The sequence below is a fragment of the Pecten maximus genome, chromosome 14, assembly GCF_902652985.1.
Source record: "Pecten maximus chromosome 14, xPecMax1.1, whole genome shotgun sequence".
Lineage (NCBI taxonomy): Eukaryota > Metazoa > Mollusca > Bivalvia > Pectinida > Pectinidae > Pecten > Pecten maximus.
The window spans coordinates 14976307-15082256 of record NC_047028.1 but is presented as its reverse complement, the minus strand read 5'-3'; the positions used below and the strand labels follow the sequence as shown (position 1 = coordinate 15082256).

The 105950-nt window shown below is 38.2% G+C and overlaps 9 protein-coding genes across 12 annotated transcripts in view; 1 reads left to right on the top strand and 8 right to left on the bottom strand.

Moving 5' to 3' along the window:
• Positions 1–2712: 2712 nt before the first annotated feature.
• Positions 2713–7561, bottom strand: LOC117342557 (tubulin beta chain). Of its 2 annotated transcripts, XM_033904741.1 has the most exons (4): positions 7399–7561; positions 5139–5247; positions 4578–4933; positions 2713–3642 (listed from the first exon to the last, which is right to left on the bottom strand). In XM_033904741.1, exons 1-4 carry the CDS (start codon positions 7453–7455, stop codon positions 2824–2826), a joined length of 1341 nt encoding a protein of 446 aa, XP_033760632.1. In that variant the 5' UTR covers positions 7456–7561; the 3' UTR covers positions 2713–2823. The 2 variants fall into 2 exon arrangements, with proteins under 2 accessions (XP_033760632.1, XP_033760633.1); XM_033904742.1 differs by lacking the exons at positions 5139–5247; positions 7399–7561 and adding an exon at positions 5104–5121.
• A 10624-nt stretch (positions 7562–18185) lies between these two features.
• LOC117342561 (tubulin beta chain-like) lies at positions 18186–22553 on the bottom strand. Its single transcript, XM_033904745.1, has 4 exons — positions 22387–22553; positions 19987–20095; positions 19400–19755; positions 18186–19211 (listed from the first exon to the last, which is right to left on the bottom strand). The coding sequence occupies exons 1-4, from the start codon at positions 22441–22443 to the stop codon at positions 18396–18398; spliced, it is 1338 nt and encodes a 445-aa protein (XP_033760636.1). The 5' UTR covers positions 22444–22553; the 3' UTR covers positions 18186–18395.
• An 18343-nt stretch (positions 22554–40896) lies between these two features.
• Positions 40897–50686, top strand: LOC117342554 (tubulin beta-4B chain-like). The gene is made up of 4 exons (XM_033904738.1): positions 40897–41027; positions 46262–46370; positions 48537–48892; positions 49251–50686. The coding sequence occupies exons 1-4, from the start codon at positions 40971–40973 to the stop codon at positions 50079–50081; spliced, it is 1353 nt and encodes a 450-aa protein (XP_033760629.1). The 5' UTR covers positions 40897–40970; the 3' UTR covers positions 50082–50686.
• Positions 50687–52604: 1918 nt separating this feature from the next.
• LOC117341769 (probable serine/threonine-protein kinase clkA) lies at positions 52605–53950 on the bottom strand. Its single transcript, XM_033903633.1, has 2 exons — positions 53879–53950; positions 52605–53819 (listed from the first exon to the last, which is right to left on the bottom strand). Exons 1-2 carry the CDS (start codon positions 53948–53950, stop codon positions 52605–52607), a joined length of 1287 nt encoding a protein of 428 aa, XP_033759524.1.
• A 13-nt stretch (positions 53951–53963) lies between these two features.
• On the bottom strand, positions 53964–55311 carry LOC117341768 (GATA zinc finger domain-containing protein 5-like). The gene is made up of 2 exons (XM_033903630.1): positions 55261–55311; positions 53964–54443 (listed from the first exon to the last, which is right to left on the bottom strand). Exons 1-2 carry the CDS (start codon positions 55309–55311, stop codon positions 53964–53966), a joined length of 531 nt encoding a protein of 176 aa, XP_033759521.1.
• A 2905-nt stretch (positions 55312–58216) lies between these two features.
• LOC117342562 (tubulin beta chain-like) lies at positions 58217–75611 on the bottom strand. Of its 3 annotated transcripts, none has more exons than XM_033904748.1 (4): positions 75410–75611; positions 73285–73397; positions 59568–59919; positions 58217–59378 (listed from the first exon to the last, which is right to left on the bottom strand). In XM_033904748.1, exons 1-4 carry the CDS (start codon positions 75464–75466, stop codon positions 58563–58565), a joined length of 1338 nt encoding a protein of 445 aa, XP_033760639.1. In that variant the 5' UTR covers positions 75467–75611; the 3' UTR covers positions 58217–58562. The 3 variants fall into 3 exon arrangements, with proteins under 3 accessions (XP_033760639.1, XP_033760640.1, XP_033760637.1); XM_033904749.1 differs by lacking the exon at positions 73285–73397 and adding an exon at positions 61641–61749 and having other exon boundaries at positions 59568–59923; positions 75410–75557; XM_033904746.1 differs by lacking the exons at positions 58217–59378; positions 59568–59919 and adding exons at positions 70052–70968; positions 71712–72067 and having other exon boundaries at positions 73289–73397; positions 75410–75610.
• A 6212-nt stretch (positions 75612–81823) lies between these two features.
• On the bottom strand, positions 81824–88528 carry LOC117342556 (tubulin beta chain-like). Its single transcript, XM_033904740.1, has 4 exons — positions 88363–88528; positions 85607–85715; positions 83303–83658; positions 81824–82723 (listed from the first exon to the last, which is right to left on the bottom strand). Exons 1-4 carry the CDS (start codon positions 88417–88419, stop codon positions 81902–81904), a joined length of 1344 nt encoding a protein of 447 aa, XP_033760631.1. The 5' UTR covers positions 88420–88528; the 3' UTR covers positions 81824–81901.
• A 3693-nt stretch (positions 88529–92221) lies between these two features.
• On the bottom strand, positions 92222–96430 carry LOC117342555 (tubulin beta chain-like). The gene is made up of 4 exons (XM_033904739.1): positions 96313–96430; positions 94121–94229; positions 93537–93892; positions 92222–93266 (listed from the first exon to the last, which is right to left on the bottom strand). The coding sequence occupies exons 1-4, from the start codon at positions 96367–96369 to the stop codon at positions 92442–92444; spliced, it is 1347 nt and encodes a 448-aa protein (XP_033760630.1). The 5' UTR covers positions 96370–96430; the 3' UTR covers positions 92222–92441.
• Positions 96431–103266: 6836 nt separating this feature from the next.
• LOC117342560 (tubulin beta chain-like) overlaps positions 103267–105950 on the bottom strand; it is a 3542-nt gene continuing 858 nt past the window's right edge. The window contains exons 2-4 of the mRNA XM_033904744.1: positions 105108–105216; positions 104532–104887; positions 103267–104359 (exon numbers count right to left, since the gene is read on the bottom strand). Coding sequence (XP_033760635.1) covers positions 103544–104359; positions 104532–104887; positions 105108–105216 — 1281 coding nt within the window. The 3' untranslated portion in view covers positions 103267–103543. The remainder of the gene's footprint in view (positions 104360–104531; positions 104888–105107; positions 105217–105950) is intronic.

Below are 105950 nucleotides of genomic sequence, written 5' to 3'. Positions count from 1 at the left end.
TTATGATAAAAACATATTCTGTGTATTACTAAAAATGCCAGGATTTTTTAAAATGTTTGATACATGCATCCCCAATTTAAGGCAACATATCGAAGTACTGAAAGTCATGAAAAATGGAGGCAAATGCTGCAAAAAATACATCAACTGTTCAATTAAACATTCGGCCATCGCTACCGGACTACTACTATCCGATACTCATAAATTACCATAAACTTTACATAGTTTCGGTTCTTTTGACCACACTAAACTTGTTCCTTGGTATGATCGTTGCTTTTATGTACCATCCAATATCCCAGACACTTAATTACCAGAAAAAGTTTACCGCGTGTTATGCTTTCATGCATCTTTTCTCAAAATATGTTTTATGCCTTAGTAGATTTGCTGGTACAACCGTTTTTTTCTAGACATTCAGCAACAGAGTGAAACATTTTACTAATTGTGGTATAGTGAAACACCAAACAACGAAGAAATGTGTATGAAGGATATCTTTTCAGCTTAATCCAAAATACTAACAGTGCATTCTTTTGGAAATTATGCAATGACGACTATTGCACTCTATCCATTTAACGAAGTTTTTTTTTTTATAGTTTTTTAAGAAGATTTTTTTTATGGTAATTTATTTTTTAGAAAAGCTGCACGTAGTTTCAATTGTACGCATTTATACTAAAAACACATTTTTGTATCAGAGATGACTGAACAATTTGTAATTTATAAAGTACATTTTTACGAGAAATATATTGAATTAAGAGACTATGCACATTTTTTTTTTACAGAAATCATGTTAGGTGGCGCTGCTTTTATAGCGTTTGTCGAATTTCATTCTAAAATTACGTGTTTGATATTAGTCTACCAAAATATCAAATATAAAATTAGAATCCAATGTGGACAACCATCTCTGGCCGATATAACAATAACAAGAGGCCCAATGAGCCTGTATTGCTTTCCTGGTTCTACAGCAACTTTGAAGTTGATCTAGGTTATTTCTGCAGAAACTATGCTGATTACAACTTTATTCAAATATCATAAGAGTAGGCTAGGCTTATTCATGTCAATAAATGTTTCAGTCTTTCATTCCAGCAAGCTATTGACCCAATATCAGGGCTCTTGGCTATGGGAAAATCATTGTTTAAAATATTTAAGCCTATTTGACCCCTGTGTAGGTCAAGGTTTTTCAATGAATAAACTTGCAATTGATTGCCCTACATCCCAGCATGCTACAGACCGAATATCAAGTCCCTTGGCCTTTTGGTTAAGAAAGTTGTTGAAAATGTTCAGCCTGTTCGACCCCGTGACCTTGGATTTGGTCAAGGTAATTCATTTGAACAAAATTGGTAGCCCTTCTCCCCAACGTGGTACAGACCCAATATCAAGTCCCTGGGCCTCTTGGTTATCGAGAAAAAGTTGTTTAAATGGAAAAGTTGAAGATGGACCATGGCATAAACTCACTTGAACTTTGGGCAGGTGAGCTAATCATTGCAAAGGGTACTGTCGAATAATTTCCATTTCTGAACTCGTCCAAGATCTTGTTTATGTATGACTGAATAAAAGTTTCATCAAAGTTGATGGATATTTACTCAAGTTGTCGTGTTCACAAAGTATTGGTGACGGACACTTTCACAGACGCCACAGTATGGCATAAACTAACATTGGTTGCTTGTACCAGGTGAGATAATTATCAATTTCAAGTGCTTAACACCCTAAGATGTCTCCTTGTCAATGTTTTGTTTTTCCAATTATATTCAAAATTGCACAGGCACTACTATAGGGACAAAGGGAAATTAGCACAAGAAAAAATATTCCCGAATTCTCAGCAATAGCTAACTTCAATTGTACAAGAGACCAAGAGGAACCATACAATAATTGAGAAATATCCGAAGAACTTTTTTATTTGATAGCAATAACAAACTTCCAACAGTTATACTTGGCTGCCAGTTGGCCACCGATTTCCAACACATCTCAAATTCAATATGCATAACTTAGAGAGACAACCTTATCCGAGAAACAATCATTATGAAATTTTGAGAAATAGAGAAGAGTAGTGACAAAAACTTCCAATAGCCTAAATCCAGGATGGCTGCCTGTCGGCCATTTCCTTTTCACAATCGCTCAAAATTAAATGGGCACAACTATGGAGCAAGGGGAACCTACACGTTCAGTTTGAGAAATATCCTTCCAGTACTTTTCGAGAAATAGGGTTAAAAGGAACTTTTTATGGACAGATGCTAAAATTTAAAATCCCTCTTTTTTCCAAGGGATGATCCACTCAATTCTGAACCTTCCTTTTTGCAAAGTTTCATGAAAATCCATTTAGCTATTTGCACCGACAATGTACAAAGGATAATTTCTGAAAAATATTGTACCAGTATTATCAATGCAGCAATGTATTTGCCACATGTGGTCACAACATTTTAATCCAAACACCTAACCCTTTACACCCCAAACCCTTGAACAACTGTTCATTGAATCAAACAGATATATCCAAGTTACTGAAAAAGTTCCTATTTTGGCAATCTCAAATTTAGGACATAGCAGAACTCTAGATATGTGCAATGATGAATTGGTACATCCAGATATCATTCCATAAAACTCAACAGCAACTGCAATTATAGCAACCATAGCTTAGCAGACAGCTTTCAACAAAGCCATAAAATAAGACTACTGCTAAAATATGTACATTTACTGTACATTGATACAAAATATGGCAACAAAATATTTCACTTGATATTGTTTTATTGCATGTAGTGTTCACAACACATGACAGGATGGTTTGGTCATGATCACTGAGGTAACATCGTCTGGTCCATATTTATTGATATTTGTCCATTACATTCCCTCCTCCTCTCCTTCCTCCTCGTCAAACTCTCCCTCCTCCTCGGCTGTGGCATCCTGGTACTGTTGGTACTCAGAAACCAAGTCGTTCATGTTGGATTCGGCCTCTGTGAACTCCATCTCGTCCATACCCTCACCAGTGTACCAATGCAAGAAAGCCTTACGACGGAACATAGCGGTGAATTGTTCAGAGATACGCTTGAAGAGCTCCTGGATGGCAGTGCTATTACCAACGAAGGTACCAGACATCTTAAGACCACGTGGTGGGATGTCACAGACGGCGGTCTTGACGTTGTTGGGGATCCATTCAACGAAGTAGCTGCTGTTCTTGTTCTGGACATTCAACATCTGTTCATCAACCTCCTTCATGGACATACGTCCACGGAACATGGCGGCGACGGTCAGATAGCGTCCGTGACGAGGATCACAGGCAGCCATCATGTTCTTGGCGTCGAACATCTGTTGGGTCAGCTCTGGGACGGTAAGAGCCCTGTACTGCTGGCTACCACGAGATGTAAGAGGAGCGAATCCAGGCATGAAGAAATGGAGACGGGGGAAGGGAACCATGTTGACAGCCAATTTACGGAGATCGGCATTCAGTTGACCGGGGAATCGGAGACAGGTTGTGACACCAGACATGGTGGCAGAGACGAGGTGGTTCAAGTCACCGTATGTTGGTGTGGTCAGTTTGAGGGTACGGAAGCAGATGTCGTAGAGAGCCTCATTGTCGATACAGTAGGTCTCATCTGTGTTCTCAACAAGCTGGTGGACGGAGAGGGTGGCGTTGTATGGTTCGACCACTGTGTCGGATACCTGGAAAATATAACAAGATATTGTTTGAATAACTTTTCAAATACTAGGAAACAGCAAACATAAAGTCGTCTGTATTTAAGGAACGACTTTGGAGATCCCGGAAATTCTTTGATTTTTAAAATCTGTTACAGGTAAATCAACACCTGGATCTTCCCCTTTTTCTTTTGATCAAGATTTACTTTTAAAGTATCAAATAATTTTCCATTACCTTTATGAGACCCTTTCTTTTGATCAAGATTTACTTTTAAAGTATCAAATAATTTTCCATTACCTTTATGACCCCCCCCCCCCCCCCCCCACCACCACTTCCCTTTTATTACTGATTTCTACTTTAATGAATTCCATTAAATTAATGACATCAATTTTGTGCAAATTATTGGGTAAATGCACAGGTGTGTATACTGTTCACTTTAACTTTCTGCTGCGATTGAAATTTAATTCCTAAATAAGGTTTAATTCCCGCCAATTTTATATAAGATACCAATGTTTCAGTTTGGCAAGAACAATGCTACCAATAATGTAATAATCAGTGTCGCATGATCAATCTAGCTAGATTTACAAAGAATTTCCACAAATAAAGTATCATTTGTTCATCATAAATTGAGGTGGATAATTTCTATAAGGACAATTTCCATAAGAACATGAGTAGATACTTCTAAACAAAAATCCTAGCTAGTGGCAATATGCCTTTAAAGCAATAGCGCTCTTAACAACAGTCCCATCCTTTAAAGGCCATAGCCACAAAACCAAACTAATGATGGTCAAATCCAAAACAACATTTGCCTTTAACTATATTTAGTAAAAACAACAAGGATTAATTGAAAGTTGTTACAATCAATCAATTATGACGTAGAAATACCCTTGGAATAAAAGTTGGATCTACAACTTTGAGGGAGACTATTGAACAGCTCCTCAAAATTGTACAAAACAGGTACCTTGGGTGATGGTACAACGGAGAATGTGTTCATGATCCTGTCGGGGTATTCTTCTCGAACTTTGGAGATGAGGAGAGTTCCCATTCCGGATCCGGTACCACCACCAAGAGAATGTGTAAGCTGAAATCCTTGAAGACAATCACAACTTTCTGCTTCCTTTCGCACAACATCAAGAACAGAGTCTACGAGTTCAGCACCTTCTGTGTAATGTCCCTTAGCCCAGTTGTTTCCAGCACCACTCTGTCCGAACACAAAGTTGTCTGGTCTGAAGATTTGTCCAAAAGGACCAGATCTGACAGAGTCCATGGTTCCAGGCTCCAAATCCACCAGCACAGCTCGGGGAACATATTTACCTCCTGATAGAAAATGAGAATATAAGGTAGAAGAGATAAAAACGATATTTTAAACTCAAAAATTCAATAATCAGGTCAGGGAAACCACAAATATTTTTTATCGTTATCTACACCATTTGTAAGGCCTAAAAAAACTAGAAAATGTCAATAATTAATTTAGTGTTATTAATAATCTGTGGCCTCATTGTAGTACACGTTAATTAATTACCTGTGGCCTCATTGTAGTACACGTTAATCCTCTCCAACTGAAGGTCGGAATCTCCTTGGTATGTACCGGTGGGGTCAATTCCGTGTTCATCAGAAATAACTTCCCAGAACTGAAATTCAAACAAATTTGTTAAGACATATACCAGGTATCTAATATAAGGAGTCTTCAGGTCACCTGACTTAACAAGAGCTGTTGGAGAACAGCATAGCTCGTCTCGCAAATGTTTGTCAATAAATAATTAAAATATATTAATTGGAATGGTTTCGCAAATTGCATTAATAATATTTATATTGTTTACTTGATCAGATTATGTTTTGTGAATTCATGCAATTTTCAAAACCATACCAATTTATATATATATAAATTATTTATTGACAAACATTCGGGAGACAAGCTATGCTGTTGTAGATTAAATGAATATATTAAAAACAAATGTAATTGCTTTTGGACATATTTCCAACAATTTTTTGACAAAATATTATCCTAATGAGAGTTGTCTCCCTTGAAAACTGTGGACTGGTGTAAATTGTCAATTGTGAGCATTTTCACAGTTTTATTTTCAGTTTCACCCCAAGAAGGGATGTGTAACTCCATAGGGACTCTTTTACCAAATATCAGCACCCTAGTACAATCATAAAGTGATGTGTTAATAGCTTTCAACATTTGCACAAAATTTTTTAAAAATGTGTTTTTTCCCCCAAAAAATATTTCAGTTTAACTCCGGCAAGGGATAGTTTAACCCCGACAGGGAACCTAATACCATGTATTACTATGCCTTTCAACACTCACAACATAAACTTAACAAAGTCCAAAGATTTAAAAACAAAAACAAAAAAAACAGATTTAAAAAGAAAAAATCAATTTTTTTAAAAGTTTTACTCCAGGAAGGGATTGTCTTACTCCATAGGGACTCTATTGCCAAACATCAGCACCCTAGTACAATTATAAAGTGATGTATTAAAACCTCTTAACTCTGAAAATCCCTCCTTTCAGAGACAATTCCTTCTCTAATGCAGGAGTGTCTTGCAAACTGGGGGAAGTTCCCAACATGTTTGAAGGACTTTTTATTTCAACCATAACAATATATCAGCATTTAAATTCACGATATGAACATCTAAAGACATACCATAGGACAAGGCACTTAACATATATACATGAAAAAGTAACATTACATATCTTCTACCTGAAATTACCCATCATATTTATCCTAACATATCTTTTTTGATATGTAGATAAAATGAATTATATTAAGACAGGAGACAGAATATGTCCCAATGTTTATATAATGAATGTAGTTTCATTAATTTCATCTTCGAACTATGTGATTAACTGTTGTTGCATAGCATAGTTAACAATATACATCCACTTATAAAGTCTTGGGCGGTGACCCGACTGTCGCACTCAGAAAAATCCATCAAATATAACTAATTTGCATAAAAAAAGAGTTCGCTAAATCTTTTGCGCATGTCCAATGACCCCCCCGAGTTATATGAATCACGGATATTTTCGCGCCGACTTTAACTACCCGATTATTTAACGGCAAAAACTAAACATTTTCTACGGACACCACTTGTTTGCTTGCAATGAATTACAATACGAGTAATCTGAATACCTAAATTAATACAATCCGAAACTGGACGACATATAATAAACATCTGTTCTCGAAACACGCCTCATTACGTCATGTAGACTTCATGACTCAGGTATATCGATTTTTTGAGAAAGCACATTACTTTAAAATATCTACAGTTCTAACGTATCTTCAAGCCGGAATACGTGTCAAACAAACGTTTTCCGAATTAAAAATTTGAAATTTCGATTCGGTAGTATTTCATTTCTTCCTTTTTTATATAGCTCTCTTAATCTCTTCGAATTCACTGCACCACGAAACTGGTTTCCGCAGTCCCGGTTTTATACAAAATGTTAATGAGCGCAAAATGCTAAAAAAAAATGCATTAGATATTGTAATTTTCTGCACAGCTGACGAGTTGTCAGGTCCCCTTGGCACACGTACACAAATATGAAATCCAATTAACACACGTAGACGTATACCAGCGATGTCCGATAGTGTATTTCTCGTGTTAAATAATGAAGTAGGTTAGGTACTAGTTTTAACAGACATGGCTTTTTTATTCATCATACCGTACGTTAGTGCTTAAAATATCCTTGTGATATTCAGGCCTAACAAAAAACTTACCATCTCCATAATTATTATACAGAGAATCTTGTACGAGAAAAATAGTATTTTCCATACACATACCTTGGCACCAATCTGGTTACCACACTGGCCGGCTTGTACGTGCACAATTTCCCTCATACTGTAAATATTAATCTAACAAAATCACCAAATTCCAGCCCAACCGTCTCCGCTGACCGCCTTGCTTTGAGCCTTTGTGGATTTGCTCCCGTGTTTTCATAAGGTTTTTACCCTTCCGCGAAATTGTATTGGTTAACAATATTTAAAGGACTATTTTGAGACCATTTGCAACCATATTTTTAACCACAAAAAAAGAAATTTTGTGATGTGATTAATACAAACATTTGTGAGTAAAATTATCAGTGTTTAATCAATACATGCTATTGATATAACTTGTATTATTAAAATTTTGTCATTGATGCCGGGTCGCGTAGGAATACAACTTTCCATCATCAGGATGCTATGCTAGTAGCTATCACACGTGATTCATGGAAACGTGGCCCAGGGGTAAACGGACCTGTGCTCATGTGTTTTATTGTACGACATGTTTTCGTTGTATATTATCCAGTGTGAAAACACCGTGTAGTAGTTGTCGTTTTGGAGGCATTTAATTGACCTAGATAATGAACTCAACAGGTGCTCGTTTCGAAAATACCGTAGATAGCCTAATACAGTATGTATGCATATAGGCCTATCTATTGGCCGTGATAGCAGACATGAAACACGTTCAATAATATATTTGATCACAGTACGTGTGGTCCAACATTCAACAGGGGCATTTTTAAAAACAAAAAATATTTCATAAAAATCAAAATTCCAGCGCAATTTTAAGTGCTTTACCCATAATGGTGATGACTTCAATGAAACCCGACATTTCTGTCTCTGTATTATTTTCTGATTCCAGAGTCTGAGTAGGATAAAAAGAACGTGTTTGTTATTAAGGACGGTTCGGAATTCGTGCCAAGTCCCTGCGGTACGATCATGAAAAATTGATGCTTCACGGATTGGCTTCGAGGCCAGTACCCGCCGTTTGAACCCGAGTCATGACATCATGAGGTATGAAGAGGCCAATACAATCATGCTATTTGCTAGGATTGGCCCACAGGGACATTTCTTGTCTTATATTTAAAAAGGGTAGAAATACCTATATATAAAGACGCCTTTGTGTATGGGTATATCTGGATATTAAAAAAAGAAGACTAGACATGTCCCTGTAATTGGCCAATTAAGGGGTATGACCCCCCAATGACATACGTAACCCCTATAAACCAAACTGATAACGTCTATGGAACAAATCGCCATAATGAAGGGGAAACCTATGGAACGCCAAATTAACATATATTCAATTAATTGAAATAATTGAAGATAGGTTCAATTCAATTAAAGATAGGTTTAATTCAATTAGATATAGGTTTAATTCAATTAGAGATAGGTTCAATTCAATTAGAGATAGGTTCAATTCAAGTAGAGATAGGTACAATTCAATTAAAGATAGGTATAATTCTATCAAATATAGGTTTAATTAAGACTAATTGAACCTATCTTCAATTGATTTGAACCTATCTCTAATTGAATTGAACCGATCTCTAATTGAATAGAACCTATCTTCAATTACGAACAAATGGGGAAAAGGGGCGAATTAAAGATAGGTGCAATTGATTTAAAGATAGGTCCAATTGAATTAAAGATAGGTTTAATTTAATTAAGGATATACTGTATTTGAAGAAAGGTTTAATTCAATTAGAGATAGGTTCAATTAAATTAGAGATAGGTTCAATTTAATTAGAGATATGTTCAATTCAATTAGATAGGTTCAATTCAATTGAATATACAGTATGTTAATTTGGCGTTCCATAGAAACCTTTGAAGCATATTGCTATTGGGGATTTATTTACGCTGTTGGTACGTTAAATTTTTCTTATTGTAGAATAATTCAACAAAATAACCAGGTTAGTTTATTAACTATATAGAATAGTGTATACCCAGTAACACTATAACGCTGTCATGGTAAGTATTCAGGTGATTAGAGTCACTGTGTCGACATAATGAACTCAGAGTGTTCCACCAGTGACAATAATCATGAATCGGAAAATTAAACAGTTTTTGTGATTTAATAATCACGAAACGAAAACCATGTTTTCAGAAATGCACATTTGGATTAAATGGAAGAAATCTATTTGTCTATTCCAACTAATACTTTCAGAACATAATACGATGAGTCATGGGAACCATGACAGCTGTTAAAAGTCACATGGGGATCAGATTACGCATCAAATGTCTGGTTCTAATTAACTCTTGTTGTCATTAACAACTAACATAAAATAAGTATGTTGAGCAAGGCAGATAACTCTACATACACACTTATTGCTAGGGGAGGTAACTCCTCTGAGCTTAACTCATAACTTACAGAAGATCTTCTGGTTTATATCTAGTTCATTCAACATCAAGTGTGTTATTTTATATCCAGTGTGTTATTTTATATCCAGTGTGTCATTTTATATCCAGCGTGTCTTCTGATATCCAATGTGCCGCCTAATTTGAAGTGTTTCTTTAGATATCTGGTGTTTTATTTCATATCCACTGAATGTCATTTGCTCTCAATATTATATCCAGTGGGTTATTTTATATCCAATGTGTCGTTTTACATCCAGTGTGTCATTTTATATCCAGTGTGTCAGTTTATATCCAGTGTGTCGTGTTATATCCAGTGTGTCAGTTTATATCCAGTGTGTCGTGTTATATCCAGTGTGTCGTGTTATATCCAGTGTGTCAGTTTATATCCAGTGTGTCGTGTTATATCCAGTGTGTCGTGTTATATCCAGTGTGTCAGTTTATATCCAGTGTGTCGTGTTATATCAAGTGTGTCGTGTTATATCCAGTGTGTCATTTTATATCTAGTGTGTAATTTAATGTCTTATGTATCATTTGATATCAAGTGTGTCATTTGATATACAGTGTGTCGTTTGATATCCAGTGTGTCATTTGATATCTAGTGTGTCAATTGATATACAGTGTGTCATTTTATATCCAGTGTGTCATTTGATATCCAGTGTGTCGTTCTATATCCAATGTGTCATTTTATATCCAATGTATCATTTGATGTCTAGTGTGTCATTTGATGTCCAGTGTGTCATTTTATATCCAGTGTGTTATTTTATATCCAGTGTATCATTTGATATCCAATGTGTCATTTTATATCCAATGTGTCATTTTATATCCAATGTGTCATTTGATATCCAGTGTGTCATTTTATATCAAGTGTGCCATTTTATATCAAGTGTGTCATTTTATATCCAATGTGTCATTTTATATCCAATGTGTCATTTTATATCCAATGTGTCATTTGATATCCAGTGTGTCGTTCTATATCTAGGGTGTTATTTTATATCCAGTGTGTCAGTTTATATCCAGTGTGCCATTTTATATCTAGTGTGTCATTTGATATTCAAGGTGTCATTTTATATCCAGTGTGTCATTTTATATCCAATGTATCATTTGATATCAAGTGTGCCATTTTATATCCGGTGTTTTATTTGATACTCAGTGTGTCATTTGATATCCAGTGTGTCGTTCTATATCTAGGGTGTTATTTTATATCCAGTGTGTCATTTTATATCCAATGTATCATTTAATATCAAGTGTGCCATTTTATATCAAGTGTGTCATTTTATATCAATTGTGTCATTTTATATCCAGTGTGTCATTTTATGTATAGTGTGTCAGTTTATATCCAGTGTTATTTTATATCCAATGTGTCATTTGATATCCAGTGTGCCATTTTATATCCAGTGTGTCATTTTATATTCAATGTGACATTTTTTATTCAGTGTGTCATTTTATATTCAGTGTGTCATTTAATATCAGGTGTTTCATTTTATGTCAAGTGTGTCATTTGATATTCAGAATGCCATTTGATTTCCAGTGTGTCATTTGATATCCAATGTTTGATTTAATATCCGGTGTGTCATTTAATGTCTAGTGTGTCATTTAATATCTATTGTGTCATTTTATATTTCCAGTGTGTCATTTTATGTCCAGTGTGTCATTTTATATCCAGTTTGTCGTTTTATATCCAATATTTGATTTGATATCCAGTGTGTCAGTTTATATCCAGTGTGTCGTGTTATATCAAGTGTGTCGTGTTATATCCAGTGTGTCATTTTATATCCAGTGTGTCATTTTATATCCATTGTGTCATTTTATATCAAGTGTGTCGTTTTATATCCAGTGTGTCAGTTTTTATCAAGTGTTTCATTTGATATCCAGTGTGTCATTTTATATCAAGTGTGTCATTTGATATCCTGTGTGCCATTTTATATCCAGTGTGTCATTTGATATTCAATGTGACATTTTTTATTCAGTGTGTCATTTTATATTCAGGTTGTCATTTAATATCAGGTGCGTCATTTTATGTCAAGTGTGTCATTTGATATTCAGAATGCCATTTGATTTCCAGTGTGTCATTTGATATCCAATGTTTGATTTAATATCCGGTGTGTCATTTAATGTCTAGTGTGTCATTTTATATCTATTGTGTCATTTTATATTTCCAGTGTGTCATTTTATGTCCAGTGTGTCATTTGATATTCAGTGTGTCGTTTGATATCCAGTGTGCCATTTTATATCCAGTGTGTCATTTTATATCACTAGCGTCATTTTATATACAGTGTGTCGTTTGATATCCAGTGTGTCAGTTTATATCAAGTGTGTCAGTTTATATACAGTGTGTCGTTTGATATCCAGTGTGTCATTTTATATCCAGTGTGTCAGTTTATATCAAGTTTGTCATTTTATATCCAGTGTGTCATTTGATGTCCAGTGTATCATTTGATATCCACTGTGTCATTTTATATTCACTGTGTCATTTTATATCGAATGTGCCATTTTATATCCAGTGTTTCATTTGATATCTAGTGTGTCATTTAATATTCACGGTGTCATTTTATATCCATGCATTGTGTCATTTTATATCAAGTGTGTCATTTTATATCAAGTGTGTCATTTTATATCAAGTGTGTCATTTTATATCAAGTGTGTCATTTGATATCCTGTGTGTCATTTTATATCCAGTGTGTCATTGTATATCAAGTGTGTCATTTTATATCCAGTGTGTCATTTTTATATCAAGTGTGCCATTTTATATCCAGTGTGTCATTTTATATCAGGTGCGTCATTTTATATACAGTGTGTCGTTTGATATCCAGTGTGTCAGTTTATATCAAGTGTGTCAGTTTATATACAGTGTGTCGTTTGATATCCAGTGTGTCATTTTATATCCAGTGTGTCATTTAATGTCCAGTTTGTCATTTTATGTCCAATGTGTCATTTGATGTCCAGTGTGTCATTTTATATTCACGGTGTCATTTTATATCCAAGCATTGTGTCATTTTATATCAAGTGTGTCATTTTATATCCAGTGTGTCATTTTATATCAAGTGTGTCATTGTATATCAAGTTTGTCATTTTATATCCAGTGTGTCATTTTTATATCAAGTGTGCCATTTTATATCCAGTGTGTCATTTTATATTCAGTATGACATTTTTTATTCAGTGTGTCATTTTATATTCAGTGTGTCATTTAATATCAGGTGTTTCATTTTATGTCAAGTGTGTCATTTGATATTCAGAATGCCATTTTATGTCCAGTGTGTCGTGTTATATCCAGTGTGTCAGTTCATATCCAGTGTGTCATTTTATATCTAGTGTGTAATTTAATGTCTTGTGTATCATTTGATATCAAGTGTGTCATTTGATATCCAGTGTGTCATTTTATTTACAGTGTGTCGTTTGATATCCAGTGTGTCATTTGATATCTAGTGTGTCAATTGATATACAGTGTGTCATTTTATATCCAGTGTGTCATTTGATATCCAGTGTGTCGTTCTATATCCAATGTGTCATTTTATATCCAATGTATCATTTTATATCCACTGTGTCATTTGATATCAAATGTGTCATTTTATATCCAATGTGTCATTTGATATCCAATGTGTCATTTGATATCCAGTGTGTCATTTTATATCAAGTGTGCCATTTTATATCAAGTGTGTCATTTTATATCCAATGTGTCATTTTATATCCAATGTGTCATTTTATATCCAATGTGTCATTTTATATCCAGTGTGTCGTTCTATATCTAGGGTGTTATTTTATATCCAGTGTGTCAGTTTATATCCAGTGTGCCATTTTATATCTAGTGTGTCATTTGATATTCAAGGTGTCATTTTATATCCAGTGTGTCATTTTATATCCAATGTATCATTTGATATCAAGTGTGCCATTTTATATCCGGTGTTTTATTTGATACTCAGTGTGTCATTTGATATCCAGTGTGTCGTTCTATATCTACGGTGTTATTTTATATCCAGTGTGTCATTTTATATCCAATGTATCATTTAATATCAAGTGTGCCATTTTATATCAAGTGTGTCATTTTATATCAATTGTGTCATTTTATATCCAGTGTGTCATTTTATGTATAGTGTGTCAGTTTATATCCAGTGTTATTTTATATCCAATGTGTCATTTGATATCCAGTGTGTCATTTTATGTCTAGTGTGTCAGTTTATATCCAGTGTATTATTTTATATTCAGTGTGTCATTTAATATCCAGTGTGCCATTTTATATGCAGTGTGTCATTTTATATCCAGTGTGTCATTTTATATCAAGTGTGTCATTTAATATCAGGTGCGTCATTTTATATACAGTGTGTCGTTTGATATCCAGTGTGTCAGTTTATATGAAGTGTGTCAGTTTATATGCAGTGTGTCGTTTGCTATCCAGTGTGTCATTTTATATCCAGTGTGTCATTTGATATCCAGTTTGTCATTTTATGTCCAATGTATCATTTGATATCCAGTGTGTCATTTTATATCCACTGTGTCATTTTATATCCATTGTGTCATTTTATATCAAGTGTGTCAGTTTATATCAAGTGTGTCGTTTTATATCCAGTGTGTCAGTTTTTATCAAGTGTTTCATTTGATATCCAGTGTGTCATTTTATATCAAGTGTGTCATTTGATATCCTGTGTGCCATTTTATATCCAGTGTGTCATTTGATATTCAATGTGACATTTTTTATTCAGTGTGTCATTTTATATTCAGGTTGTCATTTAATATCAGGTGCGTCATTTTATGTCAAGTGTGTCATTTGATATTCAGAATGCCATTTGATTTCCAGTGTGTCATTTGATATCCAATGTTTGATTTAATATCCGGTGTGTCATTTAATGTCTAGTGTGTCATTTTATATCTATTGTGTCATTTTATATTTCCAGTGTGTCATTTTATGTCCAGTGTGTCATTTTATATCCAGTTTGTCGTTTTATATCCAATGTTTGATTTGATATCCAGTGTGTCAGTTTATATCCAGTGTGTCGTGTTATATCCAGTGTGTCGTGTTATATCCAGTGTGTCGTGTTATATCCAGTGTGTCAGTTCATATCCAGTTTGTCATTTCATATCAAGTGTGTCAGTTTATATCAAGTGTGTCGTGTTATATCCAGTGTGTCATTTTATATCCAGTGTCGTGTTATATCTAGTGTGTAATTTAATGTCTTGTGTATCATTTGATATCAAGTGTGTCGTTTGATATCCATTGTGTCATTTGATATCTAGTGTGTCGATTGATATAAGTGTGTCATTTGATATTCAGAATGTCATTTGATTTCCAGTGTGTCATTTGATATCCAATGTTTGATTTAATATCCGGTGTGTCATTTAATGTCTAGTGTGTCATTTCATATCTCTTGTGTCATTTGATATCCAGTGTGTCATTTTATGTCCAGTGTGTCATTTTATATCCAGTTTGTCGTTTTATATCCAATGTTTGATTTGATATCCAGTGTGTCAGTTTATATCCAGTGTGTCGTGTTATATCCAGTGTGTCGTGTTATATCCAGTGTGTCGTGTTATATCCAGTGTGTCAGTTTATATCCAGTGTGTCGTGTTATATCAAGTGTGTCGTGTTATATCCAGTGTGTCATTTTATATCCAGTGTGTCATTTTATATCTAGTGTGTAATTTAATGTCTTGTGTATCATTTGATATCAAGTGTGTCATTTGATATACAGTGTGTCGTTTGATATCCAGTGTGTCATTTGATATCTAGTGTGTCAATTGATATACAGTGTGTCATTTTATATCCAGTGTGTCATTTGATATCCAGTGTGTCGTTCTATATCCAATGTGTCATTTAATATCCAGTGTGTCATTTAATGTCCAGTTTGTCATTTTATGTCCAATGTGTCATTTGATGTCCAGTGTATCATTTGATATCCAGTGTGTCATTTTATATTCACTGTGTCATTTTATATCCAGTGTGTCATTTGATATCCAATGTGTCATTTTATATCCAATGTGTCATTTGATATCCAATGTGTCATTTGATATCCAGTGTGTCATTTTATATCAAGTGTGCCATTTTATATCAAGTGTGTCATTTGATATCCAATGTGTCATTTTATATCCAATGTGTCATTTTATATCCAATGTGTCATTTTATATCCAATGTGTCATTTGATATCCAGTGTGTCGTTCTATATCTAGGGTGTTATTTTATATCCAGTGTGTCAGTTTATATCCAGTGTGCCATTTTATATCTAGTGTGTCATTTGATATTCAAGGTGTCATTTTATATCCAGTGTGTCATTTTATATCCAATGTATCATTTGATATCAAGTGTGCCATTTTATATCCGGTGTTTTATTTGATACTCAGTGTGTCATTTGATATCCAGTGTGTCGTTCTATATCTACGGTGTTATTTTATATCCAGTGTGTCATTTTATATCCAATGTATCATTTAATATCAAGTGTGCCATTTTATAGCAAGTGTGTCATTTTATATCAATTGTGTCATTTTATATCCAGTGTGTCAGTTTATATCAAGTGTGTCAGTTTATATGCAGTGTGTCGTTTGCTATCCAGTGTGTCATTTTATATCCAGTGTGTCATTTGATATCCAGTTTGTCATTTTATGTCCAATGTATCATTTGATATCCAGTGTGTCATTTTATATCGAATGTGTCATTTTATATCTAGTGTGTCATTTAATATTCAAGGTGTCATTTTATATCCAGTGTGTCATTTTATATCCATGCATTGTGTCATTTTATATCAAGTGTGTCAGTTTATATCAAGTGTGTCGTTTTATATCCAGTGTGTCATTTTATATCAAGTGTGTCCTTTTATATCCAGTGTGTCATTTTCTATTCAGTGTGACATTTTATATTCAGTGTGTCATTTTATATTCACTGTGTCATTTTATATCGAATGTGCCATTTTATATCCAGTGTTTCATTTGATATCTAGTGTGTCATTTAATATTCAAGGTGTCATTTTATATCCATGCATTGTGTCATTTTATATCAAGTGTGTCATTTTATATCCAGTGTGTCCTTTTATATCAAGTGTGTCATTTTATTTCAAGTGTGTCATTTTATATCCAGTGTGTCATTTTTATATCAAGTGCTATTTGATATCCGGTGTTTGATTTGATATCCAGTGTGTCATTTGATATACAGTGTGTCGTTTGGTATCCAGTGTGTCATTTGATATCTAGTGTGTCAATTGATATAAGTGTGTCATTTGATATTCAGAATGTCATTTGATTTCCAGTGTGTCATTTGATATCCAATGTTTGATTTAATATCCGGTGTGTCATTCAATGTCTAGTGTGTCATTTTATATCTCTTGTGTCATTTTATATCCAGTGTGTCATTTTATGTCCAGTGTGTCATTTTATATCCAGTTTGTCGTTTTATATCAAGTGTGTCATTTAATGTATAGTGTGTCATTTTATATCTATTGTGTCATTTTATATCCAGTGTGTCATTTTATGTCCAGTGTGTCATTTTTTATCCAGTTTGTCGTTTTATATCCAATGTTTGATTTTATATCCAGTGTGTCAGTTTATATCCAGTGTGTCGTGTTATATCCAGTGTGTCAGTTCATATCCATTTTGTCATTTCATATCAAGTGTGTCATTTTATATCTAGTGTGTAATTTAATGTCTTATGTATCATTTGATATCAAGTGTGTCATTTGATATACAGTGTGTCGTTTGATATCCAGTGTGTCATTTGATATCTAGTGTGTCAATTGATATACAGTGTGTCATTTGATATACAGTGTGTCATTTTATATCCAGTGTGTCATTTGATATCAAGTGTGTCATTTTATATCCAGTGTGTCATTTGATATACAGTGTGTCATTTTATATCCAGTGTGTCATTTGATATCAAGTGTGTCATTTAATATCCAGTGTGTCATGTTGTATCCAATGTGTCTTTTGATATCCAGTGTGTCATTTGATATCCAGTGTGTCAGTTTATATCCAGTATTTGTATACAATGTATCTAGATATTCAGTCATTATTTAAGAATTGCATCTTATATCTAAATTGTCATTAAATATTTTCTGTTATAATTTTATATCCATGCAGCCATTCCATATTCCTTTTGGTACCCAGGGTGCCATTTAATATGACGTACGTACGTATGTCACGCCATAATATCACGACATCGAGTGGTACTCCAAACTAAGATTTTGGTGGTCATTTGACAAGATTTAAGGTCAAAGTTTACACTTCCCCTCTTACGAATAAACAAATATTGTGCCCACTGTATCTCATGAACCCGTGGATATATTTAGTTTGTAATAGTCACCATAACTTCACAGCAGGAAAGTATACGCCTTAGTAGCTTTGATGGTCATCGGTCAAGGTAAAGGCCAAAAGCCGTACTATCTCATAAACACATTTACATATTTATTTTATTGTTGAGAGATGTAGGGTATATCTATGTGGCCCCTTGTGACTCTCTTTACTAGTACAACAAGAAGACACACTCTTAATTAGGTTTGATTTAATTTAATTGCGTAGATCTCAAAATATAGACATGTTGGCACTCGATATATTCTGATATAACGTTCTAGACTTAAGCGTTGAAACAGTTGCTAAGCATAAACGGTCAAAATGGTAAAATGTTTGATATATTTGGCATGTTGTTCTTAAACCGAATCTGCACTGATGGTATTTCTTGCTGTAATTAATGTTATTTAAGCCTCTTCCTCGCCTTCTTCCTCCTCGAACTCTCCCTCCTCCTCGGCTGTAGCATCCTGGTACTGTTGGTACTCGGACACCAAGTCGTTCATGTTGGATTCGGCCTCTGTGAATTCCATCTCGTCCATACCCTCACCAGTGTACCAATGCAAGAAAGCCTTACGACGGAACATAGCGGTAAACTGCTCGGATACACGCTTGAAGAGCTCTTGGATGGCGGTGCTGTTACCGATGAAGGTACCAGACATCTTAAGACCACGTGGTGGGATATCACAGACGGCGGTCTTGACGTTGTTGGGGATCCATTCAACGAAGTAGCTGCTGTTCTTGTTCTGGACATTCAACATCTGTTCATCAACTTCCTTCATGGACATACGTCCACGGAACATGGCGGCGACGGTCAGATAGCGTCCGTGACGAGGATCACAGGCAGCCATCATGTTCTTGGCGTCGAACATCTGTTGGGTCAGCTCTGGGACGGTAAGAGCCCTGTACTGCTGACTACCACGAGATGTAAGAGGAGCGAAACCAGGCATGAAGAAATGGAGACGGGGGAAGGGAACCATGTTGACAGCCAATTTACGGAGATCGGCGTTCAGTTGACCGGGGAATCGGAGACAGGTGGTGACTCCGGACATGGTGGCGGAGACAAGATGGTTCAAGTCACCGTATGTGGGTGTGGTCAGTTTGAGGGTACGGAAGCAGATGTCGTAGAGAGCCTCGTTGTCGATACAGTAGGTCTCATCTGTGTTCTCAACAAGCTGGTGGACGGAGAGGGTGGCGTTGTATGGTTCGACCACGGTGTCAGATACCTGGAAAAAAAATCATATAAGACCAATTAAGATAATTTGCAAAAATAAAACAAGCACATAGTATTTCAATCATTTTTGAAAAGCAATTCCGTCTTAAGTTGGTGTTAGGGGTTTGTAATAGGGCCCGAAACGGGGAAGTTTGATTCTAGAAAGTTTCTCTACAGTATTTCAGAAAAAAGTTTACAAACCTTTGGTGATGGTACAACAGAGAATGTGTTCATGATCCTGTCGGGGTATTCTTCACGGATTTTGGAGATGAGGAGAGTTCCCATTCCGGATCCGGTACCACCACCAAGAGAATGTGTAAGCTGGAATCCTTGAAGACAATCACAACTTTCTGATTCCTTTCGCACAACATCAAGAACAGAGTCTACAAGCTCAGCACCTTCTGTGTAATGTCCCTTAGCCCAGTTGTTTCCAGCACCACTCTGTCCGAACACAAAGTTGTCTGGTCTGAAGATTTGTCCAAAAGGACCAGATCTGACAGAGTCCATGGTTCCGGGCTCCAAATCCACCAAGACAGCTCGGGGAACATATTTGCCTCCTGTAAAACATTTATGAGTCGTAATGATTGATGTAAATCGCAATAATTCCCTCTGGCAACGTTTACGTTTTACAATGGCAGGCGCTATCAATTATTAATCAAATTATATTTAGCGAACTTATGTTTGTCCGAAAACGCTTAAATTCATTTAAACTTCCAGGAACTCTGGTACAATTTATGATGACAAATTAAAACCGATCTGGCTTGTAACTAAAATGTTATTTTTTTTACCTGTGGCCTCATTATAGTACACGTTGATCCTCTCCAACTGAAGGTCGGAATCTCCGTGGTATGTACCGGTGGGGTCAATTCCGTGTTCATCGGAAATAACTTCCCAGAACTGAAATTGAAATTAAAATCAGGGAAATTAAGATATAATAATTAAACACTTAAATATTGATGATTTAGTGTCATAGATAAATATAAACTCTACCAGTCACTCTGAAGATATCAGTTATTTAATCAATAAATTAATTAATTGATTTATTTACTTTTTATTTCTGTGTAGAATAAGTACACGTACGTATATCTGATTGCTAGACACTATGACTTTCAGTAAAACATAACACATGTATTTTATATGTTTTGTCACCAGTACCAATGTCCCTTTAATTATTTAAAGTTTTACGAAAGCGTCTATAACGGGGAGTGTTACCGGTGAAGTGCCGCCCTAGTTACGTGTAAACAAACCCTGCTATGTCGTGGTTGTCAGTGTCTATAAAAGCCAGCTTAAAGGTCAAACATCTTCACACATACTCCAGCTTTAATTTCTCCTGTTGAGAGGTTTAAAGGTACACACCTTTGTAAGCGTGTGATTCGCTTTGTGTAGCCGCTACTGTATTTTCTTAACATCTCTAACCGCCTAACATATTGTGTTACACAGGAATATTGACGCTGTGACCAACGGGTTGTTGAGTATTAGTGTGTGCCGAACTGTGTAATCAAACCGTGTGTCACTGTTGCCGAACTTGTTCAAACCCGCATCCTCATCACTTTCTGATCAAGCTTTTATATATAATTACTATGATCAAACTTAAGTTTTTTACTGACCAAAGTCAATACAACTTTATCCATTTCGACTATGATGCAGAATTTTTTTTCTCATTCACCACACTACATATTTCTCAAATTGGTTTATAAAGATTTCAACTTTTGATTGAAAATCAAATGTATTGATTCGATTTTGCATTTCCCAACTAGAAGATATTATGATTTGATTTTATGTACAGGTAATTTATATAGAACCTTGGTCTATTTACCTGATGTTTAACACGCTAGGTCTGCCGTATATAAGGCCAACTTATAATTATTCGATTTAAAAAGAAAATTCTCTGTTTAATGACAGTCCCAAGGAGAAGCCGGTGACACGACAATCTCTGTAAGGACAAATAGGTATAACTAAATATCATCGTTCTGATGTACCAGGTAGTCTCCGCGATAAATACCCAGTACATTTGACCTTCACATATACAAATCTGTCTAGAATTTCACTGAGACATCTAGAATAATCGTGTTGTCAGAATACCCAAGGTCAAAGTAATATTACCTACATGTACTTGCAATACGCGACAGAATAATTATGTTCTGTTTATTTTGACATTAAGTTGTCAGAAAACACACAAAACCCATTTTGAAATCTAAAGTGAGTTGAAAATTATATTTGTACATGTATACTTGGCACGATACCGAAATACCCTATAACCTTTCCAATCCGAACCCAGTCCATATAACCTTTCCTAATCCGAACCCAGTCCATATAACTTTTCATAATCCGAACCCAGTCCATATAACCTTTCCTAATCCGAACCCAGTCCATATAACCTTTCCTAATCCGAACCCAGTCCATATAACCTTTCCTAATCCGAACCCAGTCCATATAACCTTTCCAATCCGAACCCAGTCCATATAACCTTTCCTAATCCGAACCCAGTCCATATAACCTTTCCTAATCCGAACCCAGTCCATATAACCTTTCCTAATCCGAACCCAGTCCATATAACCTTTCCTAATCCGAACCCAGTCCATATAACCTTTCCTAATCCGAACTCAGTCCATATAACCTTTCCTAATCCGAACCCAGTCCATATAACCTTTCCTAATCCGAACCCAGTCCATATAACCGCCACAATCCGAATCTAGTACCCATTTTCGTCTGTGATACCCGTATCCACTATATACTATCTGTTGGTTCTATATATAGATGTTACTTAAGTATTGATATACATGTGAATGTATAGTAATTCCATGCCTATTGAAGCCACCCATCACACACGACTTTATTATTAATTGCTGATCCACAGGGCTTGACACGTTCCAATGACCCGGAATGAAATATTTTATTCCAGCGCCCGACCCCCGGGTCATTGATAAATAATTGACCCCAGGGTCCGAGCCCCAGATCACCCTGGGGTTAAGTATTTCATTCTGGGTCATAGGGACATAGGATGATCCGACAGTCTATATCATCCCCACGTACAGCAGCATAACGGATAACAAGACAAAACATAAAATGAGACAAATAGTCTGAACAATCATTTTTAGAGTATTTCTTAGGATGTTTTTTCTTGTTGAGTATTTCATATTTAGTACACATGCTGTGCACACCTGTACGAACAGGTGCAAATTTCTTACCTTGGCACCAATCTGGTTACCACACTGGCCGGCCTGCATATGTACGATTTCCCTCATCTTGACTTGTTGTGTTCGGAGCTACGTTAAAATCCGTTTAAAATCTTATCAGGCTGTGTCCGTCCAAGTGCGAGTTCGCTATTTATACCCTCGTTGATATTATTGTTGTTTATTCTTCCGCAACGATAGTTCGTTGTGATTGGACACAACAGGTTTGAGGAACTATTTTGTTTACAATAACCCCCCGATAATATCAATATGTCACCTAAGAGGAAAATAATGAAAAAAGCAAAAGTGAATGTATTAAAAGTAAGAATAATTTGAGAGTAAAATCGTGAATTATCTAGAGATGTTTGGGTAGATAGTATAGATATGTATGTTACTTATGTATCGATTGTCCGTTACCAAGGACGCTTCACTCAGTCCATCTGTCAGGGACGTGCTATTGGAAGGAATTGATAGGGTGTCCATAACGGTCAATAGGTAGACACCTCAACAAACAAGGGACCTCCCTCTCTCTCACACGCACATCTAGGAATAGTAAACAATGGCCCCGTGGTCAATCCAGTGACGCTCACGCCAAATCTACGGTCATTATTTCTTTAAGCCAACCATTTCCAGAAATTATCACAGTAGTTTGGCCATTTTCAAAGTTTTTGATCAGGTAAAAATAACAAAAAATATGAAGGTATCTAACTTCATGTGACAATGTTGACAGGTTAACATTAGCGAAAACCTTGTTTGGTGACACTTAAATGGGCTGCACTTCAGTTGTGCATGCATCTTTGTATAGGATTTTACAAGCGACATTTAAAATGTTGAAATAAAGACGACCACTTATAAAACGTTAGACATTGAGATATCAATTCACAATTTGTTTCACGATACCCGAACAGATCATTCCACCAAGCAGGGGTGACACAGTTCCTCAAACCCATTGTATGGGGAGGGGTGACACAGTTCCTCAAACCCCTCGTATGGGGAGGGGTGACACAGTTCCTCAAACCCCTCGTATGGGGAGGGGTGACACAGTTCCTCAAACCCATCGTATTGGGAGGGGTGACACAGTTCCTCAAACCCATCGTATGGGGAGGGGTGACACAGTTCCTCAAACCCATCGTATGGGGAGGGGTGACACAGTTCCTCAAACCCATCGTATTGGGAGGGGTGACACAGTTCCTCAAACCCATCGTATGGGGAGGGGTGACACAGTTCCTCCAACCCATTGTATTGGGAGGGGTGACACAGTTCCTCAAACCCATTGTATGGGGAGGGGTGACACAGTTCCTCCAACCCATTGTATTGGGAGGGGTGACACAGTTCCTCAAACCCATTGTATGGGGAGGGGTGACACAGTTCCTCCAACCCATTGTATTGGGAGGGGTGACACAGTTCCTCAAACCCATTGTATGGGGAGGGGTGACACAGTTCCTCCAACCCATTGTATTGGGAGGGGTGACACAGTTCCTCAAACCCATCGTATGGGGAGGGGTGACACAGTTCCTCAAACCCATTGTATGGGGAGGGGTGACACAGTTCCTCAAACCCATCGTATGGGGAGGGGTGACACAGTTCCTCAAACCCATCGTATGGGGAGGGGTGACACAGTTCCTCAAACCCATTGTATGGGGACGGATGACACAGTATTAAACCCATTATATGGGGAGGGGTGACACAGTATTAAACCCATTGTTTGAGGAGGGGTGACACAGTTCATCAAACCCATCGTATGGGGAGGGGTGACAGAGCTCCTCAAACCCATTGTATGGGGAGGGGTGACACAGTTCCTCAAACCCATTGTATGGGGAGGGGTGACACAGTTCATCAAACCCATTGTATGGGGACGGATGACACAGTATTAAACCCATTATATGGGGAGGGATGACACAGTATTAAATCCATTGTATGGGGAGGGGTGACACAGTATTAAACCCATTGTATGAGGAGGGGTGATACAGTTCATCAAACCCATCGTATGGGGAGGGGTGACACAGTATTAAACCCATTGTATGAGGAGGGGTGATACAGTTCATCAAACCCATCGTATGGGGAGGGGTGACACAGTATTAAACCCATTGTATGAGGAGGGGTGATACAGTTCATCAAACCCATCGTATGGGGAGGGGTGACACAGTATTAAACCCATTGTATGAGGAGGGGTGATACAGTTCATCAAACCCATCGTATGGGGAGGGATGACACAGTTCCTCAAACCCATCGTATGGTTAGGGGTGATACAGTTCCTCAAACCCATCGTATGGGGAGGGATGACACAGTTCCTCAAACCCATCGTATGGGGAGGGGTGACACAGTTCCTCAAACCCATCGTATGGGGAGGGGTGACACAGTATTAAACCCATTGTATGGGGAGGGGTGACACAGTTCATCAAACCCATTGTATGGGGAGGGGTGACACAGTTCATCAAACCCATTGTATGGGGACGGATGATACAGTTCATCAAACCCATTGTATGGGGAGGGATAACACAGTTCATCAAACCCATTGTATGGGGACGGATGACACAGTTCATCAAACCCATTGTATGGGGAGGGATGACACAGTATTAAACCCATTATATGGGGAGGGATGACACAGTATTAAATCCATCGTATGGGGAGGGGTGACACAATATTAAACCCATTGTATGAGGAGGGGTGATGCAGTTCATCAAACCCATCGTATGGGGAGGGGTGACACAGTATTAAACCCATTGTATGAGGAGGGGTGATACAGTTCATCAAACCCATTGTATGGGGAGGGGTGACACAGTATTAAACCCATTGTATGAGGAGGGGTGATACAGTTCATCAAACCCATCGTATGGGGAGGGATGACACAGTTCCTCAAACCCATCGTATGGGGAGGGGTGATACAGTTCCTCAAACCCATCGTATGGGGAGGGATGACACAGTTCCTCAAACCCATCGTATGGGGAGGGGTGACACAGTATTAAACCCATCGTATTGGGAGGGGTGGCACAGTTCATCAAACCCATTACATGGGGAGGGGTGACACAGTTCCTCAAACCCATTGTATGGGAGGGATGACACAGTTCCTCAAACTCATTGTATGGGGAGGGATGACATAGTTCCTCAAACCCGTATGGGGAGGGGTGACACAGTTCCTCAAACCCATTGTATGGACGGGGGTGACACAGTTCCTCAAACCCATTGTATTGGGAGGGGTGACAGAGTTCCTCAAACCCATTGTATGGGGAGGGGTGACACAGTTCCTCAAACCCATCATAACGGGAGGGGTGACACATTATTAAACCCATTATATGGGGAGGGGTGACACATTATTAAACCCATTGTATGGGGAGGGGTGACACATTATTAAACCCATTATATGGGGAGGGGTGACACAGTTCATCAAACCCATTGTATGGGGAGGGGTGACACAGTTCATCAAACCCATTGTATGAGGAGGGATGACACAGTTCCTCAAACCCATCTTATGGGGAGGGTGACAGAGCTCCTCAAACCCATTGTATGGGGAGGGGTGACACAGTTCCTCAAACCCATTGTATGGGGAGGGGTGACACAGTTCATCAAACCCATTGTATGGGGAGGGGTGACACAGTTCATCAAACCCATTATATGGGGAGGGGTGACACAGTTCATCAAACCCATTGTATGGGGAGGGGTGACACAGTTCATCAAACCCATTGTATGAGGAGGGATGACACAGTTCCTCAAACCCATCTTATGGGGAGGGTGACAGAGCTCCTCAAACCCATTGTATGGGGAGGGGTGACACAGTTCCTCAAACCCATTGTATGGGGAGGGGTGACACAGTTCATCAAACCCATTGTATGGGGAGGGTGACAGAGCTCCTCAAACCCATTGTATGGGGAGGGATGACACAGTATTAAACCCATTGTATGGGGAGGGGTGACACAGTTCCTCAAACCCATCTTATGGGGAGGGTGACAGAGCTCCTCAAACCCATTGTATGGGGAGGGGTGACACAGTTCCTCAAACCCATTGTATGGGGAGGGGTGACACAGTTCATCAAACCCATTGTATGGGGAGGGGTGACACAGTTCATCAAACCCATTATATGGGGAGGGGTGACACAGTTCATCAAACCCATTGTATGGGGAGGGGTGACACAGTTCATCAAACCCATTGTATGGGGACGGATGATACAGTTCATCAAACCCATTGTATGGGGAGGGATAACACAGTTCATCAAACCCATTGTATGGGGACGGATGACACAGTTCATCAAACCCATTGTATGGGGAGGGATGACACAGTATTAAACCCATTATATGGGGAGGGATGACACAGTATTAAATCCATCGTATGGGGAGGGGTGACACAATATTAAACCCATTGTATGAGGAGGGGTGATGCAGTTCATCAAACCCATCGTATGGGGAGGGGTGACACAGTATTAAACCCATTGTATGAGGAGGGGTGATACAGTTCATCAAACCCATTGTATGGGGAGGGGTGACACAGTATTAAACCCATTGTATGAGGAGGGGTGATACAGTTCATCAAACCCATCGTATGGGGAGGGATGACACAGTTCCTCAAACCCATCGTATGGGGAGGGGTGATACAGTTCCTCAAACCCATCGTATGGGGAGGGATGACACAGTTCCTCAAACCCATCGTATGGGGAGGGGTGACACAGTATTAAACCCATCGTATTGGGAGGGGTGGCACAGTTCATCAAACCCATTACATGGGGAGGGGTGACACAGTTCCTCAAACCCATTGTATGGGAGGGATGACACAGTTCCTCAAACTCATTGTATGGGGAGGGATGACATAGTTCCTCAAACCCGTATGGGGAGGGGTGACACAGTTCCTCAAACCCATTGTATGGACGGGGGTGACACAGTTCCTCAAACCCATTGTATTGGGAGGGGTGACAGAGTTCCTCAAACCCATTGTATGGGGAGGGGTGACACAGTTCCTCAAACCCATCATAACGGGAGGGGTGACACATTATTAAACCCATTATATGGGGAGGGGTGACACATTATTAAACCCATTGTATGGGGAGGGGTGACACATTATTAAACCCATTATATGGGGAGGGGTGACACAGTTCATCAAAGCCATTGTATGGGGAGGGGTGACACAGTTCATCAAACCCATTGTATGAGGAGGGATGACACAGTTCCTCAAACCCATCTTATGGGGAGGGTGACAGAGCTCCTCAAACCCATTGTATGGGGAGGGGTGACACAGTTCCTCAAACCCATTGTATGGGGAGGGGTGACACAGTTCATCAAACCCATTGTATGGGGAGGGGTGACACAGTTCATCAAACCCATTATATGGGGAGGGGTGACACAGTTCATCAAACCCATTGTATGGGGAGGGGTGACACAGTTCATCAAACCCATTGTATGAGGAGGGATGACACAGTTCCTCAAACCCATCTTATGGGGAGGGTGACAGTTCCTCAAACCCATTGTATGGGGAGGGGTGACACAGTTCCTCAAACCCATTGTATGGGGAGGGGTGACACAGTTCATCAAACCCATTGTATGGGGAGGGTGACAGAGCTCCTCAAACCCATTGTATGGGGAGGGATGACACAGTATTAAACCCATTGTATGGGGAGGGGTGACACAGTTCCTCAAACCCATCTTATGGGGAGGGTGACAGAGCTCCTCAAACCCATTGTATGGGGAGGGGTGACACAGTTCCTCAAACCCATTGTATGGGGAGGGGTGACACAGTTCATCAAACCCATTGTATGGGGAGGGGTGACACAGTTCATCAAACCCATTATATGGGGAGGGGTGACACAGTTCATCAAACCCATTGTATGGGGAGGGGTGACACAGTTCATCAAACCCATTGTATGAGGAGGGATGACACAGTTCCTCAAACCCATCTTATGGGGAGGGTGACAGAGCTCCTCAAACCCATTGTATGGGGAGGGGGTGACACAGTTCCTCAAACCCATTGTATGGGGAGGGGTGACACAGTTCATCAAACCCATTGTATGGGGAGGGTGACAGAGCTCCTCAAACCCATTGTATGGGGAGGGATGACACAGTATTAAACCCATTGTATGGGGAGGGGTGACACAGTTCCTCAAACCCATCTTATGGGGAGGGGTGACACAGTATTAAACCCATTGTATGAGGAGGGGTGATACAGTTCATCAAACCCATCGTATGGGGAGGGGTGACACAGTATTAAACCCATTGTATGAGGAGGGGTGATACAGTTCATCAAACCCATCGTATGGGGAGGGATGACACAGTTCCTCAAACCCATCGTATGGTTAGGGGTGATACAGTTCCTCAAACCCATCGTATGGGGAGGGATGACACAGTTCCTCAAACCCATCGTATGGGGAGGGGTGACACAGTATTAAACCCATTGTATGGGGAGGGGTGACACAGTTCATCAAACCCATTATATGGGGAGGGGTGACACAGTTCCTCAAACCCATTGTATGGGAGGGATGACACAGTTCCTCAAACTCATTGTATGGGGAGGGATGACATAGTTCCTCAAACCCGTATGGGGAGGGGTGACACAGTTCCTCAACCCATTGTATGGACGGGGGTGACACAGTTCCCTCAAACCCATTGTATTGGGAGGGGTGACAGAGTTCCTCAAACCCATTGTATGGGGAGGGGTGACACAGTTCCTCAAACCCATCATAACGGGAGGGGTGACACATTATTAAACCCATTATATGGGGGGGGGGTGACACATTATTAAACCCATTGTATGGGGAGGGGTGACACATTATTAAACCCATTATATGGGGAGGGGTGACACAGTTCATCAAACCCATTGTATGGGGGAGGGGTGACACAGTTCATCAAACCCATTGTATGAGGAGGGATGACACAGTTCCTCAAAACCCATCTTATGGGAGGGTGACAGAGCTCCTCAAACCCATTGTATGGGGAGGGGTGACACAGTTCCTCAAACCCATTGTATGGGGAGGGGTGACACAGTTCATCAAACCCATTGTATGGGGAGGGTGACAGAGCTCCTCAAACCCATTGTATGGGGAGGGATGACACAGTATTAAACCCATTGTATGGGGAGGGGTGACACAGTTCCTCAAACCCATCTTATGGGGAGGGTGACAGAGCTCCTCAAACCCATTGTATGGGGAGGGGTGACACAGTTCCTCAAACCCATTGTATGGGGAGGGGTGACACAGTTCATCAAACCCATTGTATGGGGAGGGGTGACACAGTTCATCAAACCCATTATATGGGGAGGGGTGACACAGTTCATCAAACCCATTGTATGGGGAGGGGTGACACAGTTCATCAAACCCATTGTATGAGGAGGGATGACACAGTTCCTCAAACCCATCTTATGGGGAGGGTGACAGAGCTCCTCAAACCCATTGTATGGGGAGGGGTGACACAGTTCCTCAAACCCATTGTATGGGGAGGGGTGACACAGTTCATCAAACCCATTGTATGGGGAGGGTGACAGAGCTCCTCAAACCCATTGTATGGGGAGGGATGACACAGTATTAAACCCATTGTATGGGGAGGGGTGACACAGTTCCTCAAACCCATCTTATGGGGAGGGTGACAGAGTTCCTCAAACCCATTGTATGGGGAGGGGTGACACAGTTCCTCAAACCCATTGTATGGGGAGGGGTGACACAGTTCCTCAAACCCATTGTATGGGGAGGGGTGACACAGTTCATCAAACCCATTGTATGGGGAGGGTGACAGAGCTCCTCAAACCCATTGTATGGGGAGGGATGACACAGTATTAAACCCATTGTATGGGGAGGGGTGACACAGTTCCTCAAACCCATCTTATGGGGAGGGTGACAGAGTTCCTCAAACCCATTGTATGGGGAGGGGTGACACAGTTCCTCAAACCCATTGTATGGGGAGGGGTGACACAGTTCATCAAACCCATTGTATGGGGAGGGTGACAGAGCTCCTCAAACCCATTGTATGGGGAGGGGTGACACAGTATTAAACCCATTGTATGGGGAGGGGTGACACAGTTCCTCAAACCCATCTTATGGGGAGGGTGACAGAGCTCCTCAAACCCATTGTATGGGGAGGGGTGACACAGTTCCTCAAACCCATTGTATGGGGAGGGGTGACACAGTTCATCAAACCCATTGTATGGGGAGGGATGACACTGTTCCTCAAACCCATTGTATGGGGAGGGGTGACACAGTTCATCAAACCCATTGTATGGGGAGGGATGACACAGTTCATCAAACCCATTGTATGGGGAGGGGTGACACAGTTCATCAAACCCATTGTATGGGGAGGGATGACACAGTTCCTCAAACCCATTATATGGGGAGGGATGACACAGTTCCTCAAACCCATTATATGGGGAGGGATGACACAGTTCCTCAAACCCATTATATGGGGAGGGGTGACACAGTTCCTCCAACCCATTATATGGGGAGGGGTGACAGAGTTCCTCAAACCCATCGTATGGGGAGGGGTGACACAGTTCCTCAAACCCATTGTATGAGGAGGGTGACACAGTTCCTCAAACCCATCGTATGGGGAGGGGTGACACAGTTCCTCAAACCCATTGTATGAGGAGGGGTGACACAGTTCCTCAAACCCATTGTATGGACGGGGGTGACACAGTTCCTCAAACCCATTGTATGGGGAGGGGTGACACAGTCCATCAAAATCATTGTATGGGGAGGGGTGACACAGTTCCTCAAACCCATTGTATGGGGAGGGGTGACACAGTTCCTCAAACCCATTGTATAGGGAGGGGTGACACAGTTCCTCAAACCCATTGTATGAGGAGGGTGACACAGTTCCTCAAACCCATCGTATGGGGAGGGTGACACAGTCCATCAAACCCATCGTATGGGGAGGGGATGACACAGTTCATCAAACTCATTGTATTGGGGTCTGTGTCAGGTCCCTGTGATCGACACGTACTCGTACGGGTTCGGAGGACTGTACCAAGTCCCTGTGGGCGACTCCTAATATGACGGGTTTTGGGGATGTGTGCAAAGTCCATTTGGTCGACATTGACTGAAAATTGAATTCATATTGGAATGCTGTCTAATATAACTACACAGGGTATTTTGAGACGATTATAAATTATACATTCTTCGCTATCTAAAATCACAAATTGATTTAACAAATGATTAAACTTTTATTTATTATGTTATTCAGTTATAAACAATTGTATAATCTCTTTAGCTACATGTAAGTTATGTCTTAATTTCACTTCTGTGCCTTGTAAGTAATGGCATACAGCGAAGCGAGATGAGGGGTAAACATGTATAACATTAATTTGATAGATATCTAATCGGTAAATGCACCATATATGTGCCATACAATAATGGTGTTAAAATCCCTATAACGGTTCCCATGAAGGGCGTGAGAAAGGTTTTTTTCCCGAAACTCTAAGTAGGGTATTTATACCTTCCATGTGATTATGTGTAACGTACGGCATGAACCAAACAAAATCCTGTGCTACCTTTTATAAACAGAGACATGTTAAACAATTGATAAGTATGTAGTTATTTATTAAAACCCACGTGAAAACAAATGTACATTGCGATACATGTTTGTGTCCCGGCCTACCAAACACTAAAACAATACACGAGAACACATGGCTTTGGACGCATCCACGATTGTGAAATCGTAACCGACGTGAACAATAGAACTCAGACACGTAATATCGAACTATACCGCTGTATTATCTGACCGAAAGCTCAAACTCAATAATCCTGTTGGGCTAATTCGGGTTTTTTAACACGCGTATGGTAGTATCAATTAGGTTTTAAATGATTTTTACACAAACAGTGCTATGTTGTTTTGCTTAGTGACTAACTCCATTGGGCACAATAAGAAATTATACCGGTCTGCCTTCACAGTTTAATAAATATGGTAGATCACAAATGTAAAATAAACGTTTTAAATACCAGGACAGGCAGAGTTTGCGACTGTCCGAGGAACCCTTTTATGATTAAAACCTACCACGCATGACTAATTCCTATCTACAAAGTAAGAAATAAATAAAACAATTTCAAAATGAGCGATAACCACTGGAATGTGTACTGTTCGTTATATGATTACTTGGTAAAGAAGTCATCGTCTAGTAAGCAACACGGGAGTCCGTCTAATCTTCGAGGGGGTGCCAAACGTACGATCTCTGGGGAAGAATCGATAGATGGACACTTAACTTTCCGTCTCTGGGCAGCGACCAATCAGAGGACACATGACTTACTGATTCAAGAGAGGGACCGAACAAAGGACACCTGACGAAGGAATTCTGGGGAGGGACCAATCAAAGGACGCATAACGAACGAATTCTGGAGAGGGACTAATCAAAGGACGTATAACGTACGAATTCTGAGGAGGGACCAATCACAGGACACCTTGCGCACACATTCTGGGGAGGGACCAATCAAAGGACACTTAACGTACGAATTCTGGGGAGGGATCAATCAAAGAACACCTGACGTACAAGTTCTGGGAATGGACCAATCAAATGGAACCTGACGTTCACATTCCGGGAAGGGACCAATCAAAAGACACCTGATGTCCAATTCTGGGGAGGGACCAACCGAAGGACACCTGACATCCAATTCTGGGGAGGGGCCAATCAAGGACACCTGACGTCCAATTCTGGGGAGGGACCAATCAAGGGACACCTGAAGTACGAACGCTAGAGAGTGACCAATCAAAGGACACATGACGCACGAATGCTAGATTGGGACCAATCAAGGACCCTGGCGTCCAATTCTGAGGAGGGACCAATCAAATAACACCTGACGTACGAATGCTAGAGAGTGACCAATCAAAGGCCAATTGACGTCCAATTCTGGGAAAGGACTAATCAAATGACACCTGACGTACAAGTTCTGGGAAGGGGCCAAGCAAAGGACACATATCAAGCGATCTGCGGAGAGGAAAAAAATGATGGTCTCCACTGAACTCTCTTGGAAGAGTCATACCAAAGGGTATCAAACGTGCGATCTATGAGGGTGGAGCAAACGTGATATTTTCTCATAAAGTTTTTTGTAGATATAAATCTTACATCTAAGAGTCGTAAACTTGTCTGAATATGAAATGGGATTTATTAAACTTTTATTAATCACACTTATATCCTATATCAGTTCCATTCGTGTAAGATCGTTTATATACTGTATATATTTTTTCATAACATTACAGACTGTGTCGCTTTAACCACCATCATAAAAAAGGCAGCGATGCAGGTAACTTGACATCCCGGGTAGACACAGCGAGCAATGTGTACAAAGACTTTAAAATTCCGGTAAAATAATCAATCTCAGCTTTCGTTCGACTACCTTTGTTATGACTAGGTTGACGGCAGATGAACAATGGCCTCTCTATATGTCTGTATTGGAATTCTGCATTACTGATGAATGTTTATTCTGTGTACACGGTATACAGGGTTGTGTTTTATCATGTACATGTAACGTTTCTTCCAAACCAGAACAACAAAGCCACATCTACATCGAGTCTGTCCAGCGGTTAAAAAAACATATAAAAAAAAATTGTCTCGCTTAATATCGAAATACGTATGAAATTATATACTGTAGATATCATTTAATCCTGCTTGTAACAAGCATTTTAATAGGTTGTAGAATTTATGATATCAGCCAATAACGTCGCTGTTTGTAACGTCGCTTTTGATTGGCTTATGCAACGGCGTAATAATTTCTAAGAGAAGAGAATTCATCAATAAAAGCGCATTTTTTCACACACAAAAACCGCGATGATAAAACACTCCATTTTTGTTGTGTTATCTCCATAGCATCAAAATGTATTCAAATTAATCAATGAATATATTGAGCTTTACCTATTGAAACTACAGTGTGGTAAAGCCTGTTTCGGACCGAATCAAAGAACTGTACCAATGGAGACAGACTGAATTATCTGCCTTAGTACCATTTCTCTCCACTAGGTTGCGCTCGTGAATATTGTTTTATATTTTGTGTGTTTCAAAGTGAAGTAGAGCGGAGAGTAGAAAAACAACGGCAGATAACCCAGTCTTCAGGGTCCCGCTGCTGTTATATTTCATCATTGAAGGAAAAAGAATCCTGAGAGCTTTATTTCGACCAAGTTCTTGGAAGCTTTTGGGAATCGTGTAGCGAATATCGGTCTTGTGTCGTGTATATTGTAGGACACGTGTGTTGTTTGATGGGTAGGCGAACTTAATGCGGTAAAACTAATTTGATAATTATTACTATAATGAAACTCATATGTTAATGTCAATTCTTTTAAAAGAAACTTCGTGTATGTTGAAATGCCACAGTTACGGCGTGAAATGAAGCCATTCGTTTTGTCCACAATTATTTACATCACCCCCCCCCCCCCCCCCCCCCCCCCCCCTCCCTTTATTGGAGGATAAGATATACATTCAATATAATATAACAATACGTGACTATTCTGTCTACACGAACACCCCTTTACGAGAGGTTTTCTGTCATCGCTAACATTTAACTCCTGTGGTACGATACATGTACACACACGTCCTCGTCAGACCCAATAACTGTATTCTATATCTTTGATAAGTCGTTGAATCAACAAGTTATAACGTTTATGACATTCATTGTTGAGTTTGACATTAGTAAAAACTAAGCTGTATAATGATAATAAACCTACATCAAAAGGAAGGCAAGCCTCGCTATTTTATAAAACACCTAACTTATATCTACACTAAAAAGTCATTGTAATTACAGTGTCACTATTCAAAGGTAGCGGAGGAAAGAATACGCATTTGGGTGATGACGTAGCTGTAGCGTATTTGGTGTAAAAGTTTAAAGAAATTGGTGAGACAAAAATCCTTATCGTATGTTGATAACTCATACTATTCTAAATGGTCAAATAACGTGAAGAGTTCATGTGACGTAACTCTAACACAAGCTTAAATGATATGCTAACACAAAATGCAAACATATTGCATAAGGTAGCATATAACCTTAACCCACAAACACAAACCACAGGTCCAATGTGTGTGGTTATTAACTAATATTGCTCAAATAGAACAATGTAGATGTTGTGTATGGAAGGAATCTTCAACGTACATTTAACATTTGTAATTCAAATCAGACAAATAATAAAAAAAAATATCACAACATCGCTGCCAGGCACGATCCGAGTTGGGGGTAAGTGTTGTGCACTACCTACTCCATAGGGTGTACACGAGACTTGAACAGGAGAGCCTAGCAATGTTTATTGATCTACCAACTTAACCTACAAGTTATATTTATATTGTAAATCCACGTAAGCCTTGTTGTTGATCGCCACAATCAATACATCTTGATATAAATATCCTTCAGTAGGTCATCGGGGCAGTGCAAGTACTCAAATAGGGAAAACGGTCACTAATTTAATAGGAGTACTCAAATAGGGAAAACGGTCACTAATTTAATAGGAGTACTCAAATAGGGGAAACGGTCACTAGTTTACTAGCAGTACTCAAATAGGGGAAACGGTCACCAAGGTAATGGTAGTACTCAAATAGTGACAACGGTCACCAAGGTAATGGGAGTACTCAAATAGGGACAACGGTCACCAAGGTAATGTGAGTACTCAAATAGGGACAACGGTCACCAAGGTAATGTGAGTACTCAAATAGGGAAACGGTCACCAAGGTAATGGGAGTACTCAAATAGGAACAACGGTCACCAAGGTAATAGGAGTACTCAAATAGGGACAACGGTCACCAAGGTAATGGGAGTACTCAAATAGGGACAACGGTCACCAAGGTAATAGGAGTACTCAAATAGGGACAACGGTCAACAAGGTAATGGGAGTACTCAAATAGGGACAACGGTCACCAAGGTAATGTGAGTACTCAAATAGGGACAACGGTCACCAAGGTAATGTGAGTACTCAAATAGGGGAAACGGTCACCAAGATAATAGGAGTACTCAAATAGGGACAACGGTCACCAAGGTAATGGGAGTACTCAAATAGGGACAACGGTCACCAAGGTAATGTGAGTACTCAAATAGGGACAACGGTCACCAAGGTAATGTGAGTACTCAAATAGGGGAAACGGTCACCAAGATAATAGGAGTACTCAAATAGGGACAACGGTCACCAAGGTAATAGGAGTACTCAAATAGGGACAACGGTCATCAAGGTAATAGGAGTACTCAAATAGGGACAACGGTCACCAAGGTAATGGGAGTACTCAAATAGGGACAACGGTCACCAAGGTAATAGGAGTACTCAAATAGGGACAACGGTCACCAAGGTAATAGGAGTACTCAAATAGGGACAACGGTCACCAAGGTAATGTGAGTACTCAAATAGGGACAACGGTCACCAAGGTAATGGGAGTACTCAAATAGGGACAACGGTCACCAAGGTAATGTGAGTACTCAAATAGGAACAACGGTCACCAAGGTAATGTGAGTACTCAAATAGGGACAACGGTCACCAAGGTAATAGGAGTACTCAAATAGGGACAACGGTCACCAAGGTATTGGGAGTACTCAAATAGGGACAACGGTCACCAAGGTAATAGGAGTACTCAAATAGGGACAACGGTCACCAAGGTAATGTGAGTACTGAAATAGGGACAACGGTCATCAAGGTAATAGGAGTACTCAAATAGGGACAACGGTCGTCAAGGTAATAGGAGTACTCAAATAGGGACAACGGTCGTCAAGGTAATAGGAGTACTCAAGTAGGGACAACGGTCACCAAGGTAATATGAGTACCAGAATTAGGATCGCGGGTACCAGGGCAATGTAAGAGGGCAATGCGTATACTCGAATAGGAACAGGTAACCAGGAGAATTGGAGTACTCGAGTCGGGACTATGGTAACAAGGACAAGTGGAATACTCGAACTGGTTCAGGTAAACATTATCATACCGGTCCGTCGTATTTCTCCGTTTACCCCCGTATATTGACATTACCATACCGGTCCGTCGTATTTCTCCGTTAACCCCCGTATATTGACATTACCATACTGGTCCGTCGTATTTCTCCGTTTACCCCCGTGTCTTGACATCGAACTACTGGTCCGTTTTATTTATCCGTTTACCCTCGTATTTCTCCGTTTACCCCCGTATCTTGACATTACCATACTGGTCCGTCGTATTTCTCCGTTTACCCCCGTGTCTTGACATCGAACTACTGGTCCGTTTTATTTATCCGTTTACCCTCGTATTTCTCCGTTTACCCCCGTATATTGACATTACCATACTGGTCCGTCGTATTTCTCCGTTTACCCCCGTGTCTTGACATCGAACTACTGGTCCGTTTTATTTATCCGTTTACCCTCGTATTTCTCCGTTTACCCCCGTATATTGACATTACCATACCGGTCCGTCTTATTTCTCCGTTTACCCCCGTTTCTTGACATTATCATACCGGTCCGTCTTATTTCTCCGTTTACCCCCGTATCTTGACATTACCATACCGGTCCGTCTTATTTCTCCGTTTACCCCCGTATCTTGACATTACCGGTCCGTCTTATTTCTCCGTTTACCCCCGTATCTTGACATTACCATACCGGTCCGTCTTATTTCTCCCTTTACCTCCGTATCTTGACATTACTATACCGGTCCGTCTTATATTTTCGTTTTCCCCCGTATCCTGACATTACCATACCGGTCCGTCTTATTTCTCCGTTTACCCCCGTATCTTGACATTACCGGTCCGTCTTATTTCTCCGTTTACCCCCGTATCTTGACATTACCATACCGGTCCGTCTTATTTCTCCCTTTACCTCCGTATCTTGACATTACTATACCGGTCCGTCTTATATTTTCGTTTTCCCCCGTATCCTGACATTACCATACCGGTCCGTCTTATATTTTCGTTTACCCCCGTATCCTGACATTACCATACCGGTCCGTCTTATTTCTCCGTTTACCCCCGTATATTGACATTACCATACCGGTCCGTCTTATTTCTCCGTTTATCCCCGTATCTTAACATTACCATACTGGTCCGTCTTATTTCTCCGTTTACCCCCGTATATTGACATCGAAATACTGGTCCGTTTTATTTCTCCTCGTATCTTGATGAAGCTTTAGACAGCTCTTTGATAAACCCGGTAAATACACAGACGTTATCAGAATATTGGCAATTAAATATTCACGAGTTGGAGTTGTAGGTGATACGTTTGAACTGTATACCCGGAGACTGATAAACTGGTTACCAGGTATAGAAAACCTGTCACGTCTCATTTCACATCTCAATACTAAGGTATTGTGATTACCGACACAACATAACAAACTATAAATTAGGGTAAGCTAATTAACGACATCACAATATAAACTATATATTGGGGTAAACTGTTTACCGACATCACAATATAAACTATATATTAGGGTAAGCTGTTTACCGACATCACAATTTAAACTATATATTGGGGTAAGCTGTTTACCGACATCACAATATAAACTATATATCGGGGTAAGCTGTTTACCGACATCATAATATAAACTATATATTAGGGTAAGCTGTTTACCGACATCACAATATAAACTATATATTGGGGTAAGCTGTTTACCGACACCACATTACAAACTATATATTGGGGTAAGCTGTTTACCGACATCACAATATAAACTATATATTGGGGTAAGCTGTTTACCGACATCACAATATAAACTATATATTGGGGTAAGCTGTTTACCGACATCATAATATAAACTATATATTGGGGTAAGCTGTTAACCGACATCATAATATAAACTATATATTAGGGTAAGCTGTTTACCGACATCACAATATAAACTATATATTAGGGTAAGCTGTTTACCGACATCGTAATATAAACTATATATTAGGGTAAGATGTTTACCGACATCACAATATAAACTGTATATTGGGGTAAGCTGTTTGCCGACATCACAATATAAACTATATATTGGGGTAAGCTGTTTACCGACATCACAATATAAACTATATATTGGGGTAAGCTGTTAACCGACATCACAATATAAACTATATATTAGGGTAAGCTGTTTACCGACATCACAATATAAACTATATATTAGGGTAAGCTGTTTACCGACATTACAATATAAACTATATATCGGGTAAGCTGTTTACCGACATCACAATATAAACTATATATTGGGGTAAGCTGTTTACCGACATCACAATATAAACTATATATTAGGGTAAGCTGTTTACCGACAGCATAATATAAACTATATATTAGGGTAAGCTGTTTACCGACATCACAATATAAACTATATATTAGGGTAAGCTGTTTACCGACATCACAATATAGACTATATATTAGGGTAAACTGTTTACCGACATCGCAATATAAACTATATATTGGGGTAAGCTGTTTACCGACATCACAATATAAACTATATATTAGGGTAAGCTGTTTACCGACATCACAATATAAACTATATATTAGGGTAAGCTGTTTACCGACATCACAATATAAACTATATATTAGGGTAAGCTGTTTACCGACATCACAATATAAACTATATATTAGGGTAAGCTGTTTACCGACATCATAATATAAACTATATATTGGGGTAAGCTGTTAACCGACATCACAATATAAACTATATATTAGGGTAAGCTGTTTACCGACATCACAATATAAACTATATATTGGGGTAAACTGTTTACCGACATCACAATATAAACTATATATTGAGGTTAGCTGTTTACCGACATCACAATATAAACTATATATTGGGGTAAGCTGTTTACCGACATCACAATATAAACTATATATTAGGGTAAGCTGTTTACCGACATCACAATATAAACTATATATTGGGGTAAGCTGTTTACCGACATCACAATATAAAATATATATTAGGGTAAGCTGTTTACCGACATCACAATATAGACTATATATTAGGGTAAGCTGTTGTAATAACATGCTTTTATTTCTAAAACACGTAATACAACATTTGAATAGTTTATTTTAAACGAGATAAGATATTTTAATATTTACAATCAGTTCATCTTTTGAATGCCGTATGAATACGTTTGATAGAAGTATGTTGAAAAGTATGGAGAAGTCAGTAAAATGAAAAAATGTATTTAATTAAATCTCTCGGTATCCATCCGTATACAAGAAATGTGTTCGTTCAATAAGCTGTTTATGCCCAATCGATCACCGAGTTGATTACTATTTATCAACAGATCATTTCGTATGAAGTGGGATATCAATATTCATGTTTTACCCACTGAACCGTGAAAAACACCACGGTTTCATTTATACAGGTGCATGCATGTGTGTGTCTACTGAATTAAAAATAACTACTATATCGCCACGGTTGGAGGATTCCGTGGAAGTTAAATGTTTATATGACACGTTACACATACACCATGACAACTGACTGTTTCTATGTATAAATCCATCTATTTTACTTTGGGTTTTTATTAAATTTTATTCAGAAATTTCAACCATCAATGAAAGCATTACGACAGAAATGAGACGGGTTTGTTTTTTCAATATTTGCTTATCTCATAAAAACTGAAAGTATTTGCAAAATATAGTCCATCCTTTCCATCATCCAATCAGATTCCTCGGCGGAAGGTTGAGCGTCACCTATCAATTTCCGATGATATATAAGTCCGAGCGTCAAATTAACAGGACACAGAGCGACAAGTGAAAACTACGGGCTGAAATAATATTCAAGATGAGGGAAATTGTACATCTCCAGGCTGGACAGTGCGGTAACCAGATCGGTGCTAAGGTAACAGCAGCTATTACACTGTAGTACTTTAATCATAGCTCAATATATTTTCAAGAATAATTTTTAAACAAAAACCGCACTTATGATGTATAAGATTTCAAAAAAATATTTGATCAAATATTGCTGTTTGATATTCAGGAATAAATGATCAAACAACAGTTATTTTATATATGAAGTACAACATAAGTAGAACATAGAACCGTATATATATATATCTATATATATCAATTCTGAATTATTAAAATGTCCGATGTAATATCTCTTACGACCTATAATTAACCTATTGATTTTATTAGGATCAGTGTCGAATTGTTCTCCATACATGAATACCATTAAAATAAGTTTTATTTGAAAAACATTAACTCCCCATCCGGATATTTATTTCTGTTATTCATTGAAGTCAAATCATACTCACTGGTCATTCGCAGCCATAGCAACGCAGCACGACATAGCAACGCACGCCATAGCAACCAAAACAACAAAGTATTATTTCTTTAAACACCATCTTACTAGACGAAATAATATTTCGTGACGATAATATTACCTTTTAGATGGAAATTGTTGTTATGAAATAGCTGACATATAACTCGTGATTATTTCGACAATTGATGAATTGTTATTGTTTAACATTGTTTTACATATAAATGGATTAACGGAGTGGAAATAATTGATCTGGTTATTTTTCTGGAAGTGGATCGATTTATAGCGTTCCAGATAGGATTACTAGTGGCACTGCTCGCCAGTGTTAAACCATATAGGCGCGAGTACATGTAGAAACAAGTAGCGAGGAGACATCCGCCGTGAATCGGAATTCATAATGTGTCACGTCCAATACCACAGGTGACTTGTCAGGGAAGTCGGGACAATAATGTGGCCTACAAACATCGCCGTCTAGCCCTACAAACATCGCCGTCTAACCTTCAACTCGGCGTTACATTGGGTATTGATTAAAATGATGATGTATATGATAGGTAACTCGGGGGACAGGGAGATTATCTTATCTCGAATACTCTTGTCTATGCCTTTGACTTTGACAATCTTCATTTCGGTTAGTTTTCTAGCAATCTCTGTAATATATTGGCGTATCAATAATGACATGTAGTTGTGGCGAATTGATTTGATGATTTTCGAAAGAATTTTGCCCTTTGTTTTCCAGTAATCTATCTAACATTGCACGATTTTTCATGGCATGTAATTGTTCCCGAGTGGCATTTCAAAATAATGGGTTTTTAAAAGAGTTATTGCCCTTTGTTTTATTTCGTCCGGGGATCTGCCTCTCACTCATGTTTCGGCCGATCATTTTGACACTTGACGTGTTTAATCATCATTACAGGTAGCTGTCCTTTCTGAAGCAACATTCTATAAAACAATTTTTTTTCGATATTTTCGTAGTTTTTTGTAGTTTGATATAATCTAAGGATGTACATTGTACCTGCCATTTTGGCATGGGAAGGACGTATAGTTGATTCCATCCGTGGTACTGTTATTTCCTTACAGGTACATTTGTACCTGTGATAGTTCATGCTGACTCTGGGTATATATTTTCTTTTTGCGCAGACGATGTTATGGTCTTGTTCTGTTTTGCTTTACAAAATCAGTTACCCTTTATTCAGTTTAATTATATATACATATATTTATTCTATGAAAGGACGACATGATTATGTCCCTAAGCGAGTTAATTTGTATAGACTTTCAGTTCTTTCAAACTTTTTTCCCAACAAGGACATATCTATATATGATATCTGTTCGATCAATTCAATGGTAAAGTTCTTTTGGAACTCGTGTGTGGAGTGGCTGTTTATGAGTATATATGGTGACACGAATATGGAGTACTAAGGGACCACTGTCAAAATATTCACGAGCAACACAAATGGCTATTGATCGTGTTTACACTTGGGGTTTTATGCCATACTTCACATCTAATCTGGAGAGTTTTGTTGATACGCCCGACATATTATGATGGATAAATATCGAGCCTGTAAATATGACGTGGTATACGGTAGATATCCACCTAACATATCACGTATATCAAATAAATATAAATAATTATCTCACCGTTGATAAAATCCTCTTACTTGACATGATTTTGGTAGACTATAAAGATGGACAGAGCTTCAATGAGTACCACGATAAGTTACTAACTTTGAATCATTTAGGTGTAACAATGTATAATGATCTCCATAGTTACCACGCTATATAACACTGTATAATGATCTCCATAGTTACCACGCTATATAACACTATATAATGATCTCCATAGTTACCACGCTATATAACACTGTATAATGATCTCCATAGTTACCACGATATATAACACTGTATAATGATATCCATAGTTACCACGATATGTAACACTATATAATGATCTCCATATTTACCACGATATGTAACACTATATAATGATCTCCATAGTTACCACGATATGTAACACTGTATAAAGTTCTCCATAGTTACCACGATATATAACACTGTATAATGATCTCCATAGTTACCACGATATATAACACTGTATAATGATCTCCATAGTTACCACGATATGTAACACTGTATAATGATCACCATAGTTACCACGCTATATAACACTGTATAATGATCTCCATAGTTACCACGCTATATAACACTGTATAATGATCTCCATAGTTACCACGCTATATAACACTGTATAATGAGCTCCATAGTTACCACGCTATATAACACTGTATACAGATCTCTATAGTTACCGTCTATATAACTAACGTTGATCCCTTCAGTATTACATTATATAAAGATCTCCATAGTAACCATCTATATAACTAACATTGATCCCTTCAGTATTACACTGTATAAAGATATCCATAGTTACCGTCTATATAACTAACGTTTATCCTTTCAGTATTACACTGTATACTGATCTCCATAGTTACCGTCTATACAACTAACGTTGATCCCTTCAGTATTACACTGTATAAAGATCTCCATAGTAACCACGCTATGTAACTAACGTTGATCCCTTTAGTATCAAACTGTGTTACCACATCCGAGTATCATTCTGATAACATACTAATGAACCCATGTCATATTTATCAAGATGTGCAAATTCAATTTTAATCAAAATTAATAAACACAACTATCTTATATCACCAAATAATTCATTACATGTTTTTTATCAAGGGAGAAGTTTGAATAAGTTGAATGAAAATATAATACAAGGAATTTAGCTTAGAATTGCCGCCATTGACGAGCACAGGCTGATTCAGGTTTTAGTAGTTTGTTAAGATAACCAGACCGATGACTTAGAATATGAAATAAATACCTTTACCTACATGTAATAAATTTCTAGTGTTTGTTGTGGGATGTTTTTAGTGTTGCTAGGCTCAAGATCAGTTCCGTAATAACTACGCCGAGATTTTTAAATCCCTAATGCATATCTGAACAACAGGTGACTATAGCTTTAAAGCTAAGTGAGGTGAGAATGACTGCTCTGACAACCCCTGCTCTATACAAATTTATACTAATGGGTCTCTCAAATAAATCCAAAACGAAAATATGTTTTGGGCTAATGTGAATTCTAGCGTGCTATATTACAGCATGATTGGCATGTGGCCACCTATGTTAATAATCGATACACACACACACACACATATATATATATATAGATGTTTATACATAATGTATATATGTTTAGGGCAATGCCTATCAACAGTAATTCCCCTCGAGTAAAGAGTAAGTAGTACATATATAAGAATTAATTTGTCCATGCATATGGCTAGTATCACGATCAGCACGGTATATAAACTCCGAATCAGCATGCTTATATCTTTTAGTTTTAATTGGGATATTTTAACCACCGAAATACGAATCTAAACGTTATAAGGAAGACCTCGTGAAGTAGTCATCAATTATAATGCTGAATGGTCTAACTATATTAAAAATATTTTTGAAGAATGTAATTTATTAGATGTTTTTGAAAACCATGAATTTACTAGTATACGCTGCTTAAAAAATACTGTTTTTCATACCCTAAGAAATTTGTTCATATGTAATTGGAAAAAGGATGTTTTCAATTCTCCGAAAGGGACCAATTACAGAATTTATAAACATGATTTAAGTTTAGAAAAATATCTACTTGACCTCCCTCCTAAGCTAGCTAATTCCTATTGTAAATTTCGAACTTGTAACATTAAATTACCAATCGAATACGGAAGATGGAATAACATCCCAAGAGAAAATAGAATCTGTAGTCTGTGTAACCTGAATGAAATAGGAGACGAATTCCATTATCTATTTAATTGTAGCGATCATCAAATAGCATTAAACAGAAAAAAATATATATCTAGATACTATTATGAAAGACCAAGTACATTCAAATTTAATACACTTTTTAATTTTGTAGTAGACGATGAATTGAAATCACTTGTGAAATTGATTAAAGAAATAAGTATACGACTCAACAATATTTAATATAATCTCTTGCTTAACAAATGTATCGATGTATTATATCATATGTCCTGTACAAATTTTGTATGTATATAATTCTCTACACTTTATATGTTTATGAGAATAAAATATTGTCATTGTCATTGTCATTGTCACTACAACAAAGAGACCCGACCTAAAAATGACCCTAATTGTTCACCCAGCAAACCACAAATCTTACAAAAGTCTAAACTGGCCGCAATGACATAAGATATGTAGAGGATATCTAACAGTGTTTTCAGTAATACCAAATATGGTTCACGAGTGTGGCTAATATTTTGATATTTTTCACGAATATCAAAATATCAGCGACACTCGTGAACTATATTTGGTATTACACTGAAGATACTGTTAGGTATTATGTTTATTACACTTTAGAGCAAAAATATACCGAGGTTGGCTCAATCTCTCCCAGAATTCATTGCGGTCCCCTGTCAACGGCTCACAAATGTACGCCAAATCGTGACGTTATGTATTCTATCTTGCATTTTGACGTCATATAACATGACGGAGAGTTATATGCAAATCTTGAATTCCCCTTTGTCGTTTGTAAGCAGTGATCTGATTGGTCAAATCAGAAAAGTATAACTTTAATAGAATGAATAATTTTCGATATTTCACGGGTAAAAATGTAATTAATGGACACATCCAACTTGGATAGTCATATCAAATTGAAAAGAAATGATCTACATACTTACAAACTTGAACAGTATTTGAAACCTTATTATCCAAACAAACTTACCTAGGTGCTTAAGACAAATATATTTATTTGTTTCCAGTTCTGGGAAGTTATTTCTGATGAACACGGAATTGACCCCACCGGTACATACCACGGAGATTCCGACCTTCAGTTGGAGAGGATCAACGTGTACTTCAACGAAGCTACCGGTAATGTTCTCCACAGTCACTGTAGCCATAGCGACAGCCGATATTTGGAGGGACATGTTATTTGTCTCCCAAGGTCTAGTGGACATCTGTAATATCCTATAGATCAATACTTGATAACCCCATATTTATCTCTGATACTTTAACATGTGTAAACGATTTATATAGCAATTTTCTTGGTTTTAATTTAATAGTTGTTTCATTTTTTTTAAGTAGTACATTACAAAACGCACATTATATAATAAAACCCAACAATGACATGTTCTATAAATTGAGAATTAAATGAGAAGTTTTGACACGACAAACATAAATTCTGTCAATGATATTAAGATTTCGTAATCTTGTTTTCCAAGAAATATTAAGCTCCTCAAGAAAATCATTGTGAGTTGATAACTTACGTTTCACTTTGTATAAACACTTTCATTACGTTAATAACACCTACCAGGACACATACACCATATTATATCAGCTGGACGTGAGAAACCTTCCAGTAGTTCAGACAGTGGTGAGGGAAATAGCGAAAGGAACGTGGGAGGGGTGATGATTGTGAGGACGAGGGATATGGGACTGGTTATACGGGAATGAGGGGTGAGGATGAGGGACATGGGACTGGTTATACGGGAATGAGGGTGAGGATGAGGGATATGGGACTGGTTATACGGGAATGAGGGTGAGGATGAGGGATATGGGACTGGTTATACGGGAATGAGGGTGAGGATGAGGGATATGGGACTGGTTATACGGGAATGAGGGTGAGGATGAGGGATGTGGGACTGGTTATACGGGAATGAGGGTGAGGATGAGAGATGTGGGACTGGTTATACGGGAATGAGGGTGAGGATGAGGGATATGGGACTGGTTATACGGGAATGAGGGGGAGGATGAGGGATATGGGACTGGTTATACGGGAATGAGGGTGAGGATAAGGGGATATGGGACTGGTTATACGGGAATGAGGGAGGGTAAGGATGAGGGATATGGGACTGGTTATACGGGAATGAGGGGGAGGATGAGGGATATGGGACTGGTTATACGGGAATGAGGGTGAGGGTGAGGGATAAGGGACTGGTTATACGGGAATGAGGGGGAGGATGAGGGATATGGGACTGGTTATACGGGAATGAGGGTGAGGATGAGGGATATGGGACTGGTTATACGGGAATGAGGGTGAGGATGAGGGACATGGGACTGGTTATACGGGAATGAGGGTGAGGATGAGGGATATGGGACTGGTTATACGGGAATGAGGGTGACGATGAGGGATATGGGACTGGTTATACGGGAATGAGGGTGAGGATGAGGGATATGTGACTGGTTATACGGGAATGAGGGTGAAGATGAGGGATATGGGACTGGTTATACGGGAATGAGGGTGACGATGAGGGATATGGGACTGGTTATACGTGAATGAGGGTGACGATGAGGGATATGGGACTGGTTATACGGGAATGAGGGTGACGATGGGGGATATGGTACTGGTTATACGGGAATGAGGGTGAGGATGAGGGATATGGGACTGGTTATACGGGAATGAGGGTGACGATGAGGGATATGGGACTGGTTATACGGGAATGAGGGTGACGATGAGGGATATGGGACTGGTTATACGGGAATAAGGGTGAGGATGAGGGATATGGGACTGGTTATACGGGGATGAGGGTGAGGATGAGGGCTTGTTGTACGGATGTTAGGGCGTGAGGGTGTGAGGGAGAGGACGAGGGCTAGTTATACGGAAGTGGGGTGGGGGTGAAAATAAGGGCTACGGAAGTGAGGTGGTGTGGGTCAGAAGAGGGCTGGTCATACAGGAGTGAGGGTGAGGATGAAGGTTTGTTATAGAGGTTTGAGGGTGAGGATGAGGGCTGGTTATACGGGTTTAAGGGACTGAATATGAGGGCTGGTTATACGCGTTTGAGGGACTGAGGGTGATCGGTGATAATTTGATCAATGATTTAACATCAACCAAACAGTAACATCCTTTGTCTTATAATTTTGGGAATATCTACCTCATGTACACAACATGCATATTAATAATCTCGAAATAATCTTCTTTTATGAAATGTGAATGATTAGCACGATGCATTAAATTATACACAATGGATTCAAACATCAAAACAAAAACAACCAAACATACTTTAGTACTTTGACAGTTCCTATATCTATTCTCTACAGGAGGCAAATATGTTCCCCGCGCTGTCTTGGTTGATTTGGAGCCCGGAACCATGGACTCTGTCAGATCTGGTCCTTTTGGACAAATCTTCAGACCAGACAACTTTGTGTTCGGACAGAGTGGTGCTGGAAACAACTGGGCTAAGGGACATTACACAGAAGGTGCTGAGCTCGTAGACTCTGTTCTTGATGTGGTACGAAAGGAAGCAGAAAGCTGTGACTGCCTTCAGGGATTCCAGCTTACACATTCTCTTGGTGGTGGTACCGGATCCGGAATGGGAACCCTCCTCATCTCCAAAATCCGTGAAGAATACCCCGACAGGATCATGAACACATTCTCTGTTGTACCATCACCAAAGGTAGCTTCTTATGTCAATGTTACACAATTCTACTCAAAGCAAGATGATTATCAGTTATGGGTTCAGCAAGCGAAAGATTTACAATGCTTGGTCTTTTTTTTATTGCAATGGGGTTCATTTACACTGTCCGTTCTCCACTTTATTCATCTGTAATAATTAAAAGACAACACAGCGTCATATTTAATACAGCCCCTAGACATTATGAAACTATATTTTCGCATGGAAAGCGACCCTGCATTTTTGTGGCTATCCTCCCAGCCGGCATCTAAGATTGGAGTTGGAGTTTTGTTTTGAGTATCAATAATGGAAAATTGTAACACAAATATACGTTCACATTCTATGTATTTCCTTGTTACAGGTATCTGACACCGTGGTCGAACCATACAACGCCACCCTCTCCGTCCACCAGCTTGTTGAGAACACAGATGAGACCTACTGTATCGACAACGAGGCTCTCTACGACATCTGCTTCCGTACTCTCAAACTGACCACACCCACATACGGTGACTTGAACCATCTCGTCTCCGCCACCATGTCCGGAGTCACCACCTGTCTCCGATTCCCCGGTCAACTGAACGCCGATCTCCGTAAATTGGCTGTCAACATGGTTCCCTTCCCCCGTCTCCATTTCTTCATGCCTGGTTTCGCTCCTCTTACATCTCGTGGTAGCCAGCAGTATAGGGCTCTTACCGTCCCAGAGCTGACCCAACAGATGTTCGACGCCAAGAACATGATGGCTGCATGTGATCCTCGTCACGGACGTTATCTGACCGTCGCCGCCATGTTCCGTGGACGTATGTCCATGAAGGAGGTTGATGAACAGATGTTGAATGTCCAGAACAAGAACAGTAGCTACTTCGTTGAATGGATTCCCAACAACGTCAAGACCGCCGTCTGTGACATCCCACCACGTGGTCTTAAGATGTCTGGTACCTTCGTTGGTAACAGCACCGCCATCCAGGAGCTCTTCAAGCGTGTATCCGAGCAGTTCACCGCTATGTTCCGTCGTAAGGCTTTCTTGCATTGGTACACTGGTGAGGGTATGGACGAGATGGAGTTCACAGAGGCCGAATCCAACATGAACGACTTGGTATCCGAGTACCAACAGTACCAGGATGCCACAGCTGAGGAGGAGGGAGAGTTCGACGAGGAGGAAGAGGAAGGTGGCGCCGACCAATATCAGACGTAATCAGTACCAACTGTAACGTTCTGGGTACTGGAGCCACCATCGATGGTAGATATAGATAAGATAAAATTTGATAAAGGATACTATTTCAAGTGACATCATGAGAAGCAATAAAAACAGTATTGAATCACTATAAGCTGTAAAAAAGTAAACTTTGTTTTACAACAATTGCTTGATATCAACTTATATTAATCACTCTTGTTGGTCCGGATGGAAGTGTGTTAGGGGTCTTACTGTGGGAGGGAAAAGGGAGTAACCGGGGTCAAAACCCACGTGGTCGGCAGGTGAGCCTACCATACCTTTTCACATCCGATCTGGGAATCTAACTCCACTGTGTCAACCGAGTACGACTATTGACTGTAGCAACGTGAATATCAGCAGCGATGCGATGTGTGTCAGAAAACCCGGAAATATCGACAGAGAGGATTGTCAAAAAGAAATAACAATGACCAAATTTTGTAGGATAAATCATTCTAACATTTTACATAAGAATCAATATGTCAAACTGATGGATTATCAGTTCGAAATATGGTTCGAAACCAGCAAAGGCCACCTCAAACGAAAATACATATTAAAAGAAAATATTAAAATGGTGCTTTATCAAACAACTTGTTCTATTTATATCTTCATCAACAGATAGAATTAATCAACCAACCGAGACGGACTTCCCGTGAGTAATGTTACCCCTTACACCATAGGTAGAAATAATATTCATAGGTGAATATTTGTAATTTATTGTTAAATTACGATTTTAAACAAGAGACGGTGTGATATATTTTGTCTTTACGTGGTATATTGTATCCTTGTGTATTGACGGTGTGGTATATTGTATCCTTGTGTAATGACGGTGTGGTATATTGTATCCTTGTGTATTGACGGTGTGGTATATTGTATCCTTGTGTAATGACGGTGTGGTATATTGTATCCATGTGTATTAACGATGTGGTATATTGTATTTTGTGTATTGACGGTGTGGTATATTGTATTTTGTGTATTGACGGTGTGGTATATTTTATCACTGTGTATTGACGATGTGGTATATTGTATCCTTGTGTATTGACGGTGTGGTATATTTTATCACTGTGTATTGACGATGTGGTATATTGTATCCTTGTGTATTGACGGTGTGGTATATTTTATCACTGTGTATTGACGATGTGGTATATTGTGTCTTTGTGTATTGACTGTGTGGTATATTTTATCTTTGTGTATTGACGGTGTGGTATATTGTATCTTTGTGTATTGACGTCACGGTGTGGTATATTGTATCACTGTGTATTGACGGTGTGGTATAATGTATCCATGTGTATTGACGGTGTGGTATATGTATCTTTGTGTATTGACGGTGTGGTATAGTGTATCTTTGTGTATTGACGATGTGGTAATTTATTTCATAGTGTATTGTACAACCAATACGAGGCAGAAAGGGAAAAATGGAAACAAAAAAATGGACGGAAAGGAAAATGAACACCAAACACAGAATACAAAAATAAATCCATAATGTCTTGCGATTTCAGAAATATAAATGTGAGCATATTCACCAAATTAAACTGAAATTATCATTATGAAATGATCAACAAAACGACAAAAAGAGCTAGGAAGGTACACATAACACAAAAGTAACAAAACATATTGTAAACTGGTCGATCAAGTACGTGTAGTACAATGGAATCTGAGACAGTTCGTCAGACAATAACACACCAACAAAATGTGAGAGTGTCAACTTCTGTACACCGAAAACAGCTGGGGAACGATATAATGAATACTTAGAAAATTAAACGAAAACTGAGAATGCTCGCCAAAAACAAACAATAAACATATAAAATGAAAAGTTAGAACGATCGCCAAAAAACCCAAATGATTACTGAGAAAGACGAAATAAAATAATATAAAACTGACTTTCTAAAAGTCTTCCCCTAAAAGCAGGAACAAATAAAATGGAGAATGAATAAAGAACGTATGAACGAAGGGAGATTACTACATTAGATCATGCACATGTTAATGATGTTTAGGTTCCGCGAAGTCATTTCACATTTCACGTGAAGGGAGGTAAGCGAGACGAATGTTCCCGGGGGTAAACTGTAAGATTTAATATTGATATGATACAATGATTGATGAATGTTCTCAATAGTTTACGCAATATATTTCCGCCATTTATTGTTGTTTCAAAATGTCGTTCAACTGTTACACATGTACTACCAACACTGTATGGTATATGTTCAGTAGTGTAATACTACCTTATGTCTTTATAAGTATCCCGATTTAATTCCTCTCTTGCCCGATATTCTTCGTAACGCATGAAGATATAGCTTTCATAAACATATTCTCAATCGTATCCGATTAAAACAAAAATTCTTGATTATAAAGTTCCGATGATACTTTTGAAAATCCAGACTGTTGCTCGACGAAATTTTGGATATATTTTTTAATTTTGAACACCACCGAAGTTCACAAACTCAAAATAATTATCATTCTTCGATCTTTAATTAATGAACGTTTACTTAATCAAAAGACTTTTTTAATATGTTACTGACTAGAGTCATTGACGTGTGTGCTTCTGTCTGAGTCCGTCTGGTTGTTTGTGTTTCTGTCCGACTCCGTCTGGTTGTTTGTGTTTCTGTCCGACTCCGTCTGGTTGTTTGTGTTTCTGTCCGACTCCGTCTGGTTGTTTGTGTTTCTGTCCGACTCCGTCTGGTTGTTTGTGTTTCTGTCCGACTCCGTCTGGTTGTTTGTGTTTCTGTCCGACTCCGTCTGGTTGTTTGTGTTTCTGTCCGAGTCCGTCTGGTTGTTTGTGTTTCTGTCCGACTCCGTCTGGTTGTTTGTGTTTCTGTCCGACTCCGTCTGGTTGTTTGTGTTTCTGTCCGACTCCGTCTGGTTGTTTGTGTTTCTGTCCGACTCCGTCTGGTTGTTTGTGTTTCTGTCCGACTCCGTCTGGTTGTTTGTGTTTCTGTCCGACTCCGTCTGGTTGTTTGTGTTTCTGTCCGACTCCGTCTGGTTGTTTGTGTTTCTGTCCGACTCCGTCTGGTTGTTTGTGTTTCTGTCCGACTCCGTCTGGTTGTTTGTGTTTCTGTCCGACTCCGTCTGGTTGTTTGTGTTTCTGTCCGACTCCGTCTGGTTGTTTGTGTTTCTGTCTGACTCCGTCTGGTTGTTTGTGTTTCTGTCTGACTCCGTCTGGTTGTTTGTGTTTCTGTCCGAGTCCGTCTGGTTGTTTGTGTTTCTGTCTGACTCCGTCTGGTTGTTTGTGTTTCTGTCCGACTCCGTCTGGTTGTTTGTGTTTCTGTCCGAGTCCGTCTGGTTGTTTGTGTTTCTGTCCGACTCCGTCTGGTTGTTTGTGTTTCTGTCCGACTCCGTCTGGTTGTTTGTGTTTCTGTCTGACTCCGTCTGGTTGTTTGTGTTTCTGTCCGACTCCGTCTGGTTGTTTGTGTTTCTGTCTGACTCCGTCTGGTTGTTTGTGTTTCTGTCCGACTCCGTCTGGTTGTTTGTGTTTCTGTCTGACTCCGTCTGGTTGTTTGTGTTTCTGTCTGACTCCGTCTGGTTGTTTGTGTTTCTGTCCGACTCCGTCTGGTTGTTTGTGTTTCTGTCTGACTCCGTCTGGTTGTTTGTGTTTCTGTCTGACTCCGTCTGGTTGTTTGTGTTTCTGTCCGACTCCGTCTGGTTGTTTGTGTTTCTGTCCGACTCCGTCTGGTTGTTTGTGTTTCTGTCCGACTCCGTCTGGTTGTTTGTGTTTCTGTCCGAGTCCGTCTGGTTGTTTGTGTTTCTGTCCGACTCCGTCTGGTTGTTTGTGTTTCTGTCCGACCTACCGTCTGGTTATGTTTTGTGTATTCTGTCCGACTCCCGTCTGGTTGTTTGTGTTTCTGTCCTGAGTCCGTCATGGTTGTTTGTGTTTCATGTCCCCGACTCCGTCTGGGTTTGTTTGTGTTTTCTGTCCGACTCTTCCGTTGGTTGTTTGTGTTTCTGTCCGACTTCCCGTCTGGTTGTTTGTGTTTCTGTCCGACTCCGTCTGGTTGTTTGTGTTTCTGTCCGAATCCGTCTGTTGTGTTGTGTTTCGTCCGACTCCGTCTGGTTGTTTGTGTTCGGTCCGACTCCGTCTGGTTGTTTGTGTTTCTGTCTGACTCCGATCCTGGTTGTTTGTGGTTTCTGTTCTGACTCCGTCTGGTATGTTTGTGTTTTCTGTCCGAGTCCGTCTGGTTGTTTGTGTTTCTGTGCCGACTCCGTCTTGGTGTTTGTGTTTCTGTCCGACTCCGTCTGGTTGTTTGTGTTTCTGTCCGACTCCGTCTGGTTGTTTGTGTTTCTGTCTGACTCCGTCTGGTTGTTTGTGTTTCTGTCCGACTCCGTCTGGTTGTTTGTGTTTCTGTCCGACTCCGTCTGGTTGTTTGTGTTAATGACTACTAGTAGTATCTATGTATTTATATTGGTGACTTGTGTCTATCTGACAGCCGTATTGTAATGGTTAGGAAATCTCTGACATATCAGTGCGTTTGTTGTTACTGGCACAGACGTTCACCGATAAAATACATGATATTTTTTTCCTCCACCGGAAACTGTTTCGCACTTATTGTGTAGACATTGATGATGATGAATACATAGAGAATCCCACAAGTTGGCTGACATATCCGGTCTGATCAACATCCAACTGAGAATCATTACCACAAGTCTAAGATGCTACACCTAAGACAGCGTCACCAAAATGCGTAAAATGGCACCCACATTATATGAATAAATATATCAATTGATAATCGTTTAAAAGATATAAAAAGAAGTTTAAATAATTTTTGGAGGATGGTAATGGTGTAAAAGTATGTACATGTTGTATTGTAGTGTATGTATGTATCGAGATCACTTGGCGAAATATCGAACATGTGTCACAGTTCAACTTCTCTATTTTCATTTTCTCATGTAAATATAAAATAAAAACAACTTCCGGTGATGGACGGACATAAATTACGTAATGCATGCAGTATACTAACATACACATTTGACAGATTCCGGATACCCACTTAATGGTATACGTTTTCTGTATTTTTCAAAACTATACAACATTCTATTGTTAAAATCACTCTTTGACGGAGATGCATTGTCAAACATTTCACCACCGTCGAAAAATACGTATATATTCATTAATTACACTTCGGCCTCTGTTCTATAACATTTGTTTAGATCCGTTATAATTGTCCTGTTTTACCTTCTGGAGTTCCACACAGCTGACTACTTGGCATCTGACACTGACAGTCATAGAACGGAACAGCTGGATGGTCCAGTTTTAGATATATTATGTATTCATTTCGGAACTACTCTATTTATTCCGTATTCATTGCGGAACTACTCTATTTATTCCGTATTCATTGCGGAACTACTCTATCTATTGCGTATAATCTATTATGATTAACAGGTAAGTCTTGCAAAAAATTGGAAGTCTAGTTTTTATACTACACACAGGAATTGGAGACAACATATCGCTAAGTTATATTCATTATTTGATAGATACTCAATCTATTACTTATGTTAGTTAAAAGCGATTCTCCCTCTGGTTGTTTGGTTAAATTGTTGGGTGATGCACCTCCACGTACCGATTTGTATCTTTGTTATGACTTATCTATACTGAATACTGACCCCCACCCCACACACGCATTACTGTTCAAAACCTCTCACGGAAACGCAATATAGACATCTATATAAGATAATAAATTAGTATGTTTCTTTTAGAACAATATTGATATAGTATTAGCGACTCCAATTTTAGACGACCATATATACTAATTTAGACTATAGACTCTGTGAACATGACTTAGAGCTGACCCGTGGTCGAATAAATAACACCCCGAGACACTTAAGAGTCTGAAAAGATTGTAATGTTGGTAACAAAATCCACTTTTTCTATAAATGTCCTTTATATGATCAAGGTAGAGTAATGTATCTCGATAAAATGAAATTGATTATCCATTATGTCAGAAGATGACAATCTTAATGCCATCTCAGCTAATAATTCTGTCTATTCATAAAACAGTCGTTAGACCTGAGGAGAGTGGGTTCAATTCAGTATAATCTAATACACTACTTATATTGCTGAACCGTTATGTATGTATTGTCATCGCATTACTTATGTAATTAGCATTGTGCAATAAACATTTGAATTGAATTGAATGCGCAATCAGATGCATTTTCTGGCAACTCAATCGGGTCAATACGATACAATAAGAGGAATATAGGTCTATATCTGGTTTTCATTCAGAATGTTTGAGGTGTTGATTCTTTTGAGGATGATAAACATTAGGGTCAATCCACGTTGAAACTGATCCAATGCAGCAGGTTCTCGCTTTGTCCCATCTCCTTTGTGTTCTCCAGAGTCGTGAACTCAATTTCGGGAAGGAATATCTTAGTATATCTGACACTTGCGAATAGCTCTATCGTAAAGTCAGATCGTCACTAACCTGTGTACACTGTGTATACTGAGTATAAGTACATCCCCAGTATCTACACGACAGTATAAGTACATCCCCAGTATCTACACGACAGTATAAGTACATCCCCAGTATCTACACGACAGTGTAAGTACATCCCCAGTATCTACACGACAGTATCAGTACATCCCCAGTATCTACACGACAGTATCAGTACATCCCCAGTATCTACACGACAGTATACGTACATCCCCAGTATCTACACGACAGTATACGTACATCCCCAGTATCTACACGACAGTATACGTACATCCCCAGTATCTACACGACAGTATACGTACATCCCCAGTATCTACACGACAGTATCAGTACATCCACAGTATCTACACGACAGTATCAGTACATCCACAGTATCTACACGACAGTGTAAGTACATCCCCAGTATCTACACGACAGTGTAAGTACATCCCCAGTATCTACACGACAGTATAAGTACATCCCCAGTATCTACACGACAGTGTAAGTACATCCCCAGTATCTACACGACAGTGTAAGTACATCCCCAGTATCTACACGACAGTATAAGTACATCCCCAGTATCTACACGACAGTATAAGTACATCCCCAGTATCTACACGACAGTGTAAGTACATCCCCAGTATCTACACGACAGTATAAGTACATCCCCAGTATCTACACGACAGTGTAAGTACATCCCCAGTATCTACACGACAGTATAAGTACATCCCCAGTATCTACACGACAGTATAAGTACATCCCCAGTATCTACACGACAGTATAAGTACATCCCCAGTATCTACACGACAGTATAAGTACATCCCCAGTATCTACACGACAGTATAAGTACATCCGCAGTATCTACACGACAGTATAAGTACATCCCCAGTATCTACACGACAGTGTAAGTACATCCCCAGTATCTACACGACAGTATAAGTACATCCCCAGTATCTACACGACAGTATAAGTACATCCCCAGTATCTACACGACAGTGTAAGTACATCCCCAGTATCTACACGACAGTGTAAGTACATCCCCAGTATCTACACGACAGTATAAGTACATCCCCAGTATCTACACGACAGTGTAAGTACATCCCCAGTATCTACACGACAGTATAAGTACATCCCCAGTATCTACACGACAGTATAAGTACATCCCCAGTATCTACACGACAGTGTAAGTACATCCCCAGTATCTACACGACAGTATAAGTACATCCCCAGTATCTACACGACAGTATAAGTACATCCCCAGTATCTACACGACAGTATAAGTACATCCCCAGTATCTACACGACAGTGTAAGTACATCCCCAGTATCTACACGACAGTGTAAGTACATCCCCAGTATCTACACGACAGTATAAGTACATCCCCAGTATCTACACGACAGTGTAAGTACATCCCCAGTATCTACACGACAGTATAAGTACATCCCCAGTATCTATACCGTAGACAGGCGGTATCGAATGAGAATAGACTACTGCACGGAAGAGTTATGGCCATCAGCCAAATTGTAGTTGTATTTTTTCTGTAATTAAGGGTTGACGTCATCTGAACAGACATTTGGTATTAATGAAATCACGTGATGATGTTACTAAAGAGAATAATATCCGGATCAGCTATTGATTTTATTGTGTAATATCAGAACAATGTGAGTTACAATATAGTGTTTACATTCTGTCGGCAAGATAGAGAAAACAATACCAGCGGGGGGCCAGCAAATTAGAGACTTTAATGACATCCCTTGGGAACCACGTGACAGGATAGCATGTACCCAGAAACATCCTGGGTTTATCCTTGGACAAGAGTCGAGAAATGGAAACAATTGTCATATATACATTGATTTGTTAGTTTTACAAAATATTTTGGAACTCATCTAAAATATGTATTCTTTAACAACATTTTGGTATTCTGGCATATTTTGAGATAATTGATGCATAATAACCGACGTTAACAATGTTTATTGTGGATTTTTCACAACGAGCTTACAATTGAAACAAAGATTATTCGAATAGAGGATCTTTGTCCGATTTGACATGTTTTATTGGTTGAGTTCATCTTATGTCTCATCATCCTGTTCCTCGTCATCGAATTCCCCTTCTTCGTCGGCTGTGGCATCCTGGTACTGTTGGTACTCGGACACCAAGTCGTTCATGTTGGATTCGGCCTCTGTGAACTCCATCTCGTCCATACCCTCACCAGTGTACCAATGCAAGAAAGCCTTACGACGGAACATAGCGGTGAACTGCTCCGAAACACGCTTAAAGAGCTCCTGGATGGCGGTGCTGTTACCAATGAAGGTACCAGACATCTTAAGACCACGTGGTGGGATATCACAGACGGCTATCTTTGTGTTGTTGGGGATCCATTCAACGAAGTAGCTGCTGTTCTTGTTCTGGACGTTCAGGAGTTGTTCATCAACCTCTTTCATGGACATACGTCCACGGAACACAACAGCAACTGTTAGATAACGTCCGTGACGAGGATCACAGGCAGCCATCATGTTCTTTGCGTCGAACATCTGTTGGGTCAGCTCTGGGACAGTAAGAGCCCTGTACTGCTGGCTACCACGAGATGTAAGAGGAGCGAAACCAGGCATGAAAAAATGGAGACGGGGGAAGGGAACCATGTTGACAGCCAATTTACGGAGATCGGCGTTCAGTTGACCGGGGAATCGGAGACAGGTGGTGACTCCGGACATGGTGGCGGAGACGAGATGGTTCAAGTCACCGTATGTGGGTGTTGTGAGTTTGAGGGTACGGAAGCAGATATCGTAGAGAGCCTCGTTGTCGATACAGTAGGTCTCATCTGTGTTCTCAACAAGCTGGTGGACGGAGAGGGTGGCGTTGTATGGTTCGACCACAGTGTCCGATACCTGTAACAGGGAAATACATAACACTGATTGTTGTGATTTATAATTCAACTCAAACAATACTGCAGATCGATATATCAATTTAGAATACGATGCAGTTTCAAATAATATGTATTTTTGTCAATTCATCATAATTGTTTATGACATGTTCATGTCTAGTATCAAATTGGATTAAATCATCATTTAGGGTACCTTGGGTGATGGTACAACGGAGAATGTGTTCATGATCCTGTCAGGGTATTCTTCACGGATTTTGGAAATGAGGAGAGTTCCCATTCCGGATCCGGTACCACCACCAAGAGAATGTGTAAGCTGGAATCCCTGAAGACAATCACAACTTTCTGATTCTTTACGAACAACATCAAGAACAGAGTCTACGAGCTCAGCACCTTCTGTGTAATGCCCCTTAGCCCAGTTGTTTCCAGCACCACTCTGTCCGAACACAAAGTTGTCTGGTCTGAAGATCTGTCCAAAAGGACCAGATCGGACAGAGTCCATGGTTCCGGGCTCCAAATCAACCAAGACAGCTCGGGGAACATATTTACCTCCTGGACGAAAACGAGAATGTGCAATATTTTATTATGCTATAGTTTTCAGAAGAAGTCACAAATTGTCACTTTCTTGAATAGCTTAATACATTTCTGAGACATACTGGTGATGATTTATAGAAAAGAGAATTATTTCCATATTTACACGTATATCATTCATTTATCCTTTAGAATGTTTACAGTTTCGTTGTTATCTTACAATATCCTGATAATAAATATTTCAAACATTAAAACTTTTTTTTTATCTCACAAGTGAGAAGATAAAATAGATGGTTCTTTGGCAGCAGATGATTAAAACAAGGCAATGATTCATTGAAAAAGAATGGGGATTTCGAATAGTCAGACGAGACAAAATAAGACAATGGCATTGTTATAAAAACATACGGTTCTCGAGTGAAGAGACAAGACAGAGCATTATTATAAAGACAGACGGTTCTCGAGTGAAGAAACAAGACATAACATTGTTATAAAGACAGACAGTTCACCAGTTAGACAGACAGTTCACCAGTTAGACAGACAGTTCACCAGTTAGACAGACAGTTCACCAGTAAAACAGACAACAATAGGTAAAGAGGCAAATCGAGTTACTTAGGAACCAAACGTGACAAGAAAGACCAATGTTATAGATAGTCTACATGTAGGTCAGTTTCTTTGAATTTGTATGACATACCTAGGGAGAACACATAATATTTATGAGGATATTGTAAAAGTTGAATAATAAAGCAGGGCACAAAGTCCGATAGAATAGACAACACGCTTTGGTCACATTCTAATAACATTTCCCCTTTATATTGGGCAACTGCAATTGAACAGACTTCTGATTACTCCAACAATGTTAGAGATACTTTTGACTAGCGCCGTGTAACCTCTAACTGCCCACAGCTGATTTTCCCGATGCTGACGATGAAATTTTCAAAGTTCGTTTATTGCAAAAATATAGCGTGTCAACTTACATTTAAATGATCAACGGTGTCCAATATATATTTCTTTCCATAATCCAATGATTAAATGAGAATAATTTCGTAACAAACACATATTATGAAGTTTTCTTCTTCCGAAGCGGAGCAGAGCGCAAGCAGACAATACTGCCGTTAGTGATAGTAAAAATACCACGTGATTTGCCGGTTAATACAAAAAAGGATTACAAACTATATCCTACAAGCGGAATACAACAAAGTCCGTATCATTTCGTTCCGTTTGAAATAACGACACTTATTTTGTATCAACCTTTAGGCAGCCATTTTTAAAAACGACTAGAAAAGTACTACAACGACATGGGCATGTACATGTATTTTGTGTGTTCAACACCGTATTATAGTAATACTATATATTTGTGTCTGTGACATACATATGGGATAAATATTGCATACATGATACGCAGACATCGTTGTAATGACCTGTCAACCACTCAAGTGTTTTTTTCAAGCATATTTTGTTCCGCCCGGATTTCGGGCGGAAACTGCATCAAAGAATTAGTGCTTCGGAAATAAGAGGTCGCAGTCGGCAAAATAATATCCGATAGAAAAAAAAGCCGACCAGCGGCCTCTTATGTTATAGGGGTAACTTCTGATAAGACAGAAACGTTTCGAGTGACGTGCGGCAATTGTCCGTTAATGCAGCTTAAACTCACCAAAAATAATGAATTCAGCTCCATCAGTAGATTACCCGATGTTTCTTATATTTTGCTCAAATTGAACGGTGCGAAAAGAAGACAAACCTGTGGCCTCATTGTAGTACACGTTGATTCTCTCCAACTGAAGGTCGGAATCTCCGTGGTATGTACCGGTGGGGTCAATTCCGTGTTCATCAGAAATTACCTCCCAGAACTGAAATTTAAAAGAATAAATAGAAATATGTTCATATTCAATATTTTATGGATTGAATGACTTGTGGACACTGACAGGATATCACAGATGAAGTAAGCTGACATGGTGTAGCACCCTTTATATTTGTCCTGAATTTTGTTATTTAGAATGTATACTCAATTTCCATATCAATATTCCCGAAAGAACATGATCTTAGGAGTCTTATGAATTTCCCTTCTCTGCATATTCTAAACTATTCGTCTGCTAACAGAAAAACGCCTGTAGTGTTATCTACAACATGCTTCCAAGATTTCCAATAAATGTTAACTTCCACGATCAAATTTCGTTCCGAAGTATTACTGTAAACGATTACTCAGTTAAGGAGCTAAAACAAATAAAATTAAACTCTTTATTGTATCACACTACAATATCATATTTGTATAGATGCATGTTTATAACCGTAGTTTTTTGTTAATCAAGATATCGATGTAAGCGTAAATGCCTTTTTTCATGGAGAATTCTGTCTGCTACTGAAAATACAATTCATGAATATGTTCTGTTGCATCATTTATTATTTATTTTGTCTTGCTCCAAACGTGAACATCAGGAGTAGGCGAGATGTGTAAAACATCGTAGTAACGTCTAAACTGAATCAATTTAACCAGTTACGGAGTAACAGGCCCCGGAACCATACCCGATAGACACATATATCACACAACATGCTTTCGTAACGTTACAAATTGTATTGATTTTCCTGTGTACAATGCTTTGTGTTTTCCCTGGAGAAACGATTGTCAAACAGACTGCCTCTGGTACATGTGACTTAGGAATCATTAAATATTCAGCAAAATGTACTAATTATAAAATTGGCCGAACTGACCTAGTCATAATGTAGGTATCAGATAGGGCTGAAAAAGTCAGGAATACAGTTTTGGACCAAGAAATCGATATCGTTAGTGTTAGAAACGAAATGAAAAAAATCAGATATGTACAACTGTATGTCCTTTATTTTGAACGTAGGATAATTAATTACTGAAGAAAAAACCCCCACTATGATCCCAATGATTAACAGATTCTTCTAATCTCATACAATATGCTCTGTCTTATTTGATTACGAGGTTCAAAGAAATAGACACATACCTAATGCTAACATATCTACTATTGTATGTATATATAGACACATACCCAATACTAACATATCTACTGTTGTATGTATAGACACATACCCAATACTAACATATCTACTGTTGTATATATAGACACATACCCAATACTAACATATCTACTGTTGTATATATAGACACATACACAATACTAACATATCTACTGTTGTATGTATAGACACATACCCAATACTAACATATCTACTGTTGTATGTATACATACCCAATACTAACATATCTACTGTTGTATGTATAGACACATACCCAATACTAACATATCTACTGTTGTATGTATAGACACATACCCAATACTAACATATCTACTGTTGTATGTATAGACACATACCCAATACTAACATATCTACTGTTGTATGTATAGACACATACCCAATACTAACATATCTACTGTTGTATGTATAGACACATACACAATACTAACATATCTGTTGTATGTATAGACACATACCCAATACTAACATATCTACTGTTGTATGTATAGACACATACCCAATACTAACATATGTACTGTTGTATATATAGACACATAACCAATACTAACATATCTACTGTTGTATGTATAGACACATACCCTATACTAACATATCTACTGTTGTATATATAGACACATACCCAATACTAACATATCTACTGTTGTATGTATAGACACATACCCAATACTAACATATATACTGTTGTATGTATAGACACATACCCAATACTAACATATATACTTTTGTATGTATAGACAGTTAGACACATAGCCATAACTTACATATATATTGTTGTATGTATAGACACATACCCAATACTACCATATCTACTGTTGTATATATAGACACATACCCAATACTAACATATCTACTGTTGTATATATAGACACATACCCAATACTAACATATCTACTGTTGTATGTATAGACACATACACAATACTACCATATCTACTGTTGTATATATAGACACATACCCAATACTAACATATCTACTGTTGTATATATAGACACATACCCAATACTAACATATCTACTGTTGTATATATAGACACATACCCAATACTAACATATCTACTGTTGTATATATAGACACATACCCAATACTAACATATCTACTGTTGTATGTATAGACACATACCGAATACTAACATATCTACTGTTGTATGTATAGACACATACCCAATACTAACATATCTACTGTTGTATGTATAGACACATACCCAATACTAACATATCTACTGTTGTATATATAGACACATACCCTATACTAACATATCTACTGTTGTATGTATAGACACATACCCAATACTAACATATCTACTGTTGTATGTATAGACACATACCCTATACTAACATATCTACTGTTGTATATATAGACACATACCCTATACTAACATATCTACCGTTGTATGTATAGACACATACCCAATACTAACATATCTACTGTTGTATGTATAGACACATACCCTATACTAACATATCTACCGTTGTATGTATAGACACATACCCAATACTAACATATATACTGTTGTATGTATAGACACATACCCAATACTAACATATCTACTGTTGTATACATAGACACATACCCAATACTACCATATCTACTGTTGTATGTATAGACACATACCCAATACTAACATATCTACTGTTGTATATATAGACACATACCCTATACTAACATATCTACTGTTGTGGATATAGACACATACCCAATACTAACATATCTACTGTTGTATGTATAGACACATGCCCAATACTAACATATCTACTGTTGTATATATAGACACATACCCAATACTAACACATCTACTGTTGTATATATAGACACATACCCAATACTAACATATCTACTGTTGTATGTATAGACACATACCCAATACTAACATATCTACTGTTGTATGTATAGACACATACCCAAAACTAATGTATCCAATTCCATATGAACTATTTCTTCATTACAAACATTAGCAGGCCTTCAGATATCTTTCGGAAACGCAGAACAAACTAAACTTGGTCTTCAATAAGCATTAATAGTAAACAAATCTAGGGTAATCTACTAAATCTGTGATTGCTATAAGACATGTAGGTATAAAGCAACATTTAAATATTAATTCAATAAGCGATGGTAACTGTGCCATACCGCTGTTTTCTCTATCTGGGACGTTTTGTTGGTATTGGCGGACAATCTTCTGGAAATCACTAAGAAATGTGGGGAAACTTAACAAATGTTTAGATATAAAAATGGCTTACATCCAACTGTTTGGTTTTCGATTGTCAACACTGCTTTTAGACTTGGACCTGGATATCTTCAGCGTCTAAGTATTATCTCTAATATTCTCTACCAAAACGGACCTCAGATGTTAGACTTTAAACGTCATTTGTAAACCTCCTTATTACCCTACACATACAATCATATGTATCGCAAATGGAAATCATTATCTGCACTGAATACTGCGGATAACCTGCCTTCGTGTCCTGATGTTGAAACAAAAGCTCATACGGCTATCGCTTAGCTTAATTTTATTACAAAAAAGGCAATACATGACTTTTTATACTCTGACCTTTATCTTGACATGAAAATTCGGAGAATGACACCTATTCTGATTCGATCCGCTACTTAATTTTTGTTTTGTCCCAAAATATATCGTGTTATCGAAAGGCTGAAGATGAGAGGTGTTGCAGAGGTATTGATCCCGACAGAATGTTCCGATAACTAACTTTAAACTGTAATATGTATGCGGTGTATTACCATAAACACAATTTTAGGGAGGAAAATTCCAACAAATGGGCCTCATAATCGTAACGTATACCCCATTTATATTCTAGATAACAATTTTCAGTATTACTTGTTTGTGAGTGTGTGTGTGAGAGAGATGGTTTAGTATGTTAAGAGAAGGCTTTGCGTGTCGGTTTTTCAACAATTCTAAAACATTTGATCAAAACTGACCTTTTGTTGACAAAAATTGAAACGAAAAATAAAGCCCATAGTCTCACTGTTTCCTCTCCTAAACAACGCCAAAGACACGTTGATATTTCCTGTGTACTGTCAGATATCCAATAAAGGCCGCTGGTTGATATACATGCAATACATGTAACAATATCTGCATTATTTGTATTTAACACACGTACATCGAAATAGAACATGAATGTCATATTTTCACGGCGTGCAGGTATCAATCAACAGCCCTTGACATTTCGGTATGGCTAGCTTTAAAAAGGGCGCTGGTCACAGTATACATAAAAATCAATTTAGAATCAGAAATAAAGGCACCGTCTTTGTCATAAGGATTCAACTTACCGATAAATATTCTAGCTCAATTAATGAAACATGAAAATGATCAGTGTAATAAATGAATACATTCAAATGTAATTTCAACCAGAATGAAACATGTATGACATTTTGGCTGGTATATGATAAATACACTTTGTCTTACCTTGGCGCCAATTTGGTTACCACACTGACCGGCCTGGAGATGGACTATTTCTCTCATGACGAAACGTGTTTATCCTTCGACTTCCTAATGACTTCTGATACAGAAACCAAGCAGAAACGTGTATTAATACATCCGAAAACGAGTCAGATTCTTCCGCAGCGACGGAGACATTCCATTGGCTGCGTCAGTTACAAATTGGCGGTTCGTTTTTTTTTTCTTCCAAAATTATAATTTAAAAAATCACAAATAATGCACAACTTTTTACAATAAAACATACGAAAGAAAAATGAGTATTTTTTGTAAAAATGAAAAACAGTGTTGCACAAGAAACATATTAGAGAGAGGAAACATTTCTGTATAGTGTGTGGCGGCGGAAAGTGACGTTTCTCGGGGTGTGGAAAGTATCTCTAATCACTGCATTTCAAATTCAAGACGCAATTATGAAATTCAGTCGACCGAGCTTCATCAATTATTCACATACAGAGAATAGTTTCGATGACCAAAGTCATTTTTGCAGTACCGGTGTAGAAGGGATTTGTGTGGTAATCTGTACATAAAAACTGAGCCGCTGTGTACCTGACAATGATAAAAGGCTGTAATCATAGGGGACCACATATAAAGCCAATCAGACAGCACAAGTATATGTATAGAGTTTCATTTCAGTTTATATCAAGCGAATTTTTGTTGACATCTGCTTGTATTATGTATAATTGTATCTGATTCAACACTGGCTTCCTCAATTTACCTTTCAGTTACTATGCAACCCATTTCCTTGTTTGTGAAAAAGTACTAATTCAATTTCACAATTATTTTTGTCTCATTGGGAAATATTCTTTTTCCTTGTACGATATGAATTAAGACAATATTGTTAGCGGTTCTGTTGTTACCATCCTAGATCTCATTTAGAGGATGTGACGTTATCCGGATTTAACTAGATTTACATAACTGGTGTCGTCAATGAAGCAGAAGACCTTTACTCTTCCGGAACATCTGGTCTGGCCTTCTTTGTCCTGTTTCAGGTGTCTCGATGCAGATAAATTTATTTTTCCCTCGCATTGCCGATTTTAAATGAGAATAGCGGTTTCGTTGTACAGTCATGTAAGTCGATGTTCTCTGTTGTATTAATACAATATCTAACTTGTGTCTTTTTGTTTAATGTTCATCGCTAGAGACAACAATACGAGCCCAACAGAAAACAAGTGGATACCAATGAGTAAGCGAGATTGTTATTCTACATCAAAATCGATCATTTCGAGTTAACCTACTTACACTGAGAATCTTTCAACAGTACAAGGACAAGACCAGGTGTTCGGCAAAGGTTAGCGTCCTCAGTTTTACAGACGACACCGGCCATGTAAATCTAGGTCAAAGTAATGCAATGCTACAGTCCCTCAGATGAGGGAGGCGATAACGGAACCACCATACATGCCAACGAGCGCCGAACAGGTCAGATGTCACATCGAACAAGGAACTATATCCGAGTAAAATCAAGAATTCTATAAAATCCCACATAGTCTTTGTCAACCTGCACCTCTAGAAAACATGCGTTGGAAGCAACAATTTGATTATCTAGAAATTCCATAACAGGAATATTAGAATTTCCCTCGCTTATCATACAACTTCTTCCATGTTGGTTACGTTGTGAGGGCCGAGGTAAGCGGCTGATGTAGACTAGTCTAAGGTCCTTGATTATAAGTTTATGAAAAAGAGGCAATTGTCAAGGTCGTTCTGATAAGCTTATCTATGAAATCAGACTCGTGCGAAAATAAAATCTACTCATTAACAGTATTTTCGACCAGAAATCCAATCTTTCTATCGATATCATCCTCGATATATGTCTTTCTACACTATTGGAGGGTGGTATATGGAACGCTCAATTAAGGATTAACTTGAATAAATCTTGTTATATATATGTTTACTAACACAATTACCTATTGAAAGTTTACATTATTTCAAGTTACCGCATCTATTTTACATGTACTATACGGCAAAATCTTTGTATACCATGACCGGTTTTAATTTGAGTACGGAGTACGGATCTATAGATTTGGTGTACAGATCTATACGATGTAATTGCTCCGATCAAGTTTTTAATGGATTGGTTTGTTTAAACCGTATCATATAGTTGGTCTCAACCCTTGTAAACTGGACAAATAAGTGTTTTATAAATTATGTACCCTACTATTATGACGTCATAAAATGATGTACCAAATAAAATTCATATTCCTCTGAAGAGCGGCACAATGTAGCCGCGAAAGTACTAGGGAGACAGCAGATCTGTGTTTGGCTTTTTATTTTATTATTATTTACCGTCACATGGACATTTCAACTTTATTCTATATATACTAAGGGTTCACTCCTGGTTTTTTTTCTTGTTTTATAGCTCCATTACATAAACAACATAAATAAGTTAATCCTTATAATTTAATTTACTATATACAATCCATGTGGAAGTCTACTTCTATTGATGGAACTCTTTTCCTCTTATACATAATTACGTCACTATATCAGCCAGTCAGAAGCGACGTTACAAACGGCTGTCACTATATCAGCCAGTCAGAAGCGACGTTACAATTGGCTGTCACTATATCAGCCAGTCAGAAGCGACGTTACAATTGGCTGTCACTATATCAGCCAGTCAGAAGCGACGTTACAAACGGCTGTCATTTCTTTACGTTATGGGCTGATAACATAAATGTTTAAGCCAATGAAAATGTTTGTAACAAGCAAGATTAAAATTATTGAAATATATACACGTGACTACACGAAAGCCATTTTATTTTTTTCTGATCCTAAATAGTAAATATGAAGGTCACGTTTCTACGACTCTAAAAAAGCCGAGATGTGCACGAAATATTTTTTTTTATTTCTATAAGCTTAAGGGATCAGGGACGGGGTATTCTGTTTATTAGTGAAGTTAATCGCAAAATAAAGACTGCTGTCTAGCATTCACGATATAGGTTTATATATAAACTTGCTTACACCGAAGGAACAACGCGTTATTTATAAACTTGCCTTCACCATAGGAACCATATCCAATAATAAATTTGTTTACAATATAGACACGTAGGCCTTATTTATAAACTTGTTTACACCACAGTATAACTTGTTTATTACTAAAATTGTTACTGAAGGTCCCTGACGTAACACCTAAAGCACCACGTGTTAATTAATCCACTTATTATAGACATGATGGATTATGTACATGGCATATTGATTTTATAACTGACGATGTCACCTTCACGTTCTGTATACCTGGTTTATAACTGACGATGTCACCTTCACGTTCTGTATACCTGGTTTATAACTGACGATGTCACCTTGACGTACTGTATACCTGATTTTATAATTGACGATGTCACTTTGACGTTCTGTATACCTGATTTTATAACTGACGATGTCACCTTCACGTACTGTATACCCGATTTATAACTGACGATCATGACACCTTCACGTTCTGTATACCTGATTTATAACTGACGATGTCACCTTCACGTTCTGTATACCTGATTTATAACTGACGATGTTACCTTCACGTTCTGTATACCTGATTTATAACTGACGATGTCACCTTCACGTTCTGTAAATCTGATTTTATAACTGACGACGTCACCTTCACGTTCTGTGTACCTGATTTTTACCCTCACGTTCTGTAACTGACGATGTCACCTTCACGTTCTTTATATCCAATTCCCATACAATCAAAACGAAACTGAAGAAATAATCAAAAATAGAGAGTGAATAATTTATTTCCGTTGATCGCTTATTTTTGAATGGTTTTGGTCAGTTTATAGAATGAGTCAATTCGATGATCTGTCTGTTAGAATTGCACTTAAACTTCGTCTTGATCCTCGTCCTCCTCGAACTCTCCTTCGTCATCAGCTGTGGCATCCTGGTACTGTTGGTACTCGGACACCAAGTCGTTCATGTTGGATTCGGCCTCTGTGAACTCCATCTCGTCCATACCCTCACCAGTGTACCAATGCAAGAAAGCCTTACGACGGAACATAGCAGTAAACTGCTCAGAGATACGCTTAAACAGCTCCTGGATGGCGGTGCTGTTGCCAATGAAGGTAGCAGACATCTTAAGACCACGTGGTGGGATGTCACAGACGGCGGTCTTGACATTGTTGGGGATCCATTCCACGAAGTAGCTGCTGTTCTTATTCTGGATGTTCAACAGCTGCCCATCGACCTCCTTCATGGACATACGTCCACGGAAAATGGCTGCAACTGTAAGATAACGTCCATGACGAGGATCACAGGCAGCCATCATGTTCTTAGCGTCGAACATCTGTTGGGTCAGCTCTGGGACAGTAAGAGCCCTGTACTGCTGGCTACCACGAGATGTAAGAGGAGCGAAACCAGGCATGAAGAAATGGAGACGGGGGAAAGGCACCATGTTGACAGCCAATTTACGGAGATCGGCGTTCAGTTGACCTGGGAATCGGAGACAGGTGGTGACTCCGGACATGGTGGCGGAGACGAGATGGTTCAAGTCACCGTATGTAGGTGTTGTGAGTTTGAGGGTACGGAAACAGATGTCGTAGAGAGCCTCGTTGTCGATGCAGAAGGTTTCATCTGTGTTCTCAACAAGCTGGTGGACGGAGAGGGTGGCGTTATATGGTTCAACCACTGTGTCCGATACCTGCAAAAATATAGAATAGGTTTTATTAGTGGTTTGAAACTCTGCAATTTGAAACAATGAATCATACAGGAGTACATATAATTTTATTTACAAATAGGTAGTTACCTTTCTACACATCCAAATGGATTCCCAGAGGATTAGCATAATGGCAAATCTAGCCTCACGGCTCGCTTTACCATTCAATCAGTGATTAACAACATGTAATTAAGGTCTACATGTATGTTAATATCTATACATAGATAGCTAGAGTTATTGGCCTAAAATCAAATCCCTCAGGGTTGGACCCGACCGCGCCCATCATAGTAACATAGAAGAGTTATATTCCATGAAGCCAAGCAGGAGAAGAATATATAATCCTCGAATGTTCCTTATCACAGGTATTGGGACACAGGAGCCATAACTCCGGGAGTTTTAACACTAGTAGAATTGTCGCTTTCGATTATTCGTTTCCAGTAGTCATTAGTCCGGTACCGAGACTATAGATGTGTGTAACGTCAAAAGTCAGAGCTCAAGCGGCGTCATTCCTTGAGGGATTTTGATCAAACTTCACACCATAATGTCTGGGACAAGGTCGAGTTTCAGTGTCAAGGTCAAGGTTACTATCTTTAGCAGAGGCCATGTATTGATTTGGCAATACCCTGTATTGTTTGTTTTTCCTAATATATGTATCTGACCCAGTAAATCATTACATTGCTTTACTGTTTATGATGTTTATACTTCTCTATACGGCCAAGTTTCCTTACCTTAGGAGAGGGTACTACAGAGAATGTGTTCATAATTCTGTCTGGGTATTCTTCACGGATTTTGGAGATGAGGAGGGTTCCCATTCCGGATCCAGTACCACCACCAAGAGAATGTGTAAGCTGGAACCCCTGAAGACAGTCACAATTTTCTGCTTCCTTTCGTACTACATCAAGAACAGAGTCTACGAGCTCAGCACCTTCTGTGTAATGTCCCTTAGCCCAGTTGTTTCCAGCACCACTCTGTCCGAACACAAAGTTGTCTGGTCTGAAGATTTGTCCGAAAGGACCAGATCTGACAGAGTCCATTGTACCAGGCTCCAAATCCACCAAGACAGCTCGGGGAACATATTTGTTACCTACAAATTAAAATAATGGTAAAATTCGTCAATATCCTTGCACTTGACCTAATGATTCATTTTGTGCGTTATATTTTCCATCGGTAAAAATATGTTTTGAAGTAGCAACCTAAATACATATCTTCGAATAAACAGATCAATTTTGTATCAATCTAAGAAAAGGCAAGTATTATGTTATCAATAATGGAAATTCTGAAAATCATCAAAATGCAACTTCAACCGAAATTATCCTTATGAGAAGAGAGTTGACCTACACAGACACGTGTCAGTGCTTTTTATAGGAATTACAGAGATTCTACACAGACACACATGTTCAGAGCTTAGGAATTACAGATATTCTATACACAAACACACACTTAATTAAGACCTTGTTTAGGAATTACAGGGGACTACACAGACACAAACGTCCAGACCTTTACACAGACACAAACGTCCAGACCTTTTTCAGACAGATTTTGTTTAGGAATTACAGGGACCTACATAGACACACACGTCCAGACTTTGTTTACAAATTACAGGGACCTAAACAGACGGACAAGTCCATGTTTTGTTCAAGACTTGTTGAAGAAAATTAACACCCAAATGAACTCCACCTGTGACCTAGTCAGCACGGAGTCGGTAAACGCCGATATAGTTATAAGAAGAACTACAACTTCCGTTATAGCAGTCAGGATGCTGGACGATTATAGAAATCAATATAACACGAGTAATTAATTAACATATCTGGGTTACAGCCAAAAGTATAGAACTCGGCTCATACGTCTGACTTTCAAAAAACAAATTCCTCGGAATACCGACATCCTAAACGGTTTTTACCGCCGGGCGATTTCCTTTAAAATCCCCACCCCATGGTATCGGCCAGGAGTTTGGAAATGTGTACGAGTTCGGAGTTCCCCGTGATAAAGTTCTGTAGAATACAAAGCTCAATACTGCTTATAATGTTAACATTCTACAGACATGTACCGGTCTACAAATCACCTATCAAACTTAAATGTTGAAAAGACAATACCCAACACTCTGACTGATTCTCAAAGTTGGCTCCATTAAACACATTATCATTAGCGATACCAGATGATACATCCCCCGCCATGTCGGCGAATAATAACAGACCACGTTATCAAAATCGACAGCAGCAGTAATTTTTTTTATGATAAAATAAAAACCTAATCAATTTGACGCTAATTACCTGTGGCCTCATTGTAGTACATGTTAATTAATTACCTGTGGCTTCATTGTAGTACACGTTGATCCTCTCCAACTGAAGGTCGGAATCTCCATGGTAGGTACCGGTCGGGTCAATTCCGTGTTCATCAGAAATAACCTCCCAGAACTGAAATTTAAATCCATATGTTCATGCTGAAGTATTTAAACACACGTCCAGGGATCATTATGGAGGGGTCATGGTGCCCTTGGCCCACAATTTTCCCGCTTGGCCCACATTATTCAGAAAAATCCTTTAAATTTCTATAAATAGCTAATAAATTATATTACAGAAAGTATTTTTTTAATTGACCCATCCATTTCGTAACCCAAAATAATCCATGCACATCTCCCGTAGAAAAGCTGCGAGTTCACCCGAAAGTTAGTACACATGAAAGAGGTAGCTCCTCACGTCTTCCTCTGCTAGTCAGGGCCGTGTAATATATACTGTATTGTGTATTAGTTTACGTAAAATTTCTCCTAAACATCAGCTGATTTGATTCGCTATTGTTTATTGGCCCGACGGCAATTAGGTTTTTAGTATCTAGACTATATACGTCCCCGCCAGCACCTTTAAAATACCACTGTTATTTTTTGTATAATTTATCTTATTCAGGATGTCCTTAAATTTTTGGTTAACAAAGAACAATATCAGTTTTAAGTATTTTAAATTTTATTTATTTTGCCGCCATACGCGGAATGTGAACAATCCCCCCACAATGACAGTTAAAAGTGTTTACCAGCAGCTGTCCATAAATCTGTCCATGTGAAAGTTTTTTTTATGTTCACTGGTCAAAAACTGTGGAGCAATATCATTATAATGTGAGCAGCAAACTTGTCGTACACTGTGTGTGTGTTTCGACCCTGCAATCAATCTTCACGGACACCACACAGTTTACAGTTTGACCTTCAGTGCCCACTTTCCATTGTCCACAACATCGCGATGATTTTAAATATAGCCAGCTGAAGTTGTGTGACCTCAATACGGTTTACGATCCCCACACTAAAATCTGGTGCGTGCACGGGGCCATTCAGGGGAGCGATGTAAGGACTTGTTTTGTTGAACTGTGCACTAAATTATGAATGGCACGATCAACTTTGTGAGGAGATATAAAGCAGTATCATGCGATGTGTTGTACCACATAAATTTTGGACGGATGTGAAATGTTATAATTCTAAATCATCGCAATATAAGTATAAGTTCTTAAATAATTTATTTGACATATATTTAAAATTAATACCAGAAGGCATACATTATTCTAACAGAAGACATACTGTATTCTAGCAGACAGTTTGGTACACGCCCATTGTATACAATGAGAGTACGGATAACCGAGTGAAAGCGAGTTTCCTCGGGCCTTTATGACAAAGGATGACTAGCCAGCCGAACCCTAACACTACACACATGTGTAACGTTAAAGGCGCGTAACTATCCGCTTCACATTGGCGGCTTAGGATTGCCGCCGAATGACTAAGATACTTGATAAAAGTAGTTCCTTTCAATTTATGTGTGGATGTTAGTGAGAATCAACATGGAGTCGAATAATTAAAGCTCGATAAATATCTAAAACGTAAAAATACCGACATTTGTAGCAGGGTATATCGCAGATAAAAGGACACTAAAGTTCTACTTGTGACAGAACACAGACAGTTGCAGACGACATATAGACTTCACTACAGGAAGTTGTGTGGAAGTATCGTATGACGTATGCGTGTGAGGCACCCAAAGGAGCAAGGTGATTAAGTTTTCTCCAAACTTGTCAAAGAGTTGGTAAACAGTGTCAAACCGCTACCACACTAGAGACAATTATATGTATATTGATACGTGTACTCCCACGTCCGACGTGTGCATAAGATTGACTTTAATTCCACGTGATGGCCGACATATTTAAATCCCCACTCGATCGGTGTAACGTTTTTACACTCAATGGGATTCTCCACGTGTTACACACATATGCTGTCTCAAAAAGAGCTATACTAGGACATTATGGCATCAATTCTCTATAACAAACAGAAAGATAACGAGGTAATTTCAATATCTCGTGCATTCTTTCTTTTTTCGGTGCTGGAATTCCGCTCGGGATAAAAACATTTTCTTCCTTATGTAATTTAAGCAATAAATATATACAAAAACCTTCTCACCTTGGCACCGATTTGGTTCCCACATTGACCAGCCTGAAGATGAACTATTTCCCTCATTATGTTTAAAGATGTGAGTATAACAACCTGGTTCGCTGGTACAATGGGTCTAAGTTACTTATCGTATGGCGGGATGTATTTATACAGCCCACGATGATGGATATTTACTCTTCCACGCTCATCCGCAGAAACGCCGGCATATGATTGGCTGTTTGAGAAAAGAGTACTATTTTTCCTTAAAATTCGACATATAATGCACAAAAATGGCAAAACAGAATGAACTCTATAACCAGATAATAATGTTCTACGAACATGTGTGACACTCTTTATTATAACTCTTACTTATGCAAAAGATAACTTTTCTTGGAAATTGTTGTTGATGTGATGCGGGCCCATTATACAATTTATAAAATGTTCACACGTTGTTTGTACACAAGGGATGTATTTAGGTCGACATTTTGTCCTGTCATAGAAACTTGTCAACAGATTTCACAAAACATATCAATTATTCACTTCACGTTCTAAGTATATCTCTTGAGTCACGACAGAGTTATGGTTCCTGAATCTGATAATCTATCCTGTATAACTTGTCTATGCTATATAATTAAATTCGAGATTCAGCACGTGAGCTAATCATGTTATGCTCGTTTTTACATGTACACATCAACCCATCTTACACCATAGACAATGGATGTCGATAAAACTTATCTTGTATACCGATATAGTAGTTAAAATAATAAACCATTGTTTTATAGGAAGATGAAGTCGTCAGATTTTACGTCCTTGACTAGATAAATTAAGGGGTTTGGGGACACAATGTCCCTGTACATGTGTGGCATGTATACGTCATTAAGGATATAGTAGGGCCCTGACTACACTAATTATGCGTCACTGACTATCTCGGGGGTTACACAGTTTGTGCAATGTTTGTTATCTTAAAGAGCGTGGAACTGAGCGCTGGCGCACACAAGTATCTTGGAGTTCTCCGATCGATTGAGATGCGCGTATTCACAGCATCACATGGTGTCTAGCCGTACATGTACGTGTGTCTGCACGCTTACTGGTCCAGCTGCAGTGCGGGACCATGGAGATGTCGTTTTACTATTTATCATCATCTATTGCAATATATGTTACCATCTATTGGCGTTTATAAAGTCATCTAGTATGGAATGTCAACCATCGTCTGTTTTATTTGATATAACTATATATATCAATGTGGAATGGAAAAAAAACGTATGAAATTTTCTTTCACTTTAATTACGCAAGAATTGCGTTTTGGTATGTTGAGAATCGGTAGGTTAGTATTGTCGGTACAATATTAGTGAAGTGGCGGGAAATAACCGCCAACATCTCCTTAATTGTGATTAAGACAATGAAAACAAAACAATGACATTTATTTTTTAAATTTATTCATGCATTTCTTACACGCGAATATGGTAGACTCTATGATTTGTATTGAACAAGTGACATTACCCATTAGAATAGGTGTTATCTGCCAATCGAACTTTGTGATGTTACTTATACATTCTGAAGAGGTGGTATCACTTTTTAGATTTAGACTAGTCTGTCTCTAGAATATCAGATTCAGATTCAGATATGTTTATTAGAATATCAAAGTTATATATAAAATAAAGCCTTATGATTTTGGTCTTTAGGATATAATGTCTGAATTTCAGCTTCAAACTAGGGTAGGTAAGCTACTAGTGTAAGGATTTAGCGGGATCCTTCTTTACAAAAACAGAGGGGATGGTAGGCAGTCTATTATAGATACTGAATAGGTGATAATATTAATCTAAAGAAGTTAAATTGGGATATAAATGGAAATACGGCCCCCATAAAATAAACACGATACTACAGACCCACAGGGGTAAGCCAATCGGAACACCTCGCAGCCGTTTGCGTCTAGTTTCGTAGAAAATGACGAGGGGTTCCGATTGAGGGGTAAGCAAGATGCCTTACCCACAGATCATACATGTATATGTCCCATGGTTTAACAACTCGTCGCCCTGAATAAAGTATTCGTCAGTGTAAATGCTTTAAAGGTCCTATAATAGATCAATAACTCTGTACTAACCCTCACGTAGCCTTTACTAGTAGACATCTCGGTAGGACCAGTACTGAAGAATTAAATCTGTATCAGTCTGTCACCGACACAGTAGGGCTCACTTCTTATTACGTGACGTGTTTTACCTCTAAAGGAATTAAGGGCTGACCCTATCACCTAGACTCCAACAACTTCTCACATCCCCGTGGCTCTGTTTAGTACTGTCAGGGAATACCGACACCTCCAGTATAATAATATATAGTGAAATACCTATAAGTAATTACATTAGAGATACTTGTCTGATAAGAAAGTGTACAGCATAACGGATGTGTTTCAAACCTTCAACAAAAACTCCCAGACAGTTGAACAAAACACGCATCAAAAAATTCTCAGCCAGACAATACGGTCGATATGCTCACCTCATCTGGGACGATCAGATCAATAACAGGCTGATGTACAAAACAGCGTGTTGCGTATGAAATTAGTCTGAAATGCGAGCAAGAAATTTCTCTGATTGACATTCATACCAGAAAATTAAAAATATAAAAATATTGACACATGATGTTATTTGTGTAGATTTGTTATGTCTTCATAATTAGTAGATCTGTTTAAAAGAAAATAATATCTCGGGAAAACATTACACGCTCGCTCGTGGTACAGGGGTAGATAACTCCGCTAGAACTCGTCACAATTTTTTTATTTATCCATATCAATGTTTTCACATCAAATGAAACTAAATTAATAATATCTATTTGAAGGTAGCAAGATGGCAAGAGTTTAGCTACAAACGTTTCCAATAGTCGTCCAAATACATTTCAGAGTCTTTAACGGTTGTTTATGATTTCAAAATTAAACACATCATTGTTAGTCACTTTTGTCATCGTAAGTAGCAACCGTATTTAATTTGGTGATATCACGCTCATTCAAGCATGTGATAGACATCTACCGAGGCGGAACACGTGTATGGTTTTTAAGCTTTTTACTAATAGAGACGCTTGCCATACGTTACAAAACTTACAGTACGCTAACATGTTCATACTCCATTGTATTTCGACTGACGCCTTTATATGCCACTTTAATTCGGATTCAAAAAATATATTAATCTGGTTTATCTGACTAACGTAATATACCGAGTCCAATAGAAGTATAGAAATAATGTTACATAGATATTAAGTGAAATCCACTTATACAAAGACTTGGTAAAATTTTGCAATTTGAAATGCTCAAATATTTATTAATTTATTCCTTTTTTAATTAAGGATTCTAAGGCTTGGTAGGGTTTCCTGGATAGTGATACTGGGCGGGGATCCCCATGGCCCAGGTAATGTTACCTGGATACTGATGCTGGGCGGTGATCCCCATGGCCCAGGTAAGGTTACCTAGATACTGATGTTTGGCGAAGATCCCGTGGCCCAGGTCAGGTTACCTGGATACTGATGTTTGGCGAAGATCCCGTGGCCCAGGTAAGGTTACCTGGATACTGATGTTTGGCGGAGATCCCGTGGCCCAGGTAAGGTTACCTGGATACTGATGTTTGGCGAAGATCCCGTGGCCCAGGTAAGGTTACGTAAATACTGATGCTGGGTGATGATCCCTATGGCCCAGGTAAGGTTACCAGGATACTGATGCTGGGTGATGATCCCCATGGCCCAGGTAAGGTTACCTGGATACTGATGTTTGGCGGAGATCCCATGACCCAGGTAAGGTTACCTAGATACTGATGCTGGGTGAGGATCCCTATGGCCCAGGTAAGGTTACCCGGATACTGATGTTTGGCGGAGATCCCGTGGCCCAGGTAAGGTTACCTAGATACTGATGTTTGGCGAAGATCCCGTGGCCCAGGTCAGGTTACCTGGATACTGATGTTTGGCGAAGATCCCGTGGCCCAGGTAAGGTTACCTGGATACTGATGTTTGGCGGAGATCCCGTGGCCCAGGTAAGGTTACCTGGATACTGATGTTTGGCGAAGATCCCGTGGCCCAGGTAAGGTTACCTAAATACTGATGCTGGGTGATGATCCCTATGGCCCAGGTAAGGTTACCAGGATACTGATGCTGGGTGATGATCCCCATGGCCCAGGTAAGGTTACCTGGATACTGATGTTTGGCGAAGATCCCGTGGCCCAGGTTAGGTTACCTAGATACTGATGCTGAGTGAGGATCCCTATGGCCCAGGTAAGATCACTAGATACTGATGTTGGGCGGTGATCCCCATGGCCCAGGTAAGGTTACCCGGATACTGATGCTGAGTGAGGATCCCTAAGGCCCAGGTAAGGTCACTAGATACTGATGCTGGGTGATGATCCCCATGGCCCAGGTAAGGTTACCTAGATACTGATGCTGGGTGAGGATCCCTATGGCCCAGGTAAGGTCACTAGATACTGATGTTGGGCGGTGATCCCCATGGCCCAGGTAAGGTTGCCTAGATACTGATGCTGAGCGGAAATCCACATGGCCCAGATAAGGTTGCCTGGGGTACTGTCACTGGACGGAGATCCCCTTGGCCCAGGTAAGTTACCTTGGATACTGATGCTGAGCGGAGATCTCCATGTCCGAGATAACGCCTACAGTCAATATGACTCAGACACAAATATCGATTTAAAATTTTCGCACGACATCAGCACAGCATACCTCAGTATGTTTTATGTTAAGATGTGTGTGTAATATGTCCATATATAAGTATGACTTCATTTATCATTATTTTACACACAAGTCGGGAATGTTCGAAATAGAAGTTTTAGGTTAACACACAATTCGGAATGTTCGGAATAGAAGTTTAAAATTGAGATAATAATATTTTTGACGTCAGTGATGTATGCCATACCTTGTCATCACATAGATATGACTCATGCAGCAAAATAACATATGTTACAAACAACAGTCGATATTGTTCACGTTAACATGAATAACCATGTGATAACATATCCATTTTTGATTTCAGTAGATTTTTGCTCATTCAAGGTGTAATTTCTCCACATATTTTATGGACAGCAGCACTAAATTTCCCTGAACATCTCAGCAAGTTAAGTAATATAGTTCGACTATGTACGGATTTAAGATCAACAAACCTTATAGAATTGTGTTATTTCTTTGGTATTTTACATAATGACCGTATATCACATATATTACTCCATTGTACAAAAACTGGAAGTCTTAGAGACGATCTTTGGTATCTTTTTAGTGCTGTTTTTGATATAGAATTTAGCATGTTCTTAACTCCTTATCGGAATATAACTTGATTCATGTACTACTTGGGGGTAACCTTCCCCAAGTCCATCTGATCATGTAATCTTTGTACTGCATAGTGCTATTTTGTTGACAAAATGTTGCTGTTGTATTAATATTGAAATAGATGTATGACATAAAATGTTCTTACAAGAGTAGTGCCGAATTAATTACTGTTTATTTTATCTATTTTATCTATTTTATTTATTTTCTGTTAATGGGTGTGAAAGCCTGAGAGGACTTGCTGGTAAATAAGCTCGGATGGCAAAGGTAGTTTTTAATTCACATTTCATCTTACATGAGATTGGATTTAATTAATTAGATTTGATTACGTTTTAATCAGTGATTGTTGCTGTATTTTCAAAACATGTTTCCCTAATATGTTTATTCGTTCAGTGGTACGATGCGTTTTCATCATGGCAAAGGTAGTTTTTAATTCACATTTCATCTTACATGAGATTGGATTTAATTAATTAGATTTGATTACGTTTTAATCAGTGATTGTTGCTGTATTTTCAAAACATGTTTCCCTAATATGTTTATTCGTTCAGTGGTACGATGCGTTTTCATCATGGCAAAGGTAGTTTTTAATTCACATTTCATCTTACATGAGATTGGATTTAATTAATTAGATTTGATTACGTTTTAATCAGTGATTGTTGCTGTATTTTCAAAACATGTTTCCCTAATGTTTATTCGTTAAGTGGTACGATGCGTTTTCATTGTTGGCCTACAGTGTTAAGTTACATAATTAACACGTATAAAGGAACTAACTATCCACTCGTCCATCTCCTGTACTCTCAAGGAAGACTTCGTTTCATGTCTTAATAATTAAAGAAAACAACTTATTCGAACCCATAATCCCATGGTTTGAAGTTAAATTTTCCATTCCGGATTAACTTTTTCTCCATATAATTTCCCTAAAACTATAAACTATCAGTTACTATTTTTCTAGTTTTAAGCTGGGTTGGACCGTATGTTCTTTTCCGTATACATCTGCATTTATCTAAGTGTGCCATCTAACTAGTTATATTTCCTGTTTAGCGTGCATTGCTAGTTATCAAATGGCAAATAAAACAAACATAAAAGGAAGTTTCATGACAAATCTTTCACCAAGAAAACCTTAAGAAATGAGAAATAAAAGAGACATCTGATTTTAGATTTTAATTTATTATCAATGAGTATGTACCATTGTTCCCTTTGATTGTGCGGTTTGTATTGTCACGTTTATTCAAGATTTTCTTCCTCTTCTTCGTCCTCCTCGAACTCTCCCTCCTCCTCAGCTGTGGCATCCTGGTACTGTTGGTACTCGGACACCAAGTCGTTCATGTTGGATTCGGCCTCTGTGAACTCCATCTCGTCCATACCCTCACCAGTGTACCAATGCAAGAAAGCCTTACGACGGAACATAGCGGTGAATTGTTCAGAGATACGCTTGAAGAGCTCCTGGATGGCGGTGCTGTTACCAATGAAGGTACCAGACATCTTAAGACCACGTGGTGGGATATCACAGACGGCGGTCTTGACGTTGTTGGGGATCCATTCAACGAAGTAGCTGCTGTTCTTGTTCTGGATGTTTAAGAGTTGTTCATCGACCTCCTTCATGGACATGATTCCACGGAACATTGTGGCGACAGTCAGATAACGTCCGTGACGAGGATCACAGGCAGCCATCATGTTCTTGGCGTCGAACATCTGTTGGGTCAGCTCTGGGACTGTAAGAGCCCTGTATTGCTGGCTACCACGAGATGTAAGAGGAGCGAAACCAGGCATGAAGAAATGGAGACGGGGGAAGGGAACCATGTTGACAGCCAATTTACGGAGATCGGCGTTCAGTTGACCGGGGAATCGGAGACAGGTGGTGACTCCGGACATGGTGGCGGAGACGAGATGGTTCAAGTCACCGTATGTGGGTGTTGTCAGTTTGAGGGTACGGAAGCAGATGTCGTAAAGGGCCTCATTGTCGATGCAGAAAGTTTCATCTGTGTTTTCAACAAGTTGGTGGACCGAGAGAGTAGCGTTGTAGGGTTCTACAACTGTGTCTGATACCTGTAGAAATATAAATCAATATTTAACTAAGTACGTTGTAAGGCTGTGTTACCGATACATTATGTAGTTACCTCATGTTTTCTGTTTGTGATCATCATTGTTATCATTTTGTTCACTGTGCTAGTTTTCATGTTTAGTATATAATTCCTCTTAATATAGTAATATATAATGTCGAGAATCAGTTTGTCATTGTCATTGTAATGCTAATACTATCATTCAGCCATGCTTATTATACTTCTTTATTTTAATGGCGAATTCCCTTTAAATCATTTATTCCAAATTAATTGTAAAAGGTGTTTTATTTTATTTTAATTAAAATAGAAACTTTTTGGTTTCATTCTAGATACTGGTTAATGGTAAATATTTGTTTTGTTTTCAGCTTCATTGTACATTTTATATAATAAAATGCTCTTTCCTCAGATAAATTTTAAAACGCATTTTGTTTCATCCCAGATAAAGTTTGAAAATTTGTTTTTTTTGTACCTCTTGTTGTTAATATTTTAAAAGCCCTTACTTATGGTGCCATGTACGACTTCTTGTAATATATTGTGTATTCTAAAGATATGATAGAGTCCCTACCTTTGGTGATGGTACAACGGAGAACGTGTTCATAATTCTGTCTGGGTATTCTTCACGGATTTTGGAGATGAGGAGAGTTCCCATTCCGGATCCGGTACCACCACCAAGAGAATGTGTAAGCTGGAATCCCTGAAGACAATCGCATCCTTCTGCTTCCTTTCGTACCACATCAAGAACAGAGTCTACGAGCTCAGCACCTTCTGTGTAATGTCCCTTAGCCCAGTTGTTTCCAGCACCACTCTGTCCGAACACAAAGTTGTCTGGTCTGAAGATTTGTCCAAAAGGACCAGATCTGACAGAGTCCATGGTTCCAGGCTCCAAATCCACCAAGACAGCTCGGGGAACATATTTGCCTCCTAAAATATGAAAACAAATTTGATCCAAAAGTTGCTTAGTTTGCTAATAGTAGCCAACAACAAAGGTAAAATTAGATGTTACTTTGTTATTAAAAGTGGAACAGAAATGAAATATCTATACCCGCTGAAAACCATGATAAGCAGGATATCCTGCTGATTGTTTCACTAAGTGTTGTTTTCTGTTTTGTTTATGTGTATGGACCGACACAGGTTATCTTCACTTCCTGCCGCAAATTTTCACGGTAATATACACGAAATAGAGCTATCTTTATGTCTGCTGTTTAAGAAAAGTCACTTCAGTAAAAGGGATAAATTATACTGATGTCTGTCGTAAAAGTGTTGCTTTGTTGAAGTAACAGAAGACATCTAATGTAGTGTTATGGCTGATAACAACCTGAAGCCTTACTGTAGTATACGACACTGTTACAGGTCTGTTATAACGTGTAACTGTGATGAAGTTACAGAAGTTATGTATCCGTATACGCCATTGTGTTACATGTCTGTTATAACGTGTAACTGTGTTGAAGTTACAGAAGACATCTAATGTTATTTACGCCATTGTGTTAATACAATGTATCTGTTATAAAGTGTTGCTGTGTTGAAGTTACAGAATACGTATTGTGTTATTTATATATCCGTATACGCCATTGTGTTAATACAATGTATCTGTTATAAAGTATTGCTGTGTTGAAGTTAAATCCGTATACAGGTCTGTTATAAAGTGTACAAACCTGGGGCCTCTGTGTAGTAGACATGTTGTCTATATGACTGATACAAACCTGGGGCCTCTGTGTAGTAGACATCTAATGTTGTCTGTAAGACTGATACAAACCTGGGGCCTCTGTGTAGTAGACATCTAATGTTGTCTATATGACTGATACAAACCTGGGGCCTCTGTGTAGTAGACATCTAATGTTGTCTATATGACTGATACAAACCTGAGGCCTCTGTGTAGTAGACATCTAATGTTGTCTGTAAGACTGATACAAACCTGAGGCCTCTGTGTAGTAGACATCTAATGTTGTCTATATGACTGATACAAACCTGGGGCCTCTGTGTAGTAGACATCTAATGTTGTCTGTATGACTGATACAAACCTGAGGCCTCTGTGTAGTAGACATCTAATGTTGTCTATATGACTGATACAAACCTGAGGCCTCTGTGTAGTAGACATCTAATGTTGTCTGTATGACTGATACAAACCTGGGGCCTCTGTGTAGTAGACATCTAATGTTGTCTATATGACTGATACAAACCTGGGGCCTCTGTGTAGTAGACATCTAATGTTGTCTGTATGACTGATACAAACCTGAGGCCTCTGTGTAGTAGACATCTAATGTTGTCTGTATGACTGATACAAACCTGAGGCCTCTGTGTAGTAGACATCTAATGTTGTCTATATGACTGATACAAACCTGGGGCCTCTGTGTAGTAGACATCTAATGTTGTCTGTATGACTGATACAAACCTGAGGCCTCTGTGTAGTAGACATCTAATGTTGTCTATATGACTGATACAAACCTGGGGCCTCTGTGTAGTAGACATCTAATGTTGTCTGTATGACTGATACAAACCTGGGGCCTCTGTGTAGTAGACATATAATGTTGTCTATATGGCTGTAGACATCTAATGTTGTCTATATGACTGATACAAACCTGGGGCCTCTGTGTTGTAGACATGTTGTCTATGTATCTTATACAAACCTGGGGCCTCTCTGTAGTAGACATCTAATGTTGTCTGTAAGACTGATACAAACCTGAGGCCTCTGTGTAGTAGACATCTAATGTTGTCTGTAAGACTGATACAGGGGCCTCTGTGTAGTAGACATGTTGTCTATGTATCTTATACAAACCTGAGGCCTCTGTGTAGTAGACATGTTGTCTATGTATCTTATACAAACCTGAGGCCTCTGTGTAGTAGACATGTTGTCTATGTATCTTATACAAACCTGAGGCCTCTGTAAAGTAGACATCGATACGTTCCAGCTGTAATGGTGAGTCTCCATTGTATGAACCAGTCGAGTCTACACCATGTTCGTCCGATATCACCTCCCAGAACTGCAATTACGACAAATAATGGCCGGTCAAATAAATACTGGTCAAATAAATACAAACTGTTTATAAATCATGTCAGATGATGGCGGGTCAAATAAATACAAACTGTTTATAAATCTTGTTACATAATGGCGGGTCAAATAAATACAAACTGTTTATAAATCATGTCACATAATGGCGGGTCAAATAAATACAAACTGTTTATAAATCATGTCACATAATGGCGGGTCAAATAAATACAAACTGTTTATAAATCATGTCACATAATGGCCGGTCAAATAAATACTGGTCAAATAAATACAAACTGTTTATAAATCTTGTCACATAATGGCGGGTCAAATAAATACAAACTGTTTATAAATCATGTCACATAATGGCGGGTCAAATAAATAAACTGTTTATAAATCATGTCACATACTGGCCGGTAAAATAAATACAATCTGTTTATAAATCATGTCACATAATGGCCGGTCAAATAAATACAAACTGTTTATAAATCATGTCACATAATGGCCGGTCAAATAAATACAATCCGTTTATAAACTATGTCACATAATGGCGGGTCAAATAAATACAAACTGTTTATAAATCATGCCACATGATGGCGGGTCAAATAAATACAAACTGTTTATAAAAATCTTTACCTCTATTAATGAATACATGTATCACAAAACATTTGCTAACTATGACAGTATTAAGTTGTGATGTGCCAAAGATGCCTCGTTTTGTTTTTTTGACTAAAATCAGTTTAAGTGCGTATTTTTGGTTTCATAAGCTTTATAATGGAGCATAATACATGTACTGATGATGTAAGTATTTAAATATGACCGTGGCCTTACTGTAGTTGAAATAGCGTAAATTGTGTGTTTGTTTCTAGTGACAATCAATATGTCCTTTGACAGATTACAAAATTCCTATCGCAGTAAGGAGTGAATACCACGTCCCTTATAACAATTAAAGCAATATATTTCATAATCTATACATATTGATTATCATGAGCTAAAAAGGTCTTTCTTTATAAAATAAGATTTTTACTGTATATCTTTAATTGATTTTTATAAGTAAATTAACACAAAGAATTTTGCAGCATACCTGTAAATGGTGTTCATAGAAACTAAAAAAATAACTGTTTGCCTGTAGTTATATTGAACTAACGAACTTTCTAAGCATGTAATTGGTTTGGTAGATAGACTAAGAATTTTCCTTTGCGTCTGCAATGAAATGAATTAAGAAATTCCCTTTATACAACAGTTGTTTATTGATAGGTAAAACATTTTCCTTTACGCCTGTTATTGTTTTATGATAGATAAACCGATAATTTTCGTTTATATCTGTAGTTTGAATTTACATTAAGAATTCACTGTTTACCTGTAATAGCTATTAGTTAGTAAATCCAATCAGAATTGCCCTGTCTATGTCTGTAATAGGTGTGTTATACACGTATCCCTACATACAAGTACATGTGATCTTCTGTTACCTAGCAACAACTCTGCTGACATATGTCTTGATATGGCCTTGGACTTAACGAGGACGTAAAACCTCAAACGACAGTAAAGGAAGTCTGAGTGAGCAAACAATAACACTGTACATTCCTTTGGTAAAACGCCAGAATAAACAAAAACATATATGTTATTGATGAAATAAGAAACCAAGGCCGTGTTTCCTCTGGTCCTGACACCAGGCTAGATAGATTTCTGATGTCAGGGCCAGAGGAAACTCGGGCTATAAGAAGCCCTGAAGGTTTTATGTCTTGATGTCAGGGCCAGAGGAAACTCGGGCTATAAGAAGCCCTGAAGGTTTTATGTCTTTTGTCTTATGCGGTAATGCATATCCGGTGAAGAAATAGTTAAAAATAAAATCTAGCACGAAGAAAATATTTCTTTCACGGGTAAGAAAAATCCAGCCTACTTATTAGTATTTTCTTATTTAACATCAAAGATCCGCAACTTTTGTAGTAAGTAAACTCATTTTCCGAACTGATTTAACTGGGGATCTTTGCTGATCAAGTCTATCATCGCACTGTGAGTCATTACACATGTGCGCTGACATTCTCGACATCCTCAGCGGCCTAGGCTTCAACTATGAACGTGTGTGTGTGCGACTTCTGAACTTTATATCTGAAACACGCCATATGGTTTTCATTGTCTATTTTCTAAGCCAAACCATACATATATGTTATTTTGTGTTTTTTTACAACATGTATTAATTAGAGAACTTTTCATGAGATAATACGCTGGTATCAGCAATGATTTGAGGATAAAATCTGAATACGGGATAGAACAGCTGGTCGGCCAGGCAGGCGGCCTCCACATGTACACATCCGTCTGTAGGTATATATATTACATATATATCATGACACACACGTTATAAATAACTTCTCCCGACATGCTCCCCGACACTCCCTGAAAGTGGTTTGACTTTTTTTCTTTCTTGTTTTACACATTTTGGCAATTAAAGAAACGACTATTAATCATTTTTTTCTCTTAACAAGGATCGAACATCTAAGTGGTATGTAATTTTTCGATTTTGATGGAAATCAAATGATTTTAAGTATGAGTCCAGCAGTCCTTCCTCGCCGGTAAACTGTGGAAGTAACTCAATTAACTTATAGTTAGTATACATTGCCTCGTAAACTGAAATAGATTCTGACCTTAGCGCCGATCTGGTTCCCGCATTGTCCGGCCTGTAGATGAACTATTTCTCTCATCTTGTTTCCGTGATTTTGTTCTACTGTTCGTACTCAAGTGTGTAACGATTACTGAGCATCTGTGTAGTTATACATCTTAAGTCACGTGGCCTGTTCACTCAGAATCCTCCGCAGGAAGAGAATCTCATTGGTCGAATCGTGTTAAATTCATACCTAGTTCTTTAAGAAATATTTTGTTGAATCCGTAAGAAATGCCGACAGAGAATTTCAGCTTGTTTAGAATGTACAGACCGGATTTGTTCGTCATTTAGGATAAATAGAATTGTTATGGTTATAAATAGGATATGACAGAATCTGACAGTTACCATGGTATCCCTGGCACGTGAGTGTACTGCCTGTGGTGTATAGAGATAAGTACTTAGTGAGCGATAACATATACTATGAATGATTATATGTTAATAAAACCAAAGGGAAAGTTCACGCTATTTATTTGTGTGTTTAGTTCAACATTTTCACAATCATGTGTTTATCAATATCAATTAGCATGATTATATATTGATTAAAATCGTTTGGCAAAAGTCAAGTTATATCTGAAGGTAATAATGTATCATGTATTCTGCTGTCATTTGATTAAGTCACAACTATAAAGGAATACCTACTACAGAAGAAAGAGTACCTTTAACTAACAGAATCGAGAATATTATAGAGGAACGAATATTTCTTACAGAATACTGAATGACATGAAACGAAACACAATTCTAGCTAAAGATCGAGGGGGCGTGGAAGGGAAGATGATGATAGACATGTGGGACGTGGAAGGAGGGACGTGGGATGTTGGACGTGGATCAAGGGACAAGGGGCCAGGGACGATGGACGTGGAACGTTGGACAAGGGACGTGGAGGAGGAAAGTGGGACGTGGGACGTGGGACGTGGGGCGTGGGACCAGGGACGACGGACGTGGAACGTTGGACAAGGGGCCAGGGTCAACGGACGTGGAACGTTGGACAAGGACGTGGAGGGGAAAATGGGACGTAGGGCGTGGGACCAGGGACAACGGAAATGAAACATATAACGTTGGCCAGGGACGTGGAGGGGGAGTGGGACCAGGGACGACGGACGTGGAACGTTGGACGAGGACGTGGAGAAAGAAAATGGGGACGAGAGACGAGGGACGACGGATATGGAACGTTTGACAAGGACGTGGAGGGGGCGGCGGGGGGGGGGGGGGGGGGGGTGAACTACAAGTTGTAGCCACTTGTAGAGTTGTGTACGGTGTATGTAGATCGACGCCGTAGACTCTTCTTCATATTTATTATGTACAAGTTCTATACATATATGGTATTTATAAAGTACATGTCCAGTGAGGGCGAGAGTGTCCCCGCCCGGCCTACTGGCCGGACTGTCCCGAGGACCAGTCACCTATCTCTCTCTCCGGTCCTAACTCCCTCTTCTTGTCTCACTGCATACTTTTATATGCTAGGGACGATGTGAGTTACATAATCCAAATCAGGTAATACTTAGGTAAATATATAACTCGTGTCCAAATAGACAGAGTTCTTATGTAAATGGCATTGTATACCCAGGGGCAGTGTCCGTGTCAACAGGTAGTGGCCACGTTTACAAATATACTGCCCTTAGGACATACCGTGCCATCTGTATATCAATTTCCGCACTCTTAATAATTTTTATAAATTTCAAAATAAAACATTATACTTCGGGGGGGGGGGGGGGGGGGACCAGGAACGACGGATATGAAACGTGGTACATTGGACAAGGGACGTGGAGGGAGAAAGTGGGACGAGGGACCAGGCCACGACGGACATGGAACGTTGGACAAGGGACGTTTGATAAGTGACATGGAACGAGGGACCAGGGACATGAAGCATACGGCAAAGGACTTTGAGGAGTAAAATAGGACGAGGGGCGTGGGAGGAGGAATGTGGAACGAAGGACGTTGAACGAGGGACCGGGGACGACGGAGTGGGGACAGGGGAAGTGGAAAGGGATGCGGGACGAGGAGCCTGCGACGAGGGATGTGGACATGGAACGTGGAACGGTGGACGAAGGGCGTGGAGGAGGAAAGTGGGATGAGGGGGGGGGGGGGGGGGGGGGGGGACCAGGAACGACGGATATGAAACGTGGTACATTGGACAAGGGACGTGGAGGGAGAAAGTGGGACGAGGGACCAGGCCACGACGGACATGGAACGTTGGACAAGGGACGTTTGATAAGTGACATGGAACGAGGGACCAGGGACATGAAGCATACGGCAAAGGACTTTGAGGAGTAAAATAGGACGAGGGGCGTGGGAGGAGGAATGTGGAACGAAGGACGTTGAACGAGGGACCGGGGACGACGGAGTGGGGACAGGGGAAGTGGAAAGGGATGCGGGACGAGGAGCCTGCGACGAGGGATGTGGACATGGAACGTGGAACGGTGGACGAAGGGCGTGGAGGAGGAAAGTGGGATGAGGGACATGGGACGTGGACGTGGACGTCGGACCATTAGAAAAGTACAAATATTATAGTGTTCCACATAAGAGAAGTGTATTTAAAAGGACTTTGACGTGTAAGTGATGTAAGTATTTATATAAAGTACACATTACTTTAAAGATTAAATAACATTAAATTCTGAAATCAATGGAATCGGATTCGTCAGTTTAAATATGATCAATAAATTTACATTTCACACTGTTTTAATAATAACTTTCTGCGATATTTCGAAACCCGTTAGTATGCAGCTGTAACTAACTACCAATGTGCCGAACGGTTGAAGTCACCTGTCAAAATCAAACATTGAAGTTCATCTTTAATTCCACACCAATGTCCTTACAGTGGAATCACGTCACGTATATGTATGCAATCCATATGTTATAAAAAGGAAAACAAGAAACGAAGGGGGGCAACAGTATAATTTGTGTCGACTACATCATTAGCCCGAGTTTCCTTTGGCCCTGACACCATGTCTAATGTGGGGCCAGAGCGTACTACCTACTATATGAAAACGTGGAATTATCCGACACCGTTTGGTGTCGCTAAGAATCTGGTGCAAATACAATAAAATCGGGTGTGGCATAACACCTACCTTACATATATGGATAAATGAGATATCTATTTACCCAAAACACCCATTTAGTCCGTATTGATCCTCGCTTTACCTAGTCAAAATTTCATATTGTTGACCCGCCATTTTGTAAGTGACAGTAATACTAACCACCCGAATCGGAACGCAATGGACCGAAAAGACCACATATGTTTTATTGTTTTTTTCTTCTTAAATTATTTAAATTAAGAAAACTAAGATTATTATTTCCCAAAACCTGTTATATTCAATTCAAAAATTCATTATTTATAAATTCTAAGCGATAAAATATATAAAAATAAATGTTGTATTGGTTTTTCTTTTCGCTCCATCGCGCCCTGATTAGGGTAATTAGGCCGCCCGCGACCTACATAGTTAGCAAATTATGGCGTCGAGTCAAGTATGAAATTTTGACTAGCGTAAAGCGAGGGTCTATACGGACGAAATAAAACACCCAGATGGGACTAAATGGGTGTTCTGGGGTAAATAAATATCTCATTTATCCATATATGTAAGGTAGGTGTTATGTCACACCCGATTTTATTGTATTTGCACCAGATTTTTAGCGACACCAAACGGTGTCGGAAAATTCCACGTTTTCATATAGTAGTGCGCTCTGACAGACAGGGTATCAGGGCCAGAGGAAACTCGGGCTACTACATCATGTACCCTTCTATGTCAAAGGAACCTAAGACAACCTTCGTATTTTGAACAATTTGTCGAAAGTTTTTTTTCTTTATATTTAACCGTAGTTTAAGTTTAAAATCATGCAACTTCAAATTCAATTTTGATAAAAGGGCATCTTTTATTTTTAAATAAATTTCAAAACTTTAAAAGCCAGTCCTGCATATCGTGAATTTGTTCCACTTTTTCACTCAATTACAGCTTTCAATGTAAATGTATGGTCGGGCAATCTAGAATAACTCGTTTCCCCCGATAATTACGAACGGTAGTCACTCTGTCTTTGACTTATAGCAAACATATTCGTATCTTATGTCAATCAAGCTTCCTCATCAAGGCCCTCTCCTTCCTCCTCGTCGAACTCTCCCTCCTCCTCGGCTGTGGCATCCTGGTACTGTTGGTACTCGGATACCAAGTCGTTCATGTTGGATTCGGCCTCCGTGAACTCCATCTCGTCCATACCCTCACCAGTGTACCAATGCAAGAAAGCCTTACGACGGAACATAGCGGTAAATTGCTCGGAGATACGCTTGAAGAGCTCCTGGATGGCGGTGCTATTACCAACGAAGGTACCAGACATCTTAAGACCACGTGGTGGGATATCACAGACGGCAGTCTTGACGTTGCTGGGGATCCATTCAACGAAGTAACTGCTGTTCTTGTTCTGGATGTTCAACATCTGTTCATCAACCTCCTTCATGGACATACGTCCACGGAACATGGCGGCCACTGTCAGATAACGTCCGTGACGAGGATCACAGGCAGCCATCATGTTCTTGGCGTCGAACATCTGTTGGGTCAGTTCTGGAACGTTAAGAGCCCTGTACTGCTGGCTACCACGAGATGTAAGAGGAGCGAAACCAGGCATGAAGAAATGGAGACGGGGAAAGGGAACCATGTTGACAGCCAATTTACGGAGATCGGCGTTCAGTTGACCGGGGAATCGGAGACAGGTGGTGACTCCGGACATGGTGGCAGACACAAGATGGTTCAGGTCTCCGTATGTGGGTGTGGTCAGTTTGAGGGTACGGAAGCAGATATCGTAGAGAGCCTCGTTGTCGATACAGAATGTCTCATCTGTATTTTCAACGAGTTGATGGATGGAGAGGGTGGCGTTGTATGGTTCGACCACTGTGTCAGATACCTGAAACGATGTGAAGTAATAATGATACAAATACCATTCAAATCAATAAAATAGTAATGATTGATAAATAATCGAACAGACCTGATAAATCCCAACACATCAGGTATCATTACATAGAAATTTAATATTATTAGTGGGATGTTACTATATACAGATATTGAACTGACTGTACTGTTTCATCCTATACGATCAGCCTTTCTTAAGTCTTCAATGTGCCGTTTACGACTTCATGTAATATTGTGTATTCTAAAGATATGATAAAGTCCCTACCTTTGGTGATGGTACAACGGAGAATGTGTTCATGATCCTGTCGGGATATTCTTCGCGGATTTTGGAGATGAGGAGAGTTCCCATTCCGGATCCGGTACCACCACCAAGAGAATGTGTAAGCTGGAATCCCTGAAGACAATCACTACTTTCGGATTCTTTTCGTACTACATCAAGAACAGAGTCTACAAGCTCAGCACCTTCTGTGTAATGTCCCTTAGCCCAGTTGTTTCCAGCACCACTCTGTCCGAACACAAAGTTGTCTGGTCTGAAGATTTGTCCAAAAGGACCAGATCTGACAGAGTCCATAGTTCCGGGCTCCAAATCCACCAAGACAGCTCGGGGAACATATTTGCCTCCTGGAACGCAGAAAAAACATATAAGTTGGTTTCAATGATAATATACTATGTATGCCTGACAATAATTAAATGCTGTACGTAGTATGACAATGAGAGAGTAATTATCCAGTATTAACACAGATAACATGTCTGCGTGAGCTACTCCTTGATGTTCTGAAAACGAAAGAAACTATTTCTATGCTTCATAGGGTGGAAAAACTGTTCAGTATATGACAGCAATGGCTTTACCTGTGGCCTCATTATAGTAGACACTGATCCTCTCCAACTGAAGGTCGGAATCTCCATGGTAGGTACCGGTGGGGTCAACTCCGTGCTCATCAGAAATAACCTCCCAGAACTGAAAATTAAAATTCAAGATATAGGTTAAAGGTAATGCAGTTTATACCACAATATAATAATATTGTAATATTTTATACAATATATAAGTATTTGAGGATGATATAACTTGATTAACTGATTGAAGTCATTGTCGAATAGGAGGATAATTTAGAATACTGAATAAAGCTATTATTCTCAGAAGAACCTTTTAATTCAGGCGAATGCCTTTGTGTCGGGCCATTCTAGCTAATGTAAACCATACTATAGCATCAGGTACTGGTGACCTAGGTGCTGCAGTCTATTGATTTCTGTACGGACTGCAGCGTCAGGTGATGGGACACTCAGGGTTATCCACCACATAAAACATTCAACAAACGTGGTGAATTGTCGGCGGATGCTGTTCAGGGTAGCAACGAGTTTTAATAAAACCCAAGTCAACAATATTATCATGAATATTAACGTCAACTAAGACCTCGAAGAGCAACCGCGAGTATTCAAGTATATCAATATGGCTGTACAATCAATATGGCTGTCAATGAGGTTCAACATGTTTTTAAAACATCCACATTAAACTAACAGAGCTCTTTATAACTTGACTCGTGTAATTATATTGCATTCTGTTTTATAGCTTTTAGCCTTACATGAAATATTCATCACCTGTCTGTCCCCACAGGAATTAAGCCATCGTGTAACCCAGTCCCAGGATTGCATTCCCAACAAACATTAATAAATCCTGATAAATGATTTCGATAAAACATTCACTAAAGGCTTTTAATATTATTTCAAATTCTGCGATGCAGCTTTCATCTATGAGGCCTCTCTCTACCTAGTAATAATATCCCCTCGATATTCCTACATCTCAGTAATAGTACGTTCCACCCTCACCTCAGTAACAGTGATGGCCTTTCCCCCTTCGATCCCCCTTCGATCACATCTCAAATAATGGTATCACCCCTGCAGTCCTTTCGCTGCACGTCTCTTCAGTAATTCAGTATATTATACAAATGACTGACAATTAGTCATTACAACTGAAGAGAAATCACTTCGTAAGAGTATTCAAAACGACGCAATTATCATTTGAAAACTCGCTAATTTGATGGTCACAGTCGTATGAATATTTATTCTAGTAAGTGATAAAATCAAAAAAACTCTTGTTATATCTAGTAAATATTAGTGGGAGACGGAAATCAGAAGATGTCTGGAAGCTGAGTCAGACTGCCATTTTATGAAATGTCTCGGTCTCGCGAACAACAGAAAAATCGATACAGAACATTACACAACACACGTCCATACACATATTCCCAGATCCTTCTAATATTTAAAACCTTAAATAAGATTAGCGAAGTGAAAACATTTTACACAGTTTGATCTGTCTTCCCTTACAATAATAATACAGATGTATACATAATTATATAACACGACGATGTGATTGAGACACAAATACGTCAATCTGGAGAGTGTTAACATTGTAAACATAGTAAATATACTAGTCTTAACCTTTAAACCGAATCAAATTGATGCTTAACGGATGATATTTGCTAAATTCGTGTCTGACTTAGTTTCAAAATAATACTAAATTTGTAAATGTATAAAAAAACCCATAGATTACTTAATGAAAATGATATAGCTCTTTGTAAGAAGTGGACAATGCTACGCGAATTCCGTTAAGATGTTCAGAAGTAAAATAATTAGTAAATGAAACAATAAAATCAACGCATATCCCAACTTTTACAATTGATGAAAATTTAATTACCATTCATATCGTTATTATAGAATTATAGAATTCTAAATAATCAATATTTAGTAACACTTAAAAAACTAATATGGCAAAGGTCCAAACACAGTTCTGTTACGTTATTCCGATTTTCGGTAATTTTTGAAACCCTTCCCGGAATAATAGTTATCAATGAAAACCAAACACAACGAGTTAATCACCACAGGGATGGGAGATTAGGTCATCGTTTTCACAGACCGGCTATATTCTTTTTCTCTTGTCTTTATTTTAATGGGTTATATCACAATTCTTCTGAAAGCGTTTTCTTGGGACCATTGCCATACCATTTGTAAAATAAGTTAATTGGACGATTGAAACACTGGATTACCTTAGCTCCGATTTGGTTGCCACACTGACCGGCTTGGATGTGGACGATTTCTCTCATCTTGACTGCTGTACTGTTGTATCACAGGTTACATCTCAGTCAATGATCCGACCGCATATTATATCACCATGCCAGCCAATGTTATCCTTCCGCAGAATTACAGGCACCTCATTGGTCAAACCACAGAAAGGACTATGTTTTTCATATGATTCATACTGTAATTATCAAACACTAGGCTATATCCGTTCCATTATTGCTAATTAGTCATTCATATTATTATCTCGTGCCGCCTTTTATTACAAAGACATTGTTAAAAATATTGTTTTGAAAATATATGTATCATAATTTAATGTACGGCGGAGGGCTACAGTGGTACGGCTTTCCAATTCACCCGCAGAATACGTTAGAACAAAACCAATAGTAGTGAATGGATTGCCAATGTGTTTGTCTGCATACGCGGATGAAACCTGCAAGGAATGATAATTATATCATACTGTATAATATAGTTAACAAAACCTATTTGTATCATTGCAAACTCAGTGCAATTAATATAATACACACATTTACACTATGTACGAACATCTGACCATTTTTCATCTGGTACTTTTCAAGGGTCTACACGTATTTGATTTTTTTTTTTTTTTTTTTGATTTTTTTTATTGTTTTTGTTTTGTAAGATTGCCCTCACGCAATATTCGCTTGTTGATGTTAAGAGATTGACGGTTACACTGAAATTAATTTAAAATTAAAAGCATTAATGAAGTTTCTTGAGTTAAATGACTAAACATGACCTATATTGAATACTTCGTTGCATGTCGGGTTATTGATTTCGACATATCTTATTAGTACCTTTAGTATAAACTTTAGTTCGTTTCACACACAGACAAAACAGAATTCAACAAATATCGCTTCAGGACTGAACTGGTACTGAACTGGAACTGATACGGAAACAAGCTGTAAAGCTTACGTTAACCACTTCCCTTCAATTGGAATTTACAATGTTGGGATGGACAAGAGAAGGTGTGTGGTGAGCTTGCCAGATTAATTGGTATATGGACGGTTTTAAATCTAATCAAAGCTTTCGTGACTATGCAGGTCTTCTAATTAATTAAAAAGGGAAAAAAATGATGATATCCTCAGGTGCGTGATTCCAAAGTGATGTTAGTATAAGATATGAATTATGATACACATGTACATTATGTATATAGTTTTATGTAATTAACTATTTAGAGAGAGAGAGAGAGAGAGAGAGAGAGAGAGAGACAGAGAGAGACAGAGACAGAGAGAGAGACAGAGACAGAGAGACAGAGACAGAGAGAGAGACAGACAGAGACAGAGAGAGAGAGAGACAGAGAGAGAGAGAGACAGAGACAGAGACAGAGAGAGAGAGAGAGAGAGAGACAGAGAGAGACAGAGAGAGAGACAGAGAGAGACACAGAGAGAGACAGAGAGGGAGACAGAGAGAGAGACAGAGAGAGAGAGACAGAGAGAGAGAGAGACAGACAGAGAGAGAGAGATTGCCGTATTATTAGCCTCGAGTGAAAACAAAAACAGCTCGTCCAATAGAAGAGCGTAGTTTGTATTAGACCTTTCTTACCAAACTTCAGAAATATATTGTCCCCCAGGAAGTCAAGCTAACGCCTCCTCATACTGCTACAGTAACAACGTTTGTGAGACCATTGTTTGAGTAACACAGCGCTTAGAAGCACACTTTATGTATAGTATATGTATATGTAATTTATAGAAAATATGATTAAATTGTACACTAAAGCGTTATCAAACGGGGGCAGGTGAGACAAAATTCAGCATTATATAAGGTAACTATTGATTTAATTATCTTGGTATCTTTAATGCTCAGGTGAAGGAGAATCAGTTTAAGCATACAGCAATAAAACAAATATGTTTTCTATATACATATCGTGGTGAGGAAAACTTAAGTTATTCATATCGAATCTAATTGATGACCATGGATCACCGACACATAAAAACCTCTCACACGAAAATAAATATCTGTTTTGTTTGAAATGTTATAGACAATGTCATTGTTATCAATGTTATAGACAATGTTATTGTTATCAATGTTATAGACAATGTTATTGTTATCAATGTTATAGACAATGTTATTGTTATCAATGTTATATACAATGTTATTGTTATCAATGTTATATACAATGTTATTGTTATCACTGTTAATGTTATCAATGTTATAGACAATGTTATTGTTATCAATGTTAATGTTATCAATGTTATAGACAATGTTATTGTTATCAATGTTAATGTTATCAATATTATAGACAATGTTATTGTTATCAATGTTATAGACAATGTTATTGTTATCAATGTTATAGACAATGTTATTGTTATTAATGTTATAGACAATAATATTGTGATCAATGTTATAGACAATGTTATAGACAATGTTATTGTTATCAATGTTATAGACAATGTTATAGACAATGTTATTGTTATCAATGTTATAGACAATGTTATTGTTATCAATGTTATTGTTATCAATGTTATAGACAATGTTATAGACAATGTTATTGTTATCAATATTATAGACAATGTTGTTGTTATCAATGTTATAGACAATGTTATTGTTATCAATGTTATAGACAATGTTATTGTTATCAATGTTATAGACAATGTTATTGTTATCAATGTTATAGACAATGTTATTGTTATCAATGTTATTGTTATCAATGTTATAGACAATGTTATAGACAATGTTATAGACAATGTTATTGTTATCAATATTATAGACAATGTTATTGTTATCAATGTTATATACAATGTTATTGTATCAATATTATAGACAATGTTATTGTATCAATATTATAGACAATGGTATAGACAATGTTATTGTAATCAATGTTATTGTTATCAATGTTATTGTTATCGGTGTTATAGACAAATGTTATTGTTATCAATGTTATAGACAATGTTATTGTTATCAATGTTATAGACAATGTTATTGTTATCAATGTTATAGACAATGTTATTGTTATCAATGTTATAGACAATGTTATTGTTATTAATGTTATAGACAATGTTATTGTTATCAAAGTTATAGACAATGTTATTGTTATCAATGTTATTGTTATCAATGTTATAGACAATGTTATAGACAATGTTATTGTTATCAATATTATAGACAATGTTGTTGTTATCAATGTTATAGACAATGTTATAGACAATGTTATAGACAATGTTATTGTTATCAATATTATAGACAATGTTATTGTTATCAATGTTATATACAATGTTATTGTATCAATATTATAGACAATGTTATTGTATCAATATTATAGACAATGGTATAGACAATGTTATTGTTATCAATGTTATAGACAATGTTGTTGTTATCAATGTTATAGACAATGTTATTGTTATCAATGTTATATACAATGTTATTGTTATCAATGTTATAGACAATGTTGTTGTTATCAATGTTATAGACAATGTTATTGTTATCAATGTTATAGACAATGTTATTGTTATCAATGTTATATACAATGTTATTGTTATCAATGTTATAGACAATGTTATTGTTATCAATGTTATAGACAATGTTATTGTTATCAATGTTATTGTTATCAATGTTATAGACAATGTTATAGACAATGTTATTGTTATCAAAGTTATTGTAATCAATGTTGTTGTTATCAATGTTATAGACAATATTATTGTTATCAATGTTATAGACAATGTTATTGTTATCAATGTTATAGACAATGTTATTGTTATCAAAGTTATTGTAATCAATGATATTATTATCAATGTTATTGTTATCAATGTTATTGTTATCAATGTTATTGTTATCAATGTTATAGACAATGTTATTGTTATCAATGTTATAGACAATGTTATTGTTATCAATGTTATATACAATGTTATTGTTATCAATATTATAGACAATGTTGTTGTTATCAATGTTATAGACAATGTTATTGTTATCAATGTTATAGACAATGTTATTGTTATCAATGTTATAGACAATGTTATAGTGATCAATGTTATAAACAATGTTATTGTGATCAATGTTATAGACAATGTTATTGTTATCAATGTTATAAACAATGTTATTGTTATCAATGTTATAGACAATGTTATTGTTATCAAAGTTATAGACAATGTTATTGTTATCAATGTTATAGACAATGTTATTGTTATCAATGTTATAGACAATGTTATTCTTATCAATTAAATGTTATTGTCTCAATGTTATAGACAATGTTATTGTTATCAATGTTATAGACAATGTTATTGTTATTAATGTTATAGACAATGTTATTGTTATCAATGTTATATACAATGTTATTGTTATTAATGTTATAGACAATGTTAGACAATGTTATTGTTATCAATGTTATAGACAATGTTATTGTTATCAATATTATAGACAATGTTGTTGTTATCAATGTTATAGACAATGGTATTGTTATCAATGTTATAGACAATGTTATTGTTATCAATGTTATAGACAATGTTATAGACAATGTTATAGACAATGTTATAGACAATGTTATTGTTATCAATATTATAGACAATGTTATTGTTATCAATGTTATAGACAATGTTATAGACAATGTTATTGTTATCAATGTTATAGACAATGTTGTTGTTATCAATGTTATAGACAATGTTATTGTTATCAATGTTATAAACAATGTTATTGTTATCAATGCTATAGACAATGTTATTGTTATCAATGTTATAGACAATGTTATTGTTATCAATGTTATAGACAATGTTATTGTTATTAATGTTATAGACAATGTTATTGTTATCAATGTTATATACAATGTTATTGTTATTAATGTTATAGACAATGTTAGACAATGTTATTGTTATCAATGTTATAGACAATGTTATTGTTATCAATATTATAGACAATGTTGTTGTTATCAATGTTATAGACAATGGTATTGTTATCAATGTTATAGACAATGTTATTGTTATCAATGTTATAGACAATGTTATAGACAATGTTATAGACAATGTTATAGACAATGTTATAGACAATGTTATAGACAATGTTATTGTTATCAATATTATAGACAATGTTATTGTTATCAATGTTATAGACAATGTTATAGACAATGTTATTGTTATCAATGTTATAGACAATGTTGTTGTTATCAATGTTATAGACAATGTTATTGTTATCAATGTTATAAACAATGTTATTGTTATCAATGCTATAGACAATGTTATTGTTATCAATGTTAACACAATATTTTAGCAACATGATAGTCGTCTATCTAGTCTGCATTGTTTAATAAACAATACATTGTGACTTGTGTTTTCTATAGAAGAGATCTCAGTCTATAATACGGAAAGTTTTTATCTGATAATGTCGATAAATATTTTTCCTATCGCGTTGGATTCGTTTAAATTCTAGTACTGGTTAATCGTTCTGTAAGCTTATTTCGTTCAGGTTTCATTTAATTATCGTAATTTAGATAAGTAGTCAATTGACCATTTGCGTTATATCAGAAAACAACATATTTAGTTGAGATTTTACCCGAAAGATTATATGGAGCCCAGACACGTAACACATTACTTATCAGTGTATATTACATGTTTATATTTCATAATTAAACGTGAGAAAGTTATATCGTAATCACTGGTGTTTTTCAGTATCATTATGAACGAGAAAGATGGAGTTTGAATAATTGTGCATGTTACGCATACATCATTAATCTGTAGTTAATTGATGTATACGTGTAATTAAACTACCAACTCAAACGACGTAGCATCGAACACGATGACAACTTCCATTAAAATGCGATTTCAAAACCCGACAGCGAGGCTAAAAAAATTTATTTTTCAGGAGTGCGTACCTGAAAAATATCAAAATATTAGACTCACGAGTGAAATATATTTGGCATTACTGAAGAAACTGCTAGATATTCTATTTATTACATTTTTATAGCAAACCACACCGGGTCAACTTTTTAATTCTCCCCATTTTCGTTAGTAAGCAAATGAGAAAAGGTGATATTTTTTACTTATGAAAAATATCACTTTTATAGAATGAACGATTTTCGATATTTATTGGTAAAAATAAGATATAAAACCTAGATTATACATGAATATCATGATTATTGAAATAACATTTCAAAAATATTGTCTTACGTTTTAAACACTCACGTATTATCGTCATAAAAATTACCATACTTCCATCATATAACGCCCTCGACATCCATCTGGGCCCAGATGTTCAAAATGTGATTAGCTTACGTACTTGGTTAATGAAAATCTCATTTCTCCTTTAATTCAAAACCCGAGTGTGTATTCCTTTAAGTAGGCAGAGAGGAAGAGAATGGTGAGTGTTTGTCCAAAATGTTAAGTTAGTGTTACCAGAGATGATTTTATCGGGATTTTACAATTTGTTGTTAAACTGTAATAAGCATTAGCGATTCGATATACAAGTTAACTGCTTACAGCAATATATGGTAGATTTAAACAGTTCCAAGTGGTTTATATACATTTTGCTTGTGATCATATTTAATTAAGATGTTTGTTTTTATTCATTTTATTTCATGCTCAATTTAAGATTTTTTTTATCGAGTCATTTTTCATGGAGGCAAGTAGTGTGGTCATGTTAAATAATTGCCCATTTTCAAAGTCTTATAACATATATATATATAATCAAGGTCCCCAAATAATTAGGGGGGAGGGGGAGGGGTGATGATGATTCGCTGTCAATAAATATATCTCATTAGAGGAATACAAGTTTCGGTTTTTGTGTACTATTTTAGGAGTTAAATAATTTGAATATCAATATCGGACACACAATTCTGGTGTGGAGGTACTTTACCAGAATAGTCTTAATAATTGACTAGACTAGTTGATGACATTTGATATAGTCCTAACGACATTTGACTGGAATGGCTAGCGACATTTGCCTGGAAGATTCCTTATGACTTAAAGGAATAAATCAACAAGATATGAGTATTGGTTCGAATTTTAATGCATGGTCGAGTTGCATTTCACAGATAACATAACAAAACAAATATAATACTGTAACAGTGCAAACCAAACACTAGTTAGTATGTCATTCTCAATCGTCAACTTAATGGGAATTTGACTTTTTGTTCATTTGGTGTTAACTGGACATTTTTTTAATATCATTCTCAATTGTCAACTTGATGGGGATTTGACTTTTTGTTCATTTGGTGTTAACTGAACATTTGTTTTAGTCTTTTTTTCGTGAAGCTGATGTTATTTAAGCCTCTTCCTCTCCTTCCTCCTCGTCAAACTCTCCCTCCTCCTCGGCTGTAGCATCCTGGTACTGTTGGTACTCGGACACCAAGTCGTTCATGTTGGATTCGGCCTCTGTGAACTCCATCTCGTCCATACCCTCACCAGTGTACCAATGCAAGAAAGCCTTACGACGGAACATAGCGGTGAATTGTTCAGAGATACGTTTGAACAGCTCCTGGATGGCGGTGCTGTTACCAATGAAGGTACCAGACATCTTAAGACCACGTGGTGGGATATCACAGACGGCTGTCTTGACGTTGTTGGGGATCCATTCAACGAAGTAGCTGCTGTTCTTGTTCTGGACGTTCAACATCTGTTCATCGACCTCCTTCATGGACATACGTCCACGGAACATGGCGGCGACGGTCAGATAACGTCCGTGACGAGGATCACAGGCAGCCATCATGTTCTTTGCGTCGAACATCTGTTGGGTCAGTTCTGGGACGGTAAGAGCCCTGTACTGCTGGCTGCCACGAGATGTAAGAGGAGCGAAACCAGGCATGAAGAAATGGAGACGGGGGAAGGGAACCATGTTGACAGCCAATTTACGGAGATCGGCGTTCAGTTGACCGGGGAATCTGAGACAGGTGGTGACTCCGGACATGGTGGCGGAGACGAGATGGTTCAAGTCACCGTATGTGGGTGTGGTCAGTTTGAGGGTACGGAAGCAGATGTCGTAGAGAGCCTCGTTGTCGATACAGTAGGTCTCATCTGTATTTTCAACGAGTTGATGGACGGAAAGTGTTGCGTTGTATGGTTCGACCACTGTGTCTGATACCTGAAAAATAGAATAAGAAGCAATGAATTATTGAATGTCGAATACAATATTAGCATTTCATTGCGAAAAATATAGACGTTTAGTACTTTATATACAGGAATACTTATTTGTTATTAAGAGGTTTATTTTAGTTAACAATGTATTGAAGTGAAACAAGATATCGTGTACTTACTTTTGGTGATGGTACTACGGAGAATGTGTTCATGATTCTGTCGGGGTATTCTTCACGAATTTTGGAGATGAGGAGTGTTCCCATGCCGGAGCCGGTACCACCGCCAAGAGAATGTGTAAGCTGGAATCCTTGAAGACAATCACAACTTTCTGCTTCCTTTCGCACAACATCGAGAACAGAGTCTACAAGCTCAGCACCTTCTGTGTAATGTCCCTTAGCCCAGTTGTTTCCAGCACCACTCTGTCCGAACACAAAGTTGTCTGGTCTGAAGATTTGTCCAAAAGGACCAGATCTGACAGAGTCCATTGTTCCGGGCTCCAAATCCACCAAGACAGCTCGGGGAACATATTTGCCTCCTGCAACGGAGAAAAGGAATACATATCAGTGGGTTTCAATAATAATAGATTAAATTCGATAATAACTTAAGAATTCAAAACATATCGGTCACCAGTAACTGACATACATTTAATAATAAAACCGATATATAAGAATTTTTCATTGTCAGAGACATTTATTTCTATCTTGTTTGATATCCATAGACGCCATCCTTTTATCAATAATTAAATAATTAATTACCTGTGGCTTCATTGTAGTATACGTTGATTCTCTCCAACTGAAGGTCGGAATCTCCGTGGTATGTACCGGTGGGGTCAACTCCGTGTTCATCGGAAATAACTTCCCAGAACTGGAAATAATCAATAAATGACGTGAAATATCTGTTAGCAACAAAACAAGCATCCACACGATGAAACAAATAAAAATAGGTAACAAAAAATAAATTAAAACAGGTTTTCCTTAGCTAAAGTTTCTTCCGGTCCGGTTATCTGTTAGAAATGCTAGGGAACACCTGGTTTGATAAATAGACGTCACTTGTAACTTCACTCGGTGAACAGAGATCAGATAACACGATACAGGTATGTCGACACAGGGATATTTATTCAAATAGCACATTCTCACACGGACATTTAAATCCATTGTGTGTACGTGCTCAGTGATCAGAACCGTGACGTTTTCCATGACCCCTAAGCTAAACTACAAGTGGAAAGTATGACGATTGCACATATGCCCTGTGTGTGTTATCAGAATGGATGGTAAGATTAAGACAATCAAAGTGTGTCTATGTTCCTAGAGCATATGCGAGTAACATGGAAAGAATTGAGACAGCATACGAAATGCTTTAAAAAGTCGGAATGATGACAAGTTCCGATGGACCTAACAAGGCTGAGAACATAATCAGTGATAAAAGCAATTTTGTTTCTTTCATTGTTCTATGTATTTTATCACAAATAAACTTGAATGTGTTTTTAAATTAAATGAAAAATGGTAAAGTCAACCAAGCAAATCAATAATGGACATGTGGTTGGAGGCTTACACCTAGATAATTCAGTTCAATACCACGTGATCGTATCTAATAACCGC

Excerpts from the sequence above, each read along its gene's own strand:
- LOC117342557 (XM_033904741.1), bottom strand. The coding sequence starts at position 7,455 with ATGAGGGAAATTGTGCACGTACAAGCCGGCCAGTGTGGTAACCAGATT. Across the intron at positions 4,934-5,138 it reads GTACTACAATGAGGCCACAG|GAGGTAAATATGTTCCCCGA; the intron begins GTAATTAATTAA and ends ATTTTCTATCAG. Across the intron at positions 3,643-4,577 it reads CCGTTGTACCATCACCCAAG|GTATCCGACACAGTGGTCGA; the intron begins GTACCTGTTTTG and ends TATATTTTCCAG.
- LOC117342561 (XM_033904745.1), bottom strand. The coding sequence starts at position 22,443 with ATGAGGGAAATCGTACATATGCAGGCCGGCCAGTGTGGTAACCAGATT. Across the intron at positions 20,096-22,386 it reads GTAACCAGATTGGTGCCAAG|TTCTGGGAAGTTATTTCCGA; the intron begins GTAAGAAATTTG and ends TTTCAATTTCAG. Across the intron at positions 19,756-19,986 it reads GTACTATAATGAGGCCACAG|GAGGCAAATATGTTCCCCGA; the intron begins GTAAAAAAAATA and ends AATGTTTTACAG.
- LOC117342554 (XM_033904738.1), top strand. The coding sequence starts at position 40,971 with ATGAGGGAAATTGTACATCTCCAGGCTGGACAGTGCGGTAACCAGATC. Across the intron at positions 41,028-46,261 it reads GTAACCAGATCGGTGCTAAG|TTCTGGGAAGTTATTTCTGA; the intron begins GTAACAGCAGCT and ends ATTTGTTTCCAG. Across the intron at positions 46,371-48,536 it reads GTACTTCAACGAAGCTACCG|GAGGCAAATATGTTCCCCGC; the intron begins GTAATGTTCTCC and ends TATTCTCTACAG.
- LOC117341769 (XM_033903633.1), bottom strand. The coding sequence starts at position 53,950 with ATGACGGACTCAGGACAGAAACACAAACAACCAGACGGGAGTCGGACA. Across the intron at positions 53,820-53,878 it reads ACACAAAACATAACCAGACG|ACGGACTCGGACAGAAACAC; the intron begins GTAGGTCGGACA and ends ACAAACAACCAG.
- LOC117341768 (XM_033903630.1), bottom strand. The coding sequence starts at position 55,311 with ATGACTGTCAGTGTCAGATGCCAAGTAGTCAGCTGTGTGGAACTCCAG. Across the intron at positions 54,444-55,260 it reads GCTGTGTGGAACTCCAGAAG|ACGGAGTCGGACAGAAACAC; the intron begins GTAAAACAGGAC and ends ACAAACAACCAG.
- LOC117342562 (XM_033904748.1), bottom strand. The coding sequence starts at position 75,466 with ATGAGGGAAATAGTTCATCTTCAGGCTGGTCAATGTGGGAACCAAATC. Across the intron at positions 73,398-75,409 it reads GGAACCAAATCGGTGCCAAG|TTCTGGGAGGTTATTTCTGA; the intron begins GTGAGAAGGTTT and ends TTTAAATTTCAG. Across the intron at positions 59,920-73,284 it reads TACAATGAAGCCACAGGTAA|TAAATATGTTCCCCGAGCTG; the intron begins TTAATTAACATG and ends TCGTCCAGGAGG.
- LOC117342556 (XM_033904740.1), bottom strand. The coding sequence starts at position 88,419 with ATGAGAGAAATAGTTCATCTACAGGCCGGACAATGCGGGAACCAGATC. Across the intron at positions 83,659-85,606 it reads CTACTTTACAGAGGCCTCAG|GAGGCAAATATGTTCCCCGA; the intron begins GTTTGTATAAGA and ends TTCATATTTTAG. Across the intron at positions 82,724-83,302 it reads CCGTTGTACCATCACCAAAG|GTATCAGACACAGTTGTAGA; the intron begins GTAGGGACTCTA and ends ATATTTCTACAG.
- LOC117342555 (XM_033904739.1), bottom strand. The coding sequence starts at position 96,369 with ATGAGAGAAATCGTCCACATCCAAGCCGGTCAGTGTGGCAACCAAATC. Across the intron at positions 93,893-94,120 it reads CTACTATAATGAGGCCACAG|GAGGCAAATATGTTCCCCGA; the intron begins GTAAAGCCATTG and ends TCTGCGTTCCAG. Across the intron at positions 93,267-93,536 it reads CCGTTGTACCATCACCAAAG|GTATCTGACACAGTGGTCGA; the intron begins GTAGGGACTTTA and ends ACATCGTTTCAG.